General features: G+C 44.8%; 1 protein-coding gene across 1 annotated transcript; it reads left to right on the plus strand.

Annotated features, from left to right (window-relative positions):
* Nucleotides 1-26,650: 26,650 nt before the first annotated feature.
* On the plus strand, nt 26,651-115,522 carry SYNE3 (spectrin repeat containing nuclear envelope family member 3). The gene is made up of 19 exons (XM_028716797.2): nt 26,651-27,017; nt 48,831-48,906; nt 57,850-58,007; nt 60,183-60,355; nt 61,852-62,161; nt 67,004-67,165; nt 68,835-69,179; nt 69,464-69,600; nt 73,348-73,522; nt 75,503-75,685; nt 75,860-76,003; nt 77,547-77,681; nt 80,517-80,678; nt 82,089-82,252; nt 84,798-84,921; nt 87,768-87,920; nt 89,293-89,442; nt 91,742-91,780; nt 105,446-115,522. Exons 3-19 carry the CDS (start codon nt 57,864-57,866, stop codon nt 105,641-105,643), a joined length of 2,898 nt encoding a protein of 965 aa, XP_028572630.2. The 5' UTR covers nt 26,651-27,017; nt 48,831-48,906; nt 57,850-57,863; the 3' UTR covers nt 105,644-115,522.
* Nucleotides 115,523-144,179: the final 28,657 nt, after the last annotated feature.

Genomic DNA, 144,179 nt, shown 5'->3' on the forward strand with positions numbered 1-144,179 from the left:
TGTTGTTGTTTAGTCGTTTAGTCGTGTCTGACTCTTCGTGACCCCATGAACCAGAGCACGCCAGGCACTCCTGTTTTCCACTGCCTCCCGCAGTTTGGTCAAACTCATGCTGGTAGCTTCGAGAACGCTGTCCAACCATCTCATCCTCTGTTGTCCCCTTCTCCTTGTGCCCTCCATCTTTCCCAACATCAGGGTCTTTTCCAGGGAGTCTTCTCTTCTCATGAGGTGGCCAAAGTATTGGAGCCTCAGCTTCAGGATCTGTCCTTCCAGTGAGCACTCAGGGCTGATTTCCTGAAGAATGGAGAGGTTTGATCTTCTTGCAGTCCATGGGACTCTCAAGAGTCTCCTCCAGCACCATAACTCAAAAGCATCAATTTTTCAGCGATCAGCCTTCTTTATTGTCCAGCTCTTACTTCCATACATCACTACTGGGAAAACCATAGCTTTAACTATACAGACCTTTGTTGGCAAGGTGGTGATGTCTGCTAATATTTGCACCAGGCAGCAGTTACCCCCCTCAGCAGCCACTCATTCAGCAGCTGAGTGAATGTGTCCTTATAGGATCCTCTGTGCAAAAAGGGAATCTTCATTGTCTTAGGGTTCTTCTTCTCATAAAGGAGCCCTCCACAAGTCAGGCTTCTTTCTCACTGCTGGCAAATGCAAAGCCAGTGGAGGATGTTGTGAATAATCACAGAGCCACAACCTCACAAAGGTTGGGAGCCCCTGGTTTCAACCATGGTTAGTGAGAACAAGCCAGCATCAAGCTGTGGTTTCAGTCCTGGCTTGTTCTGAAACTGTAGTTTAAACAAACCACAGTTCTCCACATCTGGATATTTACAGGAAACCTGAATTCTTCATTCCAGCTAAACAACCCTGGCAAGCATGCGTCTTGTGCGAATGTGAACGAAACTTGACCAATGCATTTCGGGAAACCGCGTCTGAGCATTTCTGAGGGAAGCACTTGCTGCTTACAAGGTACGATTGGGCTCATAAGGCTTTGATTCCCAAGATTCCTACTAGTTGGCATTTTTGCTGATAGTGATTTATGTACAAGACAAGATACTTTCTCTCTCTCTCTCTTTTGCTTGACTCTGCAGAGAAACATAATTAGGAAACAAATGAAACCTGGTTGGAAATTTTAATTAGGCTCATAAAACGCCTCAGTCTGAGAGAAGTATCCGAGTGGGACTATGAAGACTTCAGAAAGGGTGGCACTTTCATCCAGGCTGTATATTTATTTGATTTTATTTATTTAAACCATTTTTATCCCACTCTTTGCCCCCCCCCAAAAAAGGCTCCCAGATTGTCTTACAAATGTCAGCAAGAAAGACAATTCCTGCCCTCAGGTTTCCAGTCTAAAAAATCCACTTAATCTGTTATTGTAGCACAACTCATTTCAGTGGAAAACTAGTCAGCAGCACCCTCTTCCTACAATCCATCCACATTCCAAATTTGAACTGATTTCCAAGTAATTCCCTCCCTCTCACTAAGGAGCTCGGGGAATGTTCCGGAGTGAGGGGGGGTGTAGAGGTAGAGAACATTTACACAATTTCATGGCTGAGTTTCAAATCCTAGAATTCTTGGGATAAGTCTTGACTGTTAAACCAGTGTTTCCCAACCTTGGGCCTCCAGCTGTTTTTGGACTACAACTCCCATCATCCCTAGCTAGCAAGACCAGTGGTCAGGGATGATGGGAATTGTAGTTCAAAAACAGGCACATGCAAATGAATAAGGCAGAGACCAGGCCACAACCCTGGACAGAGCTCAAGTAAAAAGGAAGTTGTTGCATCTCCAAGTTGCATAAACTTTCTAAGGCTTTCTGAAGGCTGGGTGGATTAGTCCTGCTACGGACCCGGCCACCCCTGTAAAGTCATCTTATCCTGTAGCTTCACCCCCCCCCCCCCATGGCATAGGAGTGTCAGGGCCTGCTCTGAGAGCGAGCCTTCTAAAGAATCCAGCAAAGTCACATCTTCTTGTCTGGAAGGTCCTGGAAGAGAAAAGGAAGGGGGTTGTATCAGAGTGCCGTGTTTGAAGGACAACCTGGGCAAGAAGTCTCCAAACATGGCACTCTGATACAATCCCCTTCCTATGCCTCATACAGAAGTCTATTGGGTTGGATTGGTAGAAGAAACATAGGAAGCTGTTAAGTTGTGGGTGGACATATCAGACGACACAGCGATTCTTCAAACAGCTCTTGTTTATTCACAGGCCAGAACAGAACTGAACTGAAGTCTTCAGCCAGCCTGCTTATATAGAGCTCCACTACAACGCAACAGTAACTACTTTCTGTAACTATCCAATCACTGAACGTCACTTTCAATTCCTTATTTGCATATGTGGACCTGAGTGAAAACTATCTACAATATCCCCCTGCTGGCCCAGGGTGAGAACTTCAGTACATAACAGAAGCTGCCTTATACTGAGTCAGACCATTGGTCCATCAAGCTCAGTACTGTAAAAAGAAAAAGAAAAGGTAAAGGTAAAGGACCCCTGGATGGTTAAGTCCAGTCAAAGGCAACTATGGGGTTGCGGCACTCATCTCGCTTTCAGGCCAAGGGAGCCGGTGTTTGTCCACAGACAGCTTTCCAGGTCATGTGGCCAGCATGACTAAACCACTTCTGGCACAATGGAACACCATGACGGAAACCAGAGCGCACAGAAACACTGTTTACCACCGCAGCAGTACCTATTTATCTACTTGCACTGGTGTGCTTTCAAACTGCTGGGTTGGTAGGAACTGGGACAGAGCAATGGGAGCTCACCGTGTTGCAGGGATTTGAACCGTCGACCTTCCGATCGGCAAGCCCAAGAGGCTCAGTGGTTTAGACCACAGCGCCACCCACATCCCTTCAATATTGTCGACACGACTGGCAGAGGTCCTTCAGGGTTTTCTGTAGGGAACTCTCCCAGGCTGACCTTAAGTACCAGAAACGTAACCTATGTATGCTTCTTAGAACCTAGTATGAAGAGTGTTAGATGTTGGTAGGCAATTAATTCTACAATATCTGTTGTGACTAGGTGAATTAAAATTGTGATCTCTATCTGTGTAATATCCTCTATACATCAAGCAAATTGTATTTGATATTCATTTCTGAGAACAGATCTAGCCCATTTTGAATCGGCCAAATCATTGAAACAACTGGCACTATATTCCATTGAATCTTCCACATCTAAGTTCTCATCTTTTTCCTCCAGTTCTTCTAAATCCCAAGGGGTTCCTAAATTCAGTAGCTGCAGGAAGTGAGTCATCTCCTTCTTATTAGTAGCAAACCCCACTAGTTGTGGGAAAGCCTAACAATATTTTACTTGAGCTGCTTGTTTTTTAGTTACTGGTTTCAGTGCTCTGCATTTCCTTAAAGTCTTTGAACGCGGGTCCTGAAGCACCATTATGTATTTCCCTGCAAATCCGTAACCCACTCATGTTCTGATATTTTTTCATGAATATTTTCCATTGTATTTTTTTCATGTCTTTATTAATGAAATGCTTAAATACCCCGATAATGTATCTGCACATAGATAAATTCTTGAGCTTGGGCTCAAGATAAATAACTTGCTGGGCTCTTTCACTATCACCAGGAGACAGGGGGACTTTAGGGATCTTGGTCACCCACCATACCAGCAAAAATTTGATCCTATCCTCTTGTTCAGCTGCCTCTGGAACCCCCCTATAGCACAGGTTTTATCATCTCACTCTAATCTCCTGGTCATCCACCTTTATAAAGAGAGATCAAAATGGCTTTTAATAAAGTCCACGTTTTACTGGATGGCCAGATCCAGCAGTTCATCTGCAGTTGTTTCAATGGTCTGGGGTTTTTTGCATTAAGAATTCTAATTTTTCCTTCATAGAATCAAACACTTTCGTCCACTCAGCAGTAAGTGGAGCATGAAATTATTTAATTTTATCAGGGACAGCTTCCATAATAGCTGGAGTGTTGGTGGACACCATGTCTCCCTGACCCATTCTTAAGGTTTTGGCAGCCATTTTGAATCATGATAGTTGTGATTTTTACTGATTGATTTTATTGATGAAAGAGAAAAAGAAAGAAAAAAAGAAAGAAAGAGGAGGATAGTGCAAAAAGTACTTTAAGAAAGAAAGATACAGTTTAGTACACTAAATATAATCAGTTATTGTACATCTCCATACATTATTATATACACAGATATATAACTAATATTATTGTCCTAATACATATTATTAATTACCTGCTATATTCTGTATACAGTGGTACCTCGGGTTACAGGCGCTTCAGGTTACAGACACTTCAGGTTACCTACTCCGCTAACCCAGAAATAGTACCTCGGGTTAAGAACTTTGCTTCAGGATGAGAACAGAAATCGCATGTTGGTGGCAGCGCAGCGGCAGCAGGAGGCCCCATTAGTTAAAGTGGTACCTCAGGTTAAAAACAGTTTCAGGTTAAGAACGGACTGTCAGTGTTTGTAAAAAAAAAAAAAAGGAAAGGGTTCTGACCTCCCTTTGTCTCCTCAGACCCTTGTTGGCATAAAAGAGTCCACAAGAATATCCTTGCAGAGTGCTTTCTGCTTTTATTCTCAAAAGTCTTTGTGCAAAAGCGACTGACCAACTGTACACACCAACACTACCAGCTTTCACTAACCAACCAACCAACCCAACAACAAACTAACATTTCTCATTCTATATATACAACCTGGTGCAGGCCACTGACTCATGCTGACCCAGCTTTATTCGCATTAAAGAAACAGCGGCCATTTTAACTGTGACACGGACCTCCAGAATGAATTAAGTTCTTAACCTGAGGTACCACTGTAAAATTCGTTCCAAATGTCAACATATTTAGACAAAGTCTGCGTCTATAAGTAAGCCATTCATATGCTGTGAGTGTTGTTATGTTGTGGATCCATTGATTAAAGGAGATCATATACTGGTTGTGATCTTTAAATGTTAATTCCCAGGACAAAAGTGCTCCCAACTCACGAACTGAAAGCCCAATAGGTGCTCTGTAGTTTGGACTAAGGGACGCGGGTGGCGCTGTGGGTAAAAGCCTCAGCGCCTAGGGCTTGCCGATCGAAAGGTCGGTGGTTCGAATCCCCGCGGCGGGGTGCGCTCCCGCTGCTTGGTCCCAGCGCCTGCCAACCTAGCAGTTTGAAAGCACCCCCGGGGGCAAGTAGATAAATAGGGACCGCTTACTGGCGGGAAGGTAAACGGCGTTTCCGTGTGCGGCTCTGGCTCGCCAGATGCAGCTTGTCACGCTGGCCACGTGACCCGGAAGTGTCTCCGGACAGCGCTGGCCCCCGGCCTCTTAAGTGAGATGGGCGCACAACCCTAGAGTCTGTCAAGACTGGCCCGTACGGGCAGGGGTACCTTTACCTTTACCTTTAGTTTGGACTAAATAATGAGCTTACTCCCTGAAGGGTTGATGGGATTACCTGCTGAGGGGTTTTGACTCAGGTCAACCATTTTTTTCACCTATCCTGTCAATTCCTGTTTTGCTGCAACATGCCAGAGTTAAGTCAATATGTGGCATAAGGAGCGGTTGTTCCCAGCACGCCTCAGCTGATTTTCCCAGTTTCCCAGTCCAGTATCCAAAAGCTAAGAATGGGCTGTCATGTTACACTATGGCCACATAAGCCAGGTATGCAGTAGGTCTTATTTTGTGTGAAGACAATGCCAAACCCTTTGATCCCCTCAGAGCTAGGTTTTTTTTTTTATTCTTTAGAATAAAGCAAACTTTCCTTCCTCATTAGTTTGAATCACTTTTCATAATTCATGGGCCCATTCCCTCCCTGGCTCATCACTCTTTCTTCTCTTCAGTCACAGATTTCAACCAACATCAAAGAGCCAATGCCATTTGATCAGACCCATTATTCATCTTGCTTCAGGGCTGTGAGGTCAATACCTGGAATTCTTTGCTGAGGCAAGCTTTTTTTTAAAAAAAAAAAAAAGGCTTGGAGCTGATAGGAAGTAGGACGCATAATAGTAATGAGTTCAGGCTATTGTTACACCTTCTTTAGGTATGAACAAAACCCTGTGAAGAAAATCCATTTTTTTCTTTCCACTTTCCCATCTGAATGTGCACAGGTTCCACCTGTATGTCAGTTCTGTTACTTTAAGTAAAGGTGCCAGATTTTTCATGCATGCATGTGTGAAACAAGAAGTTAACACGTTTCTTTTTGTTCTTATGAGTGCGTGTTTCCCTTGCCGTCACTCTGCTTCATTGGATTTCTAGTCTTAAAAATGCGTTATTAGATTTTATACAATTTTCAGTTGTGTAATATACAGCAGTGAAATGTTTCGGCTATATTGGATAGCCAAAGTTCTGACTGGAATTGATAATGTTTTATTTGAGGTATCAGTTGTGGGTGTGCCCTGTGGTGTCTTCTTGTAAGTCAGAAATTGTTCGTATTAACTTCATGGGGTTTGGAGGGGGGGATTCTTGCAAGGGTTACACCCCTCTAAGTTACATTCTTGTGACGTGGAGAGCAACAGATGGACAATGAAAGAGGAACCTGAGAACCCTTCTAGCAAAGAGACTTATAAGGTAAAAAAAGGTAAAGGACCCCTGGACAGTTAAGTCCAGTCAAAGGTGACTATGGGGTTGTGGCACTCATCTCGCTTTTAGGCCATGTGGCTAACATGACTAAGCCGCTTCTGGCACAACGAAACACCGTGACGGAAACCAGAGCGCAAGGAAACACTGTTTACCTTCCCGCCGCAGCAGTACCTATTTATCTACTTGCCCTACCTGCGTCCCTAAAGAGACATACAGTGGTACCTCAGGTGAAGAACTTAATTCGTTCTGGAGATCCATTCTTAACATGAAACTGTTCTTAACCTGAGGTACCACTTTAGCTAATGGGGCCTCCCGCTGCTGCCGCCACCGCTGCGCAGCCGCACAATTTCTGTTGCATCCTGAAGCAAAGTTCTTAACCCGAGGTACTATTTTTGGGTTAGTGGAGTCTGTAACCTGAAGCATCTGTAACTGAAGCGTATGTAACCCGAGGTACCACTGTAGCTCAAAACTGGAAGCATAAATACCCATCATCCATTCTCAATGTTCTGAAAACCTTAATACCTTTCTATGTTTGACTCTGACAGTTATCAATCCCATTTGGATATGCACTGCATACATATGGAAGCTAAACAGATTTCAAATTAGATTGTTGAGTTTCCTGAATTGCAGGGGGTTGGACTAGATGACCCTTGGGTACCCTTGCAGCTCCACAGTTCCTACGATTCTATTAGTGATTATTTATTCTTATTGTTCTGGTGAACTAATGTTGCTTCCATTGTTCCTGTTATATTTTACATAAAAATATTCGACTTTCTTTTCTTTTTTCTTTTTTACACATGAAATTGTTTTGACATGTGAAACTGTTATTAATCGTCATTTAAAAAAACCACGGTTGGGGTTGTTTATATGTGTGCAATTGTTTTTTTAATTGCACCGATGTTTTTCTTGTGGGTTTTTCCCCCCTCCGCAGGAAGTGATTCAGAAATGGGATTAAATAAATAAATGAAATGTGGACCAACCTGGAGGCTCTGCATTCCGAGTGACCCAGTTTGAGTTATCGAACGGAGATTGCGGCTTCTCTCTGCAGCGCTGTGAAAGGCACCTTAAGGAAGTCAGAAAACAAAATGAAAAAAAGGCACCCCTTCTTTAGGTTGCATGCACTGGACAGACAACTTTGTACAAGGCAGGTAATAGCAACCCAGAATTGAAGGAGAAGCAGGGAAGGACCAGAAAAAGTCACCTTGCTACATGGGGGGGGGGGGCACTAATGGAACAAAGTGGAATGGATTTCCTTGTATGTGAGAGAGGGGCAAAGCACAGCCTTTCCATGGTGAAGGGGCTGTTAATGGGTCGTGCCAAGGGAGCAAAACAGTGACCTGTCTTGTGCCTTATTCTCACATGCCCTCTGCTGTGCAGTAGTTGCTTGCAAATGCGGCCATCCTTATATGGCAAGCCGTAGGTGTGAATGGATTCCCTGCCGATCCGGCAATTTTCAGGATGAGATTGCTAACTGATACAAAGGAGAAGCTTGCAGTGGTGTGAGGAAAACTACCAGACCCTCTGTGGGAGGCCAATTTGCAGAAATGCTACCGCCGATGCTGGCTGCTGCAAGAGATCTGCCAGGACCAATGCCCCTCGATAGCACTGCGTTAATAACAAATATTGAATCAGCTTCGTCATTTTTCATACTGTGGGGACGAGTTATAAGCTGGCTACTTTTTGGCTGTGTTTGCTGGCATCTAACTCTGGTTAGAGTTAGATCTCGTCTGGGACATGGGTGGCGCTGTGGGTTAAACCACTTGGGGTGGGTTAAGCCATTTGGGGTGTTCTATGCTAGTTCTATGCTAGATGCGGGTGGCGCTGTGGGTTAAACCACAGAGCCTAGGACTTGCCGATCAGAAGGACGGTGGTTCGAATCCCCGTGACGAGGTGAGCTCCCGTTGCTCAGTCCCTGCTCCTGCCCACCTAGCAGTTTGAAAGCACGAAGTGCAAGTAGATAAATAGGTACCGCTCCGGTGGGAAGGTAAATGGTGTTTCCGTGCACTGCTCTGGTTCGCCAGAAGTGGCTTAGTCATGCTGGCCACATGACCTGGAAGCTGTAAGCTGGCTCCCTTGGCCAGTAAAGCAAGATGAGTGCCGCAACCCCTGAGTCGTCCGCGACTGGACCTAATGGTCAGGGGTCCCTTTACCTTTACCTTTAACTCTGGTTCCCAGCGCTCACCGCCACCAGTTTTGCTCCTATTATTTAGTATTCAAAGACTTTAATGTACAGAGATATTCTGTCACTAATAACTGTAGAACAGCTTTCAGAGTTGCCAACATTTTGAAGCCGCTTCGTTGTTTCCTGAAGTTTTCAAAACTCTACTGTGTTATAATTTGTGGTGGGGTTTTTTAAAAAAAGCCTTGTGGAGTCAGAGTGCAAAATTCCACAGTGCAGAAATAACTTCTATTTTCAGCTACATCAAACCCTAGAGTTTTTCAGCTGCATTTTACTGCATGGTCAGGTGGAGCAAATAGATAGCGCTGCATTAAGTGCAGGTTTGTATATCCCTTCTGTTGCCTGACAGAGGCAGACTGACAGGAGACGCTTAAAATGTATAGGGGTCCAGCAAGGACTCTTTAATCTCATGCGCCAACCTAAATGTAAGTAAAGTGGCACTCCAATCTGCTAATAAGGGGAGTAAATCAACTCTGGGAAATCAATCAGGGGCACAGAACTGAAGCCGCTCTAATAATTGGAGCTCCCAGCCAAGAAAATGTCTCCTAAACGGAAGGAGGTGCTGTGCCTAGCTGAGGACTGTAAACTGGTTTGGAAAAGACCAAATATTGGAAGTCAGTGAACATAACAACAATCTGCTGAGTCAGGCCAGTAGCACATCTAGTCCAGCATCCTGTTCGCACAGGTGACTGATCTGTGTGCAAAAGCAACTCTCCCTTCCTGAGGTTTCAAGAATTCAAGCAATTGGTACCCAGAAGCAAACTACCTCTGGCAGTGGGCATAGAACACAGCCATCATGTCTACTTAGACACTGATAGCCTTGCCCTCCACAAACTTGTCTAATTATCTTTTAAAACCATCCAAGTCAAAAGGTTGGTATTCTCTGCAGACCCTCCACAAACTTTTTTTAAAAATTATTCATTATTTTCAATTTTATACATTTCAGTAATTTTACAACCATTTTAACATTTCAAAACTCGACTTCCTTCCCCCTCTTTCTGTAGTTCCATACATATATATATATATATATATATATATATATATATATTCTGCATATTCCAAATTAACTTAACTTACTCATTTATCCATCTACTTTAAATATATACACTTCTAAAACTGCAGGTTATTGCAATAATCCTGCCTCTGTCAAAAATAACATACAAAAAAACCCACATATTGGGGGAAATTGCTTTGTAAAATATGTGGAAGCCACACAAAAACCACACGCACCAATGGTGTATGGGATGAATTTTGCACAAAAACTCTGATGAAGCTTTTTTAGAAAATGCAGACTGATGTGGAGAGCAGAACTTAAGTTTGGAACAATGAGAAACTGAGAGAACTGGAAATGTAGTATTATTTATATATTTATTTATTTATTTATTTATTTATTTATTTATTTATTTATTTATTTATTTATTTAGATGTAGTGTATATACTGCCCTTCATCAAATGATCTCAGAGTGATTCACAAGATAAAAGCATAAGATATAAGCACAAATAAATAGTAAAAACAACAAAGCAACAACAAAAGGCTGTGGAATATTCATCAGCCAAATGCCTTGTTGAAGAGGAATGTTTTTTGCCTGGCGCAAAACATTTACCACAATTATTTCGCCTTATGTTAAAGAACAATCAGAGGGTATCATTTATCTATGGAATTACATTACATATCGTATGCACCATGCCAGGGGCAAGGACAGAGCATGCAGATTTTCCTCTAGGCAGTTTCATCCTTTACCCCTAAAAGAAGGTATCCATGAATCCTCCCTCCGAAAGATATTCTCCTTTCTGCACACTTGGATACTCTTTTTCATAAGCGACAAGGCTCCTGGCTTCAGTATGGTTTGGGCATTGTTTTGGTTGGTGAAGTTATAAACTTTACAAATGCAAGACACACTTTGTGGGGAAAGAAATAAACAAGTGTGTGTCTGCTAAGCTTCTCCAGGAGTTTGCATTAATATATCAGGCATTCTTTTTCAGCTTAGTAGCACCATCTTCTGGTTGCTTTCTGTCAGTATTCAACCGCAATAAAAACAACAACATGGGCTGCAATCTTACCAATTTACCTGGGATTAAGCTCCTGGTGGTCAACAAAAGAGGTTTAAAGACTGTCTCAAGGCAAATCTTAAAAAATGTAGTATAAACACTGACAACTGGGAAACACTGGCCTGCGAGCGCTCCAGTTGGAGAACAGCCTTTACCAAAGGTGCCATGGGCTTTGAAGACACTCAAACTCAGGACGCAAGGGAGAAACGTGCTAAGAGGAAAGCACACTTGGCAAATCCACATCGTGATCAACTCCCGCCCAGAAACCAATGTCCCCACTGTGGAAGGACGTGTGGGTCCAGAATTGGCCTCCACAGTCACTTACGGACTCATTGTTAAAACCGTGTTCATGGAAGACAATCTTACTTGGATACGAGTGATCGCCAAAGAAGAAGAAGCTCAATTGAATGAGACTGGTTTCTGAGTAAACAAAGTTGGAACTGCAGCCCAGCAAGTGCACATATCTACTTAGAAGTAAGTGCCATTGAGTTCATTGGGACTTACTCCCAGGTAAGTGGGCAGGATTGCAGTTTACATTCCTTTCAGGCTACATCTTTATTCAGTATTGTCAAGTAATTGTTTCCATTTTCATCCTAGCTCTTTTGCTGATTCCGCAGTTCTTCATTCTCTCTCTCTTTTAAGCAACTCAAACTTCCCTACTTTAGTTTGAGAGAAAAATGAGTAATAATCCCCCACCCCGGGTTAACGGTTTGGTGAAGTTTAATTAGGATTACTATGACTTGATAATTATATAAACATATAGCACTAGGTGAAGTGAAAAGGCTGACAATAATGGAATCGCTGTGAGACAGAAATGGAGGTGAATGGAGAAAGTAATGTCAAAAAATGGCAATGAATTCAATCAGGGGGCCCACCAGACTGAGTTTCTTATTTATTTATTTTTAGGTATATTCTGCAAACTGAAACTGTTGTGCATATGTTGGAGAAGTGCTGCAGGCCCATAACTAGCGACTCATTTACATTAGTCAAAAAACCAGCATTTTAAATGCATTATAAATATGCAACACTAGATGGCTCTGTAGAGCACCAAACTTTTCTGTACGATTTTACATAGGGTTTTTTTTTTGTTAAGGCGATTTAATTTATGATATTTATAGCTATTTATGATATTTTTGATATTTATGATATTTATGATATTTAATTTATGATATTTATAGCGTGTTTTCCCCCAGTGTATAGATCCACCCTAGGTTTCAGAGGCTGAAACTTCACAAAGCTAGCGCAGGAGGTCAAGCGCTAGGCCACTGTTAAGGGTCGTTCTGAATGCAACTTGAGCATTGTACTACTCTAGAAAGCAGGGGCTCACAAACACAGAATAGGGAATACAGTCATGAAGTGTGCCGAAAAGATTCTACAGTGGTACTGTTATGTACTGAGTTGAATAGGATCCAAAATGCAGCAGTCTGATTGGTCCACAGGAGCCACCCAATCCAGCTCCATGTGGAAGTGAATCTGCAACCTGATTGGCCTACAGGTGAATCTCGGAATTAGCCAATCACGTGGGGCCCATTGTGTAAATAATGTATATAAAGCAGACATTCTGGTGGAACTTCCATTCCTCCTCACCACTATGAGCTGAATAAAGAGCGTGAAATCCACTCTCAACTTTGAGTATATTTCACTGGCAACGAAGATGGGATCCCGCTGAGCTGACTGCCACACACAGCACCGCAACACCGCCACCTGCCGCACCGCTGCCTCGCACCGTGTATCCAGGCTTCAGCTCCGGGCCCCACGGAACTCAGAATGTCAACCGACAGGAGCTTCTCGCCATTCAACCCAGCGTCAGGAGACTGGGAAGCGTACGCCTCCCATTTCACCTTCCTCCTAGAAGCCAAAGGGGTCACCCACGAAGAAGACGCCAAGAAGAGGGCGATATTCTTCAGCGTTTGTAGAGAGGAGACGTTCGAAATCGCCCGGGCTCTCCTTGCGCCTGAAGACCTTGCTACTGTTCCTTGCAAAACAATAATGGAACGGCTGAAGGGGCACATCAAAGTACAAGTAGATAAATAGGTACTGCTCCGGTGGGAAGGTAAATGGTGTTTCTGTGCGCTGCTCTGGTTTGCCAGAAGCGGCTTAGTCATGCTGGCCACATGACCCGGAAGCTGTACTCCGGCTCCTTCAGCCAATAAAGCGAGATGAGTGCCGCAACCCCAGAGTCGGCCACGACTGGACCTAATGGTCAGGGGTCCCTTTACCTTTACATTGATTATTGCTTTCATTTTATAGATCAATGGTCTTGTTAGATAGTAAAATTCAAGTTACATTGCTGTTTTAGGGGTTGCTTTTAAAAGTCTGGAATGGATTAATCCATTTTGCATTACTTTCTATGGGAAAACGCACCTTGGTTTTGGAACACTTTGGTTTTGGAATGGACTTCTGGAACGGATTAAAGTCTGGGAACCAAGGTAACACTGTATATGTATTTTTTCAGAGTCCTCAAGATGAACACACTTTATTGCAGTCTCTCTCTCGCACCCTGAAGGCATGTCAATCATACAGAAAATTGAAATCATAAAAGATGCCCTGTGCTCACTCACCCATGTGTCAGTCAATGCCACCGACAGAGCACAGGATGCTTAGCTTCCCAATGAAAACAATCCAGAGTACCATGCAATCATAGAATTGCAGAGTTGGAAGGGAACCCAGGGATCATCTAGTCCAGCCCCCTGAAATGCAGGAATTAAACAATCCCTGACAGATGGCCATCCAACCTCTGTTTAAAAACCTCTGACAAAGGAGAGTCCATCACCTTCCAAGCAGCTCCCAGACCATTCAGAACAGCTCACATGCGCCTGAACAGTGCTCTGCTGCTGCAAAGCTACCTCCCCCTCTTTCCTTTTTGCTTTCTCCTTCTGTGATGGAACTCCTATTTGGGGACTTCCCTGGCTTTTCTCTGGCCCACGTAGGACCAGTCTGGATAGTTGGCCTTGATGAAGATTTGACGTTTTCATCCCCAAAAAGTTTTTGATTTGAGTTTCTACTGAATTGAGGCTGCATTTTAACGTTGTATTTTAATCTTGCTTTTAAGTTGTATTTTAATCAATTGTTTTTATGCCTGGTGCTGGCTGCCCTGAGCCGTGTCTTGGCTGGGGAGGGCAGGGTATAAATAAAATATTATTATTATTATTATTATTATTATTATTATTATTATTACCTGCTAATACGTCTGAGCCATTTACATACATTGTATCATCCTGTCCTATGTGGCAACATCAGGGCATTTTTATGGCATGAAGAGCTTTAGCATCCCATCATAAAACATCCTTCCATCAGGGACAGCACAATTTACCCTTGTTTTCCTCCTAAAGAAAGAACTTTGGTTTTTTTACATTTTTTTAAATAAAATGTTTGTTTATACTTTTCGAAGTTATACATTTCATTAATTTTACAATCATTTTAACATTTCAAGGTGTGACTTTCTTCCCCCTCTTTCTTTGGTTCCTTAAATTTATTTTTTAATATCTTCTGCATATCCAAATTCATGTAATTTGCTCATTTAATTATCTACTTTACATACTCTTATGAAACTGCAGGTTATTACAATAAACCTGCCAATGTTTTTATCTGTTCGTAATTTATCTGTAAATATTCAATAAACCATTTCCATTCTTTTACTTTAAAAAAAGATTGTTATCTTGATTTATTATTCTTCCAGTAAGTTTTGCCATTTCTGCATATTCCATAAGTTTTTGTATCCAGACTTCCTTTGCTGGGACTTCTGCTTCTTTCCAATTTGGGGCAAGTAACATTCTTGCTGCTGTCGTCGCATACCTAAATAAATTTCTATGCACTTTAGGTAGTTCTGTCCCTATAATTCCCAAAAGGAAAGCTTCTGGGTTGGTTGGTTTTTTACAAATGTTATTTTAAACATCTTTTTCAATTCATTATATATCATTTCCCAGTAAGCTTTAACCTTTCTACAAGACCACCACATATGATAAAAAGAACCTTCTTTCTCTTTGCATTTCCAACACTTGTTTGATTTAGATTTATACATTTTTGCCAGTTTACTTGGTGTTATGTAGATACCAACAATATATCATCCTATGGAAAGAACCTGGATGTGCCCCACATCCAAACATAGACAGGAGAACCACAGACTATATATTAATTACACATTAAATGGAGGGGAAAACAAAGGGCATAGTCTTGTGCAGGTGTGCAGGAAACAGTCTTGCATTGTTAACACAGGACAGAATGCATGTTTTAACCATTGTCAATGTATGGCCCATTCATGAAAATGCCCTCAGCACTCATAGTGTGAAATGCAAGAAAGGCAAACAAACAAACAAACAAACAAACAAACAAAAGAAGGACTTGCATTGTATGGTTCAAGTTGTCCTTATGTGAAACTTGAAAGTATTGGTGCTTCAGCAGCACTAATTCCAAAGCATTTGTGAGTGAGATTCATGTCACATGTTAAGGGACTCTTAAGACCATGGGTAGGCAAACTAAGGCCCGGGGGCTGGATCCGGCCCAATCGCCTTCTAAATCAGCCCGCAGATAGTTCAGGAATCAGCGTGTTTTTACATGAGTAGAATGTGTCCTTTTATTTAAAATGCATCTCTGGGTTATCTGTGGGGTATAGGAATTTGTTCATTCCCCCCCCCAAAAAAATAGTCTGCCCCCCCACAAGGTCTGAGGGACAGTGGACCAGCCCCCGGCTGAAAAAGTTTGCTGACTCCTGCTTAAGACAGTCAGGATCACTAAACAAAGATTATTCTCCCTGCTTTATCACTTTTCAGTTCATAGATATAGGTAAAAGTGGAACTGATGGTAAAGACAGGTGTTGAAAGATTTTCTGTTTATTTTTCCAGATATAGACTCTGCAAATAGCATAAGGTCTTAGGCTGGGCCACATCACAGCCGCTATCGTCTTGAGTAAAAGAAAGGCATTTTTCTCATCCAACACAAAGCTGCTTCCATTTCCCACTTATACCCAGCTATCACAGCTACTTCACAGGAGTAACACTCGCTGATGCGTAGAGATGGGAGAAGATACTTGATTCGGGTCTCATTTAAAGGCAGATCTGTCAAATTTGTACTTTCCAAGATGAAAGTACAGCTATCCTCTGAAATACGCACTTCTACGGATTTTATTATTCAATTTGCCAACCAGTATTTACAAAAAGGCACGTATATAAGAGGAGAGTTTGCATAAAAATGAAGATACCGGTGAAAACAACACGCACATAACCACTAACATGCAGGCCACTTGACTTGATAAAATAACAAAACGCACTTGATTTTATATTCCCTAAGAACATCGTAAAAGGCCTGCTGGATCAGGCCAGGGCCCCTCCAGTCCAGGATCCTGTTCTCACTGTGGCCAACCAGATGCCTACGAGGGAGACTGAAAGCTGCAGAATATGAGCAAAACAGCATTTCCCCCCCTTGTGATTCCTAGAGTTTGGATTTGATATCCCGCTTTATCACTACCCTAAGGAGTCTCAAAGCGGCTAACATTCTCCTTTCCCTTCCTCCCCCACAGCAAACACTCTGTGAGGTGAGTGGGGCTGAGAGACTTCAGCGAAGTGTGACTGGCCCAAGGTCACCCAGCAGCTGCATGTGGAGGAGCGGAGACTCGAACCCGGTTCCCTAGATTACGAGTCTATCACTTTTAACCACTACACCACACTGGCTCCTAGCCACTGCTATTTAGAGCCGTACTACGTGGCCAACATTGGAGACAGCATATAGCTATCACGGCTTGCCACCTATAGCCTCGTGCTCTATGAATATGTCCAAAAGCTGCCCTAATATCTGTAAGAGGATCTCAATTAAAATAGCTGCTGCTGTTCAAGGCTCAACCAGCAAAGGGAAACTTGGCACGTTTCCCAAAACTGCAAAGAACCTCGTTTCCTGCTAAGGAAAATGAGATGCAAATTGAAGAGCAACGCATATAGGATGCACCTAGAACAGCAGCAATTGATTGATTTCATTTAGTGGCATTGGCCCAGTTCCCCATTTTGGCAAAGTCATTTTGAATTTTATTCTTATCTTTCCCATGATGTATCAATTCAAATCAAATCAATGAATAAATAACCATTTGTAGTTGCTTTCTGTAGCCGCCAGGGGCTGCTGCAGTGCAGGAAATAGAAATTTTTCTGCTCTACTGGAGAGCAGAAATGCAAAAGCTGGTGCATTAGAAAAATAGGCTAAAGGGGAGCCTGTATGAATAGGCAATTGAATAGGCAATTACAGCACAAAGCGGCAGAAGACAGAAGAATGTACAGGGCCAGATCAATACATTTTGCTGCCTGAGGCAAAGGGCAAGATGGCGCCTTTCCCCAAGATACGGTACATACAGAAGTCAATTGGACTGACAGCTGAATCTTACTCAAATATTGGTGAAAGAAAATATATTGTGGGAACTTGAGGGCACCAGGCTAGCGTAGGGGATACGGGGCAAGCATCATGGCACTGTCCCCTCCCTGCCCGTCAACATCTGCCACCTGAGGCAGATGCTTCACTCTGCCTCATCACAGGGCCAGCCCTGAGAGTGTACCCAATGGAAAGTGGTTCTTCAATTTAAAAGCTGTAAGTTTAATAAAACAAGGTTGCAGTTAATAAGCAACAGAGGACTGGCATGAGTAGAAGGCACCACCGAGAAAATAATGGAACAGCAGAACAGCAGAACAAGGAAGATTCAGGACAGATAAAAGTAGTTATCCACACAGTGCGTCATTGAACTATAGAATTTGCAACAGAGGCAGATTTAGGGTAGGCTTGCCTGAGATATGATCTGCAGATGTCAGGAATTTTACTTTTTGAAACATGGCAACCCAAATTTAGGGGAGCACAAACAGTTTGGTGGCACTGGGAGCAGAGCCACAAGGGCACCCCAACTATGATGTAGGATAGAAGGCAAGAAGTAGGGGGGGTGCCAAATTTTGGCATCACACTGAAATTTGAGACCCCAAGGTCTGTCACTGAGATGATGGCTACCAACCTAGATGGCTTTACAAGAGGATTTCGACAAATCCATGGAGGACTGGGCATTCAGTAACGACCAAGCTTGAAGGCTATGGTCCACCTCCACTCAATGCCAATGAAGAGGGGCCTGATCCAGGACTGCTCTTCTGACATTCCAGCAAATATGCTGAGCCACCATATTAAAAATAGCAAAACTTTCATGAGCCAATTGGACTTTATTTTGGGGGGGCAGCTGTGATGGCTGTTCAGAAATGCCACAGCAACTGTCTGCTGAAGATTTCAAACACTGGTGCCTACGGTTATGGACTAATATAGACCTGCAGCCATTTATTCAAGCAGAATCCAGTTTAGAGTTAGCTGGAATGTTCCAGCTACTTTGTGAAGTGCCTTAACATGAAACCATGTTTGAATTTACAGCGGAGTCAGCTGGCAAGTCATAAATAGTTCCTCTGTGGGGTATTGCTGTGAAAAGCGGCCTTCCCAGAGCTGGTAAACAGCCCTCCATCTTGCAGGGGGTCAGTTCTGGGGGTTCCTGACTTTGCGCCATGTTTCCTATGCGAGTAGACCCCCCGAACTGAACCCTCACTGTACAGTGGTACCTCGGGTTAAGAACCTAATTCATTCCGGAGGTCCATTCTTAACCTGAAACTGTTCTTAACCTGAGGTGCCACTTTAGCTAATGGGGCCTCCCGCTGCTGCCGCGCAATTTCTGTTCTCATCCTGAAGCAAAGTTCTTAACCTGAGGTACTATTTCTGGGTTAGCGGAGTCTGTAACCTGAAGCGTGTGTAACCCAAGGTACCACTGAACTACTTTGGCTTTCCCACAAAGCATCCTGGGAAGGGTAGTTTGTTAAGGGTACCAAGAGTTGTTGGCAGACCCCTATTCCCCGCACTGAACTACAGTTCCCAGAGTTCCTGGTGAAGAAGGACTGATTGCTAAGCTGCTCTGTGATTGTACAGTGGTACCTTGGTTCTTAAACTTAATCCATTCCGGAAGTCCGTTCCAAAACCAAAGCGTTCCAAAACCAAGGCACGCTTTCCCATAGAAAGTAATGCAGAATGGATTAATCCGTTCTAGACTTTTAAAAACAACCCCTAAAACAGCAATTTAGCATGAATTTTACTATCTAACAAGACCATTGATCCATAAAATGAAAGCATTAAACAATGTACTGCTGTCACAAAATCAATCAGTAGCTGAACTGGGTTCCACACAGTCACAAAAAAGAAAGAAAAAGAGCCACAAAAACGCAAAATAAATAGCAAAAACAGACTGACCTCAGTGTAACACTCAAATCGGAAGCATAAAACTCAGATCAGAAGCGTAATGCTCAAATTGAAGTGTAACACTCAAAACGGGAGTGTGACACTCAAAACGGAGCACGTTTGGCTTCCGAAAAAAGTTCGCAAACTGGAACATTTACTTCTGGGTTTGCAGTGTTTGGGTTCCAAGTTGTTTGAGTACCAAGGCGTTTGAGAACCAAGGTACCACTGTACAGATTACTTACAGTTTTCGCATTACACTTCCAGAAGACGGGAGAGCCTGCTGCATAAATAACATTGCTTGATTTAAAAGTTGCTGCCCTGATTCCACCTAAAGATTACATTGTGCCAAGAATGCCCTCGCGGTTGCCTGCCAGCTATTGTTTAGTCATTCCTATCCATTCTCTTGGGCACTCTTATCACAGGAAATGCAGGGAAATCAACGCCCATCCCAGAGTAGCCTGCCAACTAGAGAAGAGAAATACATGCTGCAGAAGGCATGGGAAGATAGAACAAAAGAAGAAAATATACACACACACAAACAATTTTTTTTATTGAGTTTTCATTTTTCTACATTTCAAAATAAACATTTTACAAACTTGAAAACATCCAATGACTTCCCTTCTCCTTCTGTGGTTCTTATTACATATCATACTTTCCCGCATATTTTACTATGAGCATTCAAATCAATTTTCCACTTTTATATCAATCAAACATTGTTTACTCTGTTGAATTTATCTTAATGCTGCCAGCGTTTTCAGCTGTGTACAATTGTTTTCCATATATTCAAAAAATATTTTCCACTCTTGTTTAAATATACGTTCTTCTTGCTCTCTTATTCTGTGTGTTAAGCCTGCAAATTCTGCATATTCTAACATCTTAAGTTGCAAATCCTCTTTACAAGGGACCTCACTCACTTTCCATTTTTGGGCTAACAAAACCCGGGCCACTGTTGTTGCATACATAAATAACTTTTTCTGGCACCTGGGGATTTCTGTCTGGGTTACTTCCAACGAAAAGGTTTTTTTGGGAAGGTAAATTTAAACATTTTTTTCAACTCATTATAAATCATTTCCCAATATTCTTTTTTACCTTTCTACATGTCCACCACATGTGGGGGGAAAGTTCCTCCCATTTCTTTACATTTCCAACATGTATCTGATTCTGCTTTATACATCCTAGCCAGCCTACTGGGAGTTAAATACCATCTATGAATCGTTTTCAAATAGTTCTGTTTCAGAGAATAAGGTAAAGGTAAAGGTACCCCTGACCAACAGGTCCAGTCGTGACCGACTCTGGGGTTGCGCGCTCATCTCGCTCAAGAGGCCGGGAGCCGGCGCTTGTCCGAAGACAGCTTCATGCGGCCAGCGTGACTAAGCCACAGCTGGCAAGCCAGCAGCAGCGCAGCACACGGAAACGCCGTTTACATTCCCGCTGGAGAGCGGTCCCTATTTATCTACTTGCACTTTGGGGTGCTTTTGAACTGCTAGGTTGGCAGGAGCTGGGACTGAACAACGGGAGCTCACCCCAACGCGTGGGGATTCGAACTGCCGACCTTTCAATCAGCAAGTCCTAGGCACTGTGGTTTAACCCACAGCGCCACCCGCAGTCAGAGAATAACACGCGGTAAATTTCAAATCACTTTTCCAAAGTTTCTCCCAGAGGTTTAGGTCTATGTTGTGTCCTGTATTTATTGCCCAGTGTGTCAGTGATGCTCATCTTTTGTTTCCCATTCTAATAAGAAATTATACATTTTAGACAGGAGTTTATCCTTATTTTGTAACAGTTCTTTTTCAAATTGTGAGCTTTGGTCCATAAGACACATTTTTTTGTATACTTTAAACATATCCTAAATAACAATAACAACAAATAAATAATTTTTATTTGTATCCCGCCCTTCCTGGCTGAGGCCAGGTAACTTGGCTTCTCCATGGGTTTCAGTCTGGGTTCAACCCCTCCAAAGTCCAGCAATTCCCTGTAAGTCGCCCATTGTCTGTCCATATTGACTCTCTTAATTGTAAATGCTTCAGTGGGGGATAACCATTGTTGCAGAAATTTAAGCGTCAATTGCTCCCATTCCTTAAGGGTGTGAAGGTGTTTTTCTTTCTAGCAGATTTTTTTTAATTGTTTAGTCATTCCTATCCATTCTCTTGGGCGCTCTTATCGCGGGAAATGCAGAGAAATGCAACACCCATCCCAGAGTAGCCTGCCAGCTACAGAAGAGAAGAGAAATGCATGCTGAAGAAGAACAAAAGAAGAAAATGTACCTACAGTATTAATTTAAATGTACCACCCTAAATCATTGCTATTCCTCCCAGGATTTGTACAGGTACAGCATAAAACTCAGAGATGATCTCTGCATTGTTTAGTTGGCCAAGCGACTAGATGGTTTAACTACTGGGCTCATTCATCATTCCAGCTGTAACTTTGTCAGTTGACCTGATAACACTGTTGAATGGCGATAGAGATATGTAATGTAGTATAGACAAATTTAGAGTTCAGTTCCACACATTTCAAGTGGCAATGCCAGCTCAGTCTCCACCCTTCCATTATTAAAAGCCGAGGAATATATATTTCTCGGTAGTGGCACCCGCCCTGTGGAATGCCCTCCCACCAGATGTCAAAGAGAAAAACAACTACCGGACTTTTAGAAGGCAGCTTTCAATGTTTAATAGGTTATTGTATTTTAATATTCTGTTGGAAGCCGCCCAGAGTGGCTGAGGAAACCCAGCCTGATGGGCGGGGTATAAATAAATTATTATTATTATTATTATTATTATTATTATTATTATTATTATTACTCTCGAGATGCCCTCTACCCTTTTGCTGTTGGCATCTGTCTGTCTCTGGAGACGGATGGCTAAAATGATTAAATGAGTTTCATTTGTTGAATGTCTGTTAGATATCCCATTTGTTATGCAAACTAGGGGCAATATGTTTCCATGGAAACCAATTATCTAGAGGCACTTCTAGAAGGTAAAGGTAAAAGACCCCTGGACGGTTAAGTTGCGGCTTTCAGGCTGAAGGAGCTGGCATTTGTCCACAGACAGCTTTCCGGGTCATGTGGCCAGCATGACTAAACTGCTTCTGGCGCAACAGAACACCATGACGGAAACCAGAGCACACGGAAACGCCATTTACCTTCCCGCCACAGCGGTACCTATTTATCTACTTTCACTGGTATGCTTACGACACAGCGCTACCTGAATCCCATAGTCTCCTAACAACTGTAAGCACCCGTAACAAACTATCGCACCCAGGATTCTTTGGGGGAAACAATGTGTCTAGACCACAGCCACTATGACAAAAGACAGGATGTCCTTCCGCCTCTCTCCTTGAGGGGAAATAAATGCTTTTTAAAAGTGAGAACTGTGTAATTCGTGGACAGAATTGGTTCTCCAAATACATTTGTTGCAACTTCGTTTATAACGCATTTGTGTATTATGTATGTATCTCTCTATCTAACATGGTGATGGTGGTGGTTGTCCTTAAAAGAAAAGGTCAAAATCTAAAATTTGATGATGAAGTGACTAGAGGAAGGGAGCAGAGACAGGTATAAACACTGCAAAAATGCCTGCCCATTTCAGTTGCATGACCTTGAGCTTAGCCTAGGGACGGCAACAATCACCCCAATAAAACTTCTTAGATGGGAGCAAGCCTGCAGTAAGTTGAGAGCAAAAAGGAAATTGATCTGGGAGAGTGAATGGACAACCATTGAGTTCATCTTTTGTGGCGGGAACTGGGGACAGGACAAATAGTAATAAAAGGTGAATCAAGAGATGGGAAACCTGTGACCCTCCAGATGTTGTGAAATATCTGGAGTTATGTGGGTTCTCTATCCCTGGCCAGTAGAAGGGGCAGAACCAAGCACACTGTCCCATGCTTCTTGGAAAAAGGGGACGATAAAAATGTCATCAATTCAGCACAGCTACCGTTTGCTTCTATTAAGGGCAGAAGACGAGGGAAATGATGTGCTGGCTGCTAACACAGCATGTTTCCTATGCTCACCATTCCATTTGTGACAATTGGACTATTTAAAGTCTGGACAGCTGCTATATAGGATTAAAACTGGCTGATAGTACAGGCAGAGTAGGGTCCTGTGGAAAGTCAGGTGTTGTGTGTCACTCATTGCCTTAATGTAACATGCTCCTTAAGAATCTGTGTCTCGTAAGACTGGCCATTACCCAACCACACTTAAGAGCCTTTCAGGACCCTTTGATTTCAACACTGGGAGAGTTCTGCGCCTGGTGGCCTCATGTTGAAATCGATGGAACATAAAAGTGCCAAGCTTCAGTTGAATATGGCCCTTAAAACAAAATTCCTCGAGGTGGCTTCACGGAGCCTTGTTCATCCCAGAAATGTAATTATAAAATACTTATTTGACTGCACAGAACAGCACCAAAGTTCATCCCATAAAGAGCATTCAGATCACCGTAAACAGAGCAACAGTAAACAGAGGCGAGTTGGTAGTTACCACTGACGGTTCACCCTTCGCACCGAGCCACTTGTTTTTAAACCATGACATAATTGTGAACTTGCCGCACCATCACCACCCGCATGGACTGCTTATGGTTTGTTTGAAACAAAGAAAAAAACGTATTCTGAGTTCAGACAACACAACAAGACGTACTGTGGTTGGTTTGTGCCATGAGCAAGCAGCTGTGAGGGGACAGGAAGCATGTTCACGATTAAGCCATGGTCTAAAATAAACTGACTTAGTGTGACATGCAAAAAAGAGCCAGTGTGAATTTTCTCTTGGTCATGAATTAGGAAAAATACAAAATGGGGGTGGGCAGTGAAGCTACCCCTCATAATGTTATACAGTGGTACCTCGGGTTAAGTACTTAATTTGTTCCGGAGGTCCGTTCTTAACCTGAAACACCACTTTAGCTAATGGGGCCTCCCGCTGCTGCCGTGCCACCAGAGCACGATTTCTGTTCTCATCCTGAAGCAAAGTTGTTAACTTGAGGTATTATTTCTGGGTTAGCAGAGTCTGTAACCTGAAGCGTATGTAACCTGAAGCATATGTAACTCGAAGTACCACTGTAATTCCAAAAACCCGCATTAACACACTGCCTTTATATTAGGTCATCCAACCAAATAGTGTACACACTTTAGTAAAGCTGAATGCACCAATATGCAGTTTTGTCTTCTGGATCAACATGACATCCTCTAACTTTTCTGGTGTTGTAAAGCAACCCTGCAAGGCTAAAGTATCCATTTTTCAGAGGGATCTTCTGAAAGCTCCTTTTACATAGCCTGGGATTCATTCAACAGCTGGAGTTAAGCTGGCGGGCAGATGGTGTTTTAGTACTAATAGTTTGTATTAATCTGACTGCAACAAGATATTTTGAGCACACATTTTTTATTGACTTTCTGAGTCTATGGAACGGGGCTGTCTATAAATTACTATTAATTAACTTAATTAATTCAAGTCAGATGGGGACCTCAAAAAATGTTTGTGTTTTTGTCATTTTCATCTCTTTTCCACTTTTATCCCACCATGGATATGAATAAAAGAGAATGCTATTGAACACATAAGAGTTCTATTTGTTTTTAATGTTACTGATCCGCAAACGTATTCCTGCTGTATCAAAAAATGAGGTTGCCCTGTGTACACTTACCTAAGAGCTTACTTCTGAGTTGACGCACATAGGATTGCACCAGCAAAGTATGCATCTGTACTTCAAATGTTTGTTACTTTTGCACCACTTTGTCACAGATTGCCCCCAAAATATTGGAAATCGTGGTTTAGTGGAGCTGTGCAGAATTCTAGTAGCCCCTCCCAGAGACCTACAATTCCCTTGATTCCATGGAAAGAAAGACTTATTTATATTTAGGCTGTAAATGTTGACAGCAACTTTCCACTATTATGTTTTTAAATTCATCAGAATGACCAGTTTCTGCCTGTCAGCTGAGAGCTTGAAATGAAGCCCTTATTGAACTGTTCAGCCAGATGTTTTGCTACCTGAAAGGTTTTTTTTTCTTGTAGGACCTCACTTGTGGAACTCCCTCAGCAAAGCTGCATTTTAGAGCACTGTTGCTTTTAAGACACCATAATCAATTCCATTTACCTAAACCAGTGATTTTCAACCAGTGTGCTGTGCCACCCTGGGGGTGCCTTGAATGATGGTCAGGGGTGCCATGGGCAACACTGGCCTCTGTCCCTCTTTCCTTCCCTCCCTCCTCTGATGCCCTCTTGCATCTCTGCCTCCCAAAGGCTTCCACAGCTATTTGTTGCAGCAGCCCTGGCCACAAGCTCCCCAGGCGAATGGTGCCTCTGAGGATGGCCAGGGGGTACTTCCCAGGCCCCTGTGGGGCAGGATGAGGAGGCACCTCTCTTTGGGGCAGGGGGGCAGTTCAGAGACAAGGGGCAGCAGCTGCGGTTGCCCAGAGGACTCCCAAGGAGAGGGGAGAGGAGAGGAGGCTGAGGGAACACTCCACAAGGGAAAGTGTTTGAAAAAGGGTGAGAGGCTGCCAGCTCTGCAGGCAAGGGGTGACGTAAGTGGGGGCCTGAGCCCCACAGGGGTGCCGCAGAAAGGACGTAGTTGGTCAAGGGAGCTGTGGACTCAAAAGGTTGAAAACCTCTGACCTAAATTTTTAATACTAGTAAAGATCAACTGGCTCTTTTAGAAGAAGATTGGAAGAAGTTTAAAGAATATTTGAAAAAAAAATATGTTAATATTTAAATCCTAGAATAGCTTTGGAAGTAGATATAGGCTGTAGGGTTAGAAGTAGAAGATAGTGTATTTTAAAACAGTATTATTTGCAAGTGATAAAATGTGAAGATTTTTATGGTAAAAGTAAGTATGATTAAAAAATGGTTAAAAATTATGATATATGTAAACTGCTAAAGATGAGGTAAAATGAAAATCAGATAGGGGGGACTTGGGGAAGCTCACCTAACAATGTTTAGAAAAAATAAGGATAAGACAAGAATTTGTTTGTATTGTTTGTTTTTCTGTTTGTGTTTAGTTGTGGTATAAAATGAATAATTTTTTTTTGGGGGGGGAGATCAACTGGCTCTTTTGAGAGGATTTGTGTTGATGTTTATATGCTGCCTATAGTTTCTTTCATACTGTGGGATAGTTTTGCTTTGTTTTACAATAAACAAAATGACATGCTCCATGTATCAGTGGAACAAAAGCAGGCACTGACTTTTTCTAGGGAAATGTTCGCTAGGGAGGGAGATTGTGGTATCTCAGAGATCATTTCAATGTACTTTGATTATTTCTACTTTTATTTAAGTATTTTTATTTATTTTCTTGATGCGTGGGGGGGGGGGGACTGCCTTCCTGGCTATGCCCATGATCGGTGTGGTGCGCCCTGTGTGTGTAGGGAGGGAAAGGCGCCCAGTATAAAGTTACTGTGGTTCAAAGGGGTTGAGAAGCCTACGCGATTCCAGCAAGGAAAGCCAAACCAAACTGCAACGGGCCGAACTAACCCGCACCCCTTGTGTTTTTGAATGCGGCAACCTTGAAGGCGCAAAAGGCCATGGCTAAGAGGGGGCGGCGGCGTGAAGTTCAAAGGCGCCATCGTGCCAATGCAGGCTATGTGAATTTGGTACCGTATATAAACTCGTTCCCGCAACTGCAAGCCTCGACCCCTAGGGAGCATCTGGCCATTGCATAAGCCTTGTCCGGCCTCTTAAGCAGTCCCTCCTGACGCGCTTACATAACACAAGCCCCGAGCGCCGCCATCCCAGCGACCCCGGAAGATAAGATCTGCAGCAAGCACCCCGCACCTCCGATCCCGGGGCGCGCTCAGCCAAAGCGTCCCCGGGCACCTGCCCCGCCGCGCCTTTGCGCAGCGTTCTGCAGAGCTGAGCTATGAGCCCGGCCGATCGCAGGCAGGGCAAGCGGCGGCGAAGGCGGAGAGAGCGAGGCCCAGAGGGAGGAGTCTCCGGCAACGCCATCGACGGCCCCGCCGCAGCTCCGGGTCCTGGAGCCCTCCGGCTGCGGGCTGCCTTTATTTTGCTGCAGGAGCCTCCTCTGCACCGGGATCCTCGCGCGCTCCCTCCGTCTCTCCATGCCTTTTAGGTGAGTGGCGCGCTCGGGCTGACTTTGGACGACCCACAGCAGGGCTTCCCTCGGCCGCGCGACCGGAGCCCGCCTTTGCGGTCACTTTGACAGGCGATGGCGCCACCCTCAGCCTCGGTTCGGGGGCACCGGCTGCTGGCAAATGGGTGTCCCCCTTCTTCCCTTGACGGGGATCATCTTCCCCGCTTCCTCGGAGACGGGCAGGCAAAACTTTTCATGCCCCCCCCCGCCCAGTCTGCCCTCCTCGGGATCTAGCGGTCGTCGCGCGCGCTAAAAGCGCAGACGGGGAAATCCCACCCCGAGCCGGTTGTCGCCGCCAGGTCCCCTCCCAGTTCTAAGGCTGAAGCCTGGGAACTTTTAGAAGCGGCGCGGGGCAGCGTCACCACCGGCTGTGTTTCCGGACGCTAATAATATATCGATTGCTATTAGATTCCCCGCTGCCCGCTGCCGCATAGATAGATAGATGATAGATAGATAGATAGATAGATGATAGATAGATAGATAGATAGATAGATGATAGATAGATAGATGATAGATTAGATAGATAGATAGATAGATAGATGATAGATAGATAGATGATAGATAGATTGGCGGTGAAAGCGGTTTGCGCGCGGCGCGGATCCTAACTGCCTCTGCATGTTGGAAGGAAGTCTCAGGGTGTCCTTTAGGACTGCAGGCGGAGGTGCTGCATGCGGCACTCGCGGTGCGCTATGGAAAGGCAAATGGAGAGGGGGACTTTCTTGTATCGGACGACAGCTAGTCTTTGGTTTCACAAAGTAGATCTTTCTGTAAAACAGAAACTGAAAAATGCGAGGAGCGGAGATGGGGGGGGGAGCGAGGGGCGCTGGCAGAAAGGGGCCGGTTGTGCAATTGCCTCCTTGTATCGTACACAATGTAGCGGTTTATTTATAGTTCGTGGAAGGAGGAGCCTCTGGAAAAAGGCGCCTTTTTTTAGAGAGAGAGAGAATATATTTTAACAGCTGGGCCGCTATTTTCTCAGCGATACATTTCCTGATAGTTTTGTTGTTGTGCGTGCGGAGTGGGGGGTGTTCTCCGAAAAAAGAACTTCTGTTCCACCTGCGACGTTTGGCGAAATCCTCCTCCCTCATTTTTCAGCCAGTGCAGAATTTCAGGCGTAATTGTGGGTCCAGAAGTAACTGTTTATTTTTGTTTTAATACTACCGAAAGAAGGGACGGCCTCGGTCTGAGCTCCCCCCAGCTCTCCTCTCTTAGCTCGCTGACCAATAGACACTAACAACAGAGTTTCATTCAGAATTAACTGACTCGAATATATTTTTCTGTTCATTTTCTTCCGCTTCTTCCTCCTCCAGCACCGGGGATCGGAATGGGGCGGGGAGGGGGCTTCGGCATACAGATCACTTCCTCTACCTTTGAGCTGCGGCCCTTTGTTGTAATTCCCTATAATCCAGTAGTTCCATCATAGAATTGCAGGGTTGGAAGGGAACACGAGGGTCATCTAGTCCAGCCCCTGGCAATACAGTAATCTTTTGCCCTACGTGGGGCTCAAACCCAGGACCCTGAGATTAAGAGTCTCATGTCCTACCCACAATTGTTCTGGAGAATATTTGGCAAATCCCCTCCACCTAAATTTTGCCACCTGTCTGTAGGGGTCACAAATCTTAAGAACCATTTTCACTTCATCCTAAAATAGTTACATTTGCTCTACTTAACATGAGAGTGGGGAATTCATGACTTGGTGCCTTCATGGGTGCAAAAGCAAGTTAATAATTCCTTGGTCTGAAATGGTCTGAAAACGTCAAATGCAGTAGGCAGGATTCCTCCCAATGTACTGGTAGCTTGAAACCTTTGACTCTTAGGAAAGTCGGAAGGGGAGGTGGCAGAGAGAGAACTTCTGCAGTACTTCTTCATGCACCACATAGTTAAACTAAAAAGGTAAAAAAGGTAAAGGACCCCTGGATGGTTAAGCCCAGTCAAAGGCGACTATGGGGTGCGGCGCTTATCTCACTTTCGGGCCAAGAGAGCCAGTGTTTGTCCACAGACAGCTTTACAGGTCATATGGCCAGCATGACTAAACTGCTTCTGGCACAATGGAACACCGTGACAGAAACCAGAGCGCATGGAAACGCCTTTTACCTTCCCACCACAGCGGTACCGATTTATCTACTTGCACTGGCATGCTTTCAGACTGCTAGGTTGGCAGGAGCTGGGACAGAGCAACGGGAGCTCACCCCATTGTGGGGATTCAAACCACCGACCTTCTGATCGGCAGGCTATGGAACTCACTATCAGCCACTAATGGTTACCAACGTAGATGGCTTTAAAAGAGGATTAGCCAAATTTTTGGAGGATAAAGCTCTTCCTCCCCAGTTGGAGGTAGTTTCTGAAAGGTAGTTGCTGGAAGCAACAGCGGCATCTGCTTGGCTACTGTGAGAACAGGATGCTGGACTATATGGGCCATTGGCCTGATCCTGTGAGCTCTTCTCATGTACAGTAATACCTCATGTTGCATTAGGTTCAGGTTGTGTCTTTTTGGCTTGCGAACGCGGCAAACCTGGAAGTGTATACTTCCGGGTTTCGCCGCGCGCATGTGTGCAGAAGTGTTCTACGTGCTTTGTGCATGCACAGAAGCACTCTATTGCACTCCACGCTTGCGCAGAAGTGCCGCGCTAGTTGCGGACTTTCCAGGGTGCGAATGGCACCCTGGAACAGATCGTGTCCGCAACTAGAGGTACCACTGTACATATGTTCCAGTGCCGCTGCTCTTTCAATAGATAAAAGGGTGCAATTTGGTACAGGGGTCAAATCCCTGCTTGTGTGCACACCATACACTTAAAGCACATACACACACTCCAGCCCACTGTAGTCTACTCTTCACAGAGGTACAGTTTCCCACCACCCTTAGCAAACTACACTTCGTAAGATTCCTTGGGCTGGAGGTCCCCCTACCAGCTGCCTGGGTTTGTGGCTGTCTGACAGACCCACCCGCAGAGGAGACAGTTGAGAAGGAACTGCAGAGCAGGTGCAGAAGTGTCTGCCTAGCATCATGGGAAGTGACTTGGGAGGAGGGGAGGCGCAGGGATACACCTGTTCCAAACTAGGGATGGAGCCTTCAGCTGCTATGTACAGCCTGAGCTGCTTGACCACTGAAGCACAGCTCTCATTCCAGCTCCATCCTTTCTGGTCTGCAGAAAGGGACAGTGGGATCAACATGCAATTGTCCTATATATGTCTCTAGTTTTTATTCAGAGAAGACCCACCAAAACCAGTGGCCATGACTACTAATTTAGGCCCATTAATTTCAGTTTGTCTACTCTGAGTAAAAGTTAGTTGAATACAACCCCTGATAATTTTTTGCTCTCATTCTAATTTACAGCATTCCCCAGAAAACACAATGTTTTAGCTTTATGATCCACCTTACTCTTTGAAAACATGAGGAAAACAGGCAGTTTCCAACAATGTTATTGTTTCCTTTGCCTCCCTTTCCTAATTTGAATAATATTTGTAAGCTGCAGCATAAGCATAAACTGAAAACAAGATACTTAGGGTGCTCGTGCAAGGTGCAAGGATATAGCTGTGGGAAAACACAGGTAGATGTTGGTGGAGAAACTTCTCCAATCGTACCTGTTTGCCTTCTGTGATTGGACACCAGCACTGCTAATTGTGCCTGAGCCGAGCCAATGGGTATATGGAGATCTTATACCATCCTTGAGCTTCCAGTCTAAAAAAGCAACAACAACAACAACAATTTATTATTTATACCCCGCCCATCTGGCTGGGTTTCCCCAGTCACACTGGGTGGATCCCAACAGAATATTAAAATACTAAACACGTATGTCTTCCCTTAGGGAGATATAGGGGACAATGCAAAGGTAGTGTGCTGGCTGGCTGCTCAGCAAAAAGTGAGCCCGTTCTAGCCTTCCAATGCAATGAGCACAAAGGCATTCTTGGTTTGTTTGGATGATTTAAGTGCTTAATCAAAAAGCTGTCCAAAGTGAAACACAGCTAAAATCCAGAATGCAATGACAAACAAATGTACATAAAACAAACACCATGCAAATACAGATGAAAATCAATGCAACTTTAGAATGAATATAGGTAACTAAATTACCTGTCTGGGTAAGCATTTTCAGCAGGTCTCTAAAGCAAAACAGCAAGGACCAGGTGCGTAGCCTGGGAGTCATTTTGGACTCACAGCTGTCCATGGAGGCGCAGGTCAATTCTGTATCCAGGGCAGCTGTCTACCAACTCCACCTGGTACGCAGGCTGAGACCCTACCTGCCCGCGGACTGTCTCGCCAGAGTGGTGCATGCTCTAGTTATCTCCCGCTTGGACTACTGCAATGCGCTCTACGTGGGGCTACCTTTGAAGGTGACTCGGAAACTACAGCTAATCCAGAATGCGGCAGCTAGACTGGTGACTGGGGGTGGCCGCCGAGACCACATAACACCGGTCTTGAAAGACCTACATTGGCTCCCAGTACGTTTCCGAGCACAATTCAAAGTGATGCTGTTGACCTTTAAAGCCCTAAACGGCCTCAGCCCAGTATACCTGAAGGAGCGTCTCCACCCCCATCGTTCTGCCCGGACGCTGAGGTCCAGCGCCGAGGGCCTTCTGGCGGTTCCCTCATTGCGAGAAGCAAAGCTACAGGGAACCAGGCAGAGGGCCTTTTTGGTAGTGGTGCCCGCCCTGTGGAACGCCCTCCCATCAGATGTCAAAACGATAAACAACTACCTGACATTCAGAAGACATCTTAAGGCAGCCCTGTTCAGGGAAGTTTTTAATGTATGATATTTTAGTGTTTTTTGGTTTCTATGGAAGCCGCCCAGAGTGGCTGGTGATGATGATGATGATGATGATGATTAGGGCACCTTCTTAATGTCAATTGGCAGGGAGTTCCAAAGGATGGCCACAGTAAGGGACTGACTCCAAATGCAGAACGAACAATCTATGGCCTTTGCAAAAGGTGCAAGTCTGCAGATTGAAGCAGTCGAATAGGCACCTCGCCTTAGAGGCGACTGAAGAATGCTAAGAAGTTAGTGGATTAGGCAATCCTACTGCATTCAGTGCTGCAGGTACAGTATGGGTGTGCATAGAACTGCTGCTTTAATTTTATTAAAGTGTGTTTTAATTGCAGCATTAAATGCATACGTTTATGTATTGCAGACTACTTATTTTTAGGGTTTTGCTGTTTTGCATCGATTTAATTCCCCCCTCATTACCTGTGCATTACCTGTTCTAAAGATCATTGAGATGATATACGTAGAGCACTTTGAAATCCCCTGTTTAAATGCTAAGCGTTCTTCTTAATGCCAAGTAGAAGCAGGCATTAATTAGTTTCAGGAGCCCTCCTGAGGCCTCCTCCTTTACGTCTTTATTAATGGCTCCAGGTAGGACCTAAAGGGGGGGGGCGGGGCGGGTGGAGAAACATGTTAACATTTTGTCCATCAGATTACTGTAACACTATGGCTTGTCCTCCGAGTGAAACACATTCATTATCCACCCATTAGCATTGTGAACAAGTCTTGGCTTGTGCCTCTGCAGAGTTAAACCGCCAAAAGAGCTTCTCTCCGGGGTATAATTACAGCCCGGCACGTGATGACCTTTTTGCATCGTAGACGTGTGTTGTTGGCACCCTTTGGTGCCTTCCCACTGGCGGCTGCTTGGTGGGCCTGTCTCTGCAAGGGATAAACAAAATATCTCTTTCCAGAAAGGGAGGCGCCTGCACGAAAGAGGCTGGGCATGGAAGACCCACTCGATTCAGCAGGGAAACAAGAGGAGGGCAGAATAAATTGCTTGCCATCGGCCAACTTCAAGGCATTCATGCCAAACCATCCAGCTCTTTCTTTCCCCAGCTCTTTGTGCAGAGGGGAAGACAGCCAACAGCCTTTTCGATTTGTGGATTTAGAGAGGCCGCTCAGTATGTCCCTTTTATTAGGGTCAGGGTGGGAGGGACGTGTGTTGCTCAGACTGTTGTTGAACTGCAGCTCCCACCTTAGATAGCTCAGTCGGTAGAGCATGAGACGCTTGATCTCAAGGTCTTGGGTTCGAGCACTGCATTGCAGAGGGTTGGACCAGATGGGTGGTCCAAGTTTCGAAGATGGTGGCGCGTGCAGACGCTGAGAGCTCCCTGGAGGGGAGTCAGGGTTTGTTCGAACAAATTATTTATAGCCGATTGCACTCTTCCCACCTTGGATCAAATCTATGCTTCCAGGTGCCATAAGAAAGCTGCAGAGATATCGCAGGATAGTGCACACCCCGGAAATGATCTCTTTCAGCTTCTGCCTTCCGGAAGAAGGTAAAAGGTAAAGGGGTAAACCATTAGGTCCAGTTGTGAACGACTCTGAGGTTGCGGCGCTCATCTCGCTGTATTGGCTGAGGGAGCTGGCGTACAGCTTCCGGGTCATGTGGCCAGCATGACTAAGCCGCTTCTGGCGAACCAGAGCAGAGCACGGAAATACCGTTTACCTTCCCACCGGAGCGGTACCTATTTATCTACTTGCACTTTGATGTGCTTTCGAACTGCTAGGTGGGCAGGATAAAGATGAGGACTAGCCGCCTGAGAAACAGTTTCTACCCAAATGTGATTTTGGTTTTAAACACAGTGTAAGGAGTCTCTATGGGAGTATATTGCATTTAAAAATGGGGTATCAGAGCTTTTAGGGGGCTAACCAGGTTGGGATAGCTGGGATAGCAGGCTTGTTGGGTTTTGAATGTTTTATGTAGATTTTTCAATTTCGTTGTTTTGTATGGGACAATGACAATGACAATTATCGTATCATATCATATCGTGGTCACTTCCAACTCTACAGATCTATGATCCCTGGCTATTGGCACTGCTGTCTGCAGCTGAAATCCAGTAACACCCTTTTATTAACACACCTCTTTGTAACACAGTCCTGTTGTGTGGTATTAGCTGGAAAAGGCTACCAACTTTTGTTTAACCTGAGGACTCACCAACGGGCAGTGATCTTCAACAGGTGTTTCTAGAGCTAGCCAAAGGGTTTTGTTCGATGGTTCTGGAGAGCCAGAAAAGGAGCTTAGTGGCTGGTGACAGCTCTGTGACACATTTCACAGTAGCCAGCTAGCTATGACAGCTGGACTCTGCCTCCAGGGCTGGAGCCAGTATTGCTTCTGAATAACCAGTGGCTGGAAACAACAGGAGGGGAGAGTGTACTTGGTTTTGGGTCCTGTTTGCCGGTTTCCCACAGGCATCTGGTTGGCCGCTCTAAGAACAGGATGCTGGACTAGATGGGTCATTATTGGCTTGATCCAGGAGGCTCTTCTTATGTTCTTATGGAGAGCCAGTGTGGTGTAGTGGTTAAGAGCGGTAGTCTCGTAATCTGGGGAACCGGGTTCGCGTCTCTGCTTCTCCACATGCAGCTGCTGGGTGACCTTGGGCCAGTCACATTTCTCTGAAGTCTCTCAGCCCCACTCACCTCACAGAGTGTTTGTTGTGGGGGAGGAAGGGAAAGGAGAATGTTAGCTGCTTTGAGACTCCTTAAAGGGAGTGAAAGGCGGGATATCAAATCCAAACTCTTCTTCTTCTTCTTCTTCTTACACACTGGAGCTGGGGGGACGCTGTATCTAAAGAGAGAGAAACAGTTTGGCGTTGCAAGGTAGACAGCTGCCACAGGGTCAAACTGAGTCTTGGGGCATCTTAAAAACTAGCAGCCTTATTATAGCATTAGTGGACAAGTCTCTGCTTCATCAGTTGCATGGAGCATAACCTTTAAGTGGATTTACATATACAACAGGGAGGGTGTGTTGTAAGCAGTATGAGTTGCTGGTGGCCAGAAAAGAGGTTTGTCTCAAGGCAAATCTAAAAAAAAATGTAGTATAAACACTGACAATTGGGAAACACTGACCTGCGAGTGCTCCAGTTGGAGAACAGCCTTTACCAAAGGTGTCATGGGCTTTGAAGACACTCGAACTCAGGACACAAGGGAGAAAGGTGCTAGGAGGAAGGCACGCTTGGCACATCCACACCGTGATCAACTCTTGCCTGGAAACCAATGTCCCCACTGTGGAAGAACGTGTGGATCCAGAATTGGCCTCCACAGTCACTTATGGACTCGTTGTTAAAACCGTGTTTAGGGAAGACAATCTTACTTGGCTACGAGGGATCGCCAAAGAGAGAGAAGGGTTAGGAGAATGATATGGTTTGTATGCAGAATGGTTTGTTAGGAGAATGATATGCTTTGTATGCAGAATGCCCCAGGTCCAATCCCTGGCATTTCCAGGTGGGAAAGGCCCCTATCTGTAGCCATGGACATCCCCAGCCATTTAGTGGAACCATTTAGAGCCACCCAGAGTGGCGGGGGAAAACCAGCCAGATGAGTGGAGTATAAATAATAAAACTGTTTGGACTACAGTTCCCATGAGCCCCAACCAGCTAATGGTTTGGCTGGGGCTGTTGGCAGTTGTGGTCCAAAACATCTGGAGGACGTCAGAGACACCAGTACTGAACTTGATGGGTAGGGACAACTGGCTGGGATACAAGCTCCAAGAGAACTATAGGCGTGAGGTTCTCTGGTGCTCCTGCTCTTAAGAGTTTACACTCCTGCACTAGGAGCCGAAGCACAAGCAAGAACCAGCTTCCTTACAGACACACCTTTAATCCCTTTACCCACCCATCTTTTCGCAATTCCCTTCCCCAAACTCAAAAGCAGCACGCAGGCTTGTAGTCTCTCTCCATGCAACACCTTCCCCTTTTTCCTTAGGAGAGTTCTGCCGAATCCAGTTTCATCCCCAGCCTTTCTTCTTCTTCTTGCTTCTAAAACTCTCAATGTGAGGGATTTAATTCCCAGGGAATTAGCTGCATCCTTTCCTCTCTGCCACCGTGTGCTGCCTTCCCTTTTAAGCCATCTGCTCTTCTCTTTTATCTGCCGCCGGAGGAGAAGCCAAGCCCCGTGTTTACACAGCAGCATGTCAGGCCTTGCCAAAAAGGCTTTCCTTGGGTTCTGGAGGTGCAGCTTGCATTCCCAGCTGAACCCCCCGGCACTTTGGATCCTCAATTTGCCCCTCCTTGGCTAGCCACAGATTCCTCCCGTGATTTGACAAATTCATGGAGGATAAAGTTATCAGGGACTATCAGCCATGGTACCTGTATTCCACCTCCGCTGTTGGGGGCAGCAGTGCCTCTGAATACCAGTTTCTGGACATCGCAAGTGGGAAGAGTTGCACTCACGTCCTTTTCACAGGCTTCTGGACAGCCACACTTAACAACAGGAGGCCGCAGTCTGCTCCCCCCTTCTCCCTAGGACCACTCATCATCATCCCAACATCAATCCCCTGGCTCTGAGCCTTCTTCCCTTGGGGGTTCCCTGGCTGGTTCCCCCCACCACTCCTTTGCCTCCAGCCAGTCCATAAGGTGCTCAAGAACTGGTCCTTTCGGTTCCTCTCTAATATATGCCTGCTTCTAAATAGTTTACCCACATATTCAGAAGGTGTGCCTGGCTCAGGCATTCCACAACAAGCCATTGTTTCTTTTTAAAGATGAGACGGCGTCACCAATTATTTTTAATGGTTTTCAGAGGAGCTTCCAATATGTAGGAAGCTAGAAGGCGCACAACAGGGAGGCAACAGCTTTGCAGCAGCTCCCCGTCACGAAGCGTTCCAGCCAATAAGCTCTTGAAAGAAACCAACTTCTCATTTCCTCCATGACTTGCATCTCGGCAGGAAACCTCAGTGTTTTTTCAGCAAGTCTTAGAGAGCCTTTAACTTGCTCATCAGAATAAACTGGTCACAGGGTGCTCATTCTCAAAAATTCCACCCACACCCCAAAATCTGATATATTGATTGGTTTCACCAGTCTACCGCTGATAGTCATTGCAAGTGGCGCCTCCTGCGATATTTTGCTTTTTGCACTTTCCCCATCAAAAAAATTTACACATTCTTTGAGTGCTCAGCCTGAAGATGCAATGGAAAGAAGTTTACAGGGGGCTTTGGGACATGCATGTGCCCCTTCCACCACGCCTGGCCTTCACATGTTTAGCACAAATGTCTGTAGGGAATTCTGTGCTTGGGTGCCTCTTTGCACTCTGGACCCTAAAAACCCTGGAAATCTGTGCAAGGAAAATTTTCAGATGCAGAGATTTGGGCGAGGGAACAGTAGTTTATTAACCATAGACTCAGTTACTTGAGAGACTGCCTAACAGGGGTCAGCAAACGTTTTCCCTCAGACCTTGTGGGGGGCCAGACTATATTTTTTTGGGGACAAATGAACAAATTCCTATGCCCCACAAATAACCCAGAGATGCATTTTAAATAAAAGCACACATTCTACTCATGTGAAAACACCAGGCAGGCTCCACAAATAACCTAGAGAGACATTTTAAATAAAAGGACACATAGGACACATTATACTCAGGTAAAAACACGCTGATTCCCGGAACATCTGCGGGCCGGATTGAGAAGGCGATTGGGCTGGATCCGGTCCCCGGGTCTTAGTTTGCCTACCCATGGCCGAACACCTCATACACCTAGCAAGTCACTGCAGCTGTTGGGGGGAATTTCTCCTTCATGTCCCTAAAGTATCAGAAGTCCCCTCCACTGTAACTCAGAGCAGAACTTTCAGTGTGGCTGCCCCGATTTTGCCAAACAGCATCTCTGTTTAGGTACCCCTGCTGTTTGTAGTTTCCAGAAACATTTGAAGACATTCTTTTTTCGCCAACCTGTTCCAGATGGATGAAAAAGGCCTCTGCCTTAGTTGTCCATTTTGTATTGCGTTTAAATGTGTACTTAGCTGTGTTTTTGTACTATTTTTGAATTTTTAGCTGTACTTAGTGGTGTGTTTGCAAATGGCCTTGAGTCACATGTGAAAGGCGATTCATAAATAGATGCATAAAATGATTTGTCTCAGGGCATGCCCTGTAAGATGGCAGTTGTCAATGTTCCAGTATCCTTGACTACAGCTCCCATCTTCTCTGACCGCTGGCTATGTTGGTTAAGGCTCATGGGAGTTGTAGTCCAACAGCATCAGGAGGGCACCATGTTAGCTGGGCTGTCATTGGAAACAGATTCTTTGACTCCAATTCAAGCCCTGTCTTCAGTACTGGACACTTCTCTCTCTGGGTCTGGAATGCGGACCCTGTTGCCTCACTGATGTTGTTGGTCCCCAAATCCCATCAGCCCCAGTCAGCATGGCCAAAGGTCAAGGATGATGGAGCGGTCATCCAACAACATCTAGAGGGCCACACATTGGCCAGCCCTACATATCTGGCTGCCCAGTTCAGACAACAGATGGTTCTTCTGAACAAACCAGTTTTGCAGGGGTAGGCTGCAAGGCTGACTTTCAACCCTACAGGGTTAGCGAAAGGAACAAACAGATGTCATTTATTAAGAACACTGTGCTTTGCAGAAATGAATCACCATTTTAGGAGAGTAAATCAGGGCTCTGGTGGCCTGGTCTCTTCGTCACTCACTGAAATCCACCCTGAAACCAAGAAATTGAATTGAGTTCCTCCCAGGAAGCCATCAGCCTTCTTGCAAAGACAGTGACTCACAGGAGGTTGAGCTCTTCATTTTGGCTATATTAAGCAGCTCGGACCCATTTTAATGGTAGGACGCACTGCTTCTGGCCTAATCTGCATCATGGAAGAATGAGATCCCTTCCCCCACCCTCTAGCCTATTGGGTTTTGCAAGGCAAATTTTTGTTCTTCTGGCTCAAGCGGCGTAATTAGTGGGCTGGCTTTGCCCATGTTGTGCAGAAATTAGACTTTAGGTCTTAGGTCTTGATTACGCTGCATAGAGAAAGGCAATGCTTTCTAAGGCACATATAGCGGGAGCATAGACATTTGGGGAAGGGCTGTAGGGTCTGCTTTGCATTCAGGTTCCAGGTTCAAACCTTGGCGTCTCAAGGAAGGTTTAGGAATATCCGCCATCTAAAACCCTGGAAAGCTACTGCCAGCCATTATAGATAACACTGAGCTAGAGGAAGCAAGGCGTCTGACTCGATAGAATGCAGCTTCCTATGTTTGACTGATCACATTTTTCTGGTGTTGTTATTGTCAGAGAATTGTAGAGTTGGAGGCAACCCCAAGGATCATCTAACCAGCCTTTCTCAACCTGTGGGTCCCCAGATGTTGTTGAACTACAACTCCCATCGCCCCTAGCTAGCAAGGCCAGAGCTCAGGAATGATGGGAGTTGTAGTCCAACAACATCTGGGGACACACAGGTTGAGAACCGCTCTAGTCCAACTCTCTGTAATACAGGAATCTCAACACAGAGACCCCCATCCAACCTGAGACCAGACCAGACTCTGCTTAGCTTTGCTAAATGTGATAGAAGTTTTATTGCTGCACCACTAGGAAGGTTTGGTATTATTATTGTTATTACTACTACTACTACCATATAACACCACTCCTGAAAGGCCTACATTGGCTCCCAGTACGTTTACAATCACAATTCAAAGTGTTGGTGCTGACCTTTAAAGCCCTAAACGGCCTCGGCCCAGTATACCTGAAGGAGCGTCTCCACCCCATCGTTCAGCCCAGACACTGAGGTCCAGTGCTGAGGGCCTTTTGGCAGTTCCCTCACTGCAGGAAGGGAGGTTACAGCGAACCGGGCATAGGGCCTTCTTGGTAGTGGCTCCCGCACTGTGGAACGCCCTCCCATCAGATGTCAATGAAATAAACAACTATCTGACTTTTAGAAGATATCTGAAAGCAGCCCTGTTTAGGGACGTTTTAATGTTTGATCTTTTATTGTGTTTTTAATGTTCTGTTGGGAGCCTCCCAGAGTGGCTAGGGAAACCCAGCCAGATGGGCGGGGTATAAATAATAAAAAATGTTGTTGTTGTTAAATGTAAAACTTATCTTTAAGTAGATTCAAACACAGCTGGTGGCCATTCCTTGCATGTGGATGCAAGTGTGTTGCTGGTCTGTGTCCTTACACACACACACACACACACACACACACACACAACCTCTGATCTTCTTGGAAGGAAAGACTGAAGCATGTCAGATGAAGCAGTAGACTAGAGCCCTTCCTTTCTAATGGGTCAGCTTGTAAGCAATTGCCCCACAGCACTGACTCTCCAGTCATTCCCATGCTGTGCTTTGCAACTGTAGTCTGCAGGTGCTCAGAGGGGTAGCCCAGGAATGTGTCAGGGCAAGAAGAGGGGAAATGCCAAAAAGCTTACCCTGGAAACAGATTTTGCTGATGAAGTCGCTATCTTGTTTAACCCAGTGTGAAAGTTTTCAGATCATCTCTGGAAAACGCCAGAGCGATTGCTGGTGTTAGTCCATAACGTTATGCGAGTGCGGAACTCCCATGGGGAAAGAATGCTCGTTCAGATGACTAGTCCAATTTAAAGTAAAAGAAAAACAAGGAAAATTGTCATATACAAATTGGCCTGGTTTGCATAAAGCCCCCCCCCCCCCCCGGAAATGCTCCCAATTTAACAGTTCCCCCAGAAATCCCACAGCACAACAATACAACCGTTTGGCTGGCAAGGGCTATTTGAGCTTTTTCATCTGAGAACCAGCCTTGTAAAATAATAATAATAATAATAATACCCTGGGGGTGAAATCCTAGGTTGCCAGGAGATGACAGAAGAAGGACAGAGAGCTCTATGTTTAAGTCAGCTGCCCACTGCATTCCCATAGCAGGAGGAAGTATTTTCTGCCAGCCTGCTTACTCGCTTCTGTGTGGGGCCTTCTTGCCTACGGCTGCCAAGTTCGTGCTTAAATACAGGGCTGGTATAAGTTAAGCAGCTTGACCGTAGAGGATTCAATGCATATCACCAATGATGTGGCATCAGGGGAGGCACCTAATATCCCCAAATAAACAGCATATCTCAGTGGGTAGATCACCTGCCTTACATGCAGAGAAGGTCTCTGAATCAAATAATTCCAGCTGAAAGGATCAGGGAGCTGGTGAAGTGTGTTGGTGGTTGTACCATATATCCACATGGTTTGTGCATGGTTACGGTGTGTCGTGCTACCCACCACCTTTTCTCCGGTTTGCAAATTGCCCCCAAGCCCCAAAGGGATTGGCAACCGCTGGGGTGCAGGGCCGTTTCAAAATGAAATAAAAAGTGGTGTAAGTCACCTCAAACAAGAATCAGATGCTTAAATACAGCCAGATAACTCTGTCCTTAACTCTCAGACCCAGTGGTTATGCTTGCCCGGACCCATTAAAATGATCCCTGCCAATTAATCAACCAGCATTTAGTTGATTAATCTACTACCTAAAGCACTTAAAGTTTGCATTGCCAGTAATTACTGGAACAAAGGAATGGCAAGGGGGCAGTTCCGCTAAACTTTTTCCCCCCAAAAGCACCTGTACCTAACCAGTCAAAGGTGATTCTGCTAACCGATCCGAAGGAGATTTAATAAAGAGATTTGAGACTGGTGGCTGGTGTCTCTCCAGATCAGGTCAGCGGTGACTGAGAGTCATTACTATCTGATCAGTGTCTGGAGGTTTAAGAGGAGTTGGCCTCCTCCCAACTCTTTAACTGACATCTTAACTATCTTCCTGGCAACTTCAGCGGAGAACCTGAGGAGCACAGCCCTTAAAAGAAATAAAGCGCAACACGCCATTCTCTCCAGGTTGAACTAGTGACAGGTTAATGGGAGTCGCATTGCTTACATTGCACATGTGACCTGACAGGTTTCTCTTGGGCCCCTGGGAAGACACACATTTTTCATTCCTGGCGGAATGCAGCAGAAGGTGGCAGGTGACAGCCTGTGTTATGTTCTGCGTGACACAAGCTGGCAAAACCCCCTATGAAGCTTGGGAGGAGACAGCTTGGCCCGTCGCTGTGTTTATTCAGCACAAAGGGCTTGGCGTGGGAGTTGTGTGTGGACTGCGGCTTCACAGCTTTGGAAATAATTTCCGCAAAAGTCATTAGCCTGCGCAGAAAATTGCTGGCCCACCATGTGCTGGCAGAGGAAGAATGGAGGTGCCAACAGCTTGATGCATTTCTGTACAGTGGGCTGGAGAATAAGACTTATCAGCGGCTGCTAGCTATGAGGACTGTGCGCTGCCTCCACAGTCAAAGAAGACGGTGATGCTTCTGAATATCAGTTGCTGGAAACTGCAGAAGCTCAGGCCCTGGTTGTGGGTTTCCCAGAAGCATTTGGTTGGCCCCTGTAAGACAGGATGCTGGACTAGAGGGACCAGCAGGCTCTTCTTATGTTCTTATGTTAACCTCAGTTTGTCATTAACATCTGAATCGGAAACTGTAGTCAAAGGTTTTTTGGAACAAATCAGGATCATAAACCATGATTTGACCTTGGTGTATTTCTGTAAACTATGGTTTTAACTATCCACGGTTTATCCTTTTCAGACATAGTGAGAAACCGTGGCTAGTTTAAACATGGGCGCGGATGCTTCTGATCTCCTTGCAAGCAGGGGCGTACGAAGTGGTGGGCAGAGGGGGCAGGCCGCCCCGGGTGACACTCTGGGGGGTGACAAGATGGCCCCTTCCACCCCCCAGCTGTAGAGTGGCCGAGTGCGTGTGCAGTCAGTATGGGCTCCTCTCACACAACAACTGTATGGGCTGCCACGTGTGCGTCTGTATGGACATTGCGTGTGCGTCACCAGGCAGTTTGACCCACCCCTCGGCATCACGCCCCGGGTGCTAGAGAGGGTTCCTCCGCCACTGCTTGCAACCAAAGGAGAGGGAAAGTGGAAGTGTGAGAGACCAAGGCTTTCCCAGCCTCCGTTGCATGGAACTAAATTACGTCGTGAACCAGGCCATTAAGTCACAGTTTCCCGTTTCAGATGTAAGGATAAGCTGTAGATTTTACCCACGTTTTATTACACAGGGATTATGATACCTGAGCTGACCCACTGCATTTACAAAAGTCAGCTACAAGACCTGATCGTGTGTGCATTTCTGGGTTGGAGCTCCATGTTGCTAATGTTATTTCCTGTGTTTGCTTTTCTACTTCATTTGCTGCTTTGAGCATTTCCTTTCAGAGGAGAAAATGGAGATAGATATTTGTGTATAAGTGAATAAAATATATCCTCTGTGGAAGGGGAGTGGGGGAGTAAGGAGCAGCCATTTGGAGATGGTGTCGATTAAAAATATTGGAACAGCTGCCAGTGCTGCACACGCTACACACACACACACACACACACACACACACACACACAATTGTCCAGAGTCGCTGTGCTATCTTCCACTGTACATTTGGAAGGGTAGTAAATCTCTTCATTGCATTCTTCAAAGCCACCAGATCCTCTTTTAAATAAATCCCTCTTTAAATCTGCCTTTGTTATGGTATATACAGATCTTTCCCATCAGGCACTGGACTTGCTGTCAGCCACCTGGAGCTAACAAAATCACTACAAAGGCACATGAATCGTAAATGTCCCCAGGCAACATCCCGTGACTGGTACCTCTTTCGAGGGAAGCCTGTTTTCTCATAGAGTGCCAAATCCCAGTTTAAGCAGGGAGATGAGCAGGGATAAACATATGATTCAAAAAGCCTGCTTAGGGAGAATTCTTACAGTCAGGCATCTGCAAGGTTATCGCCACCCTGAAATTATTCTGCGCTGGCAATATTCTTAAGTTGCTTTCTTAATGCTTGAGGATTTAGGCAGTGCCCAAATTCTAAGATGAAAAGGGCCAGCATCACTCAGGCCAGCATTGTCCTCTTTTCAATGGGCGAGGAAAAAGGTGCTCTGTGCATGTTCAGACACACTTCTTTTCATGTGCCAGGGCTGGACGCTGGCATTCTCAGCAGGTTGAATGCTAGCAATGCATAAAAGCGTTCTTAACTATTTATTACCCAGCAATCTCCCAGTGGGGACGCGGGTGGCGCTGTGGGTAAAACCTCAGCACCTAGGGCTTGCCGATCGCATGGTCGGCGATTCGAATCCCCGCGGCGGGGTGAGCTCCCGTCTTTAGGTCCCAGCTCCTGCCCACCTAGCAGTTCGAAAGCACCCCTAAGTGCAAGTAGATAAATAGGTACCACTCCGGCGGGAAGGTAAACAGCGTTTCCGTGTGCTGCGCTGGTGCTGGCTCGCCAGAGCAGCTTCGTCACGCTGGCCACGTGACCCGGATGTGTCTCCGGACAGCGCTGGCCCCAGGCCTCTTAAGTGAGATGGGCGCACAACCCTAGAGTCGGACACGACTGGCCCGTAAGGGCAGGGGTACCTTTAGTCTCCCAGTGAGCGCCCTTTTGTGATCACACTTAGATGCATGCTGGGCTAGTTTAAAAAGCTCCCTTCTTTGCCTTAAAAGCCTTACAGGCACAGAGGAGAGTTGCAGGCTTCCACCCTGAAAACAGACACTAGACGGCAAAGGGCATCACCAGTTAAGTACTGCAGACTGGCACCTGAAGGGGTTGCTGCCTTTCAGCACCACAGACAATTCATTTGACCTGGTATTAGGCAGTACTCTGGGTTCCTTGTGCAAATGAAAAAGCTGGGCTTTGTCAAAACTCCATCTGAAACTGTTGAAACCGGAAAAAGTAGAATAAGGCAGAAACTAGGAGGAGTCCATTTTATATATGCAAGGAAACAGTCTTGCAAAATCTCCTTCCCCCATATATGCCTTCTCAACCACTTCAATCTTCAAAACTGGCCACATAATATATTTTTACTGTTTTAAATCATTGCTTTTTAACTGGTTCTCCATGATAATTTTATTCTTTATTTCTTTATATTTTTTTGTAAACTGCTTTGAGGTTTTTTTTGCAATCAAGCAGTATATAAACGCTGTGAAATAAGTAAGCAAATAAATGATTCCTATTTCTTCTGTTTGTCTCCCACACGACTGTATAGATGACAAGGGAAGAGCAGGCCGCTGTCTGAGCAATCCCTTTATGCAACTAAAGGCCGGAGCGCAGCAGGGGTGGCTCTGTTGAAAAGGCGAATAAGATTTAAATAGAGATAATCCCCGAGGAAAAACTCTGTGGAGCCCAGGTCACCATCAAATAAACTGGTTAAATTGCACAGAAGAGTAATGTTTGAAACCTATAAAAACTGACAAGACGCCTGATGAATGGGAACTAGTTGACAGTATTCAAAGAGGAGGAAGTAAAATATTAGGTTTCAGTGTGTGTTAAGGCCGAACTAGATGTGGCGTTTGCCATCAGGTGCATTCCTGATTTTTGTTAAATAAATAGCTGCCAAGTGAGATAGGGGAGAGATAGGACCAGGGGAATGTTGTTGTGGTGCCCTTTTCGTTTTGATGCTTAGTGCATGGGAGCCAGTTGCGTTCTCCTAAAACTGCCTCTGCACCTGCTGTTCGCAATAGTACCACTGCTTAACAAAAACACACAAAAGAAAGGAAAGCGCTCGTTGCTCCAATCCCTGGAAAAAGAGTCGTGGGTGTTATGGTTGACTAGCAATATGAAGTTGCCTTATACAGAGTCAGACCTAGCTCAGCATTGTCTATTGCAGGGACACAGAACCTCTGGCACTCCAGATATAGATGGACTCTAGCTTCCATCAGCTCCAGACAACATGGCTAGTGGTCAGGGATGATGGGAGATGTTGTCTGGCAATATGTAGAAGGCCACAGGTTCCCCAACCCTGGGCTTCCTTAACTTGACAGTAGGTCTCCAGATCTCATGAAGGGTGTTCTCAAGCCCTGCTCCTTTGAAGAGAAGAGAGCAGTGATTAAAACTGGGATCTTCTGCATCTGCAGCATAGCTTCCAAGTCCCAGCCCTTCCCTGCATAAAGCATCTTCTTTTAATTCCTGTTCTATAAACTGATCTTAGTTGGGCTTTTTTTTTCTTTCCCCTCTTACTCATCACTTCCTTTCTGTTTCTTCTTCATTTCTCCCATCGTCTCCCACCTCTATCTACTATTGCAAAAAAATAATAATGCACACAGAAAGTTAAGTTTTGCTCTAACTTCAGAAGACAACTTCTCATTTTGTATTTGAAACAGAGAAGGGTTCTCCAAATCCTAATTGTGAATTCTCCACATCATGTCTGGTTGTGAATTCTCCAAATCCTATTGAATGTATGACTTGCTACAGCTGTGTCCCATTCTTCAATATGAAGAAGCTCAAAGCAGCATTTTAGCTGCACAACAATCACACCAAGCAGGTTAAGTTGAATAAGCCCAAACCCACTTAATTGGCTTCGTTGTTTGAGTGGGGATTGGAACTTACATTCCCATATCTCCCCAATCAAGGCACCTAAACATTTATAAAAGCATGTCATAACTATACTATATCAAGGTTCTTAATTTGCACATCACAATGAATCGGTGTTCCCGGTTTGTGTTGTGCTGCTTGATCACCCCTGCTTTGCTCCTCCCCTCCAGCATGAGCAAAACAAACCTTGTAATGGAGATGGTGATACTGCCAGTCACTACAACCCAGCCTTTTTTAACCTTGGGTCCCCAGATGTTGTTGGACTACAACTCCCACCATCCCTAGCTAGCAGCACAGGGATGATGGGACTTGTAGTCCAACAACTTCTGGGGGTCCAAGGTTGAGAAAGGCTGCTGTAGACCAAGGTCTAACTTGGTGGAAGGCAGATTCCTATGTTCCTATGATACTCCAACGTCCTTGCAGAATTGAATGTACCAATTGGCTGAGAAAGAAATACTTTCAGGGATTGAAAGCAGATGTTGTCTGTGCCTCTGACCCACAATGCCTGGCATATATGCTCAGTGGGAGGGTGGGTGACTAATTTATGGAAAACTGCAGAAGTCCAGGCAAAAATGAGTCATGCAAGAAAACAGCCTATTTTACTCAATTCCAAAACTGTGTTCTGCGGTTCAAAAACTTATCTGTGCAATGTGGGGTTTGTAACAGTTGATTTGCTTCCTGAAGGGAGAGCAGCGTGGAGATGGAGTTGTTGGTCAGTCTTCTCAGATTCAGGCAAGCCTTTGCATAACTGGTATTTTCTTTTTGTCAGGGTTGTTTTGCAATACGATGCACTCAGGGCCGATGGAGTTATTGAAAGAAGCTGAATGGCTGGATCATCTAGGAGCAGTTTTAATTATCCTGGAGCACATGGCTTTGAGATCCTTCCAAAATTTTGATGCCCAGAGCGATTTTGATCAGATAGTCTTCTCTAATAAGTTTTCTCGCGGTACAAACAAGAACAGCATTAGCATAGTTGCGCTTTCATCCTACAATTAATGCTGCTACCATGCCATTAAGGATATGACTGTGCTTTTGGCACGGGGCATCCTGCAGGACTTGCAATTGATTTCTAACTTCAGAAACAATTACCGGTAAGCTTTGCCACAAAGCCCCCTGCTGGTTTGCCAGGTGATCTGTTATTAAGGTTTGCAAAAAGTACGCTCAAAAGAGCAATAGTTTTTAACTTTTTGCAGGTAGGCTGGTGAATTCAGCCACAGCAGTATGCTTCTGCATGCTGCATGAAAAAGGATAAACAGAGCTTACACCTATTTGCTTTTATTTGATTTAACGTAATTTATATGCTGCTCGATTGTAGCAAAACCCTGTAAGCGGTTTACAAGAAAAAAGTTGTGCATACCAATCCTAGTGACTCCCATGTTGCGCCCTTGAATTGCTGCGCCGTGTTATATTAATGCTGTCAACTCCCAGCGTTAGGCGTATCTTTGAATAATTGTAACGATGCAGCAAGGATCACTCAATTAAAAACGTTGTGGGTGGGATTCAACTAAGGAGCTGCGTCAGCAGAAGCCTGAAATTGGCTGGGGGTGGGTAGGTGGGAGGACCCCCAGAACAGTGAGCAGGGGGAACAGAGAGGAGATTTTTCCACCTGGCAAACTGCAGTGTTTTAATTCCACCCCTTGTAACTTACCAGTAACTGCCATTGTCCAATATTTTAATTTTTTTCCATTTCTAGGGGAAAGGGGCATTTGTGTATTAGTAACCTTAACTTTAAGGGACGCGGGTGGCGCTGTGGGTTAAACCACAGAGCCTAGGACTTGCCGATCAGAAGGTTGGCGGTTCGAATCCCCGCGACAGGGTGAGCTCCCGTTGCTCGGTCCCTGCTCCTGCCCACCTAGCAGTTTGAAAGCATGTCAAAGTGCAAGTAGATAAATAGGTAACCTTACCTTCCTCTGGCGGGAAGGTAAACGGCGTTTCCGTGCACTGCTCTGGTTCGCCAGAAGCAGCTTAGTCATGCTGGCCACATGACCTGGAAGCTGTACGCCGGCTCCCTCAGCCAATAAAGCGAGATGAGCGCCGCAACCCCAGAGTCAGTCACGACTGGACCTAATGGACCTTTACCTTTAACCTTAACTTTTACTACATTGCTTTGTGGGTCTTATCAAAGCTAACCAGTGCTGCTGAAATGTTAAAACAGGATTTGTGGCTATCATACAGGAAAGAGTAACCAGCATGCATTATAAAAGCAATAACAGCAACAGCTATTCTTTTCAATCACTTAATGCGTTGGGGAAATCCCCGAGATGAAAGTAATCTATGAGATTGTCTCGTGTTGCATTTCCCCGCCAGTTTTCTAAGCAATATTAAAATGAAACTTAATCTGTATTTAGGGTGGTTGGGTGTCCTACATTTCAGAGGACGGGGCTCTGTTTTAACAGCTGCCGGAAGACAGTCCTCTATTTGAAGACATCCTTTATTTGAAGAGCTGTCCGGTCAAAGTCTGATTTAAAGATAAAGAACCCTAAGAAGGGAGCATAGGGGCCATGAAGTGACCTCTCAGCAGGTAGCAGGTAACTTCAGGATGACAGACTGACTGAGCAGGCAGACAGGTCACCAAGTCAACCGTCCTTTGAAATACAGTTTTTGCCCAGTGTTAGCAGACGCATGCCCCTAGTTTTGAAGTGCTCTGAATCTTGATTGCTGTCTGCAGTAGGAGAGGAACTAATTCAATCTGGTGATACCAGGTAAACATCAGTGCAAGAGCTGTTCTGTCCTTTGATATATTGATAATATAACTCTTATTTCAGGGAAGTGAAGCTGGCTTCATAGATTTGGGCTGTTTTCACCAGACACCTGCTAAGGATTACAGCCTGAAAGTTGAAGGTAAGTTCCATGTAATGTTTACTGGCAGTTCTGAAAGATCTAGCAAAATGCCCATATATATTTTTTTACGAGCTGGATGTATGTAAAGGGAGGGTCTGCACAATGCAGATAACCCGTGGCTGTCTTTTTCAGATTACAAAAGGCATGGTTATTCAGGAGGCTTTTGTCTGCTAAGTATCTGCTGTTCTTTTTTTAATGTAACGTTTAGCTGCAGTCTGTGCCTTTTTACTGTGTTTTTTGAACTATTTGATGGTTCCTTTTTTGTTGCATTTCATGACATTGCCATTTTAAAGAACAGAATAGTGTTATAAGAAAAAACTGCTTTTTCCCCCTTATGGGGTATCCAAGATCCCGTATAGAGTCCTTATGTAGTTTCTCTATCGGTAGGAGAAAATAACAGAGGCCAACCAGAGAATATTGAGAAGCAAAGCAGCTAGTAAGCATGATCTTTATTAAACTGTTGCAACAGGGTCCCCTGCTCACCCCATACAGGGAGGGAGGAGAGGAACCCAGAACATTGGTGTGCAAGCTTTTATATAGAATTTTGAAATTGCCTACCCTTGTAGCTCAAGACCACTCCCCAAAACATCATATATACATCACAGAAAGAGGTGGTCCCCAGCAGAAATTTGAGTGTGTTGCTTCTCTCCTGTCTGCCAGGGTATCTGATAATGCCTTATCTGACTGCCTTTTCTGGGTAGCCTGGCCATTCCTTTGAGATGGTAAATACTTAGTTCCTGAATCTCTTACGCATATTGATAGTGTGCTCAGCTTAATAGATACTTGCCAGACTGTATTTACAGGGAGGTGTAAGCCCCTACAGTCCAAAGACAATTGGAAAGCTTTTCCCATTTCCTTCCTCCTTGCAGAGGAATATTTGAGGTCAATTTGGGAGAGTCAAAATGGCTTCAGGATTGTTCTCCTGTACTATTTCAGACGCGTGGTTTATATACTTATGTATGTGTTTGCTTGTACATTTATGAATATATATATATATATATATATATATATATATATATATATATAACCTCAGAATTCCTATAACAATAAAAATCTCAATCTTAATGTAAATAAATAACATGCATATGCATAGAGTTTCTGGGCATTTTGCATCGGATATCCCTTTTCCACTCAGCTCCTCGATAAGGCGCCACTTGGCATTTTTACCCCGCCCTTTCCTCCAAGCAAGCATTTCAAGGAATTGTGCAGTAGTGGAGGCAGTGCAGTGTAGTGGTTAGAGTTTCGGGCTAGGTTCCCCCACCTCAAAGGAGCCTCTTCTATAAATGAAGCACAACTGGACAGGAATCAGCAAGTTCACTTCAGAATGAAAGGAAGGAAGGAGCAGCATCCCTATGTCATCCAAGCAGCCTCAAAAGTTCTTATTATCTAGATTAGTACTAACAAGTGTGATAATTATCTCAGATCATTTGATCCAGACAATCCTATGGACATCGGCCAGTTCCAGGCTGTCGCCTGTGTATAACATTTGACACACTCCAGCATATTTTGAGTAGCTTTCTCCGAAGGAAACTCTGAGCGCTGATCATTTCCAATGGAAAATGCTCTGAAAAAGTTGTTATGCTGGAAAATGCTAGGATTGCTCCAGCTAAGGTTTACTCAGCGTAGACCTATTTAAAGTCATTAGGCCCAGGTTAGCCATGCCCATTAATTTCAGTGGGTAAATTTTAGTTGACAGTAATCCATTATCTCAAACAGGGACCAAGGTCAATTTCCTGCAGTGTTTCCTATCTCCACGTTTTTATACAGTATTTGTGTAAGAATTGGGTTTTGGATGGCAGTCAAGTGTGGAACGTGGGGTAATCTGAGACATGCTGGAGCTATTTAGGAGCCTTGTACAGTATAGATGTTTGGCTTACATGTGTATTTAAAAAAGGAGTGCCAGGCATTTTCAGAAGCCCGTTTTTGTTTTGTTTTTCATCCGAACAGCTTTGGTAACAAAGAGTGGATTAGGAAACACATTATGAAGCATTGCCATTCTTTCTCAGACTGAGCACTTCTCCAGATTTTGAATTGCAATTTCAGATCACAGAAGTCCAACTGTAAATATGTGACGTTTTAAAAAGCATACAAAATGTGTATTTCAGGGGGAAAGCGCTGAAATGTGTACAATGTGTACAATTTCATGCATTCTTTCTGAAAGTCTGCAGAAAGCAGGATAAACATGTCTGAGCACCAGTAAAACTGACATGCGACAGGCTTTTGTTGGTCCATCCCATCTTTATTTGGTAAAGCCGTGTTGATAGATCGAGATGTAGGTATTCTGTTTGCATCAGCTTTTACACTGGCCTTTGGAAATGCAAACATGTACAAACAACTTGTGGGAATGTTCAGGGAGGCAGGAGAGGATATATTGTTTCATAATATCCTTCCTAACTTGCACTAGCAAGTTCTAGTTACAGGTGAGTAGCCGTGTTGGTCTGCTGTAGTTGAAACAAAATAAAAAAAAATTCCTTCCAGTAGCACCTTAGAGACCAACTAAGTTTGTTATTGGTATGAGCTTTCTTGTGCATGAACGCTTCTTCAGTTCTATAACTTAGCAGAGTTTTGACATTCCCGTTTTAAATACACAGTGGTTAGCTTGTTCCAAGCTCGTTTAAGTTTCTCAATATAGGATTCCTGGTAATCCTCTTTACTCCCCCTTAAAAAGAATAGACACAACACAGTCTTGTGTAAAAGTATAAAAGATGTTTACTCACACATTCAGTTCACAGATGGATCCTTGAAGGCAGACTTAGTTACAAAGTATATACACGTGGAATCTATCCCATAAGGAGATAGTCCCTTTGTGCTCTGTTGGCTGGAAGCAAAAAGAGCTTTTGCTTCTATGAGGAATGGAGGCAGAGAGAGAGAGAGTGGGCTTTGTTCCTGGTCCTTTTGTCACCTGGACAGGTTAGGTCTCACCCATCTCTAGTCACATGCAGAGGAAGTTTGTCCCAGCCCAGGAGGAAACAGGAAGTTTTCTACTGGCTGATGCAAACATCCCGTTTCATGTCCACTCTAGGAAAGTTGAACTTGACTGCTATGTGTTTCACATCCCATACAACTAAGCAGGTAAAACTACCAAACTAAATTAAAACACCAGCTGGTGCAACATGTGTACAAAATATAAAAATAAAAACACCACTAAGCAGATAAAAATCACCATGCTCAATCAGAATTTTAAAATTCTACAATTTAAAATTCAGGACATTGTTGAGATACTTGGTTGCCAAGGATTTTGAAGTTTTTGCTGTGACAACCTTTTCTTGATCTGCAAGATCTTGATCCATCCCTCCTTGGGTGAGATGGTAGAGCCATGTCAGTTAAGCCACTTTTGAACCACTTTTAAAAAGCTATGGTTTTCCCAGTAGTGATGTATGGAAGTGAGTGCTGGACCATAAAGAAGGCTGATCGCCGAAGAATTGATGCTTTTGAATTATGGTGCTGGAGGAGACTTCAGGAAATCAGCCCTGAGTGCTCACTGGAAGGACACATCGTGAAGTTGAGGCTCCAATACTTTGGCCACCTCATGAGAAGAGAAGACTCCCTGGAAAAGACCCTGATGTTGGGAAAGATGGAGGGCACAAGGAGAAGGGGACGACAGAGGACGAGTTGGTTGGACAGTGTTCTCGAAGCTACCAGCATGAGTTTGACCAAACTGTGGGAGGCAGTGGAAGACAGGAGTGCCTGGCATGCTCTAGTCCATGGGGTCACAAAGAGTTGGTCACGACTAAACGACTAAACAACAACGACAACAACTTTGTAGTGTAAATGTGCTGCCAGTGGACAAAACAGTTTCAGCCAATGCACTTGAGCGTGTCTTCCATTTGAAATGCTTAAACTACCCAACTGCCCCTTCATGTCTACTTTCTCCTGCATTAATGAGCAGCCCAAAACAAATCCACCTCTACGCTTATGTAATAAGACAATACAGACACAAAAATAACTCCCCAAAATACACAGAACACCAGCGGTGACGTTTTGCAAGGTTCTCAGGATTGCATGACAAATATTGACAATGAAGGTGTCAGCGCACCTTCTCAAGGATCACTTGTTCCAGTGTCAATATAGTTAAATGGTATACTTAGAAGAAAACACTGCTCTGGATTTTGCAGTGCCTTGGATAATAAAAAAAGTTTCTGAGTACAATCATACCTTGGAAGTTGAATGGAATTTGTTCCAGAAGTCCATTCAACTTCCAAAATGTTTGGAAACCAAAGTGCGGCTTCTGATTGGCTGCAGGAAGCTCCTGCAGCCAATCAGAAGCCGCAGAAGCCCTGTCGGAAGTTCAGCTTCCAAAAATAGTTCACAAACCAGAACAATCACTTCCGGGTTTGCGGCATTGGGAGCCAAAACGTCCGAGTACCAAGGCATTCTGCATCCAAGGTATGACGGTATAATGCATATTTGGACTGCCCCCCCCCCACTTCTGCATAAACAATTTTAAATACCTTTCTGTGGTTGTTATTTGAATTTATATCCCGCTCTTTCTTCCAAATGAGCCAGCAAACAATAAGCAATAAAATGATTTTAAAAAACCTTTAAAACAATTCCAGTTCAGATGCAGACAGGGAAACATCTCAGTTTCAAAGGTATTCCATAAGCACCAAAAAGGCAACAGAAATAGCACTTTTGAATCATAGAATGGTAGCATTGTAAGGGCCTGTTGTTGTTTAGTCGTGTAGACCAGAGCACATCAAACACTCCTGTCTTCCACTGCCTCCCGTAGTTTGGTTAATCTCACGTTGGTGACTTTGAGAACACTGTCCAACCATCTTGTCCTCTGTCATCCCCTTCTCCATGTGCCTTCAATCTTTCCTAACATCAGGGTCTTTTCCAGGGAGTCTTCTCTTCTCATGAGGTGGCCAAAGTATTGGAGCCTCAGCTTCTGGATCTGTCCTTCCAGTGAGCTTGTAAGGGCCTATATGTTCCCTATATTGTGCAGAATTGACCTCCTGATATCCTGGCCTATTGAGATGTTTTGCCCTTATGTGAACAAGCTCCAAAGAACCACAGACCCTCGTACAGATTCCAGATTCTACCCTCCCCTGGCCGCATGCCATAATTCTCAATTTCCTAACCTTGTTTGTGACAGACCATAGTTTTCTAGGTTGTCTGAACAGTAAACTATGGTTAGAGCTTGCCTGCAGACTAGGATCACAAATCAGGATCGTAGGCTGGATTGCAAATAAGGCTCTTGTTTATGAAATGCCCTGAATTTTTGGCTAGCTATGCAGTCATTGATCGTAGCTAGTTCCTGCAGTTCACTTTGCTAAGATTAGTCATTTAAATTAAGTTGCCACTTAACTGAAAATGTAGGCCTCTGGGCTGGGCTTGTGCTTCTCCAATAATTTTTGTAGTGTCTAGTGTTTGAGATGGTGAAAGCATTGGGGTGGCCCATGGTGCTTTGTGATGGGGCAGCCTTTCTCAACTTGTGGGTCCCCAGATGTTGTTGAACTACAACTCCCATCACCCCTAGCTAGCAAGGCCAGAGCTCAGTGGTGTTGGGAGTTGCAGTTCAACAACATCTGGGGATCCACAGATTGAGAACCGCTGTATGGGGGAAGGGAAAAACATCTCTGATAAGATCTCTGTTTTTCTCAGAAAGGAAAAGCCAACCGCGGGGGGGGGGGGCATACTTAAAATGTGTGTCTGTCTGAGCAGTATATTCACACAGTTAAAAACAGGGCACTTTGAGACAGGGGGAAGAAGGACAAACCCAAAACATGAAGTAGAAAGCCAAACAGATTACTCGTTATTCTCTTCTCTTTTTAACGCTTGTTGTATATAGAGTAACTGGGAAGTGAAACAAGCACAGATAATTACATTAAGCTCCCGTGTGCCCTGCTGACAGCTGCATCTGGGATGCTTTCACATCTGCCAAGGCCTGCTGCTGATGCATTCTGGGAAATTAAAAAGAGTTTATAGCCCCAGCTCTGCAGTGCTACTAGGCACTCTGCCCCCACAGCCAGATAAACCTGACAGGGGCCGCTGATAGGCAAAGGGACCAAGGGACCTTTGCTCAGCGCACCCTCAAATGTGAATCTAGATCTGGTCCCAGGTCTTTAAGTCTTTAAGGCCTTATACAGATCCTATGGACAGTTGTACTTACAACTGTCCAGAGTCTTTTCGGTGGTGGCTCCCAGATTTTGAACTCCCTCCTTAGGAAAGCTAGACTGGCTCACTTCTTGCTGTCTTTCCACCGGCAGGTGAAAACCTTCTTGTTCCAACAGGCTTTGGGGAACTGACCGCTTTTAATGAAAGGGCTGGTGTTGTGCTGTTTTCATTGTAATTATTGGCATGGTGTTAATATATTTATGTATATAGCTTTAATTCTATGAGTGTTTAATTGGGTTTTTTAATGGTTGCTTTTTCTATGTTTTTAGTGGTCCTTATTCTTATCTGTATGCCACCTTGAGTCCCGTAAGGACTGTGAATAGCTCAGCTGGTAGAGCATGAGACTCAGAATCTCTGGGCCATGGGTTCAAGCCCCACATAGGGCAAAGGATTCCTGCATTATAGGGGGTTGGACTAGATGACCTCCGTTGTCCCTTCCAATGCTACAATTCTTGGATTCTAGGATTGCAGTGTAAAAAGGCAAGGTATAAATAGATAAAGAAAAGCAAGCAAGCAAACAAACATGCTTGAATAGTGGGACTTAGACAGAAGGTAACTGAGGTGGTACCTGTGGCAGAGACTGGGATCAGGCCTCAGACTTGAGTCTTCCTCCCCTGATGTCTTTACTGTCAGGAGAAACTGCTGAATTAACAAAGAGATTCTGCAATCATTTAAAGACATCACAAAATGAAGTCATGATGGTAGTTCTAAATTTGATGGAATTTCGCTTCTCTGTTGATCAGGACAGTGTTCACGTTTCCCAAAGCCTTTTCTTGTTGCATTTCTTGTTACCTTCCCTCTGTAACCAAACCATCATATAGCAGACACAGAGAACGTCCAGCCCAGTGGCCTTAACTAGGTCCAACACAAGCCAAACTTTGCCTGCAGGGCTATTTCACCTGCTCTGGACCTGACATCATGTGTGGTGTCAAGTGAGGCGCAATGAGGAATGTGGCTCCAAAGGAACGTTTGGGAGCTGAAAGTGAGCTCCCAGCCGTTCTTCTGCAAGCTGGGTTCGCAAACAGTGCCAAGTTCATGGGGTGGGGGTGGGGGGCTCACTGTCGCCGCCAATTAGGTGATCAGCTATCAGCCACCCCCGCTTGTCTGTTTGCAAGATAAAAATGCTTAAGAACCCCTTGCTCAGGCAGTCAAAGGTATTGCGGAGGCTGCTGGCTTTCCATCATTAGGGAGATTACTGATTAATAGTCCTTAATAGACAGTCAATGTCTCTGGAAGGAAACTAATGCTTAGAATTAGTGCCAGAGAGAGGTATTGGCCTCTGTGGAAGGAGGGACACAAAGTTATTTGAAAATTAAGGGTGGGAGGGGGAGAGATTTGGATAGAAATAGCCATTTTTTGTTTTCTGTTTTCCCCCCAGTTTTGAACTTTATTTTTGAACTAAGCTGTGTAGGGCTCTTCTTAGACATAATGTAGTTATGCTCACTGTCACTGGCAAACAGAGAGCCAAATATGTTGGGGGTGACCAAAGCAGTTTCTGTGCCAAAACCGGCCCTAAACCCCGATTGAAATGGAGCCAGAAAATCAGTTTCTTCCAAAAGCGCCCGGATCTGGTCTGCGACCATTCGCTCCAGAACCTTGCTCAGGAAAGGGAGATTAGTAACTGGCTGGTAGTTAGTTAGGTTTTCTGATTCCAGGAAAGGTTTCTTAAGGAGTGGGTTTACCAAAGCCTCCTTCAAACAGGCAGGGACCACCCCCCCCTTAAAGAGGCATTGATCACCTCCCTGGCCCAGTAAAATTCTTCAGCTGACACAGCGAAGCTTGGGCAATTGCAGATTCCCATCCGTGTGGAGGCTTCTTGGAGGCAGGTTTTATATACACCACTCAAAACTATTTCCCTTTGTTCTTCACTATGAGGAAATATACCCTGTCCCTAGATGAACCCTGCCCACTTGAAGGCAAGTTTCACCTTGTGTGACAGGTTTGAAAGCTTTACGTGCCCAGAGGATGTTTGTTGTAATGAAGCCTCGCAACTGAAAGTTTGGGGCATGCCAGCCAGCAGAGAGAAGGCATAAGAGCATGAGGCAAGCCCTGCTGGATCTGGCCAATAGCTCCAAAAGTCCAGCATCCTGATCTCACAGTGGCTGGCCGGAAGCCCATGGGTAGCCTGCAAGCTTGGACATGAGCAAAACAGCACTTTCACCTGCCTGCAGTTTGCAACTGGTATTCAGAGGTGCACTGCCAATCTGCATGTGAACTTGGTTCAGACATGGCGCTGGTTCAAAACGGCATACCAGATTTGGCATGAGCAGAAAGCGTTTTCCCCTGGCATGGAGGTGCACAAATGGTGCAGATAATTGGCACATTTGCACACTTGAGGAGAAGCTACAGAAATCCTGTTTTGGAATCAGCAAAGAGCAAGGAACTGGAAGTATGTAGTGCTTATTGGATTTTAATTCCCCCCATCCACGTACCACAGTGTCCCAAGCAGAGATGGAACAATCAGCCTATTTCATGTCCGTTTCTCACTGGTAAATCAGTCCCATCCTGTTTCTATATCCGACTGCAAGTTTTGTTTTGTTTTCTAAATGTTGCACAAAAAGTGCATTATTTTTTAACATATCCCTCCCATGCACATTTTATATGCAATTTGTTTCTCCAGATTTGCCTTTTTAAAGGAGATGGCCATAGAATTCAGAGAACTGAACTGCGTTCCGATTTGCATATCAGTCCAGGAAACATGTAGCAGGTTGCTTGCCTTAAAAAAAATGGACTGAAATCCATTGAGTATCCTTAGTCCAAAGTGGTTCTGCACTAGAGTAATGCCTCAGGAAAGTAAGCTTGTTCAAACTCCTCTCTCTCCTGTAGTTTCATCTAATGCAATGACCCAGCAGCCACAGGATGAATTTGACAGCAGCGTGGAGAAGGCAGTAGATTGGATGAAGACCATTCAGGAGAGACTGCGGATCAATGACAACACCAAGGGACCTAGGTCTGCCCTGGAGGCCAGGCTAAGAGACACAGAGGTACACACACACACACACACACACACACACACACACACAGAACTGCTTTCCTTCAGACATTTTTTTCAGATGTAATATTGTTACTGCTGTGATTACCATCTGGACCTGCCCTGACATTGAGATCTTTGTCTGAGGACCTGCTCCACATGTGCTCCCCAGTGCTATTTTTCTAGAAAAAGAGGTGCCAGAACTCGCCATGAGTGCCTCCCATGTTCTCTTATAATATCAATGGCACCCCCTTGAGAGGTGCCAGAACTGAGTTCTGGTGAGTTCCAGCTGGAAAAAAAGCCCTGGCTGTAGGCATCTGAAAGCACATCCTTCTGATTTAATCACAATCCAGTCCTCTGTGCCCTGTCTTTTTCTCCTATTAAATGATTAAATTAGCTAATGGTTAATTCATATCTGCAGTCATGGTTACATACAGAAATTAGTCTTGCTAATGTCTCAATCTCGTTGGCTGTTGGCTTTTTAAATAACTTGGCTCCAAAGTTGCTGTTTCTGAGCTGGGCAGTTTATAGTCATACTTGATTTATATGATTTATATTCCATTAATCTGTTAATGAAATCTTCAACCAAGGAAAGCACAGATTATTATTTTTTTAAAAGCATGAAAAACGAGAATGTCATCATTGCAACAGATTTTCTCAAGAACACTTATTCACCTTCCCATTACTGCGAGCGCTAATGAGTTCTGAAACCTGGCTTCAGGTTTATTTATAGATCTTCCTTTTGTTACCTAGTGCAGTTTTATATTCTGGGATTGGCTCCTGGGAATTTTAATTAGTTCTATAGAAACACACCCTGGTGTACGGGGAGATGCAACCTAAGGTTTAATTTAGACATCATGGCCATACCATGGTGTGGCTATCAGATAAGTGTTGCAATGATCACATGCTCCCTTCTCTCCTCATATGCTCTGATTCTCTCATCTTACCTCTCCTGAGCTACAATTCCTAGAGTTCCTGGGGAAGTGGGATTCATTATTAAGTCCCTCTGGGAATTGTAGCTCTCTTAATGGAACCGGGATCTAACAACTCTCAGCACCCTACTACACTTCCCAGAATTCGTTGGTGGAAACCATGGCTGTTTAAAGTGACTTTAAAAGCATAGTGCAGATGGGGCCTTAGGTTGCATGCACACCATACATTTAAAGCACATCACCTCCCCACAAAGAATCCTGGGAATTGTATTTTATCCCTCACAGTGCTACAATTCCTGGCGCCCTTAACATAGCACGGTTCCCATGATGCTTTGGGGGGAAAGTCATGCATGTTAAATGTGCTTTAAATGTACAGTGCATACCCAGCCTTCACCTCAAAAGTTCTGCTACCCTACAGGCATTAATTTGGGGGGGTGTCCCCCCACATCATTTGGCTTCCTTGTGCCCTTGTACAGTGGTACCTCTGGTTGCGAACAGGATCCATTCCGAAGCCTTGTTCACATCATGAGCAGAACGCAACCCGCGTCTGCGCACGCGCAGGTCGCAATTCGCCGCTTCTGCGCATGCACGTGACATAATTCTGAGCATCTGCGCATGCGCGAGTGGCGATACCTGGAAGTAACCCGTTCCGTTACTTCTGGGTCGCCACGGAACTCAACCTGAAAAGACGTAACCTGAACCGAATGTAACAAGAGGTATGACTGTATTTATGGATCAACCTGTGGAAGCCTGATTCGTACATAGCAATAATTAGATCAACTCAATTAACAGCCAGCTCCCTGGAAGCCTGCCACAGGGTTGTGCTGCAGCTTCGGGCCTGCTTGGATATTGATTTATTTTTTAATATTATTTTCATTTGGTTGGTTGATTGCATTTATATATGCCAACTTCCTGCCAAGGCGCATGCAAGGTGGTTTACAATTTTCAAAACAAATAGTGCAAAATAGCCTCAGGCGTCCTTCAGGGGCTGATGGCACTAGCACAATGACTTAGGCAGCTCCTCTTCTGCCTTCCCTGAGGGACCAAAGGCCTGAGGGGCAAGTATCTCAGCGGTTCTTTAGGGCTGCTGAGAGACCCTTCCCAAACCTGATCATTTTGCAACCCCTAGCCTGGATCTCCTGGCTTCTGCTTTCTCTAAGGGCCCTCTGGTCCTAAGTCTCCACATGAAAGGTGGAATGGGGTTTGCAATGCTCCCCTTCAAAACACCCTATTTGTAGTTTAATTCTTTCTAACAGAAAATCTGTGCGTTGGAACCTGAGGGTCGGTTGAAGATGGACTTGGTTCTCATGAAGGCCGACGCTCTCCTTCAGTGCACCGGCGAGGAAAAGAAACACGAGATATTATCCAAACTAAAGGATATTAAAGCCATGTGGGAAGAGACAGCCATATACATTACGCATTGTCACAGGTAAGATTCCAGCCGTAGGAATGTGCCATTTGCCAAGTCAGACTGTTGGTCTATATAGCTCATTGTTGTCTGCATTGCCTGACGGTCGTTCCCTGAGGTTTCATTCAAAGGGAGATTCTCAGACCTACCTGAAAATGCCAGGGACTGAACATGGGACCTTCTGTGTAGAAAGCCTGATCCACCATCTCTGTCATTTTTTCCAGGGCATCCCAGACTCTGCTTTTGTTCTCCTAGTTTGGCTGTGGGGAATATATAGCCCCTCTAAGGCAGGGGAAGACCCTACCTCAAACACTGTGTTGTCCCCCATATCCAGCAAAACTATCATGACACAACAATATTTAGTTCTCCCTTATAGCACGTCCATAGCAAACGTACAGACCATTTTATCTGTGGTAAGAATCATAGAGCTGGAAGGGATTCCTAGGGTCATATAGTCCAACCTGCTGCAACGCAGGAATCTCAGCTAAAGCAGATGGCCATCCAGCCTCTGCTTCGAAACCTCCAAAGAAGGAGAGTCCACAACCTCCCGAGGGAGACAGTTCCACTTTCAAACAGCTCTTCCTGTCAGAAAGTTTTTCCTGATGTTGAGTCGGAATCTCTTTTCTCGTAACTTGAAGCCATTGGTTCGAGTCCTACCCTCCAGTACAGGAGAAAACAAGCTTGCTCCATCTTCCATGATACATTAGTAGAGGTGGACCAGGCTAGTGGGCCCTACCTTGTGTTTTAGAAGAAGAGTTTGGATTTGATATCCCGCCTCTCATTCCCTTTAAGGAGTCTCAAAGCGGCTAACATTCTCCTTTCCCTTCCTCCCCCACAACAAACACTCTGTGAGGTGAGTGGGGCTGAGAGACTTCAAAGAAGTGTGACTAGCCCAAGGTCACCCAGCAGCTGCATGTGGAGGAGACGCGAACCCGGTTCCCCAGATTACGAGACTACCGCTCTTAACCACTACACCACACTGGCTCACTTTTAATATAACCCTGAGATCCATGAAACAGAGCCTGGTGCTGAAGACCTCACAGGCTGGAGGTTCCCCACTGTGGCTGAAGGACTAATAATAATATTATTAATAATAATGTATTTATTTATACCCTGCCCATCTAGCTGGGTTTCCCCAGCCACTCTGGACGGCTCCCAACAGAATATTAAAAACACGATTAAAACATCAAACATTAAAAACTTCACTAAACAGGGCTGCCTTCAGGTGTCTTCTAAAAGTGAGATAGTTGTTTATTTCCTTGACATCTGATAGGAGGGCGTTCCACAGGGCGGGCACCACTACTGAGAAGGCCCTCTACCTGGTTCCCTGTAACCTCGCTTCTTGCAGTGAGGGAACTGCTAGAAGTCCCTCGTAGCTGGACTTCAGTGTCCGGGCTGAACGATGGGGGTGGAGACCAACCATAGTGACAACAGCAGTATGGGAAGGGAACATGGTCAACTGCTCCGGAAGAGGTCCATCGCTCCCATAACCCAACTCTCTATTTATCCTTTTGCAGCCGTATCGAGTGGGTTTGGCTACACTGGAGCGAATACCTGAAAGCCCAAGATGAATTTTACGTATGGATTCACAACATGAAGGTGACTTTGGAGCCTGACATAGAGCTGCAGCTTGGCCTGAAGGAGAAAGAGTGGCAGCTCAGCCATGCCCAGGTCCTGTTGAACGATGTTCTAAACCAGTCAGCCCTGTTGGAACGGCTGCTGGAAGAAGCCTCTTCCCTCTACAACAGAATTGGGGACCCAAGTGTTGATGAGGACATCCAGAAGAAGATGAAAGAGGAATACGCAGACGTCAAGGATGAAGCACAGGTAAGGAGCACAAGGGATCGTAACAATAAAAATTTATTACCTGCCCATCTGACTGGGTTGCCGCAACCACTCTGGGCGGCTTCCTACATAAAAACGTAATAAAAACCCAGCAGAACATCACGCATTAAAAACTTTCTGAAATAATAATAATCTCCAGTTCAGTAGGCACAACAGGAAGTTTAATGTTGGTCCCAGTCCATCTCTCTCCTAAACTGAGCATTTGAGTTCTTACTCAAAGAGTTTCACTTGCTCACCACTGGGAGCAAACTAATGTTCCCATTTTGTGCCAAAAAAAGTATACTCACTCTTCCTGGCTGCATTCTCCTTATTTTTTTAAAAAAAAACAACACAAAAAGAACTATAACTACTGAAACACAACTTTACGAGTTTCCTGCCAGTTTCTTTTCCATTCAGTTGAGCCAGAAATGGCCTAAAAGGTTTATTGGCAATTCGCTCTTGAAATAATGTAAATAACCACTCAGGGGACATCCTGTCTTAGCTGAAAAGGGATATTTCACTACTTTACTGCAGTGTAGGTTAGTGGGAAGCATCGCTGGTGTTTTCTCTGTGTAACTTGAACCTGGTCTCATAGCAGTTAGTTGGTACATTCCTGACTGAGGCCAACAGAATGATCAATGATGGCGGTAACTGGAAATGGGCAGAAAGCCTGGATGATTTGCAGGAGATCAGTAGGGATTTCTGACTACCAATTGCTTAACAATAGCAGCAAGAAAATGACTCCTGCATCCTAAATTATTCTGCCGAAATGAAGGAACCAGGAGTGGATTTTTGTGCAAAAGGGTTGTGAGCTCTGTTCAGTTCTGGTGCTCAGATAAAATCCCCGGGTCCATGATTTTTTAATTCTAAGTGCATGCCTTCTGCATCTAGCTCTGGTTAGCTGGCCTGGGACTCTACAATTGCATCCTTGTATGAGTGGGCCTCATCCCAGGAGTGGAACAAATGGGAGATTGATACCCCATCTGCACTGTACATTTAAAGCAGTATCATACCACTTTAAACAGGCATGCCTTCTCCCAAAGCATCCTGGGAACTGTAGGGTGTTGAGGGTTGTTAGGAGACTCCCATTCCTCTCACAAAGCTACAGTTTCCAGAGTGGTTTAACGGGTGCTTTTTCTGGGGGGAAGCAGGGGTACGCATACCCCTAGACATTTTGTGAATCTAAGTTTGGCCTCATTGAGGGGCAGTCTTTCAATATGAGTAGGAAAATGAAAGCACCCCTAAACATTTTTCAAGGAAAAAAATCATTGGGTTTAACTATCAATCCCTCTTTCCAATGAGTTACGGGAATTGTAGTTCTGTGCGGGAAACAGGGCTGTCCTAACGACTCTCAGCACCCATAACAAACCACACTTCCCAGAATTCTTTGTGGGGGGGACCGTGGCTGCTTAAAGTGGTATGATGATGCTTGAAATGTGGAGTGCAGTTGTGCGTGAAAACTGGACACAGTTTTATTGGCTACAGCAATATATAGGGTTGTCTAGGCATGGGCAGGAATAATGACCGGCTTCCCAATTATTTATCCTAGCTGATTTGCTGGGGTCCCCTCCTGGACGCTGCTAGAACAAGGTTTCCACTGTGGTGCAGGCCAAGTATGTGAGTTTCACTGGCCAGCTTGGCTGAGCAGTACAAAGCCACCCCTGCCACACATTCAAGCTATGGCTGTCTAATGCACTGCCCGCAAGACCCCACACACTGCCTGGTGCCTTTTTCTGCTCTATAGTTATAACAAGAAGCATATATATTTTTTGTCGAATGTCCCAACAGAGCTCCTGCTGAGGGGGAAAGTGAAAAACTCACAACTGCATGCCAGTTTGGCGTGAGCAAAATTCCTTTCCAGCCCTGTCAACCAGTGACCAACCAAATTCCCAGCAAGGGATCTGACCAGGCGGGTGGGGTTGTAAAACAGGTCTCATGGCAGGAACCCCCACCTTGAGGAAGTCCCACCTTCCCAAGAAGCCTCACGATAGTGCAGAGGCTTCTGGGTAATCCCACAAGACCCAACCTGGTTCAGAAGATGGCTCCCACTTCTCTAGGTTCGGCACAGAGGGTGGCCCCACCTAGAGAGGGTTGGCGGGCCATAGGTAGAAAACAGAGTCAATCATACAAGCCTAAAGTCTGTGTACCCCTTTGTTTATGTACACTGGGTTAGAATCAGGCCCACGAAATGCTTATTTCATGCAGGATAGTGCAAATAAACATATGCCTCACTGCAATCCAACTGGGTTTTGTCGTGATTCAGGTGAGGTAAGCAGCAACAACAACCTGGAATTTCATTCACTTTGCATTAATTACTTTTCCCATTTTAGCCTTGGTTATTTCGGATCTCTTTTTGTACACAATGTTGCAGACAAAAGGTTGCATCTCTGAAACACTAAGCACAAATAACGCAGTCATAACATTTTAACTCTCAACTTGTGTGCCTGACAATGACCTTTCGGTTGGTTCCACAAGAAATACCATAGTCTTAATCCTCTTGATAGATGTGCATAAGTAGCTCAGCTTTCAAAAGCCTTGAGAAATTGCCATAGTTATAAATTATAGCAGAGCCAGGCCAAAAAGGCCAACTGATTAAAAAGATAGCGTCTCATTAAACCCTGAAACATGCAACCTTCATTCGCTCCCCCCCCCCTTCTAAGTAACCTGTTCTCATGGTTACAGAGATGCACCAGAAAATCTAATCCCAAAAAATGAGATAAACAACTCAGAAACAACCTTGATCTGTTGTTTTTCAACATCCATGTGTCACAACATTTCAAAAGACTTCCTATTTATTTATTTGATTTCTCACTCAACTTTTACCATAAGGCTACAACAATAAAATAGAAGACATCTTTTAGAGGACATCTGAAGGCAGCTCTGTATAGGGAAGTTTTTAAACGTTTGATGTTTTACTGTGTTTTTATATTTTATTAGAAGCCGCCCAGAGTGGCTGGGGCAATGCAGTCAGATGGGCGGGGTACAAATAATAAAATTGCTGTTGTTGTTTGAAATAATTTTTAATAAAGATTTCCTTGGATTGCAAAAGAATGTGCATTGTATAATGTTGGAGGGGAAGCGAGGTGAGATGTGGGAAGAGGGTGGGTGGCAAACGTACAATATGTTGTTTCTGCTGCTGTTATAAAATATGAAACAATTATAAAACAAAGCAGTTACAACCATAAAACAGGAAAAGTGGAAAAACACGTAAAACCAGTTCTGAATATAAAACAATTAAAAAAACACACAATCCCATTATGTAAAGTAATACAAATGTTTGAAAACAATTCCATATATATATAATTAAAAAAAAAATTAAAAATAGTTGCAATATAGATGCAGACTGGGATAAAAGTTCTCTTCTTAAAAGGCCTGTTGGAGGAGGACCCTTTCGCATGTGATAATGCTGGAACAACACAAAAACAACAACAACAACAACAACAACAATTTGGCTGGGTTTCCCAACAACAACAATTATTTATTTATTTACACCCTGCCCATCTGGCTGGGTTTCCCCAGCCATTCCAGGCAGCTCCCAACAGAATATTAAAAACACGATAAAGCACCAAGCACAGAAAAAACAAGCACAGTCTATGAGCTCATTCACGCTTCCACTTGTGTCATGCCTAGGAAGCCTGGGTCTGAGCTCTTTTCCCCTTGCTCCACTGCTTTCCAAGGGAAAACCCGCTCTTTAGCGACAGATAGGAACAAATGGCAATCTGGGGAAATCCCAAATGGCCATTTGCTCCAATTTCGCGCTACAGAGCCGTTTTCCCTAAGTGGGAAAGGAGCATGGCAAGAGGAATTGTTGCTAAGCCCTAGGTCTCGTTGATGGGCAAACTAAGGGTAAGTGGAACTCTCCCACTGAAATAAAGGTCCAAGCCTGTTTACGGGTTTTCTCGGAAGAAATTCTTGTTGGGCGCAAGGTTGCAGCTGCAGCCAGTTGGACAGTTAATGCCGAAACTTCACAAGTTCCAGTGCGCAACCCCAGCCAACTACAGCGCTTGGGTAGAGAAAGGCTTGCAGAATGATTTCCTTGTACAGTGGTGCCTCAGGTTAAGTACTTAATTCGTTCCGGAGGTCCGTTCTTAACCTGAAACTGTTCTTAGCCTGAAGTACCACTTTAGCTAATGGGGCCTCTTGCTGCTGCCGCGCCGCCGGAGCACGATTTCTGTTCTCATCCTGAAGCAAAGTTCTTAACCCGAGGTACTATTTCTGGGTTAGCGGAGTCTGTAACCTGAAGCGTATGTAACCCGAGGTACAACTGTACTGTATTTTCATGAGCAAAAAACGGGTAGAAAATTTGGAGGCCCACACAGGCCCCCTGGTGGCTGTGGCCTTCATCCGCATAATAAATTGTGCGAAAACTAAGTAAGCAGCATTGAAGTGCATTCTTTTTCCACGGATGAAGCGTTTTGAAATTGTGGGTATAAAATGTGGAAATCCAGCATGGATGTTTTGCAGATAGATTTTGGCATGCTAAGCCTTTCTTTTGTTATCTCGCTTTTTCTTTTCTAGAGAATGAAAGACTGTGACCTCACAAGGCCCTTGAAAACCTTGCATTCATTTAATTAAGTGCTTGGTAATTACAGCATCCTCAGGCCTGGGACACACTGTTTTGTTCTTGAGCTGAAGACAGCAAACTGTTTCAAAATTCCCCAAAGCAGCCAAGTGACGAGTGTGTGTGTGTGTGTGTGTGTGTGTGTGTGTGTGTGTGTGCACGAGCACGCGAAGGGGCAAAGGGAAAAGAACAGGCTCTTTGTGTTCTGGGTTTCTCAAAAATGCAAAGTATGAGGACAAAGATAACTTTCGCTTTCCCCGTTTCTGATGTTTCTCTTTTCACAGAGGAGAGTGCAGCTGCTCGAAAAGATAACAAAGGAACACGAGCGATATAAGAGCAACGTGGACCAGTTTCAGCTGTGGCTGACCCAGGTGACAGAGAGATTAAACTCCTGCCTTAGTCAAGAAGCAAAATCGCCAGCAGAGAACAGAATTAAGTCATTGCAGGTACTTGAACGGTGTCTGGGCTTTCTGTCGCGAGCGGAAAGCTTTACTCCTATTTCCTCGTCTGTCCATGAGCAGGTGTATGAAATGCACGCTCTGAAAGAGCTCATGTGTTCCACCCAAATAGAAGCCTGCATTTCAAAGATTCCGTCCCTCTGCAGCTTTGAAGCTCACAAGGCAGCCTAAGGGAAGTTGCCATCTCTGTCCGGTCTACCTCACATGGTTGTTGTGAGGATTTTTTTAAAAAAGAGATATTGTACCAGTGTTGGAACCCTCAATGCTTGGTAGGTGATAGGGTTTCCAACTTGTGAAGTGCATTTATGTGCCCGTTTGGTATTTTTGCCTCAAGGCAAAAATTGAATGTGCCAGAAATTGACTAGGCAGGACAGGCATCTTCATGTGGCATCCTTGACCAACTGTTTGTTTTTTTATTATTTATTTGTTTATTATTTTTATTATTACCTCACCTATCTGGCTGGGCTGCTTGCTGCACACATGAAAATATAATAAAACGTTAAACATTAAAAACTACCCAATACAAGCCTGCCTTCAGGTGCCTTCTAAAAGTTCTGTAGTTCTTTATGGCATTCCACAGGGAGGGCACTGAGAAGTCCCTCTGCCTGGTTCCCTGTAACCTCACAGTGAGAGAACCGCCAGAAGGCCCTCGGAGGTGGACCTCAGTACCTCAGCAGTTCAGCACAGGCTAACTCCTGAACACCTCTGTATATTGGCTCAGTACTCTGAGCAGCGCCAGGTGCCTGGGTTTAGCTGACATTTTAATTTCCTGCAATGTCCTGGAGCTGCGCTACACTGGGGGCATTCTGGGAAATAAAAATGGTGGTCTGACTTGGTCACATGTTACTGCTCAGAGCACAATTCCTTGCCTCTAAGTAAGCCCACCCGGGCCAATCAGACAGAAACACACCAGGCCCTGCCTCTGGCCACTTAAATCCCATGTTGGCTCCACCCGCTAACCTGTCCCTTGCTCTGACCACTGACTTGGTGTTCTTCCACATGACCTGCTCATTGGGCATTCATCCTGATTTGCTTGCAGGGAGATAAGATGAAGCTGACTATGTAACGGGCACCCATTCTGGTTTGTTTGCGGGCAGGTTAGATGGTGTTGCGTCAAAGCAAGCGTTATCCCACACTTTCCTCAGAGCAAAACGTCCAATCTTTTGGGGAAGCGGGTTTGTTGCACAAGACTTCTCGGTCAGCTGTACTTGCACAACCTGAATTTGCTGGTATGCGATTGAATCACAGCCAAAAAATAGCAACAACCTGGAAGTGCTCTAGGTATTTTTTAAAAATTGGAAATTGACAACCCTGGGAGGAAGAGCATTTAAAACGAAATATTTATTAGCATTATTTCGGGAAGGGCCATAGCTCAGTGGGTAGAGCCTTGCGTGCAGAAGGTCCCGGGTTCAATCCTGGCTTCTTCAGGTAGGGACTCCTGCCTGAAACCCTGGAGATCCACAGCCAGACAGTTCTGAGCTGGATGGGCCAATGGGTCTGACTCAGAACAATGCAGTTTCCTATGTACCTAGTAGTAGTAGTAGAAGTGTAGAGTTGGAAGTGACCCCGAGATTCATCTAGTCCAACCAGTCCTGGGATGTTGTAGTAGCAACCTTGTCCCTCTATGTAACTCTTTCTGAACCCCTTTCTCCTGTAGGACATTGCCAAAGATGTGAAGAGTGGGGAAAAGAAATGGCGACATCTTGAAGCTCAGTCTACAGGTGTGATGCAGAACACCTCCCCGCTGGGAGCCGAGAAGTTGAAAGAGGAGCTTGAGGATCTGAAGAAAGCCCTGGAGAAGCTGAAGGTTGTCAGCGCTGAGGAAGAAGAGAGGCTGCTGAAGAGCCTTAAATCTGAAAACGCCTATCATTCGCAAGCCAGGCTCTTGGAAGGCGAGGTCCAGGACTTCCGTAAAAGCCTGAAGAGATTAGGAAGCACCTTTGAATCAGATGACAGAGTGAGAGGCGACGAAGACTTAATCACTCTGTGGAGAAAATTCATGGTGAGTAATTATTTGTCAGGGACAGATAGGGAACAAGGAAATTGTTAAATCTGTATTATCCTGCCAGGCTTTCTTATCTACTCTTATACATGCCCATGTGATTGAAGTATGCAAATTTGTTTTGCCCAGGGAATTTTAAGAGCAATAGGGAAGCAATCTGGAACAAGAAAATTGCCTTTTTCTAGATAAATGCAGAATAAAAATATATGCAAATGTGCCCAGTAAGATAAATTGATTTGATGTGTGTGCGTGCATTTTAAATCATAATACCTTTGTGTTTTAAGGCAGCAAAGGCAACTCTCGCAGCAGAGGAATCAAAGGTTGAGAGACTGAAGGCTCAACTGAAGGATTTGTTCAGGTTTTCGCAAGACACGCAAGCACTTTCCGAAAGCATGATAGGCCTAATACGGGAATATCAAAGGTATTTGGGGGGAACGAGGAGGACAGGAACAAGTAGCCGTTGAAAATAAACTATACCTGAGACGAGTTGGTTCAAATGGGATGGTAGAGGGCGGGAGGCGAACCATTTGGCTTCTATCCAGGCAGCAAAATGTCTTGGATCACTATTTCACATCTGGCTCTGTTTGGTGAGATATTCATGCAAAGCTACACTATGCCAAGTCAGTCCATTGGGTCATCTAGCGCAATATATTCACTATGCTCCATCTCCATTGCCTTGGGTGTTATGCCTCTGAATATCACTTGTTGAGAATCACAGGTGGGCAGAGTGATGTTGTGTTCATGTCTAGCTTGCAGGCTTCCCAGAGGCATCTGCTCAGCCACTGTGAGAACAGGATGCAATAGTAGATAGACCATTGTCCTTGTGTCCATCTCTGTAGCAGAAAGAAGTCAAGTGGGAGATCCCATTATTGGATACGTGGGGAAAGTGTTGGTGGCAAGAGTCTTCCTTTTGCTGCTGACCCTTAAGCACATGCCCTTACTTAGGAGGAAATGTTTATTGGATAAAATAAGTCTTATGGCAGCACCTCACCAGGATTTCGGAAAGGGTGCTTCTCAGCCCTGTGTGGAGATGCAAGGGATGAAATCTAGGGCCTGCAAAGCAAATTGCTCTCTCACTAAGCTCTGGTCCTGCCACATACCTGGGATGTGACCTAAATAAGCTTTTTGGTCTGTTCCAACCTTACTCATTGGTGTTCTGGTGCTGGAGCACAACAGCAGCATTTAGTTGGGAGAAAGACTCACAAAGGTCGATGCTCAGAAACACCCCTGTTTCTAAAATCCAGCAAAGCCAATGGCATTAAATGTAGACGATGTGAAGCTGGAAAGACCAGTGGTCTGACTTAGGGTATAGTATCTTCCCATCTTCTGCTGCTTAACCCAGCTTGCCTGCCTTTAGTGCCAAAACAGACTGTCATTTCATTTTAAAATATCAAAGCGGTTAAACTATAATAGGAATCACACAAATATTAAAGCAGATCACCAGCTGACTATTGTGGGAAATGTCCCCCCCCCCTTACTTGTCTGTATAAGCCTGGCAGCAAGGAATTTCCCCCCACAAACCTTTTAAAGTTAATGCAGAGAGCACCTGCTGAATCTCTGCTGGAAGAGTTTTCCACAGGAATAGGCAATGACGCTGAATGGCTCAGTTTTGTGTTGGTGTCAATTGAGGATTTTCCCACCCTATAATCAAGCAGTATATCAATTTTAAAAAGTAATAATAATAATTAATAAATAAAAACTTGGGAGGCAAAGACTGAAGCTCCTACAGAGGATCTCAGCGATAGCGCTGAGATATAAGGGCTTAGAAAGTCCCTGCAATAACCTGGACTTAAGTTGTTCAGGGCTTTGCAAATTAAAACAAAGGCATTGAACCTGGCTCAGTAGTCAGTGGGCAGCCAGTTTTAAATCACATCATTTGTTCCAGTGGCAAGGGAGGGTGGGAAGAAGGATGCTTCTCCTCTCGCTACCTTGCATGGCATCCTGCCCTCCTTCCTGTCTATTCTGAATGTCAGGTGTTGGCAGTCTGCTTTGAAAGTTGAGCAAAACCACTTCTCTTGCTTGCCTGGGTGACATGTTTCCTAAGAGCCAGCTTGCTCTGTAGGTCACTTTTAGTGCTGTTAGTCTCTAGGTTAGGGGTGCCCATTTATACTTCGAATCCTTATCTTGAAATGTTCTGTGCCTTGTTTGCCATGCTTGAAGATAGACAGTACAGAGATAGCAGTTGTTGTTGTTGTTGTTGTTTAGTCGTTTAGTCGTGTCCGACTCTTCATGACCCCATGGACCAGAGCACACCAGGCACTTCTGTCTTCCACTGCCTCCCGCAGTTTGGTCAAACTCATGCTGGTAGCTTCGACAACACTATCCAGCCATCTCGTCCTCTGCCGCCCCCTTCTCCTTGTGCCTTCAATCTTTCCCAACATCAGGGTCTTTTCCAGGGAGTCTTCTCTTCTCATGAGGTGGCCAAAGTATTAGAGCCTCAGTTTCAGGATCTGTCCTTCCAGTGAGCACTCAGGGCTGATTTCCTTAAGAATGGATAGGTTTGATCTTCTTGCAGTCCATGGGACTCTCAAGAGTCTCCTCCAGCAGAGATAGCAGTAACAGTAGTGAATTGCTAGGCATGGCCCTTCACTCCAGTTTTGCTGGGCTAATTTCTTTCCCGTCATAGATTTTTGGGTACACCTATCCTGCCAGCTTCTAATAACCAACCTCCTGTTTCCTACTTACATTCAGCTGGGATAGGCAGGAATTCCAGCCTCCCTCTCTCCCCCCCCTCCCTCTCCCCCTGAGCTTTGGCAAAAGACTTGCACTTCCAGGCTAACTGGAATCAGGAAGTGACGAGCATATAGCCCACACCTTTCCAGACTTGGAGGAAAGATCGTCGGTCTTGCAAAGGCGCGGTTAATTTTGTTTGCTTCTGAAAAGCTGTCTTCCTTATGTCAAGCACAGAGCACGCTGGCAAGCTGAAAGAGGTTTGTCTTTATTAAATGGGTCGTTTCAAGAAGGCAGTTCAGATTTTAGGAAGCAAGTCTGGGATGCTTTCCAATGAGGAGTAGCAAGGAAAAAGAAAACTCCCAATGTTTGCCAACGCAGAAAAAACAGTTTGCTGCCAGCTTGCTGCTTTGCAGGAAGTGGCAAATCCTTAAGGGGCAGAAGCGGAAGAACAGCAAAGGTAGTTGTCACAGGACTTCTCATCCTCCAAAACTAGTTTGAGGGCAACCTCCTCTTATTGTATACAAAGGGAAATGAGAATGCTGCTGTGCGGTGTCAAGTGAGATGAAAACTCCTCACTGTCTCTAGTTTAGCTAAAACAAAAGGTTTCTCCCAGGGAGAATTAACACCCAGGAGATGTTTTCTCCAAAGATGTTTCTCCATTAAGATTGGCAGCTGCATCTAGCCAGGTTCCATCCAGCTAGAGAAAAGTGTTTTGCCAAGTGTTTGTAAAGCAGCAAGTAGATTCTGATTTGGGGAAGTCGTTGCTGGTTTCTGCCTGTCTAGGTTGGAGGGGAAGGGGCATAGCTCAGTGCTGGAGCATCTGCTAGGCATGCAGAAGATTCCAGATTCAATCCCCAGCATCTCCAGACAGGGCTGGGAGAAACCTCTTACTGTAACCCTTGAGAGCCACTGCCAGACTAGCCATAATGGCTGTGCTCTGCCTTCACTGCCAGAGGCTTTATGCTTCTGAATTCCTGTTGCTGGGAATCACAGGTGGGCAGAGCGCTGTTGCGCTCATGTTCTTCCCACAGGCATCTAGTTGGCCGCTGTGAGAACAGGACGATGGGCCTGATGCAGCTGTTCTCAATGCAGACAATGCTGTGGTAGGCGAACCAGTGGTCTGTCTCGAGTGATCTTTGTTCCAGTTGCACAGGCCCGCTTATGGTAATTCCACACAGCAGGTGCACCAGGAAGGAATGTGCATCTTGGTATCTTAAAAATAGTAAAAAAAAAGGTTTTGTTGTTTCTCTGAGTGGCAGAGGCAGCTGCCCGGAAGCAAGAAAACGGGTTTATTATGAAGCAGAGACTGAACTGCCTTGTGTCAAAAGAGCAAAGGACAGAGGGCATTGACCATTTGGCTTCCAATGCAAAGGAAAAGCCAGGCCTTCTCTCTCTCTCTCTCTCTCTCTCTCTCTCTCTCTCTCTCTCTCTCTCTCTCTCTCTCTCCCCTTCTCTCCTTCAGCTTTGTAGAGTAGTTCTCTGTCTGTTTTTGCAGCCTGAAGCAGAAGACGTTTAAAATGAGCACCGAGACTGAGACGGAACTGAGGCAACGCTTTCAAAACCCCGTGAGAGAGTTCCAGCTGTGGAAGCCATCGGCTCAGAGGCTCCTGGACACTGCGGCGAATGTCTCTGACCCGGCCTTGACAGATGCTTTTCTGCATCAGATAGAGGTGACAAGATTCTCTGCAGTTCTTGAAAGCCTAAAACTTGGTCAAGCACAGAACCTGTTTGTGTACACACACACACACACACACACACACACACACACACACACAAATAATTTGCTGACAAGGAGACATGACAGTGATGTTTCTGCAACCGCTGGGCAGCCCCCGTTAAAGGAAGGCTTCTCTGTTACTATAGGAAACAACATTTATTATTAAATAATTACATGCTGCTTAATTCCCAGATGGCTCCCGAGCCATTTCACGAAACGTAAAAACCAATTGCCCAATGTTGTTAAAATACAGAACAATTAAAAACACACCATAATTAAAAGGCACAATGAAACAGTCCCATTAAAACATAAAAATATAAATGGCCATGATTAAAATGTGCAGCAAAACAACCCTGTTTGTTTTCAACCCGCAGTAATGGCTGTCATTATGAGAAGATCTGGACGCATCGAAGAACCCTAAGTTCTGTGCATGGAAACACACCTCTCTTTCTCCCCAAGTCAGCAGAATCTATGACGAACAACAACAACAACAATTTATTTATTTATGCCCCACCCATCTGGCTGGCAGCTCCCAACAGAATATTAAAAACACGATTAAAACATCAAACATTAAAAACTTCCCTAAACAGGGCTGCCTTCAGATGTCTTCTAAAAGTCCGATAGTTGCTTGTTTCCTTGACATTTGATGGGAGGGCGTTCCACAGGGGGGGGGCCACTACCGAGAAGGCCCTCTGCCTGGTTCCCTGTAATCTCACTTCTTGCAGGGAGGGAACCGCCAGAAGGCCCTTGGTGCTGGACCTCGGGCTGAACGATGGGGGTGGAGACACTCCTTCAGGTATACAGATGGGGGTGAAGACACTCCTTCAGGTATACAGATGGGGGTGAAGACACTCCTTCAGGTATACAGATGGGGGTGGAGACACTCCTTCAGGTATACTGGGCCGAGGCTGTTTAGGTCAGCACTAACACTTTAAAGGTCAGCACTAACACTTTGAATTGTGCTCGGAAACGTACTGGGAGACAATGTAGATCTTTCAGGACCGGTGTTTTATGGTCTCGGTGGCCACTCCTAGTCAGCAGTCTAGCTTCCGCATTCTGGATTAGTTGTAGTTTCTGGGTCACCATGAAGGTGATTAGATGTGGACAAGTTGTCTTTTGGGGAAGAATTCCCATCGCTATGAATCCCAGGCCACGGTTTGAAAGCTATAGAAGATTTAAAACCTTAAACAGCCTGGGGCCAGGTTACTGGTGTGTGCACATAAGAGCAAAAATTCCCTATCAGATCAGGCCAAAGGACCGTCGATTCCCAACATCCTATTCTTGCAGTGGCCAACCAAATCTGCAAGCAGAATCTGTATGCAACAGTGCTCTCCCTACTTGCGATTCCCAGAAAGTGATATTCTGCTTCCTCCAACGGTTGGAGACAGAACATAGATTCCATAGCCAGTAGCATTTTTTCAGCACAACTAGTACAAATCTACCCAGTCCCTGATATTGAGATCCGAGAGCTCTGCTTTCTGGCCAGTCATCACTGAGAACATTTATACCACAGCCTTTTCTCAGTGAGCTCACGGTGTCAACCAATGTAAGTTAAAGCAATAACTTAGGAGTTTTAAAAACAAGCTAAGAACAGCAACAGTTGTTATAAAATACCAAACCAAAGGTATTCACTATCACATTCCATTGGACTTGGAAGCAAGGATTTTATTGGTGGACACAGGACACAGGGCCTTTTTGGTGTTGGCACCACAGCTGGGGAATTCTCTCTTCAGAGAGATCTGCTCAGCCTGTTCCTGTTTTCAGATGGGCTTTGAAAATGCTTCATTTCCTGGAGGCTTTTATATGCTAGGTTCTCAGATTTTCATGCGTATTGCTGCATTTTTGACATGCGCTGGACTTTAATGGTGGGGTTGGTGTTATTTTGGAAAGCAGGGTACAAATTATTCATGTGAAAATGTGTTCTCTCCTGTAGGCATTTCTGGCCGAAAGCTCCCGCTTTAAGGAGCAGCTCATGATGTTGCAGATGAAGAAAGATTTCCTGGGCAGCATTTTCGAGGCAGAGAGAGCAAAGTTGCTCCTGGCTGAAGTAGCGGATGCCGCAAAGGAAACGGAACACCTGCACAAAAGTCTGCTTCAGAGCAAAATCAGGCTGCAGGTGAGACGCTTCTGTGGACTTTGCTCTTAGGCCACGGGATGAATTCTGTGTTTTGGGACCATGAGTCCTCTTGTTATTTGATACACTTGTATGCCTTCATGTGAGTCTGGCAGAGTAAGGCAATCATGCCAAAGTGTGTGGAATAAAAAAACAATCTTCTCTCTCTTTGGTTAGGCTTTGGTGTCTGAGCATAAAGACTTTGACGTGGTCTTCGAGCCTTTGCAGAAGAAATTGTCCTCTATCAGAGCCAAGTTGGAGGCAGAGAAGGAACCGTTGCCTGACCTGGCGGGCAAAGAAGCCCGGCTGCAGAGGCTACAGGTAATTGAACGGTTCCTATTCAGAAGAATTCTGTCCGGGGGAAGTCATTACTAAGGCAAAAGAGCACCATCAATGCACAGGGTGTTTTTGTGGAGTCACAGGAGCGAGATATCCCACGTAGCGCATTGGACCTGGAGTTGTGAGACTTGGGTTCAAATCCCTACTCAGCCACAGAGCTTACCGGATAGCCATGGGCCAATTGCTCTCTTCCCTTGTGTCTGCTCTATTTTGCAAAGTTGCTCTGAGGAAAAAAGGAGAGAGAGCATGTCCACCAGCCTGTCTGTTTGTAGGAAAGGTGGAATAATTAATTGCAATCCCTTATTTTGAAAGCTGAGACTCTGAGGAGTTTTCCTTACCTCTGTACCATTTCTGTATGTGCACCTCTGCACACCTTCTCTGATGTCTTTGCAAGGCTCTCATTCTCTCCTACACATATACTATATAGTAATGTACAGAAGAGACTTCTATGTGACAGTGTGCAAAACCGCTGTGATTAAACAAGAACTCCTCAGTCCCTTCCCCAGCTCCCAGGCTCTCTCTGCCACTAGCTCTGAAGTTTAAAATGTGGCTTGAATTGTATGCTAAGCTGCTGAACTGCGGGGAGTGGTGGTGGTAATAAAAGATAGAGATGGGCGCTCATTGCCCCTAATGGACGTGTTAGGGCATTCAGGTTCCTGACATATTTGTTTGGTTTGCTGGTGGTACTGTTGTTTGAGCAATTCTGCATATGGCATCATGTAAAAGGCACAACACAGAATATCCTCACTGTGAGGCTTTCCCCCCTGCTGTGCTCAGTTGCAGGGCAGTTGCTTTGACTGCAGAAGGCTGTTGCTTTAATCCTTGGCATTGCCACTTAAAGGATCTCAGGTAGCAGCTAGACTGGTGACTGGGAGCCGCCGCTGAGACCATGTAACATACGTTGGCTCCCAGTACATTTCTGAGCACAATTCAAAGTGTTGGTGCTGACCTGAAAAGCCCTAAAAAGCCTCGGCCCAGTATATCTGAAGGAGTGTCTCCACCCCCATTGTTTAGTCCAGACACTGAGGTCCAACTCCAAGGGCATTCTGGCAGTTCCCTCCCTGCGAGAAGGGAGGTTACAGGGAACCAGGCAGAGGGGCTTTTTGGTAGTGGCACCTGCCCTGTGGAACGCCCTCCCATCAGATGTCAAGGAAATAAACAACTATTTGGGTATTAGAAGACATCTGAAGGCAGCCCTGTTTAGGGAAGTTTTTAATGTTTGATGTTTTAATCGTGTTTTTAATATTCTGTTGGGAGCTGCCCAGAGTGGCTGGGGAGGCCCAGCCAGATAGGTGGGGTATAAGTAATATATGATGATCATCATCATCATCATCACTGCATGAGCAGGTGGGACCAGAGCTGGTTGAGAATCCCAACCCCCAATGACAACTAGTCTCTCCCCCTGATGCCGCCATTCATTGCCGACTAGCCCTGCCCCCTGATGCCAGTGCTTTCAGTGCAAATGTCTCCAGGAAGGGAGACTTCACACGCGGCAACTTGTGCAATGTGAAATCTTCTTCTCCAGGTCATCCAAGGAGACATGACAGAGTGCGCTGTTCAAATCGAAGATCTGGAAAAACTCACGCAGTCCGACCCAGCGCAGATTAATAAAACCAAGCAGCTTTCCTCCAGCTATCAAATACTGAAGAGGTCTCTGGAGGTAAATCAGGTTTCGCTCAATGTTTTGCTTTGTGGCATAGTTTGCATCTCTGCAGCTGTTTCTCCACAAGTTCCAGCTGGGCAAAAACGCTTTGATTGCAAAGCAAGGTCAGTGAATGGCATGACTCTGGGAGACTTTCAAGGGCTAGATGGAGAGGACTGAAGGGCCTCATTTGGCCCCTTGGCCTAAGGTTGCCCACCACTGCTTTACCTCCCCCACCGCCCCACAGTTGCTATTTTCATTGGTGTTAATGCAAATAGTAGTGAGGGGCAGCGACACAGATTTTCATTACACAAGCCAAGTCCTGCCTGGGCCTCCACACTTTCTGCTGTGGTTTAAGGACAAATGCAAAGCCACATTTAACAGTAAGTGTCATTTGCCTCTTAAAGATCACATATTTAGCTTCTGGGGAGCCTGATCCTCTGTTCCTATTTGATCCAAAGCAAGTCTAGCTGAGTTCAGTGGAAGTTATTTCCACAGCGGTCCGGGATGCTCTCTCAAGACGCTTTAAAAAATGGAACTTTTTGTTGTCGCTGCTATGAACCTGGAAGTCTCTGTTCAGTGCTTTAAGGCTGCTGATGCGTGGGACATAAAAATCCATCTTGGTGTTTTTCCAAAGCTTTCGGGGGAGCGGGGTGTCTCCGCCACTTCAGGCATCAATCTGGCCTTTATATATTGTTGTGCAGAGAATCTTAGTACTAGATCATCCACACAGTTTATTGCCGGAGGATTATAACCGCTGGAAACAAATAGCGTTATGTAACATGGCGAATCAATTTAGCGTCTAGCGATTTGTTGGTGGGGGAATAAAGGTCTACACTCCTTCTCAAAAGAAACAACAAGCTTGCTGCAATATCTTAATTTGATGGGCCAACCGAAATCTAAAGGTGGTGATAAAAAATGTACAGTAATGCAGAAATTTGGGCTGGGTTTTCAAGAGGGATAAAGTTGCTTGTAAATGTCAAACTCTTCTTTTAGGAAGACTTTAAAAAAAAAAGCACCACCATGAATGAGAACTCCTTTTTTTTGTTTTTGATTTTACCCTGCATGGTGGTTTGGCTGTTTAGGTCTGTGGTTTTGAGAAAAGAAAAAGTGTGCCTTACAGCACAAAAACATACATATTTCTGTGTGCGTGGGTGTGTTTATTTAATATATGTATATTATTATTTAATATATATATTTCCTGTGCTACATCCTACTTCATCAGAAATGTAAATAAATGTAGGGATTGGCTGAGCAACCAATTCCATTCCATTCTGGTCTCGCTGTCACTCAGCCATAGGCCTGTTCAAACCCATTGTATGCATTTTGTACACATCTTATGCACACTTCTAGCATGAAATCCAAACTTCCCAGTGCTTTCACCAGTAAAAAGTGCATTTTCTATACACCTTCCACATCTTTTAAGTTCTTATTCACCCCCAAAATGCACTGCAATATCCTGAGAAGGGCATAATCTGACTTGGAGTTACGTTCTAATCCACAAATACATTTGAGAGCATCAGTTCAGGTCAGGTCCACTGTGAAAATCGGACCAAGCAAGTTCTCCCTCATCCCAAGGGATACACTTGTGTCGTGCATTTTTATTCTTAGAGCACCACCGTGTGGCCAGTTTTGAATATGCAAGGGTTCTTTTAATTGTGTGCTGGTTAAGAAAGATCTCATTTTACTGCTGATGCAGATGTTACTTTGATCTGCTATCTACCCTCATTTTTCATTTATGGAAAAGGTTTGCTCATGCCGCCAACTTGCAGCGCAATTGTACTCATTTCTACTCTGAAAAAAGTACTGTTGAGTTCAATGTGACTTATTGCAATGTGAGTATATATAGGCCTGCAACTAAGGCTCCACCTGTACTATACATTTAAAGCAGTATCACACCACTTTAAGCAGGCATTTTAGCACAAATTTCTCCCAGTAAACAAACCTGTATGCACAAACATTTTCTCCTAATGCAATGCATTTTTGTATGTTACTTTCAATAACATCTTCATTTTTATGCACGTTTTCTCCTAAAATCTGCATTTTCATAAACATTGTTGGCAAATTGCTTTGCAACATTTGGGTTGGTGTGAATTATTTTGAAGGATGGCTCAACTGCGTTTTGGTTCTCATGTCATTTTAGAAAGTGCTGGTTTGATGCATGTGGTTTTAAAATCATCAAATCAAATTTCTCCCCCATCTCAAGCAGTGTCAAAATGAAACCTGGAGCTGCGTTGCAGCCCAGGACTGTGCAATATGCAGGGAGGCCTGAGGCAGCATCCTTGCTCTTGTTGTTTAGTCGTTTAGTCATGGCTGACTCTTCGTGACCCCATGGACCAGAGCACACCAGGCACTCCTGTCTTCCACTGCCTCCTGCAGTTTGGTCAGGCTCATGTTGGTAGCTTCGAGAACACTGTCCAACCATCTCGTCCTCTGTCGTCCCCTTCTCCTTGTGCCCTCCATCTTTCCCAACATCAGGGTCTTTTCCAGGGAGTCTTCTCTTCTCATGAGGTGGCCAAAGTATTGGAGCCTCAACTTCACGATCTGTCCTTCCAGTGAGCACTCAGGGCTGATTTCCTTAAGAATGGATAGGTTTGATCTTCTTGCAGTCCATGGGACTCTCAAGAGTCTCCTCCAGCACCATAATTCAAAAGCATCAATTCTTCGTCGATCAACCTTCTTGATGGTCCAGCTCTCACTTCCATACATCACTACTGGGAAAACCATGGCTTTAACTATACGGACCTTTGTTGGCACGCTTAACATTGCTCACTAGGAGATAATTAGGAGGGCCACCAAGACATCTCTGTTGTGATTGATTACTGATGTGGTTCTCCCTGATGTTCTTTGTAGAACATGACAGCCCAGAGCAAGCACCACGTCCAAGTCCACTGGACATTTAATGACAAATCGTCAGATCTCCTGCAGTGGCTGACGGTGACCAAGCAGAAGCTGGAGTCCTATCAGGATGGCAATGGAGGGTGGAAAACGAACAACAGGGCTTTGGACTTGGAGGTGAGGAACATTTATTTCCTTGTGATGTCATGACCATGCTGTGCAGGTGACAAATCCGCCTGCCCCCACCTGGTGTCCTCCAGGTGTTTCTGACTACAACTCCCATCAGCCCTAGCCAGCATGGCAAATGGTCATGAGTGGATAAAATTGTAGTCCATCGACATCTGGAGGACCACAGGTTCCCTATCCTTGGTTTAGAATGAAGGTGAGGAACCTCAGGCACAGGGCCTAATGTGGCCCCCCAAGCTTCTCAGTCTGGCCCTTGGGACTGCCTCCAGATCACATCCCTTCCTCGGTCACTCTTGCCAAGCCACACTTCTCACCAGCCCTTGCTCTGTGCCCTTCTCAAGTGATAAAGGCTCCCGCTTGCCTGGAGGAAAGGGTGGAGAAGTGTGAACGTGTGTGCAGAAGCCCTTGACTTTTGCATGACTGAAACATAACGTGCTGTACAAAACAAAGAATTACATTCATTGACCCACATCCACCTTTGCCTCTGGTTGGCATTTCCAACCAACCTTGCACCCCTAAAATGTTGCCCTCAAGGAAATGCAGCTGAAAGGGGTTCCCCATCCCAGGTGCAGATGGATCTGTGGCTGATCTAGCAGATGGTCCTCTTCTGTTTCCATTTACAAAAGCACCACCTGTGCATAGACTGTTAGCATCCATCTGTTGGAGAGTTACAGCGTCTGCTGTTCCTGTAGAGACTGATTCTGGAGAGACATGTTTTGTTGCAGCTGGGGCAGATGAAGGCGTCCAGTTGTGCTGTTGCAGATGCACCATGGCGTTTTTTCTCTCTGTGCACCTCCCAGTGGCAATTCCTCCTCTGTTCACTGCTATGGATGCACAGCCTATCTGTCTGTTTCATGGCACTGCGGTCATCTGCAAGGATTCCCATAGGGTGGGGTTAATGTTGCCAGCCTTCATGCCACGTTTGCAGACATCTTTGTAACGCAGAGCTGGTCTACCACTGGGCCTAGTGCTGGAAGCCAGCTCTCCATAGAACACATCCTTGGGGATCCTGCCATCTTCCATTCTGTGGACATGACCAAGCCAGCGTAGATGTTGCTGAGACAGGAGTGCAGAATGTGGGCTTGGGAGACCATGCCTTTGTTTGAGACTCTTTCCTGCTATGTGGTGCCCCAAATATTCCTGACACAGTGCATATGGAAGGCGTGGAGGCACCGCTCCTGGTGGGTGTAAATTGCCCGCAACTCACTTCCATAAAGCAGCATGCTCAAGATGCAAGCCTAGTAGATCTTCATCTTGGTGTTGGACATTAGCATCACATTCTCCCACACCCTTTTGGAGAGGCAAGCAATTGCTGCAATATGCTTGTCCGGCTCAGCGTTGATGGAGAGATACTTTGGTGGCGTCTACATGATTCTGCGTGTTGTGCCCTGTGCCTTTCAGAGGCTGCAAAGTGAGTTTCCAGACAGAGAGATTCAGCTGCACCTCACTGAAGCCCACGGGCAGCTGGTGGCAGAAAACTCTTCATTGGAAGGTGCTGAGAGTATCCGAACCAAAGTGAAGAGGCTAAAGGAATCTTTCGAGTCTCTCGAAGGCATGATGTCAAGGTAGGCGGATAGGCAGCTGTGATGTTCTGCACTCCAAGTTGGCTGGCACAGAGGGTGGACAGAGCGAAAGGGCAGGCGAAGCCATGGTTGCATTATTAGCTCCCATTTCCTCAATGGTTTGAAAGGTCTGTGTAGCTCGTGGGCTTCCAAGAGGCAGGTGCTTTGTTAGTGTGATAACAGAGTGCTAGACTAAATAGGTCTTTGGTCCGACCAAGAAAGGCTCTTCTTATGCCCTTAGGTAGCATTTCCAGTTTGGGGCCTGCCGATCCTCATTTGGCAATGTCGTTCAGCCTTGCAAATAAGCCCACTAAAGTTACTAGCCTGCAAAAGTTGCTGGCTATGGCAGAGACTTCCCTCCTCTGTCGGTTGGCTCAGTTTCTTTTTCTAGTTGCAGAGGAGCGATGGAGAACTCTGTTCCTCCTCCACCAGCCTGTTCATTCACCTGCCGGCAATGGCATGTCACCCATGGCTACTCAGCAAGTGCTTAAGTAACAGTTCTGATATAGACACGGCACAGGAAGCAGCAGGCAGAGTGGCTTCCTTTCTGAGTAACTGCTGCATGAAAGCTCCAAAATGCCGCAGCAGTGGTTCTAGTGTGGTTAAACTGTTTATCTAAATGCATCCCACAGTTTATAAAGCTGTATCCTGGTAACAAAGGAACCCAGCAGCGTTTGTGCTCTGTGGAAGCCTACAAGCAGGAACCAGTTCTCTTCCAATAGGCCCTTTTTATTTTCCTAAGTAGAGAGACATTTCTGTTTTCATAAGGTACATTTAAAGTACATTTTCCCACACTCCCACAAATCTTAGGAACTGTAGTTTTCCCCTCACAGAGCTACAATTCCCAGGGTTCTTTGGCTCGGGGGAAAGTATGCTTTAAATATATTACCGGTATGTTTTTATATATGTTGGAAGCCACCCAAAGTTTCTGGGGCAGGGCACAAATTATTATTATAATTATTATTATCATTATTATTGTTAACAGTGCTTTTTCCTGGGGGGACGCAGGGGTACACATACCCCTAAACATTTTGTGAATCTAAGTTTGGCCTCGTTGAGGGGCAGTATTTCAATGAGTAGGAAAATGAGAGTACCCCTAAACACTTTTTTTAGAAAAAAGCACTGATTATTATTGATAATAATGCATAGTGTGTACATAGCCATAAACTTAAATGATCTTCCCACACTTAACCCTTTTCTGTGTGTGTGTTTCTGCTCCAATATTTAATCACTTAAGCTCCAATAATTAAGCGTTACTTTTTAGATCTTTCCCAATGCAGCTGAATAATACCATCTAAGTCTTTATGAATCACTGTGGGGTTCTGGGAATTTGAGCTTTCGCCCCCTTTCCTTTATCCATAACTTTCCTGGCAAGTTGTATGCTTTTCTCCTTTGCCCAGACTTCCACCCCCCCACACACACACACACTTTCCAATCTAAGTTCTTTCCCCACCTCCTGAGCCTGTCAGGTTTCCTCATCAGTTCAGAAACCAGCCGTAGGATTGTAACCGTTTCCTAATCACAGCTAGGAGCGCTCTGCTAGAACAATCCCCTGGAAAGTAACGATCCATTTAAAAAGTGGCCTTAAAACGGCAAGACCACGTCCAGGGAGAATGAATAAAACCCGCTGGCAGGAACTTGTCACGGTATCTTTTACATCTCTGCTTTGTCCCGTGATGCTGCTGTGCTTGTGCTGTTTGGGAGCTGGTGGTTCAGTTGCTAGAGGACGTCAGAGAAAGCTTATCCAAGCAAGGTCATCCATGAATCAAGATGAAGACAGGGATTTAATGCCTCACTCTTCTGCTTGTTCCCAGTGCAAGAATTTCTGCTTGCCAGACAGAATGGTCTCCCCCCTCTCCTCCCCCTGTGCACTCATCTCGGGGTTCTCCTATCCTTCTGGAGTGGATTGGGGGGGTTCTAACTACCCTATAGGTAGGTAGGTAGTTTGGGACGCGGGTGGCACTGTGGGTTAAACCACAGAGCCTAGGACTTGCCAATCAGAAGGTTGGCGGTTTGAATCCCCATGACGGGGTGAGCTCCCGTTGCTTGGTCCTTGTTCCTGCCAACCTAGCAGTTCGAAAGCACGCCAAAAAGTGCAAGTAGATAAATAGGTACTGCTCCGGCAGGAAGGTAAATGGCGTTTCCGTGCGCTGCTCTGGTTCGCCAGAAGCAGCTTAGTCATGCTGGCCACATGACCCAGAAGCTGTATGGCGGCTCCCTCGGCCAGTAATGTGAGATGAGCACCGCAACCCCAGAGTTGGTCACGACTGGACCTAATGGTCAGGGGTCCCTTTACCTTTTAACTACCCTATGCTCCTTCCATCCCTCCTCCTCATCTGATGGCTCCCTCAAAGACACCAGCTCAGGGCTCATGACAATATTGGCCACAGCTTCAACACACTATGTAGCCCATAGGAATCTTTAGTAAGCTTTACGGTTTAGTTGGTGGTCCCAGGATGAATAAGGGAGGCAGTGGAGTTTTAGAAATGTTACAAGCCTTAGCTTAACTATCTCTCCTCTCCCCTCCCCTTCTTCGGTTTGACCATAGTCTCCTCCAGAAAATCTACCCAAACAGGACAACCGTAGATGCCGGCAAGAAAACAAACTTTTCAGCCAACCTGTCATCCCATGGTTTTGCCATTCGCTCCACAGAAGATCTCAACCACTCCTGGGTGAGAAAAGCATTTCAGTCACCTTTTTGCTATGACTTAAGTTTTGTGCAACAGAGCTGACGAAGGAACGGGTCTGAGCCTCTGTACTAATTTCACGGCTGGGGTCATAAAGGTGAGAACCTGTTTCAGCCAGAGTGCTGTGTTCCCTTTATTTCCCTCGCTTCTCCAGACACTAGGTCAGGGTTTCTCAAACTTGGGTCTCCAGCTGCTGTTGGACTACAATTCCCATCATCCCTAACCACTAGTCCTGCTAGCTAGGGATGATGGGAGTTGTAGTCCAAAATCTGCTGGAGACCCAAGATTGGGAAACCCTGCTATAGTTCTCACCAACTTCTGAGGGTGGAAATCAGATTGGCTCAGACTTGCCGTTGTCAGGAAGTGCATTGTAGATTTGTACCTGTGTAAGATGCTAAATATCTCCGTTCAGTGTATGCAATATGAACTGGGCTCTTCTGTCTGTTATTTTTGCTATGCCCAACTAGTGCTTGGTAGGGAGAATGGTGTGTGTGTGTGTGTGTGTGTGTTTCACAAACTCAGATCTACCACAAAAGCTGTTCTGGTGCACCCCCTAAGCTGGCCTGTTTGCTCGCAGTTACAGTGGCAGATGCTGTCCGGTTGCCAGTGTGGAATTGATATTTAGCTGCCAGCGCAAAGCTCTTCTCTTTTGCATTGTACTGTGAACATAGGAAGCTGCCTTAATTTGAGTCAGTCCATTGGTCCATTGAGCTCAGTAATGTCCACACTGACCGACAGCAGCTTTCCAGGTTTCAGGTTGGAGTCTTTCCCAAGAGTACCTGGAGATCCCTGGGACTGAACTTTCTGCAAACAAAGCAGCTGCTCTACCAGTGAACGTTGGCCCTTTCGCCAAGGAGGGAATACAAAGAGGTGGCTTTTCCTGTATGCAGTGGCTTAGCTCCAACATGATGGGTGCTGGAGCTCAAATCTAGTCTCATAAACTCCCACCTTCTACCTACCAGTCCTAACTGGGGCAGGCAACGGTTACTCAATAGTGGAGGAAATGTACTCTGCAGATGGCAATTGGCACACTCTTTTTTTTATTGCCATTGCTTTACATGTTCCAGGACTGACCCCTGACATTGAAAATAGGTGGCAGGACAGAGTGTGCAGGTGCCGGGTCTGAATGTTGGAGAGAGCCCTGGTTCAAATTAAATCCTGATTTTGCAGCAGACCCTTTTCTTTCTTTCTTTCTTTTTTAAAAAAAGAGGCCCGCGCTGCTTTGTTTTAATTCCGAGTGTGTTTTCTGCAGTTTACAACTCTTCGTTCAGCCATCAAACTTTTTAATAGGGAACCTGGGGCCATATTCACAGCGGGTGTAGCTTGTAACACTGACATGCAACCAAACGGCAAACACCTTGGGAACGGAGCCTGTTCTCGGCTCTGAAATGTTTTGAATGTGAAAAGCGCTGTCTTTTCCAGTACCTTAAAAGTCCTTCTTAGCGTCCTCCCTAAACTGGGGATCTACGTTCATTTCAGAATGAATGAAATCAAATGGGACTGACTCTGTGTTCAGGGAAACATCATTGCAGATCAGAGAACTCCTTCCTGAGTTCTGCGTTCTGCTCCTTGGTGGTTCTCAATGGCAGCTGGTAGGAAAGCTTTCTGCCCACCAACAAGCATAAGAAGGACAACTCCTTGGCATTTTCCTGCCCCCCTCAGAACCAAATTTCAATCTAACCTAACAGCAACTTTTGGGCACATTTATAACGGCAGCAGTGGGTTACCTTGTGGGTTGAGCAGAGAGGTATAAGATCTTTCTGCCCAGTCCTGTGTCACAATAGGACTAATCCTCAAGGATCAACGGTGGGGGTTTCTCTGTTCATGTGGCCCCCAGAAGGCAAAAAAGGGCTAAAAAAAAAGGGTTAGTCACTCCTGCTTTTTTCCCCACTCCACCAATCTAGTTTAAAAAATCAAATACAGTCATACCTCGGGTTGAATGCGCTTCAGGTTGAGCGCATTCGAGTTGTGCTCCGTGGCAACCAGGAAGTAACGGAGTGCATTACTTCCAGGTTTTGCCGCTTGCGCATGCACATATGCTCAAAAAGACATCATGCGCAGAAGCGGTGAAAAGTGATGCGCGCGTGCGCAGACGTGCCATCACTAGTTACGTTTGCTTCTGGATGCGAACGGGGCTCCAGAACAGATCCCTTTCATATCCAGAGGTACCACTGTAGTGTCCCAGTCTAGTTATTACTATTTATTATACAGTGGTACCTTGGTTGTCGAATGGCTCGACACCAGAACAAATTGGCTCCCAAATGCCGCAAACCCAGAAGTGTTCTGGTTTGCGGACATTTTTCGAAACCCAAACTTCCAACGCGGCTTCTGCTTGAGTGCAGGAAGCTCATGCAGCCAATCGGAAGCTGTGCCTTGGTTTTCGAACCGTTTCGAGAGTCGAACAGACTCCCAGAACAGAGTTCGAGAACCAAGGTACCAGGCCATCCTTCATCCATAGATCTCTGGATGATTTGCGTCATAAAAATGCAAGTTTGAAAACACAAAATACATAATAAAAGCAAACCAAAACAATAATCTCACACCACCTCCCACAAACGCATTTAAAAGGATACAGGATGTTAGTCAGCCAAAGGCCTGGTTGAAGGGGAATGTTTTTGCCTGGCTCCTAAAGGTGTATAATGAAGGCACCAGGAGAAACTCCCTGGGAAGAACATTCCACAAATGGGATGACAGAAGACAAGATAAATGAATGATTTGTTTCATAGCTGACTCTTCTGAGCATGGGATACAACTAAGCAATAACTCATGGGGGAAAGTGTATGCTCTTGTCTTCTACATTTGTGTCTTTTGCAATTGTTTCTGCAACTCAGGAGAACATGGCCAAAGAGGAAGATACTGATGATCTCCAGCTCATTAAGAACTTCGAGCAGTGGTTGCAAGAAGAAAATGCCAAGCTGTCCGAAATTCTCGCCCGGAAACCATCCGGTGGTGAAGAGCTTAAAGCAAGGCGCAGCAAGTTAAAGGTTTGCTCCACTCCACGATGCTGCGTTAATTTCGCGTTACTGTATGGTGTGCTTGCATGTGTGCTTGAGAAGACGCCCCAGTCTGGTGTCTTGGGTTGCAATGGGTTAGGGACATAGGAAGCTGCCTTATGACAAGCCACAGCATTGGTCCGCCAAGCTCAGCATTGACTGCACTGATCAGACTGTAAGCTGCTCTCCAGGTTTGCAGGCAAAAGCATCTCCCAGCCCTCCCTAGAGATGCCAAGAATTGGACCAGGGACCACAAACTGGTCCAGTTTGTGCTCTACCGCTGAGCTGTGATCCTGTCCCCAATATCCCCAGAGAAGTCTCTCCACATCTTTCAGACTAGCATAGTTTTAAAGGTAGTTCCGAGTGGGGTTGTAGAGTTGGAAGGGAACCCAAAGGGCATCTAGCCCAGTGCTAAAGAATCCTTGACGGAAGGCCACCTGGCCTGTGTTTAAAAACATCCAATGAAGGTGAGGCCACTAGAATCTCCTTTCTTATAGCTTGAAGCCATTGGTTCAGGTCCTCTGCTCTAGAGCAGGAGAAAACAAGCTTGCTCCTTCTTCCATGTGACAGCCCTTGAGATATTTGAAGATGGCTGTCATATATCCTCTCAGTCTTCCAGGCTAAATATGCCCAGCTCCTGCAACCATTCCTCATAAGGCTTGGTTTCCAGGCCATAGATCACCTCTGTCACCCTCCTCTGCACATGTCCCAGCTTGTCAATACAGTCGTACCTCAGAAGTCGAACAGAATCCATTCCAAAAGTCCATTCGACTTCTGAAACATTCGACTTCCAAAGCGCAGCTTCTGATTAGCTGCAGGAAGCCCCGTCGGATGTTCGGCTTCCAAAATAACATTCGAAAACAGGAACACTCACTTCCCATTTTCAATCATTCAGGAGCCGAAACATTCGACTCCCAAGGCGTTCGGGAGCCGAGGTACGACTGTAGCCTTGTCTTAGCTGGTGTTTTCTTCCTTTCCTTCTTCCTTGTGACAGCCCTTAAGATATTTGGTATCTCCTCTTAGCCTCCCCCTTATCCAGGCTAAACATATCCAACTCTGTCAACCTTTCCTTCTAAAGCTTGGTTTCCAGACCCTTGGAAGAAATATATAAATATAGTTAATATATATTTATGAAATATATAAATATAAAACCATGTAAAATAAAACCAGGCAGCTACACAGGAATAAAAAAATGGGAAGCATCACCGCTTTGTGATCCGCCTTCCCCTTTGGAAATATTTGTGAAATGCCCCCTAATTACTGTATATGTAATGGGAAAAGGCGGTGTGTTCTCTCTTCACTGCTACCACCTCAATCGTTTGCACAACAAAACGGTGCTTTATCTCCCCACTTTCCCTTCCAGGAGCTTCAGTCTCGTGTTCCTGAGGGTCAGCAACATTTTGAAGATCTCCTGCGCCTTCGGCCGATTGTTAAGAACTCCGATGATCTGGAGGAACTGCGCTACAGATGGATGCTCTACAAGTCGAAACTGAACGATTCCGGCAACTCCTTGGTAGGCCTTGTGATCTGAGGATAGGTGGATCGGGGATCTTTTACATTACACACTGGGGAGCCAGTGTGGTGTAGTGGTTAAGAGCGGTGGACTCGTAATCTGGGGAACCGGGTTCGCGTCTCCGCTCCTCCACATGCAGCTGCTGGGTGACCTTGGGCTAGTCACACTTCTTTGAAGTCTCTCAGCCCCACTCACCTCACAGAGTGTTTGTTGTGGGGGAGGAAGAGAAAGGAGATTGTTAGCCACTTTGGGACTCCGTAGGGTAATCATAAAGCAGGATATCAAATCCAAACTCCTCTTCTTCTTACCCCGTTTAGAATAGGGGTGTTAGGCTTGCACTGTTCCCCTTCTACTCAGAGGAGCCATATTGTGCATGGTCATAAACAAAGAAAAGATGCACAGTTATACTTGGATAGGAAATGGGTATATCGAAGTCTGACAGCCAGATTCACATGTTTCGTGGATTTTTATTATTATTATTATTTGGAGCATTTGTACTCTGCAGCCAAAAAGGCTTCCAATCTAAAAGCAAAAAGAAACCAGGACGAACAGGGGAAAGGAAACGGAGAGGGAAGAGTGGAAAACAAAACTCAGGCACCAATTCTGAGACAGTTTTTCTTCTAATGACCAGCTGGCACAGTTCAGGGGCAGCAGGTGCCTGGTACAGCTGGCCTTTTGAGAAAGCTGATGGGTTGAGCCCTGCTTCCCATCTCAGATGGAATGACTGCCCCCAAGAGACGGTGGAAGGAGAGGAGGCTCGATGGAACCGGTCTGAAATGTGGAATAACACAGGGTACTATGTGGAATAACACAAGGAATCTATGATTATCCTGTGTCCCATGCTGTTGGTACCCATCAGTTCAATGCATTAGGTGGGGGAAGATGTTCTTGGGTTTTTTTGTTTGTTTGTAGTTGTGCGGTGGCAAAATTCTAAGTACTTGAAACTGACACTATGAACCTGAGTCTTTATAGGTGGATGCATGCGTTACTAGCTGCCATCAAAAGCAGCACCATCTTCATTTTCTTCCACTGCAGGGGTGGGGATTCTCAGCCCTGGGGGCCAAATGCAGCCTTCTATGCCCCTCTCCCTGGCCCTCAAAACTGTCCCCAGCCCAGCCCAGGCCACACCCACTCCCTCGTTTTACACCCTTGAAAGATTTGTCTCGTAATCTGGTGAACTGGGTTCGCTTCCCCGCTCCTCCACATGCAGCTGCTGGGTGACCTTGGGCCAGTCACACTTCTCTGAAGTCTCTCCGCCCCACTCACCTCACAGAGTGCTTGTTGTGGGGGAGGATGGGAAAGGAGAATGTTAGCTGCTTTGAGACTCCTTAGGGTAGTGATAAAGCGGGATATCAAATCCAAACTCTTCTTCTTCTATGGAGGCTTTCTATGGGGGTGGGCTGGGGAGTGCATGTTAAAAACCTAGCCTGCCGTACGAAGGGAATATTGACATTCATTGCTCCTTCCACTTTGCCTCTGGCTCTGCCCACCACTGGCTTGCGGCCCCTGGAAGGTTGCAGAGAATGGAATACGGCCCTCTGGCTGGAAAAGGTCCATCCCCCCCCCCGTCTCTGTTGTAATGGAGGGGGGAAATGTGTGGTTCCATTGCCCTGCACATTTCCCTACCCTGCTGTACTTCACTGACCGACGCTTGCAAGGTTTGGGGAAATGTTGCAACATGCCTTTAGCTGGTCTGCATGTAATTTGGGAAAAGATGGGGGGAAGCAGACCACGCAGCTCCAACCTTTACTGTTTTGTATGAAGAAAGTGCTCAAAATTTTAAGGGAATTTGCTCTTCTTCATTTCCCCAGTTCTAAATGCAATGATGTTGTTGTTGTTTTAAGTGGGGTGAATATGGAGTAATAAGAAAGCTAGATGGGGAATAAATACACAACAATCAAATGTTGGCTAAAGTGCAGGTAAGAAGTTAGTGTCCAGTGTCCTTACTCTGTGGTAAATGTGTGTAGGAATCCAGCCTCAGTGGTGCGCTTTTACTGTGCCATCTCCTGCAAAACTACAACTAGTCAGAAGGTGTCAGTGAAATCATAGTTATTTCTCTTGTAAGCCTAAACCAGACTTTAACTTGCTAGGGAACAAAATCCATTTGGAATTTAAACTGGATGTGTGCTATAAAGCTCATTAAATAGAAAATCACCTGCTGCTTTAGCTTGTCCAGACGATGAGAAATTTAAAGCAACATTCCCCTCGTGAAATAAACGTTGGCTTATAGGTTCCTAGGGGATACCGTGGTTTCTTTTCTTAAAACAAAAACCCCAATGCTTTTGTCTTTTTAAAACAGGCAACAAGCTCTTTGGAGGAGACAGACACATTTAGAAAGGTAAGAGTGTGTTTTTGTTTGTTCACAGAAAAGGAGAGGGAAGGGCATATGTGTGTTTGTGTGTTTTAAAAACATAATTTTCCAATAATGAAATGAAATATATTTTGTTATGGAGGGCACGGCTGCAGGATTAGAATCCCCAACATAGAATTATACTACATTGCCAACCAAGTGTGCCACATAATCCGATGCATTCTAGAAGACGAAACAAAACCAGGGGTACACCTGGAGAGAGACATAATCCAAAACACCCCCACCGTAGCATACCCATTCCTCCCAAACAAACTAAGGAAAATCCCCACAACACTAAACAGGTTCACACAGACCATACTTAAAGCATGGAAGGAAGAAGCAGGCAAACTGTCCCCGACCTCAATCCCACTAATCCCACTGGCTCACCACCCACTATTCCATCACGCAGCACAAAACCTCCAGGTAAAAACCTGGCAAACCAAAGGCTTATATTGCCTAGCAGACTTCTACTAAAATAACAAAGCCACATTGACACAAAAATACAAGACAAACTAGGGGACACTCAAGTGCCCTGGCTAACACCACCAGCTAAATGCCTTCTTAAACAATCCAGTAGGAAATCAGCAGCAACTAGGTCCTTGAAAACCTCCTTCTAACAACAAAGGGACATGGTAAAGGGATGGTATCCGCAATATACAAAATACTACTCCAAAATCCCACAAACTCCCTAGACACAATCAAAAAACAATGGGAGCATGACATAGGCTATGATATTAACCCCACTCAATGGACCAAAATGTGGTCTAAACCCCCCTTTAAATCCATATCAACAAAAAGAAAAGAACTCACTCTGAAAATCACCTACAGGTGGTACCTAACACCAAGAAAACTAGCGCTAATATGCCCAGGAACCTCACCAAAATGCTGGAGAGGGTGCACCTCCACAGGCACATACCTCCACATGTGGTGAGACTGTCCCAAAATCCAATTCTTCTGGACATCAGTTATACAAGACATGTAAAACAACTAAACAAGTATTAGAAGTCATCCCAGAACTGGCCCTACTGAATATCTTCCAAGATAATAATGCCTACTCACATTATAAAGACCTCATAACCCACCCAGTCTCAGCAGCTGGAAGCATCATAGCCAGACACTGGAGAGACCTGTCAAGAGTGAACATGGAAAAACTAACCAATAAATTGAAACAGACAAAGGGACAAATAGAAGACGCCTTCACCCCGGTATGGTTCCTCTTCATCACATACGTAGCCCAACAAGACAACAACAAGAATCCACCGACAGCATATAAATCAATCTGGCTAAGCTGACCCCAAAACCCACCCTCTCACACGCATAAACAAATCTCACTGCAGTCAACCAAGACAGCCAACCGCACCCTAGGCCACCTCCAACCTCTCTCACCACCAAGGAAATATAACAAGCGAATAGAAAGAGAACCCCCACAAGTGATGCCGACACAAAACCCCACACATACATTGAGTAGAAAAATAGAAGCTTTGCCACCCAACCCCTCTTTCCCCCCTTTTCTTCCCAGCCTAATACTGCATGCAATACTAATGACTCACAACAGATGAAACTGATCTGTGTAGAAAACACAACTTGAAGAAAGAGACAATGCACGTATTTTAGTAAACTAAGAAATCTTTAATAAAATTTTATATATATTAAAAAAACAGAACAGCCAGTCTCTTTTAGCTCTCTTTGCTTATCTCATTTACCATTAATAAAATTGTAAAGGAAAATATATCTAGAGAGAGGAGTGCTTCAAGAACACAGAGAAAGAGTTGCACTTGGTGAAGTCAAAATAAACATTAGAGGAAAGTACACTAAAATGTGAAAGTAGTTTTTAAAAGGTCAAACACTTTAAAGCAGTTTTCGCTGACCTGGTGGCCTCCAGTTACTTTGGACTATTCCCAGGTTGGGGCTGATGGGAGCAGAAGGCGGCCCCAGGTTGGCAAAGACTGCTTTAACATAGACATAAGATGTATCATAAGCAGCTCAGCCATGATGGCTTTGCTTTGAACCACTCCTGGCCATTTTATGAAGTGAACAGTTGAGGAGCACTAAACGTCTTTTCCCCCCCCCCTAATATGGTTCACCCTTTCCTGGAGGTGTGCATATACAGTGGTACCTTGGTTTAAGAACAGCTTAGTTTATGAGCTACTTGGATTAAGAATGCTGCAAACCCGGAAGCAGGTATTTTGGTTTGTGAACTTTGCCTTGGAATAAGAACATGTTTCACTTCCTGTTGAGTGTGTTCCATTTGTAAATTGAGTTCCCCGCTGCTATGGGAAAGCATGCTTTGGTTTAAGAACAGACTTCCGGAACGGATTAAGTTTGTAAACCAAGGTACCACTGCATGTCCCAGCAGCTTACCATGAGGTAGATTACACATTCCTGTTTTCCTCAGCATCCAGTGTGCTCCCACCGCTGCCCTGGAAAGTGAAATACACACACTGTTAGCCACAATTGTTGTTGGTGTTGTCATTTAAATTTGTATACTGCCCTTCATCCGTAGATCTCAGGGCGGTTCACAACACAAAATTACAATATAAAAAAAACACAAAACACGTAATCAAAACAAGAACAAAAACAAACCAAAATACCCCCCCCACACACACACACACACAAAACACATTTAAAAGCGCATCATAAGTCAGTCAGGGTGAAGAGGATATATTAAATTAAGCCAGTGGTTTTCAGACCATTTGCCTTCAGGAGAGATCTTCCCCTAGTGGTTTGTCCACTAAGGAGCCACCAAGAATCTGCTACAGTGCCCCTACAATCCATCAGGGAATGTTCTTCCTCTTTCATGGAGCTTCTGATGGAGCTTCATCCAAGGAATTGACATGATCTATATTACCTGCTTAGCTTCAGCAGTGCTGCAACCTCAGATGCATCCACATCATTCCATGTGGCTGCACAATCTTTTAGATTCTGGCTATTAGTAGGATGGGGGAATCAAATGTTGGACATTGCCAGGACCCGGCTAAAGTTGATTGATTCCCATCTCCCTCCCTCAGTAGGAACAGCTCAAGCGGCAGGAATGTTTCTCTTAGCATCCATTATACCCCTAGGGGGGAAACATGCTGTATTTAATTCTTGATGGGAACATTGCCAGACGCCAAGACAAAAATACAATTTTCTTCTCTGTAAGGGATGGTTCAAAAGACCATTCAAGGCCATCCCCCCCCCCCATTTTAATATTTGCTTATTTTGCTTGTATTTTTAGATAACCCTATCCCCGCTGGCTTATATATGAACATCTATAGAGATATAGAGCTAGTTAGATGTCATGTGCAGTGCAATCTTGTGCATGTTTTGCTAGAAATAAGTTCCACTAATTCAATGATACTTAGGCAGCATTTGCACCATGCATTTAATGCACATGTTTGTTAAATTTCTATACTATCCTTCATCCAAGGATCATAGGGCAGTTTTACAATATAAAAACACAAAAAATACATAACTCATATATGTGTTTGCATACATATGTACTAGGGGTGCTCAGAAAATTCTCCCCATCCCTTTGTACGAGGAGTTTGTAATTACTTAGGAGTTTCTCCAGCTGTCTGCCCTTCTTCCATTTTCAAATATTTTTCGACTTCAGTCTGCTGTCCTCAGGCCCATCTCTCTGCCCCCAGCCCCCATTTTAGACGCCACCAATGCACAGGAGTGCATATGCACATTGACAAAATCAGAGCGCAAGGAGGGATTTCACTTTAAACCATCATGGCTTCCCCCAAAGAATTCTGGGGCTACCATTTGTTAGGGGTGCAGAGAGTTGTTAAGAAACTCCTGTACCTCTGACAGAGCTACAATTCAGAGAGTTCCCTGGGAAGAGGAATTGGCTGCTAAACCACTCTGGGAATTGCAGCTCTGGGTGGGGAACAGAGGCCCCTTGCGAGCTCTCAGGACCCTTAACAAACCACAGCCCCTAGTGCTTTAAATGTATGTTGTGAATGTGGCCTTACTCACTAGTACGTGTACGCAAGGGCTGCAATAATGAAAGAACCATTTCTTGATCATCCCCGAGCATAAAAACCTTGCTTGGATAAATAGCGCGCACAGAGAAAAAGATGTCAGATAGAAAACAAACGGCGAATATGCACTAGCATAATTTTATCCATAAACAAAAGACTGGAAGATTAAATTGAGAAAGCTAATGCGTTGGGGCCTGTGGTTTCTCCCCCGTAGGCTGACAGTGATGGAATAGCTTATTGCCTCTTCGCATACGACGGAGCATTGTAAAAACAAATATTTAAAAAAATAATGATGATAAATGTTTCTTCAAAGGTTGGCTTCCAAGTTGCTGAAAGTATTGCAGGAGCATACTTAGCGTCAATTGGAAATCAAAGCAGGTTATTTATGGGGTTCAGCAGTTCTTGTCTGGTTTATTTTCTGCAGTGCTCAACCCTAATTAAAGCTCCTTGCTGCGCAAATGATTTGGGCCTCATTGTTTGTACAAACAAAGTAATTAGGATTTATTAGATTCATGACTGACTAATTGGTTCCCTTTGAGATGCTGTGGGATGTAATCTCCTGGAGCAGATGGAGAGTCAGGATCTGCAATTGTGTCTCATTTAGAAAGTCGCCACTGATCGTTGGACCAAATAAGTTCAGCCAGCCGCGAGCGATGCTAGTTCACTCACTCCTTCTCTGGAAGGCTCATGGTTCAGGTCCTCATGTTAAAAACATCAATGAGAGTAAAATTCTTTCACTGTTGTAAATAAGAATTTTAGACTTGGAAGGGACTTTTGAGGTCCTACAGCCTAGTTATTCAATGCTCAGTGAAGGAATCTGAACGTGAAATCTTGTTGGATGAGACCACAGATCATCAACTCCAACATCCTGTTCTCACAATGGCCAATCAGATCCCTATGGGAAGCCCAATGGATATACTAGGACACCATGCTCCTGATATCAACCGGACATCATTAGAGCTTCCTGAATGAGGCTGTTGGCCCATCTAGTCCAGCATCCTATTCTCATCGTGGCCAACCAGGTGCTTATGGGAAACCTACAAGCAGGACACTGAGGGTCTTGGTCTCAGTTCATGTGGTCCTCATCTTTTGATGAGTGTGGGAAGGAAGTCCCACTGGGATGGAATCTGGGAAGGAGAAGGAATGGGAATCCTCTGCAAACAAGGAACTCAGGCCTCTGGAAAGAGTGACCTGTCGCCTGTTTCGTGGGGAGGAAAAGTGTGTGAGAGAAAGAGTGGCAGAAAGAGAGAAATAAAAGAAGGTGGCCACACACACTGCCAGCTCTGGTCCAAATATCACCAGCATCCCCTGCTTAAATTTTACCCTTGGGGGGATGCAGCCCTTGACAGAAGAAAAGCTCCCCCCCCCCTTCACTGAAATAATTGCTTGGATTGCTTGCACGGTTTGGGCATCTCCATTCAAGGTGACGTTCAATATTCCTGGCAGAAATATTGGGAAAGCAGCAACTGCAGAGAAATACATTGCCAACTTTCACAGGCACACTCTATCCAGCCCTGGAGGCTTAGGGGTTTGTTTTCGTTTTTGCTTCTCCTGCCTGTTACCAGAACCATTTTTCATGATATATTTGGAACGGAGTTATATTAATGAACGCTCTGCGTAATGTGCTAAAGAGCCCACAGCTCCCCAATAACCATCTCAGCAGGAGTCAAAATGCCTCAGGAGGATGAGTCAAGAGCAAATGCGACTGAGGACAGCTAGGCCGCCCGTGCAGCTTGAGTTCAGTCCTAGTGGCACTTTCAGACATTTTAAATATAATTTCCTACAAACTGCCTTCTACGCTTGGTGGAATGTTTATCTAAGTTTACTATTCTTTTTACAGAAGTCATACGGTTGCCAGCTTTTTTTTACTAGCTGTGCTCTTGTGCTTTTAATAGCCTGGCCTGCAGAAATGTAGCAGGTGAAGGTTTACGCCTGGCATGGAGAGGCACCTGCGAAGCTGTGCTAGCCTAGCCACCAATGAGTGACATTCTGCTGCTCTTCTCCAAGTGTGGAAAAGAGTGGAGAAATCTCCCTCTCTGGCTAATGGCCTCTGAGAGCCTAGCAAGTAGGGCTGCCACTCCAGGACTATAAGACTATTGGTCCATCCAGCTGAGTACTGGCAAATTCCATTGGTCATGGCTACCCATGTACACACACATAGCCATGCTGGCTGGGAATGGTGGAAGGTAGAGTCCAACAACTTATGGAGGGCCACAGGCTTCCCAACCCTGGTGTAGACAGTAGTGAGCTAGGTAGACCATTGGTCTGCTCTGTTTAGCTCAGTAATGTCTACATTGACTGGCAGCAGCTGTCAAGAGTTTCCAGCTGGGAATATTCCCAGCCCCACCTGGAGATGCCAGAGATTGATCCAGGGATCATCTGCATGGAAGGAGATGCTCTTCCACTGAGCTACAGCCCTTGCTGTTGTTGTTTAGTCGTTTAGTCATGTCCGACTCTTCGTGACGCCATGGACCAGAGCACGCCAGACACTCCTGTCTTCCACTGCCTCCTGCAGTTTGGTCAAACTCATGCTGGTAGCTTTGAGAACACTGTCCAACCATCTCGTCCTCTGTCGTCCCCTTCTCCTTGTGCCCTCCATCTTTCCCAACATCAGGGTCTTTTCCAGGGAGTCTTCTCTTCTCATGAGGTGGCCAAAGTATTGGAGCCTCAGCTTCAGGATCTGTCCTTCCAGTGAGCACTCAGGACTGATTTCCTTCAGAATGGAGAGGTTTGATCTTCTTGCAGTCCATGGGACTCTCAAGAGTCTCCTCCAGCACCATAATTCAAAAGCATCAATTCTTCAGCGATCAGCCTTCTTGATGGTCCAGCTCTCACTTCCATACATCACTACTGGGAAAACCATAGCTTTAACTATACGGACCTTTGTTGGCAAGACTACAGCCCTAGATAAGGCAAATTCATACATAAGGCAAATTCATGGAGGATACACCTGCCAATGACTACCAGCCACAGTTGCTATGCTCTACCTCCAGTCAGAAGAAGCAGAGATTCTGAATTTCAGTTTCTGGAAACCACAGGAGGAGAGAGTGCTCTTGTGCTAGGATCCTCCTTGAGGGTTTCCCGCAAACATCTGGTTGGCTGCTGTGGTCATTGGCATGGTCCAGGAGGCTCTGCTTGCATTCTTAAGGCACCTTGGTATAAGGCAGAGGTAGGGAGCCTTTTTTTCAAACAGGGACCACATTCCCTTCTGATAGTGGCAGACTTTTGGCTCTTGTATTTCAGCGGCACCCTGTGCAATGCTAAAATTCGGCCTCTCCCCGCCTCTCGCACTCCATTCTATAGCATTGTTGTGGTGCCCCAGTGCATCTGATCCAGTCACACTACCCTAAAAAGGTGGTGCTGTGGTCTAAACCACTGAGTCTCTTGGGCTTGCCAATTAGAAGGTTGGCAGTTCAAATCCCCATGATGAGGTGAGCTCCTGTTGCTCCGTCCCAGCTCCTGCCAACCTAGCAGTTCAAAAGCATGTCAGTGCAAGTAGATAAATAGGTACCACTGCAGCAGGAAGGTAAACGGAATTTCCATGTGCTCTGGCTTCTGTCACGGTGTTCCATTGTGCCAGAAGCGGTTTAGTCATGCTGGCCACGTGACCCAGAAAGCTGTCTGTGGACAAACGCCAGCTCCCTCAGCCTGAAAGCGAGATGAGTGCTGCAGCCCCATAGTCACCTTTGACTGGGCTTAAATCTCCAGGTGTCCTTTACCTTTTTTACCTTTTTTTAAACCCTAACTCTGCCTCTGCTTCTGAGCAACCTTCCAAAGGCCGCAGGCCCATGGTGGGTCAAGCGAGAGGCCAAAGTGGACGAGGGAACAAATGTGAGTTTCACCTCTGCATAGGAAGTTCATTGCTACACACACTCATTTTCCCCACCTTGTCTCCTCCAAGCAGACAAGCAAGAGGCATTCTCAGAGTTCAGAGTTCCCATTCCAGCCAGGAAAAAGCACTCAGTGTTGAAGCATGGCCAGTGATGGGTATGGCTTGGGCAAAGTCTCCAGGGCCAGACAGAGAGGCATTTATACCTGGGCCTGAGGTTTCCCTAGCATTCAGCATCTTCCTCTGTCCTTCCGACACTGCCAGCACTCTTAATGTCTGTCTTCACACCTGGTTATTTTGCTCAATGGCTGCAGCAGCCTCAGTGCCTCGCTGTCCTCGGCAGTGTTATTGGCAAGACCCAGCGTTGCTCCAGCGATTGAATTTTTGTGCTCTGCAGAGTTAAGATGCATGGCATTTTGATCGTGCCTCGAGTCAACAAGCCCATGGTGCCTTCCCACTCCTTGATCCTGCAGCGGCATCTCAATGCTGAAGTTGTGACAGCCCAGGCATTTCCATGGCGACCAGCTGAGTCATTAAGCATGATAGCATGGCTGCCGGATAAGGCAAAGCCAAGCCGAGAGCAGGTGGGAGGGAAAGCCGTGGCAGGAATGCTGGATTTACATGACCTCTCCTGCAGGTGTTTGCCTTAGGGCAGTAGGGATAAGTTGAAAGGGAGAATCAAAACCATAGTGTGCAGCTTGTTTGCAAAACAGCACTGCAGTTTACCAACTGCTTCACATTCCTCAGGTCTCACAACACCCCCGTGAGCTAGGTCACCATTCTCCCATTTTACAGGTTGGGAACTGAGGCTGAAAGGCAGCACAGAAGTATAGTTTTATTTTTATTTATTTTTTACTTAACAGGATTTATATACTGCTTAATCATCATCAGATCCTTTAAGTAGATTAATATCCATCTGCCTGGGATATGAAGGCAAAACAACTCCTCATTTCAGGAAGGTTATTTGCTTAAGGTTATTTGAGGGAAATAACCTTAGCTGAGATGTTGTAACCCTTCATGCCATGAGGGGGGGAGCTAGGGAAATGAAGCTTTTACCCGCTCACCCTTAAGCAATTCTGATTCCTGCCCCCCCCCCAGATTAGAATGTCCCCCTGGGATTTAGGAGATGGAAGATTCCTTTGGGGCATCTAGCTGGGTGCAAGACTATTGTCCTTTGTGCTGCAATTGTTTATGCTGCCAGGATTATGGCAGCTTTGAGCCACTTACTCAGATGCTAGGCATGCATGTCAAAGCATCCCAAGGGATGGATTAATTTAAGCACCCACTCTTCAAAATCTCATTCAGCTTCCAAGAAACATAGAAAGGACGCAATGCCAAAAATAGTTATGGGAATGTTTCAGCTCACTGGAGAGCAAGGGTTGTAATCAACTGGCTTTAGGCTGGATTTTTCTTGTGGCCATTACATTCATCATCTAAGAAAAGATTGTCCAACCCTAAACTCTTAGGCATTTCAGTTCCTGCACCCTGGTGGACTTGTAGTTTGGGGGGGGTGTTCCAACCCATGAACCTCAAAGAGCTAGAAAACTACTTTTCCTCATTGCAATTTCTGTACACACCCCTGATTTCCCTTCTGTTATGCAATAATGTCAAAAAAACCAAGTTGCTGTGCTGTTTCACGGTGAATTTGGCAGGAGTTACTTAAGGCTACATTGAGGCTGCATGCATGCCAAACGTTTAGAGTTCCTACACGTCCCAGAAATAATAATATTGGGGGCTGTAGTTCATTAAGAGTGCTGGGAATTGTAGGTCTGGCCCTACCATTAGGTAGAGTGAGTCAGTTGCCTCAGGTGGCACCCATGCTTTGAGGAAGATTCAATTTCCAGTCCACTTAACTTCTGTACACGGAATGGTAGGCATCCATCTTGTCTGCTTTGGGCAGCAAAATGTCTCGGGCCATCCCTGTCAAAGTTCTAGCTGAACAACGACACGCAGCAAAATAGATCCTGTAAACCTGAACTCTGGCAGCCCTGAATCTAGAATTTCCCTGCTGGGTGCATAAGGACGTTGGACAAAGCAACTGGGTGAGAAGCTGAACAACAGAAATCTTTCTCGGTGCCTCAGCACAGTTAAGAGTGGCAGAGGGGGCTCTCTTGGTAGTTCTGCCCCCCTCAAAAGTGTGGCCCGGAAGGGGGACGTCTTTCTCTAAGTTTTGGAACGCCCTTCTCGCGGAGGTGCATCTTGCTGTCTTTGTTGTGCAGCTTCCAGTCATACACTGAAGACACACCTCTTCACCTTTCACAGTTAAATGAAGTGTGTGGTAAAACTATGGCACTCACTCCTAGTAAAAGAGCATTGGGCAAATCCACGGGAGAGAAAACTATCAATGGCTACTTGCCATGATGGCTATCCTCTGGTCGGAGGCAGTAATGTATCTGAATACTAGTAGCTGGAAACCACCAGAGGGGAGAGTGCTCTTGTGTTTCAATCATGTTTGCAGTTTCCTCACAGGCATCTGCTTGGCCACTATAAGAACAGGATGCTGGGCTGCATGGGCCAATGGCCTGATCCAGCAGGCTCTTAAAAGGATTTTGTTTTGTGATATCTACCTCTTCCATATTATTTAAGCCTAACTACTCTATTTTGAACTTAAAAATGGAAAGCGTAACAATGGTGGTCAACAAAAGAGGTTTAAAGACTGTCTGAAGGCAAGTTTTAAAAAATGTATTATAAACACCAACAATTGGGAAACCCTGGCCTGCGAACGCTCCAGTTGGAGAACAGCCTTTACCAAAGGTGTCATGGGCTTTGAAGACGCTTGAACTCAGGATGCAAGGGAGAAACATGCTAGGAGGAAGGCAGGCTTGGCAAATCCACACCGTGATCAACTCCCGCCCAGAAACCAATGTCCCCACTGTAGAAGGACGTGTGGATCCAGAATTGGCCTCCTCAGTCACTTACAGACTCATTGTTAAAACTGTGTTTATGGAAGACAGTCTTCCTCAGCTATGAGTGATTGCCAAAGAAGAAGAAGATTATTTAAGCCATACCATTCTGCTTTTGCTTGATTGTTTGCTTTTGTAATTGTATGAAACCTATTTCTGTTCCGTTGTTGCAACCCACCCTGGGGTATTTCAGTGAAGGGGTGGGGGTAAGAAATCTCATAAATAAATGAAAAATTCACTCTCCTGGGGCGAGACCTGGCAAACATGGGACATGGTTATTTTTAATGTAGACACCCAGGCTGTTATTCCCCCATAATGCATGTGCCGGTCTGGTGTTCTCTGCCGCTCTGGTGTTCTCAGAAGGAAGGCCAGAATTGGATTCCTGGCCCACTTTGCTCCCTTGCCCTTCTTATAATGAGCCATTTCGGAGCAGCAGACCCAGTTGTAAAGGCTACTGCTATACATTGAACTCAAATTTCACCATCTGTTCCACTTCCCTTTTTATTCTCTGGCATCTTGTAAAATATGAGGCTTGTACAGGGAGCAATGAAAATAAGTCAGCCTGATTGTAAAGTGAGGTGCAAGGGGTGGGGACCCAGAGCTTTCTGCTGCCGTCCAGAGATTAAACAGAGAAGGCCCATGGCTAGATTCAGATGCTGTATATCCCAAAATGGCGGCTGCCCCTGAACTCGGCAAACCTATACAAACATGAAGCAGAGCTTTGGCCATGAGGGAAAGTGTGTGAAACTCGCACTTCATTGTAACTGAATACCCAACCAAAGGCGGCCATTTCTCTCCAGCAGCCACCAAGTTCCTGTCTGGCACGCAAGACAGGTTGGAAAATTTGTAACTGGCGCGTGGAAATCTCAAAATTAATACTAAAAGCAACTGCGCTCTCCCTCGAGGAAACCGAGGCTGAGAAATTGTCTGGAAAAAATCGTTTGCAACACTAAGCATTTTCTTAGAGATTTTAGCGTCTGGCAGATTGTCACACATAGGTCAACCCCAAATGTTGGCTCACGGAAGCCCTTTTTATGCTACCCAGAAACCTCCAGCCCCTTTTGCTCAGCACCTCGTGTCTCTTGAGGGTGTGATCCGTTCCTGCATAGAAGCATTGCTAGCTCTTGTAGAGGGCACACTGCCTTACATAATGGCTTCATGGTCTGAAAATTATCAGATGGTGTGCCAAGAATCAAATCACCTCATGCTAATGGCTCAGGGACAGAGCCAAGTTTGATGTTAAATGCAGTTGTGGCCTATTGGGACTTGTGAGACAGAAAGCCAGGAGCCCGACATGATGTGGGGCAAGATCCAATGACAGAATCCTCCTCTCCGTTGAGTTCCAGAATGGCAACATGGATAATGAGGAAGGTGAAGGTGACAGCAAGTGCGACTTCTTAGACTGGTTGGAAGTAAGAGGGCAGGCAAATGGGGGCTAGCTGAAGGCAGAGGGAGGCTGGTACCCCCATTTGAGCCCCTCCACTGGTTAAAAGCCTCTTCGCGTGTAAGGACCACCTCTTTCCATATGAGCCTGTCCAGACCCTGAGATCATCTTCTCAGGTCCTTCTTCATCTGCCGCCTCCATGAGAGGTCCACAGGGTGGCAACACAAGAACGGGCCTTTTCTACAGTGGCTCCCCATTTGTGAGATGCTCTCCCCAGGGAGGTTCGGCTGATGCGGCCCAATTGCCTTCTCAATCTGGCCCGCGGACAGTCTGGGAATCAGCGTGTTTTTACATGAGTAGAATGTGTTCTTTTATTTAAAATGCATCTCTGGGTTATTAGTGGGGCATAGGAATTTGTTCATATATATTTTTCAAAATATAGTCCAGCCCACCACATGGTCTGAGGGACAGTGGACCAGCCCATGGCTGAAAAAGGTTGCTGACCCCTGGGCTGGTGCCTTCATTATACACCTTTAGGCACCAGGCAAAAACATTTCTCTTTTACCAGGGCTTTGGCTGATTGACATGCAGTGCCCTGTGTGTGTGTGTGTGTGTGTGTGTGTGTGTGTGTGTGTGTTTATTATGCATTTTGCATTTTTATGTTGCAATTTTATGTTTTAATCGCCCTAAGACCTGCGGATATAATTAAATACAAATTTGATAAACAAATAAATGATAAACTTGCAGATTAGATTATAAAATGCAAATTGTATTAGCTGGGAAGAGCAAATAATTATTGGGAACCCAGAAGGCAGGGATGAGGAAATGGGTACTTTCTTTCCCTGCTGTGGTCATAATGAAAACCTCTTCTCTGAAATGTCACTTCAGGTGCAAAGACACATTTAACATTCTGTGTAGTTTCACCTGCAGTACTAGTTTTTGATGCATTTAAAAATTGTAGGGGAGAGAGTGAACAGGATGAGTGATTAACTTTTACTTCCTGTTCTCCAAACACTTGTAGTCCCCTCTGCTGCTGTGGGGGGGGGGGGGAGGAAATGGATTCAGTTCATATTGAAAGTTTGCTTTTCTGATTTGCACTTTCCTAAACTAGATGAAGATGAAAATGCGGCTATCCTTTGAAATTTGCACTTCTCTGAATTTTGCAGGAGCTTCCTGCAGCCAATCAGAAGCCTGCCAGCATTGCTGCCTGCCCAGAGGCATCCACGGCTTTTGATTGGCTGCAGCCAATCAGAAGCCATGCCGGCCGCGTCACGGAAGTCAGTCTCCGTGCAGCGAGGCCTCTGCGCTGCGCCTGTTTAGCGCGGGGACCGAGTGAGCGAGTGGCAGGGTCCACAAGGTTCGCGGGCCAGATTAACGAGCCCAGTGGGCTATATCCAGCCCATGGGCCTTAGTTTGACTACCTCTGCTCTGGGGTGTGGCCTGTGCCGGACCAGTTCTGTAGATCAATACCATCTGCCCCTTCTTCCTCTCTGGAGGGCTCCTGGGGAGGTGGTCTCTTCATCTTCCCAACCCCTGACATTAATGCTCCATTTGGTTTGTGTCTTTCAGGGACGACCAGCCGGGGCGTGTTCCTTCCTGCGCCGCGTCTGCTGCGCCGCTTTGCCTCTCCAGCTGCTCCTGCTCCTCCTCCTGCTCCTCGCCTTCCTGCTGCCTCTCGTAGAGGAGACGCACAGCTGCAAGCTCGCCAACAATTACGCCCGCTCCTTCAACCTGGTGCTGAGATACAACGGCCCACCACCAACTTAAAAGTCCTCTACGCATGAAGGTGCAGCTGAGGTGACAGATTAAGCTATCTGAGTGGCTTTTCCCTGAGGTGTCTCGCCTCCTGCAGGTCCCCCAGAATCCAAGGCAACTCACTAAGGGACCCGTGTAAACTGGAAACTTGGTCAAATGACCTGCATTGTCCATATAGGCTCAGTCCATAGAAATGAAGTATTCATACTTAGAGCTAAAATTATATTTTTAAAAATATATGGCTATATTTATACTGTATATATGATTTTTATATATGTGTCTCAATGAAAGATATCTTGAAATCACCGTTTCTATTTTTAACCCTGCCAATTTTATTGCTGTTCTTATTTTATGCCTTTGTCTTCGTTGAGTAACAGTAGATGTTTCAACTAAATCCTTATGTAAGCATAGAAACCAAAAGCTAAGGCATAACCACAAAGGGGGACAAATGTGAGGCTGTTGAGGGGGCGGGGGAAAGATAGCCACACAAGTCAAGTTCCATCTCCTCAACCCGTGAATGTTATGAAAACTACAGCTGCCACCTGCTTGAAGAGATCCTGGTTGATTAATTGTAGTTGTTGATTAAGTACTTAAATCTATTCAGTTGACATGCATTTGGAAATGAGTAAGAACTGAAGCGAAACAGCAAACACATATTGCCTGTATCTTTAGAGCAGGCATAGGCAAACTCGGCCCTCCAGATGTTTTTGGGACTACATTTCCCACCATCCCTGACCACTGGTCCTGTTAGCTAGGGATGATGGGAGTTGTAGTCCCAAAACATCTGGAGGACAGAGTTTGTCTATGCCTGCTTTAGAGGGTGGACATCTGCTTTTACAGCAGGCACCAGCAACATGTGGTCAGTGGACTAGGGGAACTAGGCTAGTCCCTTAAAGGCTCCAAAAGCCCTCCTGCCACCCTCTCAAAGCCTGCTCAGCTTTGGGAAGGAGGCAGCTGGGATCCAGCATCCTATCAGAGGCTTGGTGCCTCCTTCCCGAAGCCCAGGAAGCTTAGGGAGGGAGGCACGATGCTCGTACCTGCAACATCCCCCTGCCACCCACATTGCCCTCGCAAGCTGACTCTGTTCTACAAAAAAATTCACCGCACACCACTGGCAGGCCCTATCTTTTCTCCTCCATGTGAGAGAAAATGGGAAATACCTCTTTTACAGGTGGTGCTTTCTTTCTTCTGTTTTTATATGTGCATGCATTTAAAAGATTTTTTTTTAAAAAAAACCTGCTACTCAGTTAATTGGAGCATTATTATTATTATTATTATTATTTAGTTGTTCAAAAAGGAATTAATCCGTTAATCCAATCAATTAATCAGCTAACAGTTGCAACCTTGTACCTGTTCCACGCGATTGGCTGTGGCAAGATAGTGATATCATACCACGTTTTCATAATTACATTCTATGGGCGGAGGAAGGGAACTCCACATGGAGCTGCCTTTTTTTAGTGGCAACCATTGAGCTTCTCACCGCCAGTTCTACCCAAAGTGTGAGAAGGTAAGAGATTATCCTGGGAATTCTGTGGCACCGGGAAACTCAATGCACCCCCGAGTGAATGCCAGCTTCTGGGAATGCCAGCACAGAGAGTGCTGTTGCAGTCGGGTCCTGCTTATGAGCTTTCCATAGGTACCTGTTTGGCCACTCTGAGAATTGAATGGGTCTTAGGCCTGATCCTGCACAGACTTCCTATGTTCAGCCATTTTATATGCAAGATGAGGCCCCTGAATCTTGCTGCGCCGTCTCATCTCTCTTCCCCATTGCTGCTACTCTCCTGTTACCAACGCTTTCTCTCTCGCACCCTTAACATAACTTGAAATGCTTGAGTCCGATTGACCCCTCTCTATCGTTTCGCTTCTTACCAACCGGCAAAAGATCCTGCCAACCTCGGCTGGAGAGATGTTTCTGGAGAAGGAGGAGGAGGAGGCAGAAGCGTAGGGTGATTGTAGGCAACATAGCAGACATTCTTTCCATGTGCAGAGGTCAGAGCAAAATAGTGGCAACGTCACTTCAACATTTCAAATGTTATGATATCCCCCCCCCCAAAAAAAAAATGTTGGAGAAGGGGGAACTAAATTGGAAACACATTTTGGCAGCCCGGGGTCTCCCCACCCCCACCAACCTCCTCTCAGCATGGAATTAATTTTCTGCTGAATATGACAGCACATCCAGGGTCTCTAAAACTTTGCCCTGTAAGACTTCCTCTTCCAGGATGCTAACTTTGGTTTCCCCTTCGATCCAGTTTTTCACTCACTCACTCACTACCCCACAATATTCAGCATTACATGGCCACTCTGCAGTGGGCTGTTGTGAGGGTTCCTTCCCTGCCCCTGCATTGCAGGGTGTTGGCGTAGATGACCCATCCATATAGAAATCATCACTGGACTTAACAGAGTCCAGTCATCATCCTCTACTCCTCAGCCTCTCATATTGGCCAATCCAGCCCTTTCCCCTTTGCAAGTTAGGCCCCATTTGCACTATACAAATAAATTAACAAAAGGATCGTACCACTTTAACAGTCATTGTTTTCCCCAAAGAATCCTGTACTATGGTTTGTTACGGGTGCTGACAGTTGTTAGGAGACTCCTATTCCCCTGGAGTTCCCAGGGAAGAGGGATTGATTGCTAAACCACTCTGAGAATTGGTTCCCATCCCTGATCACAGCTGCATGGCTTGGCTGCAACCCTCTGCATAGTTACCTGCGAATAAACTTGATTGAACTCCCTGATGCTTATCAGTTCCAAGTTGTAAAGCATGTTAAGCTTTAACAAAAGGCCTTCAGCCAGCTGAATCTCAGCCTTTAGCTTTTAAACAATCTTGCAAAGAAGTATTACCATTTGAACGACCAGCATGAAGAAGGAACTCCATCAAAGGAAAGGAAAGATGTGTCCAACCTCTGCTTGTTTATTTCTGCCCCCCCCCCATTCTCTGACTTCCTCTATGCTAATCTGTCCCAAACAACAGACAAAACTTCACTAACAACTCAATCGCTTCCTAGAGCAAGGAGGGTGCACCACTTACACTGGTGATCTGGAAGATGATTTCATCCCTTCCATTCAGGAAAAAAAAAGACTGGAACTGCACCCCCTTCCTCTCTCTTTCCACGCCTGTTCCTGCTCTGGCATCCTTCACTGCCTTTTTGCACTCTGGTCCCATAAAAATTATTCAGAGGAAAGGTCTACTGATACCGCTTAACTGTGCTTAAAATATTTTGCCGCTGTGGATTAAGACTATTAACGTTTTGCAAATAAGGAGGCTGCTTCACAGGGATGTTAGCAGCCCAACTGCACGGGATGTTCTTATGCTGTTGGCTACTCGAGTGTCCACTGGAGGCTGACTTGTTCATTGCTCAAACCGGCACAGTGTGGTTGGGAAGAAGACTCATTAGCCCATGCAGGGGTCACCTAAGGTGGCAGACAAGTCCAGCTTGGTATTCGACGTATCAGTCTGCTCCGAGACATTCCACTTTCTTGCTTTAAGCCAGCTGCTGCTGCAGCTGCTCAGCTTTTGTCTCAGCCTCCCTGCTCAGAACCTAGAAATGGTTTGTTTGCTGATAGACTAGGATCACTTTAGCAGCCGTTATCGCCTTTAATCCCTGCTCTCTGCAGAATCATGGTGTTTTCCAAAATATTACGCTAGCTTTCTCTTTCATGTGATTCCCCCCCCCCCTTTTCTGTGGAACAAAGAAGTTAGCTTTTTTTCTTGTTTAGATCCGTTATATTTCTGTAAGGCTAAGAGGCAAGCAGATCCACTCATTTTCTGCCATTACTCCACGCAGTTCATGTTGTGGTCTTCATTTCTGAGAGAGAAAGAAATCTAGCATTCGATATCCCTCCTTAAAAAAGAAAGAAAAAATTAAAAACCTGCCTCAGTTCTGTTTAGTTTAAAACCTGGGCATGTGTTTACTAAAGTATTATCAGGGGGTCTCCAAAGAATAAGACTTATCTTGGAAAAGCTGAGCTGACCTGTAGTCTAAACGGCACCACCGTAATTGCACAAGGGGATCCACAAGCAACCCATTGTTACTTTTTCTGCTTTGGAAATTGCACAAGGATTTTCCAGGCTGTCTTCCCATAAGGCATTCACACATACTGCTGGTGAGGCTGGATTGTCAAGGAGTAGGGAAAGTGGTGGTCCTAACTGAGGTCACATCCAAGTAGGAATGGGGGCAGAGGGAGGGGAAATTGATTCAGTTTGCACTTAAACTTACCTAATTCGCACTTTCTGGAAATGCACTAACAGAAATTCGGAATTCGCACGTTGCCGAATTTTCGCAATGCAGTTCTTCAGGCAAGTAATGTGTACAAAGAATGCCTATACTAGGGCAAAGTGTTCGTGTAAATGCATATATTAATGAGCAAACAAACGAAACATGCCAAGTTTCCTCTTTCATACTGACTTCAACTCCCAGGGAATGGTGGCGGGGGGGGGGGGGGAGCCTATTTTCTGCCTGGAGCCTCCAGTGCAGAATGACTTCTGGAGCTTAAGGATATCGTAAGCCAGCCTTTTATTTAAACCTGATAGCTATAGGTTACAAGAAACTACAGTGTTACCCCTGGTTACAATCTTAATTCGTTCTGAAGGTCCATTCTTAAGCTGAAACTGTTCTTATCCTGAGGCGTGCTTTCACTAATGGGACCTCCGGCACGTGATTTCCGTGCGCATCCTGGGGCAAAGTTCACAACCAGAAGCAGCTACTTCCGGGTTAGTGGAGCTCGTAACCTGAAGCGTTCATAACCAGAGGTACCACTGTAAATGCAGGTATGTACAGGGAATCCAATGCAGGCAAATGAGCAGGTTGATATTATTATTATTATTATTATTATTATTATTATTATTATTATTATTATTATTAAAATTTATATACTGCCCTATACCCACAGGTCTCAGGGTGGTTCTCAAGGTAAAATTACAATATAAAAACACAAAATACATAAACAAAATATAAACATAAACAGCTGAATAACCCCATAAAACAGTTAAAAACATTTTTTTAAAAAAATATATCAAAAAATACAATTAAAAAGCAGTTTAAAAGAATGTAGTGTTTATCTTTGACTGTGATATGACTAGGATCTTACTTCTTTTTGCTGCTTTTTGTAACTATCTGGTTCTTGGAATGTGCATTAGAATGTGATAGAGGAGAGTTAGAGTATTCCCTCTCATCCCTGTGCCTAGCATAGAAATCAAGCCACCCTCAAGGCAGGACAAGTTAGTGGAAGTCTCCCCGTAGGGTCTGTGCTTTAGAGGCTCCACAACATTTGATTTGTCCTGAAGCGATAGTTGACTTGAACATAGGAGAGTGCCTTACAGCAGAGATGCAGGATTGGGGGGCCTCCAAATGTAGCTGGACTCCAACTCCCATCATTCCCGACCATTGGGCATGCTGGCTGAGGGCAATGAGAGTAAGAGTCAAACCATTTGCTTGGTGGTGGCAGCTCTCCAGCATCTCAAATTGGGGTACTAGCCTCACTGGAGGTGGTGTGAAGTCAGGGGAAGCTCTTTCTCTGCCATAACTAGATTCCCTTTCCTACTCTGCCCTCCCCACAATTAAGTAGCAAATTGGCAGACGGACACCCCACTTTAGGTACACAGGAAGCAGCCCCTGTCTAATGTGTCATTCAGCAATATCAAAAGCAACACGATGGCCAGAAACAATAACAATGTGAAAAACTTTATGGAATAACTCAAAACATCAAAACTAACAAACCGTAGTCAACAGTGACTACATAATCACATGAGCACTGTTCCAGAGTATTTTTCATTATATCTATTCAAAAAAAGATTGATTAATGAAGAAATTACATATATTTCTACTTATGAGTGTTGAACTAATTGGCTGATGAAGAATTCAATGAATCAGTAGTTGTTATCTGGAAACACTGTACAGCAGAGTTCAGAGTTGGACATCAGAATTGGACATTTGCTGATTATACAAAGCTTCACAGCTTGCTCTCCGCTGGGTAAAGCCTGGCACCGTGATTCATTTAAGGACTTTCAGAGACTTCAGTTTGTTAGTTTTGATGTTTTGAATTATTCCATAAAGTTTTTCACACTGTTATTGTTTCTGGCCATCGTGTTGCTTTTGATATTGCTGACTCATATTTTGCAACACAGGGGTTTGTTTGTTTACTCGTTAATGTGTCGTTCAATCAGGAAGGAAAGGCAACGTTTTTTCAAACATGACTCTCTCGCTCCAGCTTTGTCATATGGCTTTTACAAGCTCAGCCATGCATTTTGATGCCTGGAGCCCCACTTCCTGCTGGAAATGTGTGAAAATGTCACTATTAGGCCGATTGTACTACACAGCAGGGTCTTGTGTTTTTCAGAAGGAAAAGACGGGGGTAACCGTGAGCAGGCGGCAGTAACAAAGCATTTACCCACAATCTTTCTCTTTTTCACAATCTTTCAATCTTTCTCTTGATCAACGTCTCCTCCTGGAATTAGTGTAGGTTGGTTCCAAAAAAGGCATAGCAAATTTCTAGAGGAGGAGAAGCCGGCAAACTGGTCTTGTTCCCACCCACTTGCCTAGCGCTTCTGCCCCTTGAAGCCATCGTTTTCCTGCAACCCCAGTTGTTACTTGGGGTGTGTGTCTATTTTTCTCAAAACGAAAAGCCTTTGTCAACTCCAATAAGAGTAAAAGAGTGCAGGCTTGGCATTGCCTCGCACATGCATCTGCCTCATAGCTCCATAAGCAGAGCCTAACCATTGCTGTGATCTGTATATAATAGGAAATGTCATAATTGCACTATTTAAAGGAAGGTGACGTTCCACATCCATATAATTTTCATGCCCAGCTTTATAAAAAGGAAGAATGCTTTCATAAAAGTGGAGAATTTTTTTTGGGGGGGGGGGGGGAACTTATTGTGCTAAGCTTTCCCTTCTGCTAAGGCTTGATCCTGTTAGTTTCAGATAATAAAAAGGGTTCTCATTCATTCCATCCATGCTATTGGGATTTTGCTGGAATTGACCTCTTTATGGTGCTGCCTTGGGGGGGGGGTGTTTGAATTTTGAACTGAATATTGTATTTGTCTCAAGTTACATGGATACCCATGGATTTGTTTGAATTATCAGGGTTTTAAACTTTTAGACATAAATGCAAAGTAAATTGTGAAAATACTGATTATCTGGGGGTGCCTTTTTATAGCAAACTAATATATATAACTAATATTTATGACAATTTAACTTCCATGGCTCCCTGCCCCCCCCAAAGAATCCTGGGAATTGTAGTTTTGGAAGGGTGCTAAGAATTCTAGCCACTATACACATAATATCATTAGTGCCAGATTTAGTTCTGGCTCTGAAGTTTAATAACTTTCAGTCTGGCCAGTATCTGGATTGCCTAGGAACCTTATCTAAGCATGCTACCTTTCCTGGTATTTATTTTCTCTATGGTTCTGTCCTAGAGGTAGATTTTTCAAGTCCTTTTGTTGCTGTTCCTTCTACCCATACTCTGCATTTTATCAGATACTCTGCTATTGTCACCTATCTGTAAAAGCTTAGAAACTCCTAGGAAGAAATATCTCAGAGTCCTAATATGTGAAGAAACCTTTAGTTTCACATGATGATGATTTTTCATCTCCAAAGCATCTCAAACAACTTACCCCAAAACTTAACACTTTTATGTGTGTGTGTGACTTCACAGTGAGCTCATCTTACATGCAGATATCTGTACAAATGGCTGTTTGAAATGTTTTTCCAGTGTTAAAACAACCTTATGACACCTTAAAGACTAGCACATATATTGTGGCATAAGCATGTATCTGATGAAATAACCTCTGGTCCATTGAAGCTGACATGACAATATATTTGTTATTCTTTAAGGTGTCAGAAAAACAGATAGCATTCTGGGACTTCTTTAGTCAGTGAACCTGAACCATGCATGAATCTTTCTTATGAACTGGACACCGCTCCATAGTGTTTTTTGGCAGGGGAACCATTATGTGTACGGCTTATTTACACAATACGATATAATACCAGTCAAGCAAATTGATGAGCTACAGATCATCACACAAAATCTGGTACCAATAACTGTCTAGGAATGCAAACCACGGAGCAATGCTTCTATGCATGATCCATTGAAATGAATGGACTCTTAAGTGTGACCAGTGCTCCAATCCACGGGAATATCGATTGTGCTTTAAATTGCAGTGACACCAGTTTCTACTTGTAATTCTGCAACGTAAGTCAACTCATTGGGTGTTCCATCTTTGCTTCTTCTGTACAGTGCTCCAGGCAGCAAAATGCTTTTGTGTGTGTGTCAAAAGTAAACCACTTCATTTCTGTATTTTTTCTGTTCGTGCTAACTTGAGTGTGTTGTCGGCTCAGAAAAAGGGAGCAAGGCAGGATCATGATCATTCTTTAGACCAGGGAGAAGATTGTCTTCCTGCCTTCCAAAGATAGAACCTCGTTTCTTACCCTGCATCACCTAGAAGAGCTAGAGATGTGTTTTATATTCAATCAAAACTATGTTGCACCTTGCCCTGGGCCTTCTAGTCACCAGCTCAACAAATATCAGGCAGGCATCCTTCTCAGTTTAGCACCCGAGATCTTGAATGGGAGATGCCATAGACCAGTCTTCCTCAACATGATGCCCTCCAGCTGTTAGACTACAAGTCTCATCTTCCCTGACTATTGGTCATGCGGACTGGGACCAATGGGAGTCAGAATCCAAAACGTCTAGACAGCACCAGGTTGGGAAGACTGCTGTAGACCAAATCAGAGGCATTAAGATGGAGCTATGGCCCTTCTTTCCAAGTTCCCTTATCATCTCATCTCATCCCACCTGACAGGGCACATGATCAAGCTCACTGGTGGTGGTAAATTTTTGGGACAGAGCAGTTCCACGTGTTAGAGAGATTCTCTGGGTCCCTTCAGAGAGCAATTAAAGCACATTCAGCACAGATTTAAAGCACATGGCTTCCCTCAACAAACCCTGGGATCTGGAGTTTTGCCCTCAAAGAGCTTTAATTCTCGGCACCCGTAAGAAACTACAGGTTCGTGGAGAGAAGCTGTGGGCTTTAAATGTATGGTGTGGATCTACCATTTCACTCTGTTAACATATAGAAAGACTGGCTACATACAGACACATGTTGCTAGAAGGTCCTGCGTAGTTCAAGGAACGGGTTTCGTAAAACCACCCAGGTGGCTGAAGCAAGTGTACATCATTCCCAGCTTTCCTTGGCAATCACGGTCCTTTGACAATGGACTACTAGGACACAGGCTTCATATTTCCTGCTACCCCACTGATGTTTTAGCTTGGGCACTTATAAACAAACACCCCATACTGTAGGGACCATTTCCATCACACTGTCCTATGGTGTGTGGTTTTGAACTATGTTTGTAGTAAGCTGGGCTCATTTTAGCTTAAAAAGTGTGGGCCCAAACAGATGTCTCAGTACATGTGCGAGCTATCGCAGTTTGTACCTTCTCTTAGGCAGATCTTGTGTCCTGGACTTTCCCTAAAGCTTTCTGGCGTCATAAGGAGAAATGCTAAGCAGCCTAACTCCTTCACAAGGTAGAGTTGCCATATTTCAAAAAGTAAAAATCTGGACACAAAAGTTACATTTTTGAGCTGATTTTAAGGAAAATCGGCAAAAATGACACTGCCAACATGGGTTGCCATACGTCTGGATTTTGCCGATTTCCACCCGGACACTGCTTCTGAATGCAGTATTCCAGGTATGTCCAGGAAATTCCAGACATTTGGCAACCCTCTCATGAGACTGTTGTCTTTTTGAAGAGCCACACTTTTTAAAAGAAAAAGATAGAAAGAAGAATCCTCTGTGTGCTCATTTAACGTCACTGTGGTATTTTTGTAAATGGCTTTTTTTAATTAAAAAATGCATATATTTTTATTCTAATAAATGCCTTCCTGTTTGTAAGCTGTCGTTTCAGTTTGGTGTTTTATTTTGCAGGGGGGGGGGAGACCCCTCTATTCCAAGAGGGGTTCTGCACATGTCACATGGAACCCAGGTGTCTGAGGATGTTGAACAATGAGCAGATGACGCTAATTTTAGGCACATCCACCCTATTCATTTAAAACACATTCAAAGCATATGGTTTCCCCTAAAGAATCATGGGAATGGTGGTTTGTACAAACATAGCACTTTTTTTGTTACTAAATCAATGAAAAAGGGAACTGTGGTTTGTTAAGGGGAGGCCATGTGTTTTAGACGTAAGATGTGGCTGTGACCCTAGTTGCAACTAATAAAATAATCGATTTGGGGAACTTCTTACTATTAGTTATGGAGGAATGTAATATGCCAGCCTATTGTAGACAATTTATTCTTTCTACCTTCAGTCTAATCAATAGCACACTGGTTTCCTATTAAAAGAACAGCTTCTTAACTTAGGCGAATAGTATGATTTGGCTGCTCTCTCTTCAAGTGCTGCCTTTTGTACGCCTTTGCTTCACTCAGTTTATTCCTCCATCTCCCTTCTGACACATGGCACCATGACACAGGCAGTAGTTGGCGCCATTAAATATGCAACCGAGTGGTGCAGCAATGAAACAGCTAGCACATTTGCAAAGCTAAGCAGGGTCCAGCATGGTTCCAAAGTGGATGGGAGACCGTGTCTTGAGATTGGTTGGACTGGAATGCCCTTGGGGTATCCCTTCCAATTCTAAGATTCTCCTAATAAGCATTAATACCCACTCAATCTCCAGCCTGCAGAGTGCACAGAAAGGAAAAAGCTCAAGTCCTACCACCCTTGCGCACAATATCCTAACGCATCTTTACTTAATTCTGGGCAAATGTGTACAGGATCGCAGCCCTAGTGGGCATTCGTTGGGATGACACCACTGGTTATATATGGTGGGGGTAGGTGGCTTCATTTAGCAAAGCACACTTCAACCTCTCTGAGAATTGTGGATCTCTCTTTTATTTATTTAACAAAACACTGCTGCAGATGGTTGCTTATCCTGTTGCTGCTGGGCTAGCCTCGGCATTACAAAAATCCTCCTATTTAACCCAAATCTTTTCTCTGCGAGTGCCAGACCAGGGCAGTCACTGAGAACAAGTGGTTACTATTCAGATTATGGCAGCTCTGGGCTTTCCCTCACCGCAGCTTTCTTCCTAGGGCTAAGAATGTTCAGCTTCCTCGGCCTCCTCAGTCTTTTCTAATTAGTTTAACTGTAGTACCCCAGGTGAATGAAAAGTGACAGAATAGCCTTTCACAGCCCACTTTGACGGCGCTGCGAATTTCTGTTCGTAATACTATCTTTGTTGTGATGCCGGGAGGCAGGCTGAAGTCTAGCCCGTTAAATGAAAAATGGGGACCAAATCGCCAAGGAACATAGTTTCAACCAACGGCACCGAGCCCTCACAATTTCCACTCGGTTGAACAGCAGTTCTGGGTCTGTTTCCAGAAGCAAGGCCACACATCTAGAAGTAAGTAATCCAGGACCAATAAAACAACCCCATTTTGTCGAGGTTGAGCCATAAACAGCTGTCAAGAGGTGAGCCAGGAAGCCGGAGCTGAAGAACACACAGATACATGCCAGGTAGAGGGAGACGTTGAGGCAAAGTCTCAGCCCAAACAGGAACATGTTTGTAGACCTTTGCGTCCAGGCAGCAGAGCCAGCAGAAGATATTTTGCTGCCTGAGGCAAAGAACAAGATGGCGCCTCTGACCTCCCTCCCTGCCACTTTTCCATGTACAGAGGCTAAATGGCCCAGCAGTTGATTTTTCCTTCGACACTGGCAAGTGGATAGTGTTCTCCAATGTGCCTGAGGGTAGCAGGCTAGTTTCAGGAACTACGACAGGCCTGTGGGGCATACAGCTCTGGCCTCCAACAAGGGGCACCAATGGGGGTGCCTAAGGATTCCACGTTGGTGACTGCAGAATTACGTTAGAGAAGAAAGCAGCAGTTACCATGTGCAGCTCCCTGCTTCCAGACAGATGGTCAGGGAAATTGCTGGATATACTATTGAGCTACATGAACACAGTGACAGTTGTTGTTATCTTACCCATCCTGCACCATAAGGTCAAGAGGAAGTTACAATATTGTTGCACACAGCCTGAAGATCCAGCTGGCAACAGACTCCAGGGGTTTCTGAGCTTACTCAGGTTCAGTTTCCACGTACAGTGGTACCTCAGGTTACAGATGCTTCAGGTTACAGACTCCGCTAACCCAGAAATAGTACCTCGGGTTAAGAACTTTGCTTCAGGATGAGAACAGAAATCGTGCAGCGGGAGGCCCCATTAGCTAAAGTGGTGCTTCAGGTTAAGAACAGTTTCAGGTTAAGAACGGACCTCCGGAATTAATTAAGTTCTTAACCCGAGGTACCACTGTACTGACAATCAGTGGAGACTGTGGGTTTATGTATGCATTGCATAATTTGAACATAGGATATTTGTGGGGGTGGGGTGGGCAGGGTGTCACATCATTAACATTCAAACAGATATTGCTTCCACATTAGGATTCCTAAGGAAGGACAGTCCAGCACCTCCTGAGGAAGTCCAATCCACTGTTGAACAGCTCTTACTGTCAGAAAGTTCTTCCTGATGTTTAGTAGGAATCTCCTTTATTGTAACTCCATTGATTCCTGCCCTCCCCAGCAGGAGAATGCAAGCTTGCTCCATCTTCCCTGTGACAGCCCTTTAGATATTTCAAGATGGCTATCATATCTCTCTGTCTCCCCTTATTCCTCTTAAGGCTTGGTTTCCAGACCCTTGATCGTCTTGGTCGCCCTCCTCTGCACATGGTCCAGCTTGACGTACCTCTGTGTCTCCAACATCCCAACTCTCACATACACAATCACCCTTGGCCTGTTGTTCTCCATCCTAGAGTGACGTGGCACCCATAATAATACAACATTAAAATCAGGTTTTTTAAGCAATTCAGAATGAGAATAGGGTGGGGTCCCAACAATACATATCTCAAGTGTCAAAGACTGATGGGTAAAAGAGTTGTGTCTTCAGCATATGATGGATGCTATACAGTGGTACCTCAGGTTACATACGCTTCAGGTTGCAGACTCCACTAACCCAGAAATAGTACCTCGGGTTAAGAACTTGGCTTCAGGATGAGAACAGAAATCGCGCAGTCACGCGGCAGCAGCGGGAGGCCCCATTAGCTAAAGTGGTGCTTCAGGTTAAGAACAGTTTCAGGTTAAGAATGGACCTCCAGAATGAATTAAGTACTTAACCCGAGGTACCACTGTACAATGAAGGTGCCAAACGTGCCTCTGTGTGGAAGGGAATGCCACAGGTTAGGGAACACCAAAGTGAATGTCCTTTCCCAGGCCACATATGTGAACTTCTGAGTGTGGTAGAACAGGAGAAGGGTAAACACAGTTCCCAATCACACAAGTGGTTCTCCATCCCACTAGAGAAGCCTTTCTCAACCTGTGGGTCCCCAGATGTTGTTGAACTACAACTCCCATTGCCCCTAGCTAGCAAGGCCAGAGCTCAGGGATGATGGGAGTTGCAGTCCAACAACATCTGGGGACCCACAGGTTGAGAACCGCTGCACTAGAGATATATGCAAAAAGAGAGCGCCTATTTATGCTTTCAAATGGTCCCTAGCTAAGTCATGGCATCTTGAGACAGGGAGTGCATCAAATGCACTTCAGTGGATTTACAGTCTGAGTCTGAGCAGACAAATAAAAAGAGAGCTAATCTTTCAGAGGAATGTTTCCTGATTGGCAGTTTGAATGTATACATAATATTTAAAAAAAAAACTGTTTAGCTGTCCATCTTTCTATATTTTTTGGTGGATCCCCTTAAGGCAGTCAGCTGAACCAAAGCAAGGCTCCGTGAACTTTTAAATGACTTTTCCTCCCTCTTCAACTATTGATGGTGAGAGAGAGAGAAAGAGAAATGGAGATGATGGACGATCTGTTCCATCTGCTGGGATTTCCTGACTTCCAAAGAGATAACACAATGAAGTGAAAATGGAGACAGGGAGCAGATCATGACCGGTTGTCAGAAAGTGGATCATTTGGAATACCTGGGAGCTACCTAATGACGTTGCTCCTTCCCATCAGCAGTGCTTTTTATTACCAATAACTTAAAGCCACTTTCTCATTATGGGATAATAAAGTATTGCAAAGGTGCTACATGACAACCATTTCTCGTCATATCATTTCTTAGCACAGGGGCTGCAAAGCACCCAGACGATACATCTCTATAATTTAGGCATTGGGCTGTTTGTGTATTTAACTTCCAGGCACACATTCAAATCCATTTTGGGGAGTGGAGCCACATCTTTGATAATTTGCAAGTGCAACTGTGCAAAGGTTCTGGCTGCTTCCCAACATGGACCTAAAGGCTGATTTTCAGAAGTTAAAGAACTATGATTGCCATCTAAATTGAATTGACCTATAACCTAGGGTGTGTGTATGTCATGATTCCATGGGAGTACAGAAATATGGTATAATGCCATATACTGAGACTCTCAGCTTTCTTTTCTTTTTAAAAACAAGTTTCTAGTCCCTGTTGGATTTGGCTGGAAGTATTGAACCAATACCTGATGAAATATGGGAAGCCAAAGGATATTTCCAGTGATCAGGGCTGAAGTTTCATTGTCATAGAAGGCTCCTTGCCTTTCCTTATGACGCAATTATGCAAAGAAGTTTAAAATATGAAATACATTTTGGAAAAACAAGCCAAACCTATATGTAGGTTAGGAAGATCATAAAATGATGCTTCTAAAAAAAATTAAAAAAATAAATAAAAAATAAATAAAAAATTAAAAAATAAAATGATGCGTCTCTCAGTGAATTACCTTTGTCTGTAGCAGTGGCGTAGCAAGGTCAGGTGGTACCCGGTGCGGAAAATTTCTTGTCACCCCCAACCACACACACATTGAAATCTATTTGGAGTCCCAAGAGACTGCGTTCTACTCATAGTATAAAAAGACTGGCTGTGATCTACCCATTGTCATTGCCAGAAGTTGCTGACCTTTTTTTAGGGAAGGATTGACCAAAGTTGTTAGGGGAGGGTTGGTCAAAGTTGTTGAGCTTTTTGGGGGGTTGCAGAGTTTGGGTCCTGAGTTCCTTCCTTCCACCCTCCACTTGTTTGCTCGCCTGCCTCCTTCCTGTCCTCTCCCTGCCTGCCTGCCTGCCTGCCTGCCTGCCTCCTCCAGCAGCCCGGGAGTGCAGGGCTGTCAAAACAAAAGGGGAAGGGGGGAAAGCAGCCGGCAAAGTGGCAAAGCTCCCCCCATCCCCACTGGCCTGATTCAATTACATGCATGCATCCAAACAGCAGCAACAGAGGAGACTTGATGCCATGGCTACATTCAGCTGTCACACTAAACTTTGGTTTGATGACATGTGAAATTAGTCTAGCATCCTGCTAGCCCTTGCGCATTACAGTACCTCGCTCCCCTCCAACATCTTTAAGGCCAAGAGAGGAGCTTACAAGCTTTCACTTTCAGTTTTAACCATTTGCAGTTTGTCATGCAGTCCAAGCCAACAAACCATGGTTGATGGTGGCCATGGTTAGGATGGAAGAGGAGTTTGGTTAGGTTCACCTTCACAATTTGCTCATCCTGAGACAACATGCAAAATGAACCGCAGCTGTCCTTTGAAATTTGAGATGCAGTTCTCTAACAAAACAAAAACAAAAACGGGCACAAAAATGTGTATGTTGTTTAAAAATGCAGGTAGTGACAATAACATACAAAAAGGCATTAGGGAAAGTGGCTTGCAATAGTGTGCATAAGGCAAAATTGCACACACAAAATGTTATATTCCCTGTTCAAGGAAGTTTTTTGTTTTCAGTATTTCGTTGGGAGCCGTCCAGAGTGGCTGGTGCAACCCAAGTCAGATGAGTGACATATAAATAATAAAACTATTATTATTATTATTATTATTATTATTATTATTATTATTATTATTATTTAATGCAGGAATGATGGGAGCCCTCACTCAACACAACAAGTGTATCCATTAAGCTGTTTGCAGCAACAGTTCATACCTGGATTATTAAAAAGGAACTGTAACCCTAGGTCATGCCAGTAAATTCTTATGTGCCATTCAGGTAAACTTGCTTCTTTTTTAAAAAGATCAATAATGTTAAACTATGAGTCATGCAAATATAGGAAACAGAACGCAAGTGACCCCGGCAGTGTCTGATCCACTGTCACTTATAATACCCACACGAGATGAGAGTTATGGGTTCCACCCTTCCCCCCTTTTTATTCTTGTACAAATGAACTGCTGTAACATGTATGAAATCTCTGCAGGCCATCTGTGGCAGTAATTCATTTAGCTCCAGTTGTACAGAACAGATACACACAGTGAGAAGCGGAGGGGAAAGTCGCGGCGAAGAGAATCTGTGAACCGTGTCTAAAAATATAAATTAAAATATATATATATATCAGTTGTCACTTTTGATGAATCAAGTGGCTGATGCAGATATGGGCAGCCAGTGGAGGGGGGGGGAGCCATAGCAACTAGATAAATAAGTTTTAAAACATTTTAATTTTGATACATTGGAGTGAACAGCAACAGGGGCTAGCTGAGGTTGAAATTAAGCAGGCGTTCCCAGTCCCTCTGAAATTGTTTAACTTGGAGGAAATGTTCCTGGAGATAACTTGGAAGCGCAAGAGGAAGTTTCTCTTCAAGCCCAGCAAAGCACTTCTGATGCTTGGTTATGATTACCTTTTTTCTTCTAAATCATCTGTTCCTCTCAAGGTGCCAGAACAAGTCAAGGAAGATTTGCATTAGGCCAGACTAGGCCGCTGGCCAAGAACACATCAGACACTTGGCTTCAGACGGTACAACGAAATGAACGCACAAGGTTATGACCTTAGAAGCAGCAACTTTGGTATATAAAACCCAGTTTACCTACGAAATCACCTTACCCCCATAGGTGCCCATTCAACCACTTCAATCGGCAGATTCGGCCCTATCACAGATGCCACATAATGCCCGTTCCGCATTTGTAAGAATTTGGTCATTTAGCGCCTAAACTCCCTGCCTAATGAAATCAAGCAGGCACCTTCACTGTACTCTTTGGGGCTCCTGCTAAAAAAACATTCTTGCTTTTACCTTACCCAGACTTTTAGAAAGTTGGTGTGTGTTTTGATCTTGTTTTCTGTCTGTTGTTATTTTAACTTTTTGAATGTCTTAGATTGTTGTTAAAATAATTTTTTAGCAAAAATATTTTTGTTTTATCTTTTTTTGTAAACCTATTTGAGGGGTTTTTAAAACAATCAAGAAGAAGAAGAAGAAGAAGAAGTAACAACAACAACAACAACAACAACAACAACAACAACAACAACATTTATACCCTGCCCATCTGGATGGGTTTCCCCAACCACTCTGGGTGGCTTACAGCACACACACACACACACACACGGTTTTTTTGGGGGGGAAACTATCTTCCAGCAAGACCCCAAACACCTTGCTCAGACAGCTAAATCAGCCAAGCACCCAGGTGGCTTACATTTTTTTAAAAATGTAGGATAGTTAGAATAGATAGATAGATAGATAGAGTGCTTTTTTCTATTAAAAATGTTTAGGGGTACTCTCATTTTCCTACTCATATTGAAATACTGCCCCTCAATGAGGCCAAACTTAGATTCACAAAATGTTTAGGGGTATGTGTATCCCAGCGTCCCCCCAGGGAAAAAGCACTAGATATAGATAGATAGATGATTGATTGATGATAGAGATAGATAGATAGATGATAGATAGATGATAGATAGATGATAGATAGATGATAGATAGATAGATGATAGATAGATAGATAGATGATAGATAGATAGATGATGATAGATAGATAGATAGATAGATAGATAGATAGATAGATAGATGATAGATGATTAGATAGAGATAGATAGATAGATAGATAGATAGATAGATAGATAGATAGATAGATAGATGATAGATAGATAGATAGATAGATAGATAGATAGATAGATAGATGATAGATAGATGATAGATAGGTAAATGATAGATAGATAGATAGATAGATAGATAGATAGATAGATAGATAGATAGATAGATAGATGATAGATAGATAGATAGATAGATAGGATCCAAAATGAAATCCATAGGAGCCAGAATGAAAACTTATATAAAGTCTGGGAGGAGAAAAATGCATTTGCCAGTGTGATGTAGTTGTTAAGAGTGGTGGACACATAATCTAGAGTAATGAGAAGTTTGGGTCCAGAGTATCACCTCTGGTGAACACAGTTCTGGACAAATAGAAAAACAAAAACCTTGGGCGGAAAGGGAAGAACCAGCCCCGAGTGAGAGAAATTCAACGGAGGAGCTAAGTAGTTAAGTTTAAAATAATAGCATTTGCACATGGATAGTTAAAAGGGGTGTGTGAGAAAAACGAAATGACAGCTTTCTAGCAGAACTAAAGAGAAATGGAAGCAAAAGCAGATGGAAATTATATAGCAGAACAAAAGCGGAACAAACAAAGAATAATCCAGGAGGAGGTGGGAGTCAAACCAGACGGAAGAGCTTAAAAATTATCAAAGCAAAGCAACGGTGCACAGGGAGAGCGACACAGATTTGGGGCGGGGGTGAGTATAAGGCCTGGAAAGAATTTACAGGGACGCTGTGAAGTGTGAATGCAACATGCATGTGTTTTGCCCACATTTACATAATGCAGGCATCTTTGGTCAAGGGGCAACAGAGGTTTCAGGGAGTGCACCTGAACTCTTCCCTTGATTTTTCTCCAGAATTCAGACTAGGAGAAGTGGTATGGTTGTGTGCAACCCACAATCATCCATACACACAATGCTTTTTACATGGAAAAGTGAGGTGCTGGTGCTCATATATCGATAAAAGTGCCGTAGATGCCAGCTCAAGATGGCTGCTATGGGTAGCAAAGAAGAGGTCCCAGACACCAGTACTCCATATCAGTGACACACACAAAAAGCAGCCACCACACATCCTGCCTCTGGCTTGCTTTCTATTCCCTGAAAATTGTGGATCAATACTATTTTATAATTAATTGATTGGATAAATGGATGTCATTTTGGGGGGAAAGAGTTTATGTGGTATTTTTATTTATTTTCGTACACTGCCCTGAGAACTTTTGTTGAAGGATGACTAGGCTACTGAATTATTGCTACCCAAAGCAGGACAAAAATAAATCAGAACATTTGTGGTATAAAAAGTTTTGGAATTTCAGCAGGAAGTTATGGGCTATGCACTGGTAAGAAATGAAGCAGTGTGGCTCCCCCCAAATCTTTGCAGGCACAAACAGTATTAAAAGTAGGAGGGACCCTGCATTACAAATACGTTCAATGCCCTTTGGAAGGTCCGAGCAACAGTCTAATTGAAATGGCTCAGAATCTTTTGGGCTTGATATTCAGATTGTTATTTGAAGAGAGCACACTCTTCATTCTTTCCTACTTCAGGCCTGTAAGGTATCAGAGTCTATAGGCCTTCCCAACTCTTCTGGATCAGTGTCTCTCTCCCTGGGCCAGGCTGGACTTCTGAAGCCTCTTGAGAACAATCATCCTACCCTGAAATCCTATCTAAACTTAGCATTCTACATCTAGAAAGAGAAGGAGGGTGGGTAATTGCTACACCTTATGCTGGTCAATACAAGCATGCTGGATTTCTGCTTGAGAAAGCAACTACAACATTTGACAACAGCATGGGTAACAGAAACAAACTGAAAATGAAATTAACACATTTATAGGCTCCAATACTTTGGCCACCTCATGAGAAGAAAAGACCCTGATGTTGGGAAAGATTGAGGGCACAAGGAGAAGGGGACGACAGAGGACGAGGTGGTTGGACAGTGTTCTCGAAGTCACGAACATGAGTTTGACCAAACTGCGGGAGGCAGTGGAAGTGCCTGGCATACTCTGGTCCATGGGGTCATGAAGAGTCGGACACGACTAAACAACTAAACAACAACAACATAGTATATCAATCAATGTAAAGTTTGGGGCATCTTGCAAGACTACACAACAGAAGCAACACAATGAAAAAATAACAGAGTTAGCACGATATCATTTTACTTAACAATCCTAAATGACTCAGTCCTCTTCTTTTCAATGTCAACAATGAGAAGGCGTGATTCTCTGTGTGTGATTTATGACAGCTCTTTCCTCTTCTTCTTTGAAGCAAGTGGGGGCAAGGAGGTAGCAGGCAGAAGAGGAAGAAGAACCATTGCAGCTGAAAATTATTGAGTGTTATTGCACTCAGGTCCTGCTTGTGAACTTCCCATAGGGATCTGCTAGGGCATAGTGAGAACAGAATGCTGGACGGGCCTTTTGTATGGTCCAACAGGGCTCTTCTTAGGTTCATATGTACAAGAGACAGAGATCCTCGCTCTTGTACCCACCCATAGCGAAGAATGCAGTATGGAGCAAACAAACCCTCAAAGTGAGGTCTCACTGAAAGAGGCTTATGCCTGTGCTACGCAGATAAAACCTGGCAGGGGAGGGAAGCTGGCAATCCTACACAGCTCTGGCATTTCAATGCAGCTTGTGTGAAATAATTTCCTTGGTAATTATACCACCATCCAGGAAAGTCTGTTAATTATTATTATTATTATTCCATTTATTCCTCACCTTTTTCTCCAAGGAGTTGAAGGTGGCATACACAGTTCTCCCCCTCCCCAATTCTATCCTCACGACAACCCTGTGAGGTAGGTTAGACTGAGAGGCAGTGACTGGCCCAAGGCCACCCAGTGAGCTAATAATAATAATAATAATAATAATAATAATAATAATAATAATAATAATAATTTATTTATACCTCGCCCATCTGGCTGGGTTTCCCCAGCCACTTTGGGTGGCTTCCAACAATATATTAAAATACAATAATCTATTAAACATTAAAAGCTTCCCTAAACAGGGCTGCCTTCACGGCCAAGTGGAGACTTGAACAACCCTGGGCTCCCAGGTCCTAGGCCGACATTCTAACTACTATATCACACTGGCTCTTCAGAAAGCACAGAACACATTTTCCTACCCTCCAACATTTCTCCAGTGAAAACAGGGAACATCTTAAGGAAAAGTGGGACCTTCCAGGATCAAATCAGAAACTGGGACGGCTTCTGTAAATCCAGGGCTGTCCCTGGAATATAGAGACACTTGGAAAGGTCTACATTTTATTTGTACAGGGGGGTGAGGATGAGGGGAATGGATGAACCTAGGAAGCTGTCTTATGCAAAGTCAGACCAGTGGTCCATCTAGGTCAGTGTTGTCCACCCTGACTGGGAGCACCTCTCCAGAGCCAGTGTGGTGTAGTGGTTAAGAACGGTGGACTCGTAATCTGGTGAACTGGGTTCGCATCTCCGCTCCTCCACATGCAGCTGCTGGGTGACCTTGGGCCAGTCACACTTCTTTGAAGTCTCTCAGCCCCACTCACCTCAAAGAGTGTTAGTTGTGGGGGAGGAAGGGAAAGGAGAATGTTAGCCGCTTTGAGACTCCTTTGGGTAGTGATAAAGCGGGATATCAAATCCAAACTCTTCTTCTTCTCTTCTTCTCCAAGATTTGAGGCCAGAGTCCTTCCCAGTCGTATCTGGAGATTCCAAGGATTGAACTTAGGACCTGCTTCTGCATGGAAACCCCCATGAACAACAGCCGCTTTCCTACGCTGCAGTCCTGAACAGCAAGCAAGCCGCTTCCTGTGTGGCATCTTTGCTCCACTATCGCCCACTGAAGTCTATTCCAGGCACCTAATTGGGGTGCCAATATGAGCCGGGCTGTCAGTTCTTCAGTGACTCATCAAGGCTGGGAGGATTTTCTGCTGCGCCAACCCTGAGGGAGGGTGGGAAGAGCTGTCAAGTTTATTTCTCTTCTAAATGGGAAAGAAGGGAGAGATATCTCTCATCAAAAGTAGATTATGAAGTGACTTGTAGGTTTGTCTTCCCGTAGGGAGATGCTGACAACACTTTTTAAAAAAAAAAAAAAGTATTTCTAGCACATTTACTGAGGGAGTGAGGAATACATGGTAAGGCTAAGTCCCTGCCAGATTTCCTGATCACCCTTTGGGGGGAAGCAGCTTTTAGGCTGGGGTTATTCTGATTTTTTGAGGCTCAAGCTGAAAGTGAATGTGCCCTGGGCAAAGTCCTTTCTGGTGGGCCCTAGAGCCTGTCAGTAGGTTTACATATTAGGGAGGAGTTTGCTTCCTTTCAAAATCCTTATTTCAACTGCTCAATATGGGGCCAGGACTGTGGTAGCTTATGTGGTGCCCGCGAGATTTTTTTGGACTACAACTCCCATCAGCCTCAGCAAGTGTGGCCAATGGCCGGGGATAATGGGAGTTGTAGTGGAAGAAATCCCAAGGGCACTCCCATGGGCTACTCCTGGCCCAGGGCCTCCTGTTGTCATTCTCTACAGCTGGGCTCACCCAGATGCCCTCAGCCCTTTTACTATGTTGCCACCACAGTCATTTGCCTCACAGGGCTATTTTAAACGGTCATGGTGTGAAACCAATATGCCCGCCCATTTTTAAATAGCTATACGTCTTCGTAGTATTGACATTTTGTCATTGTCAATTCAACTGGGCTCGTTCTTAAGTGAAAGCAGCACAATTAATGGAGAACAATACGTTAATTGATCTACATGACCAACTGGTCCTCCTATTAAATGTCTGTTTTGCACATGTCTGACTCAACGAACTGGAACTCATTAACCAGAGGAGGTGAGTTTCCATGAACCTATTCTAACCTGTTTTTTGTTTCCTGCCCACAACCTTGAGGATTTTCTGCTTCACTAAAATAAGAAATAAAATAAAATATATAAAAAAAAGTGGGGGACCTGAGCTTTTTCAGTTCCACCTGCCACAAAGCACCGATTTATTTGTGTTACAAGGTGAAATGGAAATGACACAGGGAGAAAGCACCTCGCTCACCTCAGCGGCCAACAACGAGGGACAGATCAAAAAAATTAAGATGTACCTCAGCCAATTCAAACATGTCGGGAAACCTTTGCAAGAGCGCAGAAAAGAAACCAGATTGCTGTAGAAATGGGCGCTTAACATTTCAGCTGGAAAGCACAGCTTCAATAAATAAATAAAAAAAGCAAGGAAACCAACTAAGGACCCCCAATGGCACACATATTTATTGAGAATCCAATAAAAGTCTCGGAACAAATAACCGGAAGGACCTGTAGACGCAGTCTCCACTGTAATAAAAATGCAATACAAGGCATGAGGGAAATAGTAAAGGGTGAGGGGAACAAGACTGTTCCATGAGAAAAATCAAACAAGAGTCCCATAGCATAAAACCTGGAGACACAAGCTGAGGATGCTGTAAAATTGCTGCCTTTGGGGAGAAAGAACAAGAAAAACAACAGGTTCTCTCTTTTTTAAAAGCATACAAAGAAACCCCAGATCCATATAAATGAAGCTAGGAATTCTGCACAAGCTGCTATAAAAACACATCGGAAAATAGGAAGAGAGTAACGACTTCTGAGCAACTAACTCCTGCAGGTTCACCGAGAAAGCACGTGTGCTAGCTTGACAGCTGCAGGGAATGCTGCGTATGCTCAGGAGACCCGTGTGCATAAAGGTGAGCAAGCTGCAGTTGCAAATGACCCGGAGAAATTTAACAGGGTGCTTCCGTTCCATTCAGCTCAACGTGGCTTCAGCAAACAGGCCATCGTTGGTCTTAAAACGTGTTCAGCAAACCACGAGCCATCTCACAGCTTGTTTCTCCAAAGCGTGGCTGGTTTTCCAGCAGCTCCTACTTCATGCCTCTGCACCTTGGCAAGTGTGTGTGTGTGTGTGTGTGTGTGTGTGTGTGTGTGTGAGAGAGAGAGAGAGAGAGAGAGAGAGAGAGAGAGAGAGAGAGAAACCGAATTAATTAAATTTATGGTGATTGTTACAACTATTAATTTATTAATATATTGGAGAAGGAAAAGAAGGGAAAAAAGACCTCTGCTGCCTTGTGGCTATAGTCACGAAGAAAGAGTTCAGAAGTGAACTCGTACCTGCTGCCTTATGGGCCATCTTCGGAAGAAGATAAAGCTAAGGAGGAAACCCTACACGAATCTGGAGCGGAATCTGTTGGACGGCACTTGTATGCCTCCTTCCGGCAAATCCTGCAGCCAAGCTGGTGCCAAATGTATTGCTCTGCTTTCCTTTGGAACACATCCGTGAGGCCAAGAGGAGGGTCTTGTTGTCTGGACAGCTCAGGAATCCCATACATCAGTGGTGCCCAAACTTGGCCCTCCAACTGTTTTTGGACTACAATTCCCATCACCCCTAGCTAACAGGACCAGTGGTCAGGGATGATGGGAATTGTAGTCCCAAAACATCTGGAGGGCCAAGTTTGGCCACCACTGCCATACATAATGTCCTGAGGAGGTCACTTCAGTGCTGCTAACACAGCAAAAACAACACCGGAGGAAGCCGTTACACGTTACCTGTTCCTGCAGCCACAGCCGGTGCTGTGATTCTCCAGAGGTTTGATTTCGGCTCCGGAGGTGCACTCCGTTGTCTTTCAAGACAGACGGATGCCAACGAGAAAACATTATACAATCATCTCAAGGCTGAGCACTTCCACCCCTCTGCTAAACAGCTCACATGGGCTGTTTTGTCACCCATTCCAATTTTTTGCTTGATGACAGAGCTGGAGATGATACACCATTCATAGAGTCTACATCTACTGCAAGTGATGAAAGCTTACCTCCAAGTGCCCTGGGGAAAAGGGACATCTCTTTTTTTTCAAGATCGTGGCTGCCATTTTGGGTGCCATGATCCCGCAAACTCTTGAGCTGCACTCTCACTTTTTTCCAGGGCGAGAGTGAGGCGTGGGTCACGTGACTCACCAGAAGAAGTTTGGTGCTTTTGAAAAAGTTGGATGGTATGCGAAAGCCTATTTTATTCAGATTGGTGCTGTGCAGAGGGGGGAGCAGCCCCGCCAAGAAAAAAAGCACACATGCCCTTGGAGATGGACAAGCGATCAATCTAATAAACCAAGTAACTTATAATTTATTCCCCTCATATTCTCCACTAACTATGGATATTGCTTAAAAAATAAAGTCACTAGCAAGTCAAGTTTTATCAGAGACTTTGATTTGTTAGCAAAATCACAGCTAGATGGATCTCTAATGAGCATGTCTCCACTGCGAAATTCATATTACATAGCAGATATAATTATAGCCATGTAGCAGCAGAGGGAAAAAAACAGACTACAGGGCCTCTCCATTGACTCAGAAGGGAGCCAGAGGCTTTAGGCTCCTCGTCTCATTTTCCCCTTCCAGCAGTTTGTTATAAGAACTCTATAGCTAAAAGTCAAATACCTGTGTTTGCTTTGTTCCTTCTCCCTCCACATCACCTTTCTTTCGGTGTTGTGTTCTTTAGATTATAAGTCTGACAGTAGAGGCTGTAACAACAACAACAACAACATCTGGAAGCCTTTTTTTCAGCCAAAGACTAGGATAAGAATCCTTCAAATAAAAAATAAAAATAGTAATCAGGCATAATAAGCCCTGGTAGTACTTGATAATTCGGTACTACATAATACTGGTATCCCTCTCTATTTGTACCTGTCTGACATCTATTTTTTTCTTTAAGATAACAATTTCTAATAAGAAACAATATAATTTACTGCTATACTCTTGCCAACATCTCTTTTTGAACAACAAAACATGGGTTCTTCTTACCTTTGGTGCCATTTTCAGTCCTATTATGCAGTGATCCTATGATGATTCTGTTATGATTCCGTAAATCATTGATTGTAGAGTGTTAGGAAAACCAGGAATGAGCTTAAATGCTTTGCATAACATCTTGCAAAATTCCTGTGTAATTTGGCGACTCCTGCATATCACATTTCATTGCATGTGCTTATTTTTCTTTGGCAATCTCTTCTCCACTTGAATGGCAAGTTGTGTGTGTGTGTGTGTGTGTGTGTGTGTGTGTGTGTGTGTGTGTTTATTCCCCTAAAAACAACTTAAGCACCAGTTTCATCTTGACTCACCACACCTGGGTAAAATCAAGATCACATGATCTGGAGGCACTTCTAAACAGGAAATACTCCATTTATTTTTTTAGCTGTGTTTGGGTAATAAAGTCTAGCATCCAAGTGTGAGCAACACATTTTCTTGTTTCATTAAACAGCATGAAAGGATTTATTACTTCTCTCCACCAAATGCATTTCTGGCTCTGAAAAGTGCAGGATGGCAAACCGCAAGGTAACAAGGTTAACAACATTGCAAGGGAACTCCTTTGGTAAGGCGGGAATCGACTGTGAAATACAAGGGAATCTATTTCACAAGTTTGGAGGCTTTGCTTGCTGGTGAAGACAGCATCTTGGGTAACGTTCCAACAATGCATTTTTTAAGCAGGTCTGAGCAGTAAACCCCTGTTCTAGCAATGGTACAAAAAGGAAATTGAGAGGGGAAAGAGGAGGGAACAAAAAACATTCCCACGAAGAATGAGCTTGATCAGTGGCCATGGAATAAGAACAGAAGAAGAGTCTGTTGGATCAGGCCAAAGGCCCATTTAGTCCAGCATCCTGTCCTCACAGTGGTGTGGGATGTGGGTGGCGCTGTGGTCTAAACCACTGTTCCTCTTGGGCTTGCCATTCAGAAGGTCGGCTGTTCGAATCCCCACAATGGGGTGAGCTCCCATTGCTCGGTCCCAGCTCCTGCCAACCTAGCAGTTTAGAAGCACACTAGTGCAAGTAGATAAATAGGTACCACTGTGCAGGAAGGTAAACGGCGTTCCGTGTGCTCTGGTTTCCATCACGGTGTTCTGCTGCGCCAGAAGCGGCTTAGTCATGCTGGCCACATGACCCGGAAAGCTGTCTGTGGACAAACGCCGGCTCCCTCGGCCTAAAAGTAAGATGAGTGCCACAACCCCATAGTCACCTTTGATTGGACTTAACCCACAAGCAGGATCTGGGCACAAAAGCCCTCTCCTTTCCTGTGGCTTCTAGCTACTGGTATTAAGAAGCATTGCTGCCTTCAGCTGTTGGGATAAAGTATAGCCATTGTGGCTAGTAGCCATTGGTAGTCTTCTCTTCCATGAATTTGTCTGCTCCTCTTTTAAAGCCCTTGGAGTTGGTGCTGCCACCTGAGGGAGGGAGTGCCATTCTTTAACTATGAACTGCATGAGTATTTTCTTTCATCTATCCCAAATCTTCCAACGCTCAGCTTCTCTGGATGTCCACAGGACGAGTGTGATAAACATTGGCTCCCAGTACGTTTCCAAGCACAATTCAAAGTGTTGGTGCTGACCTTTAAAGCCCTAAACGGCCTCGGTCCAGTATATCTGAAGGAGCGTCTCCACCCCCATCGTTCTACCCGGACACTGAGGTCCAGCTCCGAGGGCCTTCTGGTGGTTCCCTCACTGCGAGAAGCCAAGTTACAGGGAAACAGACAGAGGGACTTCTCGGTAGTGGCACCTGCCCTGTGGAACGCCCTCCCACCAGATGTCAAAGAGAACAACAACTACCAGACTTTTAGAAGACATCTGAAGGCAGCCCTGTTTAGGGAAGCTTTTAATGTTTGATGTATTTTAATATTTTTTGGGAAGCTGCCCAGAGTGGCTGGGGAAGCCCAGGCAGATGGGCGGGGTATAAATAATAAATTATTATTATTATTATTATTATTATTATTATTATTATTATTATTATTATTATCGTTATTATTATTAACTCATGGACCTCTATTGCAATCCCAATTGCCTTCCATAAGTCAGAGAGCAACATTCTGAAGAGGGAGGACTATCATGGAGGTCCACCATATGATGCAGAACCTCAACTGATGGGGTGTGGAGCTTAGAGGCTTAGCACCCTCCCCCCCTCCCACTTGCATCCACATGTTTCTTCTAGAGTGGAGGATTATAGCAGCTCAAGAGAGCTCATATGAGTGCCCAGTTCCATGGAGGCCCTGCTCGCACAAGTCTTTATCATTTTTTGACAGGAGCAATCACATAAGTTGTGTCTTTGTGAGATCAGGCAGTCTTGTGGGATTGTTGAGCTCACATAACCTCATCTGCATGATAGAAGGAAGAGGTCTCCACATTGTTCCTCTGCCATGTGATCACCCACCCCATTTCATATGAACCAAAGGATAATTTCACGTGACGCTACTTCATTGCAAGCCAAACACAGCAGGCTGTCTGATACATTTTCAGCCCAGCAGAGGGCAGCGGGTCTCATCATTATTTCCTTGAGGCTACCTGATCATAGTTCCTGAGAATGGTCCTCCCTATTCACATAGAAAGTGGTAGAGATGGAACAGTACAAGGAGAGAGGTGCTGAACCCTCATCCCTCTGCATCTTGCTTTCTCCTCTGAGCACAGCGCTCCCACAGGCCTCTGTACCCTGATTTATAAGGGATGTAGGTGGCGCTGTGGTCTAAACCACAGAACCTAGGACTTGCTGATCAGAAGGTCGGCGGTTTGAATCCCTGCGACGGGGTGAGCTCCCATTGTTCAGTCCCAGCTCCTACCCACCTAGCAGTTCGAAAGCACGTCAGGTGCAAGTAGATAAATAGGTACCGCTCTGGCGGGAAGGTAAATGGCGTTTCTGTGCGCTGCTCTGGTTTGCCAGAAGCGGCTTAGTAATGCTGGCCATGTGACCCAGAAGCTGTCTGCAGACAAACACCGGCTCCATCGGCCAATAAAGCGAGATGAGCGCCGCAACCCCAGAGGGTTTGCAATAACCACATGTAGCATTGTCAGCGCTGAATGTTGTGAACTCTTATGCCTATTGGGAACTAGTAACCAACCTCAGCAGCATGACAGGCAGTGGCTCTCCAGAGCCTTAGGAAGGGACTTTCCACATCACCACCTTCCTGATCTTTTTAATGGGAAAAGTTGGATTGATTCTTAACTATTGCAAAAATTCCCATGGCACTGTCTGGTCACTGAGGGCTTCAGAAGAGGTTTATGATCATGCAACAGGTGGGTGCAAGTGCCAACAGTGAGATCCAAAACAAGGTTTTCTAGAGCTGGGGTTGAGCTGGCCCAGATCCATTGAATCCTGATGTAGTCCAGATGCTGTCATGTGGCAGCATTGGGCCCAATTTGGATGTTAACGCAGTCTACCACCACTTTCCACCATGCAGGGCAAGGCTGTAGGTGAAGTGACTGCCCTGCAGCTCCACAAAGCCACACTAGGCTGAGGTTAGGATTGCACCCTTAGTGTTTCTCTGTATTTTATTTAGCATATATATTCAAGTGATGTATGGAAGTGAGAGCTGGACCATAAAGAAGGCTGATCGCCAAAGAATTGATGCTTTTGAATTATGGTGCTGGAGGAGACTCTTGAGAGTCCCATGGACTGCAAGAAGATCAAACCTCTCCATTCTGAAGGAAATCAGCCCTGAGTGCTCACTGGAAGGACAGATCCTGAAGCTGAGGCTCCAATACTTTGGCCACCTCATGAGAAGAGAAGACTCCCTGGAAAAGCCCCTGATGTTGGGAAAGATGGAGGGCACAAGGAGAAGGGGACGACAGAGGATGAGATGGTTGGACAGTGTTCTCGAAGCTACAAACATGAGTCTGACCAAACTGCAGGAGGCAGTGGAAGACAGGAGTGCCTGGCGTGCTCTGGTCCATGGGGTCACGAAGAGTCGGACACGACTAAACGACTAAACAACAACAACATATATTCAAGTCTCGAAAGGTACACTGCCCTGCGTTTGTGCATCTCTCTCTCTCTTTCTCTCGTTCTCACACATTCTTCTGCCACTGATTGATTGGCAGATTAGAACATTGCAATCAGGTCTAAACAGAAGGGGATGCCTCTTCTAAGCTTCTGTCTGCTGTGGCGCATCTAAAATTACCTACAATGAAGAAGCACTTTCTGTTTCCTTCAAAGGCGTTATCTGATTCATATGCAAATATATGCGGATTTAGGCAGCACTCCTGCGGACGCTTACTTGGGAGTAAATCCCAGTCAGTAAGGTGGGATTTCCTTCTGAATAAGTACACACAAGGGGACTGCTAATTAATTAATTAATCTATTTAAACACATACAGTTCATCAACTAAGATTTATTCAGTTGTGACAGCTATAATAAAAAACGTGCGTGTGTGGCAGGGAGGCTCAAAACAGAGTTAGCTCAAGGGTCATTCACCTATGATAAATGTGAAAACAGATCATCCTCTGTTCAGAGGAGTTCTGTGTTTAAAGGAGTCCTCTGACTAAAGGACTGTCCAGCCTGGTTTAAAGTTAAAACACCATATGAAATGCTAAGAACAGTGGCCTTGAGGCTACATATCAACAGTGGGCACTTGGACAGCAGATTGAGCTGGCCCACAAATCACCCAGTCCCAGTTTTCCTTGCTCTGGCGAGATCAGTGCTTTTTTTCCTGGGGGTACTCAAGGGCCCCTGCACCTTTTTTTTTCTAGAAGAAAAGCACTGGGTGAGATATATTTTGTTTTCATTTACATTATTTGTTCTAAATTTGCACCTGTGCATATAAAATAGCATATGCAACTTTCAGGCAAATCTGTTTCCCCCCTTTTATTAGCATCTCATGCACAGGAGGCCTGACTGGTGCCATGTCTTCTGCCATTTTGGCACCAGGTGAAAACTCACCTGTTTTGCCTTGGACCAATTTCTGCTGCTCAGTTGGTTTTTTCTGCTCCTGAAATTGGGATGAACTGTTTTATTGCATTGAAACCCACCCTGGGATCATATGAGGCGGGTGCTCATTGGGAACAGTCAGGCGGAAAGCTGGGAGACTACCGGCAGGTGGCGCCAGAGCCAACTAATTCTGGTTTGGTTCCAATCCTGCTGAATTTTACAAAGGCAACATGGAGGAGGAGGAAGCAGACTGCTGGTGGGTGCCACCCCCTAGACTGGTTTTAAGTAAGGAAGTAGGCAGGGGGGCTACCTGGGGGCAGACTAGGCTTGGTGGGGCAGTACCTGTGAAATATACTCGGAGTCGAGAGTGGATTTCTTGCTCTTTATTCAGCTCATAGTGGTGAGGAGGAATAGAAATTCCCCCAGAATGTCTGCTTTAGATACATTATTTACACAATAGGCCCCACATGATTGGCTAATTCCAGGATTCACTTGTAGGCCAATCAGGTTGCGGATTCACTTCCACCTGGAGCTGGATTGGGTGGCTCCTGTGGACCAATCAGACTGCTGCATTCTGTATCCTATTGTTCTAGGATCAATCAGACTGCTGCATTTTGGATCCTATTCAACTCAGTACATAACAACCCCAATGCCCTAATAAGCCAGACTTCCTTGCATATGATGGGCAGGCTAGAAATCCTGTTGTTAATTTATGTATTAATTAATAGTTCACCAGACACTGCAACAAATGCAGGTATCCCAACTAAGTTCTTCCATGGCAAACAGGCTGTTCCCTGTTGTTTGGCAAACCAGAAATAAATGATTGAGGAAGTGAATTACTTCCTAGCACAAAGTAAACAGTTTCTGTGCTCACTGCCTCTTTTTTTTTTTTAGCATGCTGATCATGGAGGCTTGCCTTCAAATATTTATGTAGGCTGCCAGGAGACAAAGTGCATCTGATCATTGCAAAAAACAACAATGGCTCCACATAGAATTTACATCTCATTCCAACTAGCTGCCGGTGGCCACCGGGGAGTTCTCAATGGTGGTTTTGTGTCGAGAAATGCATGCTGCAAAATGTGCTTCGCGGTGTGCATTGTTACAAGCCTCTTTCAGGGAGAAACGGAGGGGAAAGGGAATGTCAGAGATTGAAAACCAGGTCTTCAATAAAGCTGCACGGATGCCGCAAGACTTGACAGTGAGTCTGGTCAGGATTTGGGCCAACAATATGATAAATAGTTCCTCCCGGCACTTAGTGCATGCTAAACAGCAGACACTTTACATATGCTGAAGACTGCTGCTTCTGGGTTGTTATTTGTTTATATTCCTAATGAGCATGCCTTGCAGTCCTCTAGGGGCCCAGTCCAGGCAGCTTGCAAGAGAAAGCAGGAGCAGAGGGAGCTTACCATTGGTCCATCTAGGTCAGTATTGTCTACACTGACTGGCAGCAGCTCTCCAGGGTTTCAGGGGGGGGGGGTTACTTCTGAGTAGGCATGGCTAGGGTTCTTTGCATGTCAAAGGTCCTACCTGCAGTTGCTGGGTTCAATCCCCAGCATCTGCAGGTAGGACCTTTTGCATGCAAGGCAGAGGTCCTCCCCCAAGCTATGGCAATGAAAGCAACAAGAAGAAGCAGTACAATTGGCAATGCAACCCTAGCCATGCCTACCCAGAAGTAAGGCCCTCTGATTTCAATAGGACTTACTCCCAGGTGATTGTGCAGAGGATTGTTGCCTAAAACAATTATAGAATACAGCAGGGGTGGCAAACATTATTGTTATGTACTGAAGTTCTCACCCTGGGCCAGCAGGGGGATACTGTAGATAGTTTTCACTCAGGTCCACATATGCAAATAAGGAATTGAAAGTGACATTCAGTGATTGGATAGTTACAAAAAGTTGCTACTGTTGCTTCTGGGTCATGTGGCCAGCATGACTAAGCCGCTTCTGGCGAACCAGAGCAGCGCACGGAAACGCCGTTTACCTTCCCGCCGGAGTGGTACCTATTTATCTACTTGCACTTTGACGTGCCTTTGAACTGCTAGGTTGGCAGGAGCAGGGACTGAGCAACGGGAGCTCACCCCGTCGAGGGGATTCGAACCGCTGACCTTCCAATTGGCAAGCCCTAGGCTCTGTCGTTTAGACTTTTATTTCCTAGGCTTTAGGATCATGAGGAAAAGAGGCTTTTAGTGTAGAGGTGCTATGGATGTTGTCACTGCCATCTCCCTTAAGATTGGATTGTGGTTCTCTGATTTTAATTTTAGCTTTATTGACATTAAAATGTATTATTACATTACAATGAATTAAAATTTATTATTACATAAATAGCTTTGCTGTGAGCAAACTGTGCTCCTGATTTCAGGAAGGGCAGGTTAATGAAAACTGCAAACGAATAGATAACCAGATAGATAAACAAATTGCCTAAAATATGAATAGAACATAGTGTATGCTTTTGCTGCTAAGGAAGACAAAAGGCTCAATGATTTCATGCCTTAACTGTACCTCAGGGCATTCTCTTATTTGAAAGAGGTACAGCATTGTGTTGCCACATATGAAATCCAAGCAAGAAGTGTCGTTTTTAACAAGCTAATGACTCAACTATCAGCTGCTGGGCACGGTGCCCAGGTATCGCCCCGGTTTCCACGGAAAGATGTTTACCTTGATAGATGCTTGCACAGTCTGAAGACGCAGTCTGAATTGCACTTGTGGAGCACTTGACGAAGCAGGTACTTAAATCAGCAGATGAACTGAAATAAATACTGGAAATGGGAAGCGATTGTATAAGTTTTGTCTAGCCTCATGAGGAAACCCTTCTCTCAGCCAGCTCTTGAAAGCACCAGGTAGCTGACAGAGGTAAAGAAAAGAAGATAAACACCCAGACGGAACTTCTTCCTCTTAGCTTTCTCTCTCTCAACAGTCTGGCTCTCCTGAGCATAGCTTTGGGGAAAGTAATGCATTTGGGATTTTGTGGAAGTATAATTGCTTTCTTGCCCAATTTTCCAGTCACCCATAGGAAACCTGCTCCCAATTGTGGTTCGTTTTGATTCTATTTTGTTGCTGTTGTTTATTAGAGCTATATACTGCTCTTCATCAAAAGATCTCAGGCCGGTTCACAAGATAAAAATATAAATAAAAAGTTTTAACACAAAAACAACAAAACAATACCCTGCACAGCACAGGGTGAGCACAACAAAATCCCAATTCTCTGACCTCCCTCCAACAACCTTGACGATTCCTGAGTCAGAACAGGTAAATTCTGAGATCACTGCACTAGCTGCCAGTGAGCTAAGGTAAAGAGACCCCTGACCACTAGATCCAGTCGTGGCCGATTCTGGGGTTGCGGCGCTCATCTCGCTTTGGCCAAGGGAGCCGGTGTGCAGCTTCCGGGTCATGTGGCCAGCAGGACTATGCCGCTTCTGCCGAACCAAAGCAGCGCACGGAAACGCCGTTTACTTTCCCGCCGGAGCAGTACCTATTTATCCACTTGCACTTTGACGTGCTTTCGAACTGCTAGGTTGGCAGGAACAAGGACCGAGCAACGGGAGCTCACCCCGTTGCGGGGATTCGAACCGCTGACCTTCTGATCGGCAAATCCTAGCTCTGTGGTTTAACCCACAGCGCCACGCGCGTCCCTTTACTTGGACCCAATTCCTAGTGTTGGTCCTAGTGTAAAAAACTGTAAATATATTGGGTCCCAAGGACTATTTATGTATTAATTTCATTTTTTAAAATGAAAGCAATTCACAATATAATAAAAAGCATAATTTAGAACAATTGCATACTTAAAAAACAACAACCAGCCGAAGCATTTGCATATATAAACACAATTTAAATCAAAACAACAACACACACACCCATATAAATCCACTGAAATCCAGTAGATACCAAATGGGATAGAAGTCCCCATTTAGAGCTCAACAGAGGGAGAAGAGGAATTATGGATAAGCGCTTAGAAGGCTTTTTGAAATATTTTGTTGGGAGCCACGCAGAGTGGCTGGGGCAACCCAGTCAGATTGGCAGCATATAAATAATAAAATGATGATGATGATGATCTGCAGCAGGTGGCAGAAGCACAAGAGAGAAGGTGCCTGCCTGATACTTTATGGGAAGATATTGCAAATGGTTAAGTGCCACCACGTTAAAGGCCTGATTCTGACATAATGCAGAGCAGACCTCCAGATGATGATAGTAAGATGCAGAACAACATACAAGATATGTGGGGGATGGAATGATAAGGCAAATCATAGTCATCAGGCTTAGTAGCCACTGATAGACTTATCCTCCATGAATCTGCCTAATCCTCTTATAAAGCCATTCATATTGCTGGCCATCACTGCCTCCTGTTGCAGTGAGTTCCATAGTTTATCTATGCACTGTGTGAATAACTACTTTTTTCTGTCTGTTCCAAATCTTCCAACACTGAGCTTCATTGGAGGCCTACAAGTTCTGATGTTATGAGAGAGGGTGAAAAGCTTTTCTCTATCCACATTAGATCATGCATTCCTGGGCTGTGATAGTCTGAGCTCTGTGATGCATGCTCAAATATTATCCAGTGTAAAGGTAAAGGTAAAGCGACCCCTGACCGTTACCGTAAGTCCAGTCGCGGACGACTCTGGGGTTGCGGAGCTCATCTCTCTCTATGGGCCGAGAGAGCCGGCGTTTGTCCGCAGACAGCTTCCGGGTCATGTGGCCAGCATGACTAAGCCACTTCTGGTGAACCAGAGCAGCACATGGAAATGCCGTTTACCTTCCCGCTGGAGCGGTACCTATTTATCTACTTGCACTTTGACGTGCTTTCGAACTGCTAGGTTGGCAGGAGCAGGGACCGAGCAACAGGAGCTCACCCCGTCGCGGGGATTCGAACCACCGACCTTCTGATCGGCAAGCCCTGGGCTCTGTGGTTTAGACCACAGCGGCACCCACGTCCCATTATCCAGTGTAGATTATTACAATGTGCTATACATGAGGCCAATAGGCACCTATGAAAATAGATGTTACTTGCCCCTCTTATTCTGTTCTCTACCCAACTTAAAATGAAGTATTCAACCCCCCCCCCTTTTTTTGTATATGCATTCTCTCTTGATCATGGTTGAAATGCAAGCGACTTTTGTATTATAGGCTAGATAAATGTTTCAGTAGTGACCATCAGCAATGCTCAGTGCCTGGCTGAAGATCATTAAGATAAAATTTGCTGAAATGCTATTGCTGAAGATTCTGGTGCTAGATTAGTCATCTTTCTGTTCCATGTCAGGAAATTCAGCATTCAGGCCATGCGGCTGACCCATGCTGTGGTTAACAGTCGTCATAATTGTGTCACAAGCTAATGGCAATTTGATGTAATTGGCCAAACTTGCCTCAGGACCTCTGCCTGTCATAGGCTAGTGACAGTTCCTTTATAAGCTTGCCAGAGAACTGCCATAAGCTGCGGAGTGCTGCCAACCCGACTACATTAGACCCTCGCTGTCTTTGCAGATTATTGCAAAGTTACAGCCAGTTTGCAACAATTTAGCAGCCAACGTTTCGATTTTTCATGTGGGTGGAACAGCTGCAGGACTTAATCCTTCTTAGACAGAAATGTGAAGTCGGAAACCAAAGAAGAGATCCTATCAACGAGCAGCAACAAACCCAGGCAGTGAGAATGTCTGCAGAAAAAGAAAATGTGTCATGTGGCCAGAGCAATGAGGCTGCAAGTTATTAGAAGGAGGGTTTTTTTTTCATAGCAATTATACATTTTTCCTTTGACTCTTTCTATAGAGTTTGGGCTCTGGTTCAGATGTTTACCTAGCCTTCACATGGAGGAAGAGTGTGCAACTTCGCCTCCAACGTTCAGATGCTGGGTGCCTCCAGACTATCAGTATTTAGCAGGAGGGATTCCAGCACATACTAGGAAATGTAGGTTTGTGCAACTAAAGTGGATTAAAATGCTGCTGTTGCCCCTACTGCATATAACCCACTGTTAAAAAGAAACCGACTTTTTACGATCAGGAAAGTGACAGCGAAACGCATTGAGACGTTTTGGATGAAAGGATGAACAGGAAGACCTACAAACATCTCACAAGCAAACCAGGATGAATGGCCATTGTCATATAACCTCCCCACAAACAAATCAGAACAAATGCTCAGCAGAGATATAAACAAAGAATGCTCAGCCAGATATACATTCCCCTGTTTGATGTGCTGTCTGGCCCATGCCCAGTTTAAAGGCAAAGAACCATGAGAAGGGAGAGCAATTTGAAGTTGTCAGTCAAAAGTTGGCACCAGGAAAGCATACTGATTAGACAGGTAGTTTGGACACACGTCACTGTGGTGAGATGTACAGTATTGAAGTTCTACTATAGTAATATATCTCTAAATGTTCATGTATCTTCTTCTTTGGCGATCACTCATAGCCAAGTAAAATTGTCTTTCATAACAATGAGTCCGTAAGTGACTGTAGAGGCCAATTCTGGATCCACACATCCTTCCACAGTGGGGACATTGGTCCCCAGGCGGGAGGTGATCATGGTGTAGATTTGCCAAGTGTGCCTTCCTCTTAGCACGTTTCTCCCTTGCGTCCTGAGTTCGAGTGTCTTCAAAGCCCATGACACCTTTGGTATAAGCTGTTCTCCAGTTGGAGCAATCGCAGGCAAGTGTTTCCCAATTGTCGGTCTACATATTTTTAGATTTTTAGATTAAAGACTACATTGATACAGTCTTTAAACCTCTTTTGTTGACCACCAGCATTACGCTTTCCATTTTAAGTTTGGAATAGAGTAGTTGCTTTTGAAGACGATCATTAGGCATCCACACAACATGACCAGTCCAATGAAGTTGATGCTGAAGAATCATTGTTTCAACACTGGTGATCTTTGCTTCTTCCAGTACACTATAAATTAGCATTGACATTTTTTTTATAATGTGCAGCTTGCCACTTTACATAGAATTTCTGCATGTTGCAAAGGATTATGGGTCACATTCCTGGGTGCCTTTCACTTGGGCCTGGAAGTGCATTAATGGAGAGGAGACCTTGTAATAATATCAAGCCTAAGACTACCCTGCGGGACGCGAGTGGCGCTGTGGGTTAAACCACAGAGCCTAGGACTTGCCAATCAAAAGGTCGGCGGTTCGAATCCCCGTGACATGGTGAGCTCCCGTTGCTCGGTCCCTGCTCCTGCCAACCTAGCAGGTCGAAAGCACGTCAAAGCGCAAGTAGATAAATAGGTACTGCTACGGCGGGAAGGTAAATGGTGTTTCCGTGTGCTGCTCTGGTTCGTCAGAAGCAGCTTATTCCTGCTGGCCACATGACCTGGAAGCTGTATGCCGACTCCCTCGGCCAATAAAGTGAGATGAGCGCCGCAACCTCAGAGTCGGTCACGACTGGACCTAATGGTCAGGGGTCCCTTTACCTTTATGCTGGTCAATACATGCATGCTGGATTTCTGCTTGAGAAAGCAACTACAACATTTGACAACAGCATGGGTAACAGAAACAAACTGAAAATGAAATTAACACATTTATAGTATCAATCAATGTTAAGTTCGGGGCATCGTGCAAGTCTACACAACATCTGACAGATGGGCATCCCAAAGTCAGGGTGGGGGGAGAGAGAACAAAGAAGCTGGCTAGAGGAAAAGCGCCCTGGAGAGAGGAATGGTTTTCGTTCTTCCTTTTATTAATTAGATTTATTTGCTGCCCTTCATCACAAGGTGAGTCATAGCAATGCAAAAACACAGTATTATTTAAAACAATTTGCAGCCAAAAGAATAGGGTGGGTCTAGGGATGGACGAATTTCTCGATTTAGTTGCTCTCAATTTCCTAGTCTTTAGTTCTCCACATTTCTGCATCAGATGGAGATCATTATTTTTTTTAAAGCCCTTCTGCAAATTCACCATTATTTTAGTGCAAATTTCTCCTGATATGCACATTTAAATGCATTTTTCCCCTGATATACACGTTTAAAAGCTATTTTCCTTGATATAATGCATTCTATATGTTACTTTCACTAATCTATGTTAACCACACTTTCCCTTAATATGCGCATTATTTGGTTTGAGAGGCGCATCACCAAATCTGGAGAAGAGCTGATTTTGAAGGATAGCCATGTTTAGTTTTGCATATTGTTTCTGAAAGTGTGAATCTGGTA

Source organism: Podarcis muralis, chromosome 1 (genome assembly GCF_964188315.1).
Source record: "Podarcis muralis chromosome 1, rPodMur119.hap1.1, whole genome shotgun sequence".
Classification (NCBI taxonomy): Eukaryota; Metazoa; Chordata; class Lepidosauria; order Squamata; family Lacertidae; genus Podarcis; species Podarcis muralis.

What these genes read in the sequence shown, in the direction of transcription:
- SYNE3 (XM_028716797.2), top strand. Translation starts at nt 57,864, where the DNA reads ATGACCCAGCAGCCACAGGATGAATTTGACAGCAGCGTGGAGAAGGCA. An exon ending in ACGTCAAGGATGAAGCACAG is followed by an intron (nt 62,162 to 67,003) that starts GTAAGGAGCACA and finishes CTCTTTTCACAG; the next exon opens with AGGAGAGTGCAGCTGCTCGA. An exon ending in TACTGAAGAGGTCTCTGGAG is followed by an intron (nt 77,682 to 80,516) that starts GTAAATCAGGTT and finishes TGTTCTTTGTAG; the next exon opens with AACATGACAGCCCAGAGCAA.